General features: G+C 43.7%; 1 protein-coding gene and 1 long non-coding RNA gene across 5 annotated transcripts; one reads left to right on the plus strand and one right to left on the minus strand.

Annotated features, from left to right (window-relative positions):
- Window positions 1–27,746: 27,746 nt before the first annotated feature.
- On the minus strand, window positions 27,747–49,713 carry LOC142487791 (uncharacterized). The gene is made up of 2 exons (XR_012799310.1): window positions 49,210–49,713; window positions 27,747–27,845 (listed from the first exon to the last, which is right to left on the minus strand). It is a non-coding gene; the product is annotated as an uncharacterized LOC142487791 (long non-coding RNA).
- WAC (WW domain containing adaptor with coiled-coil) lies at window positions 49,680–87,065 on the plus strand. 4 transcript variants are annotated; one of them, XM_075587676.1, is made up of 14 exons: window positions 49,680–49,702; window positions 50,311–50,344; window positions 51,957–52,152; window positions 67,904–67,998; window positions 70,597–70,712; window positions 70,804–70,898; window positions 71,860–72,168; window positions 74,499–74,738; window positions 78,952–79,074; window positions 80,468–80,616; window positions 81,092–81,216; window positions 81,802–81,988; window positions 84,723–84,850; window positions 86,045–87,065. In XM_075587676.1, exons 3-14 carry the CDS (start codon window positions 52,014–52,016, stop codon window positions 86,112–86,114), a joined length of 1,776 nt encoding a protein of 591 aa, XP_075443791.1. In that variant the 5' UTR covers window positions 49,680–49,702; window positions 50,311–50,344; window positions 51,957–52,013; the 3' UTR covers window positions 86,115–87,065. The 4 variants fall into 4 exon arrangements, with proteins under 4 accessions (XP_075443791.1, XP_075443792.1, XP_075443789.1 ...); XM_075587674.1 differs by lacking the exon at window positions 49,680–49,702 and adding an exon at window positions 49,759–50,131; XM_075587675.1 differs by lacking the exon at window positions 49,680–49,702 and adding an exon at window positions 49,760–50,093.
- The last annotated feature ends 57,114 nt before the right edge of the window (window positions 87,066–144,179 follow it).

Consider the following 144,179-nt stretch of genomic DNA (forward strand, 5'->3'; position numbering starts at 1 on the left):
ATTATATATATATATACACTATATACATGTATTATATATATATATAATACAGATGTATTATTGACAGCAAAAAGAGAGGTGTATCCGAGCACTCTTACGTGAATGAAATATAGTGAAATACTATATATAATGTGCACCGTAAACCCTAATAAGGGATATATATCTCATACGTTACCAGCAATGAAGATGGCAAAAAAGGAGACAGCACTCAGTGCTATAAGTACAAAAAGTGTATTCAATGATATAACACACAGGTCCAACGTTTCGATCCACACAACGGGATCTTCCTCAACGAAACGTTGGTCCTGTGTGTTATTTGGCTTTATTTTTGTTAAGTAAATCATGACATGGTGTAATATGTCATGTGTTGTTGTTCATCTGAGGTTGTATTTACCTAATTTTAAGATCTGCTAAGGAACAGTTGATTGTTATTATGTCCTGATACGTGAAACCATAGAATTCAAAGAGGGTGTACTTTCTTTTTCACACCACTGTATGTATACCAACCCGCAGAATATCCCCACAGTACTTGGGTGCAAGAGCACCAATGTCCCAGTGTCCAGACCCCAATGGCCTTTCCCACCCCCAAGTCTGAGACAGCGCTGTCCACGTGAATGTTGGTGCACTTATGTGGATACCTTCCTGGGCGCTCCAGCCCCCGGGTGTAGCTGAACAACAGTCAATGGTCAGTCTGCTCCAACGACGCTTTCCGCCTCCACGTGAGGTGGCCTCCAGCAGGAGCGTCCCACCATAGATGGTCTCTAAACGTAGGTGGTCTAATCCCAGACCACAAGTTACGCGTCACCGCGTGGCGTAGACACTGTGTCCCTGATACTGCACAACACAGAGAAAAGGGTCCCTAACTATGGGCGTCCCTATACAGCTGCAGGTGCCAACTGTGAGTCGGTGACTAACTGGGGTCTACAGGGGAAAGCTGGCCTTGTCCCAGGGCTACTGGCACCTGGGACCCTACCTCTCTCTTCTGTACCCTGCTGCCTGTCAGCTCAACTAACGTTCCAATCTCCCCTCAGGAGATTCTCGTAGCCATATTGGCTGCTGTGGATTATGTGGTCTCTAGCCCCTGTGCCTCCTGGGGCCTGTAGTTCCCCTACAGAGCAATTTGGGTAATCCCCGCCTTGCACGACTACACATGTGCAATGCATCCTCTATGCCTGCGCCAGTCCCAAAATGGCCACCAGACCTAACTGAGCACTGCGCATGCGCAACTCCCCCTCGTGCATGTACACGCGTACACAAGATGGCAGCGGCCTCCATAGTCGGGCGCCGCAGAGCTCCGCCGATGCGCTCCGCCGATGCGCTCGCCCGCAGCCCCGCCACAATTTCCTGCTCCCGTGCCGCTGGTTCCCCCGCTATTGCGGTGGTAAGCGGGGAACCAAAGGGGGCAGAGGAGATTCCCAGAGGGGGCTACACTCTCCTGCCCTTCTGCGCATGCGCGCTTATCTCTAATGGCCGCCGCAACTGTCCAGGGCTCTCTGCGCAAGCGCACTGTATCGCGCATGGGAGAACATTCACAAGATGACGGCGCCCTGTGGTAGGTGTCGCCGCAGAGTCCCGGCGACACACCCACCACACCATCGCACGCCGCCGGCAGCCAGCTGCTCACTCCTACAGCCGCATTACCAACCGGGATGTAAGAGGCACGGGGAAGACCTGGCTACACATGGACCAGGGTTTATAGGGGGGTTCTGAGCACTCATCTGAGCTCCTTTGTCTTTAATGCATTGTAACCCTCAGACCCCCCCCTGGTCGCAGATCGGACCCCCTAGGGTGTACTAAGGTCTGGCTACACATGTCTAGGTGGTGCATACCTGTGGGCAACAGGAGGGCCTTAGTCTCCCGCGATGGTGTGGGGGAGTACAGGACCAGGTTTCTGGGGTTCTTGCCTTCATCTGATCTCAATGGTGCAACGCCTCCATCTCTGTGAAGCCCCGGGGATATGGGGTGGAACCCTTACAGAGAACTCCCACTCAGGGACGAGAGATTCCAGTCTCAGCCTTTGTTAAAAGTAGCAGCAGCTCTCTTTATTGTTCACAGCAGCACACAGCAATCCCAGCAACACGCTGGTCTCAGGTACAGGGTCTTCTCTCCCAGCTCCAGGATGCAATCTGCCCAGTAGTGAAACTAACTCAGTTTCCTGGAAAATGGCTGCCGCAGTCACGTGACCACACTGTGCCACAGGGCCTGTGGCACTCGAAAGGGTTGAACCCCCATCTTTGTATGAATTTATTTTGCAGTTTGACAATATACTGATCTGCGTTTTGTTGCTGGGTATTGTTCACATTTGTTGAAAAGAAACTGTAACATTTCGTGTAGTTAAGAACGTTGTGGAGGGTATCTAATATTTGAGGGATTCTCTGCTGCAGACATTTGAAGATGCTGCATTATAATTTTGAATTCTTTACATAGTAGTGTTACCAACTCATCTTTTTCATTCAAGCCTGTTGTGCTTCTTAATTTTACCGCTGTTCCCTGAAAATATCCAGTTGTTGAATACCTCATCTTGCATGTGTGTGCCGACTGGGATCAGGATAGCTGCATTACTGTGGCTACATTTTCTCTAAAATGGGTTGTACAGCTGACATTTTAATCAGAAGGCATTATTGCTTAAATGGTACGTTTACTTCTGACAGCATATTCCGAGATGTCTCATAAGGCTCTGACTCAACTTTATTTATTTTGTTTTGCAATGAATAGTGTTCATTCTGGGGCAGGAAGGATCCTCAATACAACAGGTACAACGAGCACTGCTTGTTTGCTCACTGCAGGTCTGATATCATGATCACATTAACCAACAAAATACTGGATATAAAAGACTGCACATTCTCTAGTCAGTGCGCAGGTGGTTGCTGCAGCTCCACCAAAAGGGAAGAATGACATGGCAACAGGCAGTATTGTGTGTTTTTAAGGGCTGTGAGATGCATGTTAGTGTTCCACTCTCCCATCCCTTTCCCACCCTCCTATCCTCATGTACAGCCACAAAGTAATTTGCTTTCGCGGTGGACTTCACTTTCATTAGGTAAGAGTGGCAGAAGGTGTTTTGTACACACTGCGTAATAGATGAAGCAGAGGGATTCTCTGGCAAATATTTACTGCAGAACTGTCGTTCATGTCTTCTGTTATGAGAACATCCCATCACCGGCCTTTTACAATCAAAACCGTCCCGTGGTGGTGTAATCAAAAATGTCTGACTGCAATTTATGTCAAGATTACTATATACCTATGAATCGTGTTCATTCTGGGGCAGGAAGGATCCTCAATTCAACGCAGATCCATACTAAGAAAACCTCAGAATCACAATAGTTGTGTATTTACAGGGCAGGTGCACTTATCTTGATCCTATATTTGATTATGTAATTTATTCAAACATTTTTTGTATTTGAAAATTTGATTTAAACCAAACTTGTTGCGGGAACTTGCACCACTGAGCTATGTGGCGACACTAGAAAAATTGTTTTGCCCCATCAAATTAAATCATACCAGAACCGTTTTAAGTACAACCTTACTCGACAGATAATTTGATATTTTGTTGGACAGTCTTAAATTTAAAATAACATGTCCCGGTTATGACATTCAATAGTAGAAAGGCAGCGGGCACACGAAATTTGAAGAAAAATTATTTTTATTGAGGTTACATATTGGAGGAATATGGAGACTCGATAAAGATACTTTTTCTTCAATTAAGAAGCGTTGCTGCCTTTCTACTATTGAATCTGTACCAAAACAGGATTTACTACAGGATTAGACCCCGAAAAGCATATGGCAGATTTCCCAATAGGCCTGGGGCAGCAAATTTTCCTCCCCCCCCCCAAAAAAAATATAGAGACCCCACTGATTGCCAGGGAAGAGTGTGGGCCCTTTGTACAGTCCTTCCATTCCCCTTCGTGCCGTCCTCCTACCATGGCAACGAGACGCCGTGATGTGACGTTGCTGTGGTCAAGCCCCGTGACGTCCCAGGGTCATTTGACGCTGAAGGTAGGCAGCCCAAAAGGAGGAAGACGGCACCAGGTAAGTACCTAGGGGCGGCAGTTTGGGGACCTTACAAAAAGGACTCCTGAAAATTTTTATTTTTTTTACACATTTTCTACTGGTTATTGCATACACTGCTTCAACAGAAGTGAAGAACTCTCCTTTCCAATCGTGTCGCAGGGGGATCGTTTCAATCATGTGGTTGCGACCCCTGGAGTTCAGTGGCGCTTTTTGGTGCTGCTGTAATGCTAGCAGCAGGTTATTTGTAATGGTAAATATCTCATTGTATTGAGCTCCAAGACCAAAATTCACCAAAACCCTTTGATTACATCAAGTTCTCATTCCTCAACCAAGGCATGCCCCATTCTGTGACTGGGAAAACCTATTTGTATGCAGCTCCTTGCATAGCTGCATAGATAAGAGCGGAGCAGACCTGTTCATAACATAAAACATTTTATAAATGTAGCCAGGGTCCCTCCGGTCCCCCTGTCTGCAGGTTTCTTTCCCCCTTGCGTGTGTGCTGTGGCGGGGGCGAGCGCGTTCCCGGAGGCTCACGGTGGCAGCTGCGGCAGGACGCCGCCATGTTTAATGTGTTCGCGCATGTGCGGAGGCTTGCACGTAAGCAGAGCAGTCGTGGCGGCCATGTTGAGGTTGGCGCGGGAGTTTGCGCCTGTGCAGTGCCATGCACAGAGGTTGGCAAGCATAGAGGTGGCTATTCCATGTCTGCAGGAGCTATTGGAAGTTGCACATGCTCAGTTTAGAGCGGCCATTACAGCTTCAGACATGCGCAGTAGAGATCGCGCACGCGGCGCTAATAGAGAAGAGGTCCTGAGTCGACTACGATTCCCAACAGCCTCTGGGGACTGCCCTTTCACCCCTATCACCTGCTGCATTGAAGCCAATAGGGTTTACAGATTCTCCTGCTGCAAAGAAGATACAATGTTGTGTGCAGACAGGGAGTGTCAGTTAGGAGCTGGGACACAGAGAGGGGAGGGTGTGTTTGTGCAGGGAGGAAAGTAGCCTCCTGCACTAGGCCAGAAGCCTCCCCTTAGGCCCCAGCTAGACCCCACTCCCCTTCCGCTTGTGACTGCTTTAGGGAAGGCCACTTAGGTAGGGACTTTGCCCTGTTAGCAGTCAGTTTAGTCAGTTCAGTCAGTGACACAGCTGCAGTGCTGTGTGCTCTGACAAGAAGGGTCAGTGTACAAGGAATCATCCTCTGCGGCTGCAGAGATAAGAGACTTTCCAAAGGTGGATCACTCCATGTGTGAGTCACCCACCGCCAGGCAGAGTTGCAGGATGTCACAGAGGAGATCGCAGAGCGGCAGATCCTTTGTGAAGAATCTGCAGCCTCAGGTGCTGGAGCACTGGGGCAGGTATCGTATTTATCGTGCACCAACATACCGGTACATCAGGCGCTGATCCCGCCTATAGGTTCTGAGTCTGTTAAGTAGACTCGTGGGACTCTGGGTACACGGTGTTGGGGAAGGTATAAGGTGTGGGGGTTAGGGCCTGTGGATAGTTATGCCTGTGAGTGTCATAGAAGGACACTGTCACTATTATTATTGCTATGAGTATTGTGTTATGTTTGATTCTGCATATAGTAAACGGTTATACTTATACTCCTGTGTATGTGGTTACTATATGTGGGTCCTGTGTAGGGGACATTCTACACTCCTAGAATCCTACACAGGTAGAGGCGCTGACCGAAGAAACGTTCCAGAGGAATCACCCCAAGCTCTCACTAGCGGAGGCTCAGACCTCCTGTGAGCCTGACAGGTATACTGCACCACACCTGGTAACATATAGGTTCCTCCTCACATACACTCTATATGCGATTGGGTGGGGGAATACCCGTTACATAAATAAAATAAATAATCTTACCAGAAAGTAAAACTTGAAAACGAGATGCAACTCAATGTACGTCCTGGGCACATAGTTACGATGACAGATCACTTACTTTGGTTTCAACCGCCTCATTTCATTCGGTTTTAGAAATGATTAACGTAATTGTGATATTTGAAAAAGGCAAAGAAATGTTCCATAAAGATATTCATTAGAGATGGGAGACTTTTGAAATGAAATGCACATCTTGAGATCTTGGCTGCCTAATATGTAAAGGTAATGTTCTTATGGACAATATTGGCATCTTGTGGAAAATGTCAGTACTGCCTGTGTTTGCATTTATAGTAACCGTTTTTTTTAAATTTTTTTTTATTTTTTTTAAACACGTAGGCCTGCATCTACTCTTTTTTAATTTTTTTATTATGTTTGCAAATCCGGGCCATCCCTCCATATATAAGGTTCTTCCAATTGACTTCTTGCTTCTACGGATTCAGTGTTGCATAAAGTAGTATTTCAGATTTGGAAATAACCAGCCTAATGAAAACTGCAGTGGATTATAGACAATCACCCCTCGAGCCAATACTTATGTCAGTATATGAGCACAAATATATTTAGGAGAAATGGAAATGGCGTGCACTCAGGTACTAAGTAACAATATAAAGTGTAGGAAAGGAGGGGGAGATTCCCAGCACTCAAAATAAATAACAGTACAACAACAGGGTTATGTCAAAGAATAAAGAAATATATTCTATATATCAAAAAGAGAGATGCCTTACAGCTTGTGCATTGCAAACAACACTAGACAATGTGTATACACAAAATGACACAATGGTTGGCAGTGAGAGGGATGGGGTTGGGTGGGGAAGGGAACACACAAGCCATGGGAGGAAAGAGGGTGAGGAAAGGATAAAAGGACACACTGGGTAGTATAAAACAACATAGCTTGAGTAATCTGTAGAGATGAGGGTGGCAATGTTTCGGGGCGGAATGCCCCTTCTTCATGCGCATTCACACAGACCCATGGGGCCTGTGGTACTTCCCTTATACCCCACTGTAACAGGGACTTATTCCTGTTAAAGAAACTTGCCTCTAATCCAGTAGTGTTCTGGTTAATTGCATACCAGCAATTAACCAACTCCATCTGGCTGATTAGAGCTCTCTCAGAAATAGCCTGTTCTGGGACACAGGAAGGAGAATTCCTTAGTATCACAATTGGGGCTGGCCCAGGAAGGACAGATGTCTTGAGCTGCAAAGAGACTGCAGGCTGACAGCAAGACAAATGGGACCAGACCTGTATACCTGGAGAGACATTGCCTTAGCACACAGGGGTGCGGACCCAGGAGAACAGAGAAGCCTTCCCCTACAGCTACAAGAAACAGATAAGACTTTCTTATAGAACTGTTATATACCTGTATATATTTGGACTGGTAAATAGCTTATCTAACCACCCAGGTAGAGTGGGCTGGACTACATGTGTAGATATTGAGCAGGTTTTCTTTTGTTTATTTTGAATGTTTTGCTGTGTTAAAGGGACAGGCGCAGTAAAGCCTAATTTTCGTTTCACTTTAAACGGTCTCCATTGCGTACCTCTGCACACGTCTCTTACACCCACCTACTACCGATCCCTCTGCTGGAATAAAAATACAAATCGGGAAGTGTCAGACAGTAAACACTGTGAAGTCAGGAATGAACTGAACCAAGGACAAATTTGTAATTACTGCGTCTCAATTGTCACCTGCTGTGAGCAAAAATCAAATAATTACCTAAATGGAAAACTGTCCAAGCAGCAAAATAATCACTATGTTTTAGTTACACCTCAATCTTATGAGAACAGGCAGGGCACAATACAAGCCAACTCCGATACCAAATTATATATGGTGTGGAGAAGGGTCGGTGAGGTGGCAATTTGACATGCCACTTACTCCAGAAGGAGTCCAAGTGGATAAGGGCTCTGGGCACTTTTACACCAGGAGGGATAACTAAGGAACTAGACCTGAGCTGTTGCTTTTACGTTCTATAGTTCCAATATACCCAGAGGTAGTAAATGTGTCACTGAACTCCGACTAACGCAGTAATTTGCTGACATTCTTAAACTTGTATTCTGTCTTTTCCACAGACCACGTTTTGGGGTTTGTGCTGTTAACACTGAGCTTAGAGGGGTGCTGCCGGGGCCTCCGGGTACCATCCGTCATGTCGGCCGCTGATTCGCATTGCTATGCGCCAGGGATCCTATCTTGCCCGTAGTTGTCATCACCCACCTCTGCCCGGTCCACAACGTTACCTGTCTCCCCCTGTATACACAAGCATTAGTGTTAACGCAGGAGATCCTATTTTTCAGGTGTCCATCGAATAGGGTTCAGGTTACGGTTCAATACATCTGGGGACCCCAGTGACCCATACTCCTTGACCCATGAGACTGCCTGGATCAGAGAAAGGAGATCCCCCATTATGTGCACTAGACAGATCTGCTTTAATATGATTTGAGACTTACACTTATCCAGGTTACTAAGAGAGAGAAATAGTGTAAAGCCAGAAACAAGCCAGATTCTTTATACACACTGATCAGATAAATGCTATTTGTCTTTTGTTACCATGTGATGGCTCCGACCCCAAAATGGATTACCATGGTGACACTTTGAGGGGAAGCTCTCTTCTAGTAGCAGTAAGTCCCTGACAGCCTCTGGACTGTGCCCACTTGATATTGGAACAAGGAGCTTCCGATTGGCCAGCATAACTGACGTGATGTCCGACGTCGGGACCGTCCCCCACTCATTGGACGGCAGCCAGAGAACAGGTTTCCTCCCAGAGATGATGTCAGAGCTCACCAACAAATTAGCGCTCAAACCAGTGACGAGGACTCCACCCACTGATGATGCGGAGGGGCAGCACTCCCTACAAAGGCAATCAGCTGCACTGGCATTCTGACAGATTCTGGGCTAGTGGCACAACAAAGACGTAACGTTATTCGGTTCAAATTGCTTGAAAGCCTTATAATTCTATGCTTTCTGTGTATGCACTTGTATGACCCCGAGACCAGGATTCTGACACTGTCTATGTGATTAGCAGATTCATATGCTTGTACCTCAGGTTACACCACAGTAAAGACTTGGCAATCCATTTTGTACAATTATCAGTCCTTGGATTCTGGCAGATACTGTGTACAGACTGATCAGTACTTGGGGCTTAGAGCTGTTCTCATAAGATTGAGGTGTGCCCAAAACAGAGATTATTTTCCTGCTTGGACAGTTTTCTGTTTGGCAATTATTTGTTTTTTGCTCACAGCAGGTGACAATTGAGACGCTGTAATTATTACAAATTTGTCCTTGGTTCAGTTCATTGTCGACTTCAGTGTTTACTGTCTGACACTACCCAATTCATATTTTTATTCCAGCAGAGAGATCGGTAGTAGGTGGGGTATAAGGGAAGTACCACAAGCTCCATGGGTCTGTGGGAACGGGCCTGAAGGGGCATTCCGCCCCAGATTACTCATGCTTTCTGTTGTCTTATACTAACCAGTGTGTCCTTTACTCACCCTCTTTCCCTCCCCCTATCCTCCTACTGCCAACTATTGTGTAATTCTGAATATACACATTGTCTAGTGTTTGCAATGCACAAGCTGTAAGGCATCTCTTTTTGATAGAAATGTATTGTATTTTTTCTTTAGCATAAACCTGTTGTTGTACTGTCTGTTTATTTTGAGTGTTGGGAAGCTATTCCCCCCCCCCTCCACCCTTTGCTAGATTATTGTGTAGGATGGTTAGGAACCCTCCATTATTCCCGTGCACCACTAGAATGCTTGATGAATCATATCTTGCTTTTGAGTGCTGCCTATACAACCTACTTTTTTTAATAGAAAGTGTAGCCCTTTTTCTGAACACCTACCTAAGGAACTACCAACCACTGTTTAACACCTGTTGCTCCAGGAGATCTGAGCCTCTGCCAGCTGGGAGCCTGGGGCAATACACACTCATAACATAGCGCAGCGCCTCCACTTACCCAGGATCCCCAATTTGAAAGATTTACCCTGGGCAAGAACCATACCATACATTGTGGGACAACCAAACTTTACTGCATCTGTCTATGGCGCCTCCTTGACAACACAACATGCATGAATATATATGCGGGTATATCATAACATTGATATCACTTCCTAACACATTATAACCGCTCTTATACTAAAGTGGCTCGGCCACACCTCAAGGGGAATATCGTCCTGTACAGCCGTGGCTCTGCCACGCTCTCATAGAGTATGTCCTTGTGAAACTTGGAATGTTATCTATCCGCTAGCCACTTGCTAGTGTCTGTTCAAGTTAATACTAAGGCGGGATCAGCGCCTGGTGACCGGTGTCGGTGCACTTGCAGTATACAAAATACCTCCCGGTCACGGCGGTGACCACACCACTTCTCAAAGGGTCCGTCGCATCTGTTCCAGACCTTCCGCTGTTGCCGGCTCCACCGTCTGCGCCCAGACGGCAGTATCAGTCCACAACTCCCTGCGCTTGAATCTGTCTAAGGTGACAATATCTATTCACTACGGGCGGCCCTACAGTACCGCAACCTACGGTGACGCGGGGAATACTCCAAGGGACCTGGGGATAGTCTCTGGCCTAGGCAGGCGGGTCACGGACCCCCTGCTCTCACACTCCCTGTTCCGGCAAAACTCCAACTCCTTCTGCTAGCGTGGTCCCTTCCCCCACGCTTCCTGTTCTCCTCCCCTATCAACCCAGCCTGTCCATTGGCTCCTCGCGCCAGCTGACTCCTCCAGGGTTCGCGGGGGTTAAAGTTCAGTACATAGTCCGTTCTCATTGGCTCGCTGTTCGCGCGCTTCCAGGGCGCATGCGCGACCTTTCCTCTATACCAGTGATCTCGCAACATTGCGCAACAATATGGCGGCGCCCTGTACCAACTTGCCGGCGCGGAACCCGCCGTACAGTGTACTCATACACGTTGTATTAACACATCCTTACAAAAGTATAATCCGGAGCTACCACAGATTGGACGGTGACCTATGAGCGCATCTACAGTACACTACAGAAAAAAGGAACCTGCAGCATTCTTTACCTGCCAAAGGCTAATCCCTGAAACATTGTGCTTTTGTTTCCTGTAATTATTTACCTGCATAATAAAATTATTTAAATTTATTAATTCACAGTTTTTCCAATTTGTCCTTTTGAGTGGTGCAGGTTACTTTTTTTTCTAGCACAAATACATTTGGCAAGAACCTTATTTATGCATCTTTATCTTACTGGTGCAGTTCCAGAGCTGGCCAGAAAACCTTTTGTTAAAAAAAAAATTGTACTCTTATTGTCTTCCAAACCTCACTCTGCGATGAGAAATTCTCTTTGCTTTTCTTTCTTGCTTTGGAAATGAATTACGGGTTGCATTTCTTAAGCATGCCCTCTGCTCTTATCACAGCCCGAGAGCAATAAAGAAAGCCAATAAATACAAAAAGGTAGGTGGCGAGAGGAGGGCTTTTGCCAGCATACAGCGACCAAAAAAAAAAAATACATAGCCAGGACGACTTACGTTTTAGCGCATCATGTTTACAAAGTAACTTTAAATAATCTAAATCATAAAAAAAATTACTTGGCAGGTTTCTCATTAAATGTAACCAGATGTAACCCTTTAAACATGTCACTGCCACAAGTACATTTTGTATCGAAGAGGTACAGATCCTTCAAACGTGTTCACATTTTTTTAAATTTTTTTATTTATGTAGCTCTAGTAAATTGGCTCTTTGTTAGTTCCACTCTGGATCCGGTACATAGACTTCGTCCTCTTCCTTTGGGAGGGTGATGTCGTTGAATGTACCTGATTTATTGAATTCGAATGAACTTAATATCCATCTAACATCTGATATCTGATATCTCAGACCGTAAAGTATAATTTCTAGAACTTTCTATTAGCCTCAACGATGATTTAAAAATAGGGTCTGTTTTTAGAAAAGAAACAGCCACCAACAGTCTCTCACATTTTACCAGCTGCCATCCGGCTTTGTTGAAGAAAAGGATATCTGTTGGGCAACTGTAGCACCTTAAGCGCAATTGCTCTAACCCTATAGTGTTTAATGAGAGGGCCAAAGAGCTTGCAGTTCTATTCCATGAGAGAGAGTATAGCAAGAGATCTTTTGCAAGGGCTATGTATAACGTGAAACACCAGAATAGGGATAAATTGCTCATTCCGAAAGCTAAAAAAAAAAAATATCTACTGTGGGTACCCCTGTACCTGTTCGATTTATCTCAACATACAATCCATAATGGGATGAATTGAAAGCCACCATACAGCGTCACTGGGGGATACTACAGGGAGAACCCAGTTTGGCTACTGTCACAGGACCATGAGTCCAGATGACTGCACACAGAGCTATGAATCTGAAAGATCAGCTAGTGTGCAGCCATTTTGAGAATACCACGAGTGTACATAAGCAAACTAAAGGGACTTTACCGTGTGGTAGATGTAAATGGTGTAAGTACATTTCAAAAAGAAAAGACATTCTGTAACAGTAGTGGTACTCAAGTTTTTGAAGTACAGGCAGTCCTTGTTTTACAACCCTTCGCTTTACAACGAATGGCTTATCCAACGCTGTGCAATGCATACCTATGTTCATTTTTACAACGCCAAAATGGCTTATCCAACGCTCTTCCGACACTTTGCAACGTTGTGTATGTGTATATATATGTGTATGTGTGTATATATATATATATACACACACACACACACACACACACACACACACACACACAAACAGCGTTGCAAAGCGTCGTAAGAGCGTATATATATATAATATTATACTATATAATATTATATTATACTATATATTATATATATATATATATATATATATATATATACATATATATATAATTTATGTGTGTGCTGCATATTTTATTGCCTGCATAAAATATTTGGTGTATTTTAGTGTTAAAAATGCCTTCAGGAACAGAACCTTTCATTTAAACAGTGTTCCTATGGGAAAATGTGTTTCGCTTTACAACGTTTCGCTATCCAACGCCATTTTAAGTAACGCATTGTGTCGGATAACCGAGGACTTCAACTGTAATTCTAAAGGACTCATTTATGCTCTATCATGTCCATGCCAATTACTGTGTCGGGATGACCGCGAGAGAACTTAAGGTGCAGGTCCTTGAGCATGCTGGTAATATACGTAATGCTTGTAGGGATCTCACCAGGGCTAAAATGCTCACCAGTGTGGCAAGGCACTTTCATTTAAAACATGCAGGGTCTACTAGGGGCCTTATAGCCTTGGGGGGTAGAGAAAGTGACCGTAGGCAACAGGAGGAGGAAATCTTGAGGCAGCCCTACTACGACGGGAGTCCAGATGGATCTTTAATTTGGACTCAGTCTTCCCTAAAGGCCTCAATGAGCATCTCAGTTTTGCATCATTTTTGTAGATTACTTCATCTTTTTTTGTTATTTATCTGTCTCTTTATATTTATATTTATTTTGTTCCCCTCATTTCACATTTTATACATTATATTTTTTTTCTCTCCCTAGTTGCTGGTTTTTGTGGTTATCTCAGTTTGTCTTTTCTTACATTTTTGTGTGTGTTGGTTTTTCTTTGTGTTTGTCTAGTTTGGCGCTATTTATCTTTATTGTGTCTACTCTGTCTCTCTCTAGTATTACATTAAGGGGTTCATTGTATTTTTGTTTACATGCTCTGGTACTAATGCCTCCCTTCTCTCCACCTTTACTTTGCTGGGATACATGCCTCTTGATGTTAGTGACGTCATCCTCCCATCCTATTAATCAGCTGATTGGGGACCATTAGACATGCCCCTGATGAAGCCGATCCTAGCAAAACACAGCATTTGGTGTCTTCGCTCACAATCTCCCACGCTACCTCCTTCTCCAGACCTCAACATTGTGACCAGTAGCAGTGTGACAGCAGTGTGTGGCAGCAAGTATCAGCATCAGTGCCTTTATTACGTGACATTGTGTTTGTGCTATCTGGAGTCAGGACCGCTGCTTTTACTGTTCAGGGTAACAGGACTCTCTGAGACTCTGCAGCTGTTACCTCCCCTCCCTGGCTGGGCTCAGCTTACACTGCTGTATTTGCTGGTTTAGAGGAGAGATATTTACATCACCTTATATAGTATCTTTACAGTATCTTTACTATTGTGGTACCATACATTTGCTTACTTATTTACCTGATATGTTGCAGCGGATGTTGTGTTTCATGGCCCTAAGGGATCATTTATATCCTGCTTAGAGTGCTTATTGCATTGGGGTTTTCTTACCATACCTCCAGTCCTAGCACATTTAAAACCACACATTGCTACACTTGCTTTGGCATGATGGTTGTTTATTTCAATGAGATACATCTGTGATCTTTACTATCTCAGTTTCACTGGGTCAGCCTTAATTCTTTGTTGCTCCGATCATTGTTTTTGCTTGCTGTTGCATCTTTGTATATTTATACATATGTTTAAACAGGGATGTTGCCATACAAGCAAGGTTTATGGATAAACTTGCCTAATTCTGGTTAAGTACATATTACTGTTAGCAGGTCCTAACACTCCCCGAGTTAAAATTCTTATTTCGTAGTAGAAAATTGGTGAGCGCATTGGAGTCATCAAAATATATAAAAAACAAAGCTCCGATGCGCGACGGCCACAGGGATGGAAGTGTAAGGGATTAGTTCCGTGCCGCGCTTACAAAAAAGATTAGAAAAACACCCCCCGAAAAATAAAGCATTTCGTATACAAAGCTCAACAGCACAAAATAAACATATAAGGATGGCTCCGAAAAAGCCTGCAAGTCAGAAAAAGCAAAAACTGGCCGATGTCAGAGCCTACTTTGGCGGAGCAGGTTCGGGCGGCATAGCAGGAGAAATGGCGCCGGTTTCAAACCCCGACATGGACACAGAGCAAGAAGGAGAGGAGGAGGGGGTCAGCAATCAATCTCTATTACCGGTACGACGGTGTGATTTTGAGAGATTGTATAATGACCTGAAGTCCCTCCTGCAGGCCGAGATTAAGGAGGTTAAAAGAGAAGTCACTAAGTTGGGAGCAAGGACGGACGACTTAGAACAAAAGGTTGATCAAACAATAAAGGTTGTTAAAAAGACGGAGAAAAAAAAAACAGGTGACTTACAGAGGCAGATCGATGAATTAAAAGAACGCCAGGAAGATGCGGAGAACCGCGACAGGCGGAATAACATCCGCACAAGAGGGGTCTCAGAGGAGGTGGGAGACTGCGTGGAGTATGTCGCGCGGTGGCTGGAGTCCCTGCTGCCGGACTGTAATAAGGAGGCACGGGCCATGGATCGTTGCCACAGGGCCCTCCGCTCCCGACCGTTACAGAGTGATCAACCACGGGACATTATCATTAGGCTGCACTTCTATACCACCAGAGGAGCGGTACTACGCCAAACAAGGGCCCTGCCAAGTGTGGAGTTCGAGGGCAGCAAAATGCTGATCTTCCAAGACATGTCCCCCGTTACACTACTCAGGCGCCGCAGCCTACTGCCGGTAACAAAGGTCCTACGTGACCAGAATGTGCGGTACAGATGGACCTTCCCGTTTGGGCTGCTGGTGGCGAGGAACGGGAGGTCCATCACAATGAAAGATCCGGCAGAGGGGCCGGCATTTTTGGCCAAGTTGGGCCTGAAAGGACCTACAACAAGGGAGATGGAGACTGAGGAGGCACTAGAGCCCGAGTGGAGGGGCTGGTCCGTCCAAGGCTAAAGGTGGCAGGAAATAAAGAACTAAAAGAGCCACAGATGTTGCCTACAGTTAATAAAAGTTGTGCAGTTACAAAGAAATAAGTTGCCCCACCTGTTGAAGAAGTGTGCCTACCGGTGTGGATTGACACATAACCTGTGCTACCCCTGTCAAGGAGATCCCGTGGAGAAGCAGCCCTCAGATAAGTCACGAAGTCCCCCAATCAAACTACAGAGGCGGCGACAATATCTATGAGAAAGAGGCCAAAACTTACCTTGGATCCATGTTTCGGCGTTGAGCGAAGATGGCGGGGGAAATGGCGCTCATCTGGAACCAGCCTGAGGCGCAGAACCAGGAAGGGGCGAAAAGGCGGGAGGAGAACACACGCTCCATCCTCCTCGAGGTAGAAGAAAATCCAAAATGGCGGCCGCCGGAAACCGGAAGTTGTCATCATAGAGAGCCGACTGAGTGGACACCATCTTGGATGGGGCAGCTATTGCAGCCGGCAGATGAGGGCTCATAAGAGAGCGACGCGGAGGGCTAGAAAGCCCCCAAAGGCCCCAATAACAATGCCGGAGCCCGAGTTAGTGCAGAGGGCAGGGAAGGGAGGGCAGGAGAAGAGGGTAAACAGGAGGAGAGGGAGAGAAACCGGAGCAGAGGGGAGAGAGGGGGGATTACGGGGGGAAGAAGGGAGATGCGCTGAAGGGGAGGAAGGGGGGTCAGTGAGATAGAAAAGGGGCAGGGGACAGAGAGGAGATAGAAGGGAATAGAGAAGGAGACAAGCCGCGGGAGGCAGGACCCTCCGGAATCAAGATAAAGGGTAGATGCTGAGGAAGTGTTTTCTACGTGGATCGCAGGGAATTTCAGGAGATAGGCTTCAAGAAAGCTAGTACAGGCAAGTGAGGGGGTTGAAAGTTTAAAGTTAAAGTTTCGCTTAAATAGTTAGTAAGGGTGCAGAGAGAGCGCGGACACGGGGTGGAGGAAGGGCCACATACCCCGGAGTTGGCATGGGTCTCAGTAGGGGTCTGGGGGGGATCCCCCAGGATCTCGATAAAGTCCTTGGGGGGCATAAGGAGGGTTGTGGACAGGGGTCCACGAGAACCGTCACCCCAAAGGCGCTGGACTTGGCTTCAGGACGGGGAAGCCCTGGAGCCGACGACAAGTTGTTGTTGTTACTGATGTATTTGCATTCATGTTGTGTTTTCCCCTTTGTTTTCCCCTCTGGATTCTCCTTGTGTGTCTCACCCTGCCACCCCCCATCCCACCCCCACCCTCCGAGGACGGCAAGGACGAAGATGGAGAAGGTGGAGCCGAAATCAGCGCACTGCCTACAATAGGCAGAGCAGCAACGAAACACACTGACAGAGGCAGGGCAGGAATAAAGCGTGATGAATTCTGAGATCAGGTGCATTTCCCACAATATCAAAGGCTTCAATAGCCTAGCTAAACGTAAATTGGCCCTTAAAGATTACAAACGTCACAAAGTTGATATTATCTTTCTTCAAGAGACCCACTTCTCCAAGGTTAATTTCCCAAAATTCTTAGATAAGGACTTTAAAACAGTTCACTTAGCTTCGGCTTCTGAAAAGAGAGGGGTAGCCATAGCAATCCACAACAGAATAACGTTTAAGGTTGATAAGAAAGTGTCAGATGGGGAAGGTCAATTCCTTATTCTTGTTGGATCCATTCAGGCTCAGCCCCTTACATTGGCGTCAATCTACGCACCATGCGAACCAGCGGTAGAATTTTTCTCCCGGTTTTTCCGGAAGTTGCATAAGGAAGCGAAAGGTAACATGATCATAGCAGGGGACTTAAACAGGACGCTAAACCCCAGCCTTGACCGTTGCACAGCATCTAATCTTTCCCTCAGACAGGACATACTAACTATTACCCAGGGACTAAGAGACTGCCAATTAGTGGATATATGGAGAAAGCAACATCCAAGGGCTAAGGACTACATTTTCTTCTCCCACCCCCATAACCGTTACAGTCGGATACACTACTTCCTTGTGTCTAATAGACTGGTTCCAGTGGTCTCCCATACAGGGATACACGATATTTCGTGGTCAGACCACGCACCAATAGAGCTCCGGTGCACACTAAATTTGCTGGACAGGCCTGGAGCGGGCTGGAGACTAAATGAGCTGTTATTGAAAATACCGACAATTGAGAGAGAGGTCGGAGAAAGGATAAGGGAGTATTTTACTGAGAACGAGGGTAGTGTGACATCACAAGCCACGTTGTGGGAGGCCCATAAGGCTACCCTCAGGGGGTCTCTTATGTGGCTAGCTGCTAGATGCAAAAGAGAACAGGAGCGCCAGACGAAAGAGCTGCAGGAGAAATTGTCATCTCTCACGGCAACTCATAAAATTTCCAAACGCGACTCTACCCTGAAAGAAATGCTAGACAACAAACGTCAGTTAAACATACGACTAGCCTCCCAGGCTGAGAAGGAGTTGAGCTGGACCAAACAAAGGTTTTTCGAGAAGGCGAACAAGCCGGACACACTCTTGGCCACTAGACTTAGAAATAAAGTTCCAAATTACCACATTCAAGCAATTCGCACGCAGGGGGGAGAGTTTACCTCTAATCCTAAGCGGATCGTGGAGGAATTTAAAACCTACTACGATGCGCTCTACGATGGAGGAAAGGTCATACACAATCAGAAAACGAGGGACAATCTACGGGAATTCTTAAATGGGGCGAAATTACCAACATTGAGCAGAGCGGAGGGTGAGGCGTTACAGAACGACTTCTCTTTAGAAGAGTTAACGGAAGTTGTAAAGTCTCTGAAACCAGCCAAGGCGCCCGGCCCAGATGGCTTCTCAAACTTATATTATAAAAAATATTTGAAAATACTGGCCCAGCATATGCTAAAACTCTTTAATTCGGTCTTAGAAGGGGCCTCGTTCTCAGCTCAGATGCTCCAGGCGTCTATCTCCCTGATCCATAAACCTGGGAAGGACCCGGCGGACTGCAAGAGCTACCGGCCCATTTCTTTAATCAATACGGACATAAAAAATTTCTCCAAGCTTCTAGCAAATAGAGTGGGTACTGTCCTCCCCAGGTTCATCCAGAACAGGTAGGGTTTATCGGAGGAAGGCAAGCAGCAGACAATACCAGACGAGTAAATCGATTTGATTGATCTGGCGCAAAAACAAAACATTACGTCAATGGTATTGAGTCTGGATGCGGAAAAAGCCTTTGATAGGATCTATTGGCCTTATTTGAGAGGGACGCTGGAGGCATTTGGCTTTGAGGTACGTCTCTTGGGAGCCATTATGGCACTGTACGAGGGGCCGGCGGCAAGGGTGCGACACCAGGGATTCCCATCGGAACAATTTAAAATCCGTAGTGGCACAAGGCAAGGATGCCCGCTGTCCCCCTTGCTGTTAGCCCTGTGTATAGAACCCTTGGCGGCACATGTGAGAAGATGCCCAGACATATCGGGAATCTAACTAGAAGAACAGACACACAGGTGGCGCTGTACGCGGATGATGTGATCCTGACATTATCCAATCCCCTTACCTCCCTGCCCAATGTTTTCTCAATTCTAGGTAGATTAAATCAAATTTCAGGGTTCAAAATTAATCAGGCCAAGTCGGAAGCCCTCAACATAAATTTATCTAAACCAGTAGAAAAATTAATTGGCCTAAACTTTAAGTGGCAACCCTCTATGATCAAATACCTAGGGGTATATCTAACAAAAGATTACAAAGCATTATATAAAGCAAATTATCCCAAGTTGTTCAAGACTCTAAGAGAGGATCTCAGGAGATGGGCGGAGTGTGGCATCTCTTGGATTGGAAGAATTCACAGTGTGAAAATGAATCTCCTTCCGAGGGTGCTGTACCTTTTCAAGGCCCTCCCGATTCCCCTGCTGAAAGATGAGATCCTCTCGTTACAGTCTACGATAACGAAGTTTTTCTGGAACAAAAAGGGCCCAAGAATAAAAAAAAAAGACATCTTGAGGAGGCCGACCTCAAGAGGAGGGTTGGGGGTGCCTTGCTTGCTTGCCTATTACGAAGCAGCTCAATTGAGCCAAATTGTACAGTGGCACGCAGATCCGAATTTTCGGAGGTGGGTGGCACTGGAAAAAGTATGTTGCGCACCTATAGAGTTGCATAATCTAATTTGGATATCCAGAAAAAGCCAGTTCAGAATGCGGACACCGTTGCAAGCCACTTCAAATTCCTTAAAGATATGGGAGGCTACCAAATTTAGATGTTCTCTCACAACACCAAACTCCTTGATGACGCCCATTTGGGGCAACCCAGACTTTGCTCCAGGCATGGACAGCTCTAACTTCGCAAAATGGATTCAGTCAGGGTATTTCAGACTAAAGGATCTGGAGGGCAGAAAATTTGTCAAAACCTTTGAACATATCAAAGAGGAAAAAAATATTCCTAACGCTGAATTCTTCAGATACCTCCAGATCAGGGCATTCTATAACAAAGCCCCTATTCGGCCCGCAGAACAAATTTAGAGCAGATGTGTTCAAGAGGTACGGACACGAGGGGACTAACCTCTAGGGTGTACAAGGAAGTGGTCTGCCCAGAGACAGAGGACGAACCCAGACTTGGCTACATGAGACAATGGGAAGCAGATTTAGGGGAGACTATAGAGGACGAGGACAGGATCCAGCAGGCAGCAGCCAAAAGCTCTATCTGTAAAGGAGAACGCATACAAAGTCCTGATGCGCTGGTACTACACCCCAACTAAACTATCGAAATTTGTCAAAGGTTATTCACCGCTCTGCCTTAAGCAGTGCGGGGAAAGAGCGGACTTGCGCCACATGCTGTGGTCTTGCACGAAGGTGGCTCCGATTTGGGCGGAAATTAGGGAATGGCTGCAACGATTGTTAGGCGTGGAGGTCCCCCTGGACCCATGGCTGTTCTTATTGGGCAGGTGGACCCGGGGGGCTCTCGAACGCAACACATAAATTGATCACAGTTTGCAACCGCCACCAGATGCGAGATCGCAGCATTATGGAAGCAACCAGATATACCAATTATACCCAAAATCAGGAATAGAATTTGGTTTGTCTGCCGGATGGAACAGTTGACAAGTCTAGTTAACGACACCAGCTCAAATTTTCTAAAAGTTTGGTTGCCCTGGTTGGCCCAGACAGACATCCCGGGGGTTGATAGTGCCACAATTTTGCAATGATAGTCAGAAATGCGTTCTCCGGTAACCAAACGGATCCACGACCACATAGCGACAGTAATTGAGAGAGGCAGGCAAGAACCCAGAGATCCCGGGAAACCCCGAGCTGATAAACTAAAAATTCCCCAGTCCAGTAAGAACCAAATACCCGCCAGGAAGACGGAACAGCTACGCGGCTGCCCCCCAACTGTCGACTAGATCGCCCCTCACACATCCTCCCTCTCCCACCCTCCCCTGTTACCCTGTTACCCTGTGGTCTCGTCCCCTGGTATGTCTTGTATGTCCTGTATGTTAGGCCCCTGAAGCTGTTAGAAGAAACGGGTGGTTATAGTAAAGCCAATGGGGTTGTGTTACGATGTATGTACTGTATCACCTAATAAAACTGAAGTTATAACAAAAAAAAACAACAAAGCTCCAAGCTCCAAAAAGCAGTGGAGACCAGCTTAAACTAAATGGCCCTTTTCTAAGAGAATATATAGGTATTGCACGGTGTATTTTTGTCACATTGGAAGTAGCTTTGGGCATCTTTGTTTGTTTTTTGTTGTATACATTTAGCCACGCCCACTAGCACTCCTTTGGACACTTATATACATATATATTATGTGGTAATGTTTGGGGTTTCTCAGAGCTTGTTGGGAATCTGTGTGTTTAAGTATACATTACTAATTATCCATTTTCCACACATTATTAATAGCGTTTTTAGTTTATAGGGACTCAGAAAGTCTCGCTCTCTCGATATGAATTATACATAGGATTTTTACTAGTAATTGTTTGCTATCTATGTACTTAGGTATCACTTTAGCATTCGGAAGACGGTTCACTATGTTTTTAGTGTTTTATTATAGTCTGTCTTCATTTGGCTGTTTGGTTAATAAAATGTACAATTTTGTACTCATACTTGTGTGCCCCATTTTTAGAGTCCTAGTAGGCCCTGCTCTACTAGGGTATGAAAAAAGGCAGTGCACTGCCAAGAAAACCAGGAGGCGACTCATGGAAGCATAAGCAAAAATGTATTTCATAAAATGATTGGACAAAGGTCACCCCTACCTGCACTACGGGACCTACAACTTTTTCTCTTTATTAGTTCTGTAAGAAAGTGTTTTTTTTATGACTGCATTTAAAAAAAATGCCTAAACATTTGTAATAATTTTTTTTTTTTAAAAGGAACATTTTTGAAGGTATTGATGGCCTTTTTAACATGTAAACAGTTTAAAAAAAGAGAACATTTTCTTAAACAGTGACAGCAATACTTCGCAAGATTTTTTTAAAACTTTTTATTGAATTTGAAGTTACACAAAGAAAATAAAAACGATATCTACAAGTTAAACATTTAGCAAAATTACCCTTTTGCGCCCGGAGGAGCTTGTTTGCACTATATTGCAGGCCCTTCTGGCAATGAAAGGTTAAACAGGAATAACCAAATATAGGTATTTCACAATAACTATAAAAATGAATAAATACAAAATATTAAGTACAAAGATATGAAATACTGAGAATATGAAGTTACATTATATTAAAATATATTAAGCAATTCAAAGAAACAAAAAAAAAAATTTGTACCGCTGTGGAAACAAATTCAATACATTCAAATGTTGACTGGGCATTATTTTTGTAGCAATTTTAAAAAATAAAATAAAGGTTATAATTACATTCCAAAGGGATGTTTTTGGTAATCCCACCAAACATACTAAAAAAAAAATCCCCAAAAGTCTTCCAACATCAGAAAAATCTGAACTTAAATGTTGGGTTATTATAAACAGGGTAAAATGTCACCTAAATAATATTTTATATTGGGCTACGTTATTTAAAACAAACTGATGAAAAAGATGGATGTGATCAAATAGAAAATAATTTAATGGTAGTTAAAGCAGCAATACTACTTTTTATTTGTAAAGCACGTGACAATTTTTATTTCTACATTCTTACCTAAGCTGGCAATAACTTGGTACTCCTGTTAAAAAATAAAAAAAACTAGTTAATATTCAGATGGTATATGACTCCTGCCAGGTTGCACTCTTTTCTCCCAGGCGTTTCCCCTCTGTGCTGGCGTGGTTGTGGTGAAGTGGGGAATATACTGCACATATTCTGGTCATGCCCCAAAATCCAACAAACATGGACGGAAGTGTTCACCTTAATACACAAGATACTAAAAATCTCTGTCCCACACGACCCAGTATATAAATTACTAGGAAAACCAATGGCAAATATCTCCAAAAAAAAAGCTAGAGTAATATCCCAAATTTTAAACGCTACACGGTGTACAATTGCCAAAAACTGGAAACAACCTGCCCCCCCCATCCTTAAATCAAATAAACAACAACATTTGGCATATAGTCTATATTGAAAAACTCTCAGCCTATCTGAATGACTCTACCGCGCAATTCTCTGATATTTGGGCTCCTTGGTTCCGTCATGCAGGTATATCCCCATATATAGACTAGAATACTTTGAACAGAGTGATACATGTGGTATTTAAATTGTTGAATACAGTACGACATTGGTACAAATGCTACCCTTTCCCCCCCCCTCCCCGATCTCCCTCTTTTCCACTGTTTCATTACCAGTTTATTTGTATTACTGTATCCCCCTTTTTTTTGTGTAGTATGTTATGTTTACCTCATTTTGTATGTTTGAAAATGCTCAATAAAAATTTAAGTAATAACAAAAAAAAAAACCTGTATAAATACTGATTGCAGCACATGGTTAGTAGGTGGCCATTTTATTAGGTACACAGTCTGAAATGCTGCAGCTGATATGTAACATTGAGAAGTATAATACATTCTTGTTACAGCTTTCATTGTAACGGACTGCTGTTTGGAACACAGCTACAGATTTGTTTGTGATACTTTGTTGCCAAAGACGGTGTGAGTGTGTTTCAAAAGAAGGAATGGGGGACTTTCTACAGTAAATGGTTGATGTAGCAACCAAAGAACGAACAGTACATTAAAAAAAACAATTAGGTGTTAAAAAAAAAATGCAGACAGTTATCAAATACTACAGAACTGATTTATTAAATAATAGGGTTTTTAATTTTTGCTGCTTTAAACACTCACATTAAAAATCAATTTTTTTCCAAGATTACATATGTAACATTTGGATCAGAGTTGTTAATAGCGTTCCATGTTTAAAACTGGAACTTTATTTCCAACGTAAGAAGATAATTAAAAAAATAAAAATAAAAGTGTGTTGACGTGGTGGATAGTAGAGTTGACTGCCTGAGCGCCATACATGCATCTAATCTTTAGGATTGCAGTGATTGTTTTAGCTCAGTATTAGTAACTTTTTGCAGAAGAGCTTACACTACTATTCTAACATTTTCATAGGGCTCCTCACGTCTGCAATATATTTAAGTAGGACAATTGGAATGTAAAACAAAAGATACGGATAAAAACAGAGCTGGGAAGCTGGTGTAGAAAAAAAAAAAAGTCAAAAATGGGTAATATATACAAGGCAAAGGAGACAGAACAAAAAAAATAAAAACAAAACAATTAGGGTCAGAAAGAATAAACTCTAGAACTATTGAAATTAGGATATTGATGAGGCGTTGCCTAAATGCATGACATGAGAAGCACGTAGTAATTAAGTGTACAAGTTTGACTGCTTTCATATATTTATTTCTAACAGTTTTTTCCATCCTGCGGTTTCCCTGCTTGCAAGAGGCAGAATATATTCTATACCGAGACAAAACCGACCTGGATTGTTTACTGTGGAGTCTTTAGAAACCTTACATTGGATTTACTCCGAACTCCTTATACACACCCCTAGTGGCTGGGTGGGTCAGCACCCAGATTGGCAATTAAAAGATTGCTAGTAGAAAAAGTATCCATCTCCAACAGCCGTAACATTACCTTTATATTTAAACATATGTTACTTGTGAGCGTGAAAAGTTATCAGCTACAGCAGGGGTGCACAAGACTTTTCTGGGGGATGGGGAGGCTCGGGTGGTTGCAGAGGCCCCTCTCTCTTCCCAAAAGCATTAAAATGAAATGCCGGAGGATCATACGGAGTGACGTCACACGCACGTTGCCATAGCAAGGCGGCATCAAATGACGTCGTCATTTGACGCCCCTTTGAGAGAAGAGGTGGGGGGGGGGGGGCATTTTTCCAGAAATGCAATATTCATTTTTTTTTCACCAGTTATCTTTTGCACCCTTCAATTTTACAAGTTGTCATATATTAAACCTAGATAACTCTTCTAAAATGGAGACTTGTTCTAACCACTAGATGGCAACTTACACACAGCCTTAGATCATACATCATTTTACAAAACTATTCTACAGAATTCTGATGGACATCTAGCCTTTGAAAATGTTTCAGTATATTAGTATACAAAATAAATAACTATTTTTATAACCCTTAATATGACAAACAAACATGGGTTACAATAGCAAAAAGTAGGTCAAACAGCATTACCCCAAACAAAAGAAAAATACCAAGTAGTCTGTACACAGAGATCAATAGGAATCCCTCAGTATCCTACAAAAATGATCAAAATAACAAAAAGGGAGGGGGTATCCAGCACATGAAAAAAAAAAGGGACCAACAATGGTAATTTAGAAACAATATCACTTTAATGAATACACGTATTAAAAACATGAAGGGCATGGAGAATACCCCCCCAAAAAGCGCTATTCAGGACGTTTGGTTGCCGACGGGGACATGCTGAAGATTTCTCTATTCAAATATTCTCCACAGATTGGAGTTTAAAAGGGAAGTACAGCGGTCCACCAGGGACATGTGGGAACAGGCCAGTAAAAGGGGTAGTTATTCCCCAAAACGTTGCCCCCCTTTACATTTGAATCTGTACCCCGCTTGTTTTTTCCTTTGTGCATCCCCCCCCCCTCCGTTTTTTGGCCTGTTTTTCTTTAATCTACGCATTTTGACTTGCTTTGTGTCTATATAGGAGTGGGTTAGTATTGGCTATTTTCTTTTTGCATATTATTGCCTTTTTCATTGTGCCATTCCTTGTTTTTGGGTACTATCCACTACAGTTTTATATGTGTATTCATTAGAGAGATATTTATATTTTTTCCAAATTACCATGGTTGGCCTCTTTTTTCATGTGCTGGAGACCCCCTCCCTTTTCATATTTGATGGTTTTCAATAGCCTGTTCATTGTCATCTTGATAACGTGTTTATTCCATACACGAAACGCGTAGGAGGGTGTCTACCTCCGTTTTAACATGGACCAATAAAGATAATTTTTTATTTACTATTTTGGTGACCCACTCCATTGGCTGTGCGCCAGTTTTTCCTTTTTCTCCAATACAAGCAACTTGGCTGCACTCAAACCAGGACACAAAGGATTGGGGCATATCTGTGAGTACAATTGATTTCTCTTACTTTTTCATCATTTTATGCTGTAAGTCCAGGTACCATCCCAATGAGGATTTGACAGGGGTCATCACCACTAGTCAACTTTCAGGGATATTCTGGCCCTTCTGGGGACTTATCATTATATACCTCACTAGCCCCATTTCCTATATCTCCTGAAATCATACTACAATATGAACTGTATGGATCCAGTTCAGGAGCGCATTAGTCACCAATTGTTTCTTTCATTTTCATCTTGACAAGATTACATAATTTGTCTGGCCTTGTAAATGGATCACAATTGCTTACATTCTAAAACAAAAAAAAGTGAGTATAAACACTTGTGTGCTGTAACATACATGGCCTGGCTCTTATGTTCCAGCGGTTGTCATAGCAGCCATCTCCATTCTGTTTTTAAAATATTAAAAAAAAAATCTTTAAAACAAATCGTGGCAGAAACCTACAAGAGACCTAAACCTTGTTACAAGTATATACTAGCACACATTGCCATTAAATTATACATTCAAAAAAACTTTGATAAATGAGCTTCGTCAAAATGTTATCACTTCAGGGATTTAAAAAATTTTTTTTAACCTACTGTATCTTAATAAAATTGAATATGCATTGGGGAAAATGATACAATTCTCATTAGCATATTCCAGGGCTGGGGAAAATGCTTGAAATCGTAGAAGTAGTATCAAAGCTGCAAGATTAACTTAAAAAGAAAATAATAATAATGATCGTGATCAATATTACTGGGCTTGTGATTTGAGTGACTTTGTGTTCCAATTATCTGGGAGTGTTGTGCACTGTGTAACTGCTCATTTCTGAGGGGATTATTAGTTTTAAATAACTGGCGCTTTTTAATACATTCTTTCATATATTGTTTAACTAGAGTGAATGAATATGTCTTGTATATAATGTACTGTATAACCCAGCAGTGCGCAAAGTGGGAGGCGCGGGGTTAACAGAGGCCCCCGCACGCATTCCGAAGGCATTTCAATTAATGCTGGGGGACAGCAGGGACTCTGTAAACTTATACTTACCTTGATTCAGATGCTCCTGGTGACGCCGCGGGGTCATGTGACGTCACGTTGCTATGACATCTGAATCAAGGTAAGAGGGGGGAGAGGGGCACGTGGAGAGGGTGAAAGCCAGCAGGGTGGCACAGGGGAAGGGGGAAAAAAAACAAAAAGAAGATTGCACCCCCTAGTATAACCCTTTTCACTCATTGTAACAGTGTTTATAAGCATGTATGTCATTATAACTCTGTGCCCAGGACATACTTGAAAACGAGAGGCATGTATTACTTTCTGGTAAAACATTTTATAAATAAATACATTTGTGCTACCTGTCTGTTAGTGATAGATGGGTTGTTTATAGTCATGGGTATGTTATCCAGATTGTCAGTATATGAGATAGTAATATTACAAAGGCACTGTGAAAGCATTGTGTGACTAGTGAAGGATTTACCTACGGCAGTGGTTTTCAGCCTATTCTGTGGAACATGTTGGTAATGGCAGACATTTTAGTTACATTTTGCATTATTTTTTTCCCTTCCATAACTGGAACGGCAATAAGTGTTACACAGGATTCTATATTACAGAAACCATACAAAAGTGTGACATCACCTCAAGGGTGAAGAAATTAAAATGGCAGTGGGCCGAACATCTCACAAGAAGAAATGATCGTTGGACAAAGATGGTACTCGACTGGATTCCAGAGATTAAAAAGACAAGAACCAAAACGTGATAGGAGGATGAAATCAGAAAAATGTATTGGAGCAAAGTGGAGGCGGCTTGCAATCGCAGTAATCGGGAAAATCCATGGGGAGGCCTTCAACCAGCAGTGGATCTACAAGGGAAGATGAGTATGATATAAAATCGGCAATATAAGTATCTGAGGTACTATGTTACAGCAGTTCAGTCTGGCTGTCCCTGCTGTAACACGTGAGCGATATGTACTGTATATACAAGTAAACAGATGCAGGCACGCCATGTTAGTACTAAAACTTTATAGATTCAACGTTTCGGTTCCAACATGGTCTAAACCTCAATAGCGGTCCGGACCCAGCCCTTAATCTAGGGGAGAAAAAAAAAATAGAGAAATCGGCACACCCGTATCTCAGCAGACCCATATATACTGAAAATCCAGGACTACTGCCAATAATGTCTTATGGCTATATGCCAGGTGACAGGGACCTTTTTGCTGTAACCAGCCCATCTACTACAATTATTTTATGTACATAGGTTAAGATGCCTGTGGCTCTGCAAACAGGTAGTACGTTTGAACATAGTTGAGCAGTTCTTAAAAATAAAATTTGAAAGCCATTGAACTAGACCAGCAATTCACAATTTTTGGTTTGCTAAAAATAATCTGTAATGGCAAAGCCCTGGCAGTATAGTTAGTTCCTGAGCCTGGGTGGAGACTGCGTTTAGTAAGGGCACACGGCCCGAAACACGCAGGCGTGTTACTAGTGCTGCTGCTCTAGGGGTCCTGCCTGATCCTTTTATGGAATAAAACCGCTTTTTTTTTTTTTACCTGTGAGCCTCCTCCTGCTTTTTTGGCAGTGCACTGCCATTTTTCTCTACTTTCTCTGCATTTAGTAAGGCCCCAAACTGTCCCTTTGTGTGAGTGGTTTGGTATATCATCTGTCAATTACAACAGGAGCTGCCAAAGTTGCTCCCCACCATGCTCTGCATCAGCAAAGCATAGTAGGGCGTGAGTTTGGAAGCTCTTACCATGATAGTCAGCTATACCACCAAAGCGGTCTGCACACACTTGGGTGCATTTGGACCCTTATTAAGCGTAGTTCAGGGCACTATACTCCTGCGATCAGTCACAATTGTCTTAGCAATAGTCTGATGAGTAGGCAGCAAGATTAATTGGGGGTTTGATGAACACATTTTCTTCAGGGGGTGCTGCTAGAAATATTAAGAAAAAAAAAATTGTGAACCACTGATCTAGACCGCGTTACAGGTCAAATAGCCACAATTCTCATTTATTTATAATGCGCCAACATATTCCAAAGCGGAGTATTATGGGGTCAGAAAAGGATACCCATAAAATATTAACATACATTATTAGTACAGTAGGTAAGGAGGGCCCTGCTGTGGGAAGCTTACAATCTATAGGGAAGAGGGAGTGGAAACATAAGGTACAAGGAGAGAAGGCTGGTGCATTTCTGAGTACTGCTTGTTATTTGAAAGAGTTCTAGTTGGGAAAGGAGTGGGATTGCGCAGATATAGAGCTGTACAGGGCAATGTGTAAGGTGGAGAGGCTTCATTATACACTTATAATATTCACAATAAAGGCAGGCGAAGAAAATGAGAAAGATCTGTCACATGGACCAGTGATAATTACTGTTCAGATCTTAGTGGATAGCATGTGTATACTGTACTTTTGTCAATAAATACTCAATTACATTTAGATCTTATTTTAGAGTTTAGGGAGCACAGATTTTAATCAACCCAAAATAAAATTGAATAGGTATACCAGTACATACAGCTTAACCCCGTTATAGCGCGGTCCTCGGGGGCCACCCGATCCGACCGCGCTAGATCCGGGGTCGCACTAGTTTAAAAAAAAAATGGCCGCCGCGCGCCCGATCGGGAGGAGGGAGCCGGAAGCCCTACACGTCCACCAGGCCCGCCAACAGCGGCCCTCCGAGTCCAGCCGCAGCCTGCTCCTTACCTCCCCCCCCCCCACCGGCATCCACCTCCTTCCCCCCCGAGGCCCCCACACCTACCTGACCATCGCCCGGCATCCAGAGACCCTCCGCTCCCGCCCTCAGTCTGTGTGTCTCTGACACACCACTCCTACGCGGCCCTCCGAGTCCCAGCCTGCTCCTCACTCACCCCCCCTACCGGCATCCACCCCCCCCTTCCTACCAACACGCCCCTCCTCCTCCCGATGCCAGCTCCGCTCCGAGCTCAGCAGCCGACACCAAAGGTAGGGAGAGGGAGTGGGTGTGTGAGTGCAGTGTGAGTGCTGGTAGTGTGTGCAGTGTGCAGTGAGTGCTGGTAGTGTGTGTAGTGGGCTATGCAGTGTGCAGTGAGTGCTGGTAGTGTGTGCAATGTGGCAGTGTGCAAAAAAAATGTAACAAAAAAAATTACAATTTTTTTTTTTAATTCGGGGTCCATGCTCAAACCGCGTTATAAGCGGATTCGCGTTATAACGGGTCGCGCTATAACGGGCTTAAGCTGTAGTATAGTTTGTAGCCGTCGTTCACCACCTCACCCCCTATCCCCCCCCCTCCCCCGACTTGTTTAGATAACCGGCGATCAGCTGCCCCCTCCACCACACCCTCATATACTGGGAACGGGAGCAGGTTATGATGATACTGTGAAAGAGTGTCAAACACTATTTTGCATGTTATGGATATATATATATATATATAGATATATATATATATATAAAAAAACAAAAAAAACAAAACACAATGCATATAAAACCCCTCCAACGCATATAAAAAAGCCCCAAGACATAAAAAAGTAGACATACCTTGGGGATGGTCGGGATCCGGTGGCTGCAGGGTCCGGCGGATAATCGGCCCGACCATTAGATGCTGGTTTCCTCACATTGTCCCACGCTGAGCTTCCAGTCAGCGCGCACCAGAAGCGGAGGCGCTCTGACGTCAGAGGCTGGCACAGGAAGGCCTGCATTTGATGCAGAGCCGGGGCCCGGTCGCCATTATCTTTTGTGTCCCATCCCACCCCTTGGCGGCCCTGACGGCCGGGCCCCCTGACGCCAACCCTGGCAGACCCCCTCCCCCCCCCAGTTGGCGGCCCTGAGAAGCATACGGATATAATGTGACTTGTTCAAGCAGGGTCCACCTAACACACACACACACTAATATACAAGTTGGTTCTTATTACTTTTGTAGAGATGCCCATGGAGTAGAATTGCAAATTGTTTTTTTTTTTTTTTTTTTAGCAAAGGCGATATGTAAATACACAAGGGGTGGGGTCTTCTAGACATAGTTACTCTGATCCTGGTCGTATCACATATCTACTTTTACACTCCCTCACCTGTGATTGGGTAACCCATTGATACTTTTGCTCTTTGGAACCTATAGTTACCAGGATTTGATCGGTGGTGGCTACATGAATGTCTCGATTACAATAAGCACAGAGTGTTGCAAAGCACTGTATTGTACGTACACACACCCAAAATTGGAAAGCTATTACTATTTGTATACAGAGGCACAGGAAAGTAAAGCGATTGTCAGGGGATCAGTGACCAACGTAAATACTGAAATCACAACATTGAATATTCAGGTCCAGCATTCACCAGTACCATGTAACTGAATATGAACAAACAAAACTATTTCTGCTTTAGATGAATACAGCAACATCACAGCACTGCAAATAACAGTAGGTGCACAGCCAGCATGTGGGATCAGTAGAAAGCAGCTTTTACAGATGTACACAACCCCGGGACAAAGCAAGTGCTAGGTCAGGATGCAGTATAAAGGATTGGCACAAACTAGAAGTTGAAAAGTGCAAATGTTTATTTATTGTTTAACCAAGATTTCTCTCCATTAGGCATAACACAAGTTGTTTTATTGCAATTACCAGAGGGACTGCCATTTACTGCACAGCTAACAGAATACAGTGTAATGTGATAACAGGAAATCAGGAATGAAAGTAGTTCAGTAAAATGTGAAAGCACAGTGAGACATTGTTGGCCATTGGCACAAAAGGGATGGACAGCCACATTAGGATGGACTTTCAGCAGCAGAAACTATTTTGTTTTTGGCCCTATTAGTATTTGAAGATTTTCTTGAATGTATTTAATTACTGGGGTGACACATATTACACTTAATGTGCATTGCTCAACAATTTTGGTTTCTCTTCAAAAAGCAAGTTTACCAGCTACTCCACATTGCTCCTTGAATGATAATCATGTAGGTACATAACAGCTGTTATTGGATCCTTAATAAACTTGTTTTTCTTCAGTATGAGCACAAATGTGATCTTCAATCTATATTTGAGACTTTACCATTCATTTTTGTAATCTAGTATTTTTTTAAATTGTGAAGTGAACAAAATAACTGAATAAAAGCCCAGTCTATTTTCTTTTGCATAGTAGTTATAATGCAGAACATTCTAATTACCCTGATACATGGAAATGCAGTATACAATTTTAACAATAGCTCACTGGTGGCGAGGAGGCAAGAGAAATTCCCAGCGAGTCCAGGCCTGGGACAGAAAGCAGAGTTACTATTCTCTTCTCTTAAAACTATTACTATAGTACACGGAGAAAACAAGTAATGAAGTGAGGGTAAGGCAGTGTCCATGGTGAGCTCACGACCGTGCACGTGGCTTCACACGTGCCTGTAGCTAGAGAGATGTGGCAATGGGGTAGACACAACGGGGAGGCGTGACGGTGGCGAGTCCGTGGCGTCACGGAGCTGGTTTTTCCTCATTGGGCGATAAGCTCACGTGACCCGGAGGTCAGAACGTGCAATGGCCTGGCTCAGAGGCACAGCATTGTGTTCGCGCTCACCATTTACGTGGCCTAACGCACATTAAAAACAGGACAGAACAAAGAAATAAAACATCATTACAATATTATGACAAGCGCTTCACAAGAAAACTTTATTCATAGAAAATGCTCCACACGTCTTAGGCTCTTTCCAGGATGTCAAGTGTATGCATGTTATCATTTATTTTAAACGGTTAAAAGCGAGAGGTGAGCTGTTGGGCAGTTCCCCCTACATGTTTGTTTAATTATTTCTTCACGGCAAAATAGTTTGTTTTCACCTCGTTTTTTCCCTGCTCACTTTTTTTTTTTTTTAAATCAGCCCCAAACCTAAATTAATATCACTGCTAAGCGCCACTCCCTTTAAACCCTCAAAAAAACCTTTGTAGTTTGCATACCAATCAGAAGAAACAGCGGAAGCCGACATGAACAGTACAGAGCAGGATTTGGGAACTGCTGAAATAAAACATATAAGGCTACTAATATCTTTAAAGGGCATCACATGCACCTCTGTTTCAAAATAGGTCATAGGAGCGGAGAAGAGGAAGCCCTGGTGACATCCAGCCGATGCCTTGTGTGACCTCATTTATTTAGAAATGCTGTGGTGTGTCCCTCAGAAGAACGCACAAAGTGCGTCACGAAACGGGTCAGCGATGGTGGAAAATTAGGTTTCCTCATCCTTACTTATGTTGGCTCTCTGATGGGGCACAGATACAGGAAGCACGCGACCGAAACACTCCTCCAATCAGAGACCACAAAGAACATTTATTTAGGATTTATTTCCAAAGAAGCATCAACCAAATATTTGTTTTAAGTAGTTATTTATTTTTTATACGGAAGGCAATTTGATTGTTAAATTATTTACAAAACATTTTGGTCGCTACCAAAGACTGCACCTTTAAATAAAGACTTCAAAATATGGTTACCATGTGAAATCAAAAAGCTCAAAAGTTTTTTTCAAAGTGCTTGTGAATGGTATGAATCACCTAGATTTAAAGACCATTAAAACAGATCACTGCCATTCTCAAAAAAAAAAAATTTAAAAAAAAAAAAAATGAATGCAAAAGGCATCCAATTTTTTTTTATAAAAGACTTTAAAATAATGTTCGTGACGAAAAGAACTAACAATCAAAATGAAATAATCATCTTAGAAAAAGATTATAGTCTCTAACTCAGAAGTCAGTCCCCTACATCGCGTCTCTGAGTGTCTGGACTCTCTGGAGCAGGCTGGAAAACGGAGCAGAATGTGCCCACGCGACAGACAAACCTCCGGTGGAGAGAGCGACACCTGGATCCACTCCAGTGGTGTCCTTGCTGATTGAAGTCTTCAGAAAGTGATGTATCCTAACCGAAAGTCATTCTCCGCACTGCGGGTGCACAGGAACAGCGTGCCAGGGGCTCCAAGACTAATCCAGTCTCCTGTTAAACTACGGGTTAACAGCAAAAGCAGACACAGCACTTCTCCCAGCAGATGAGTAATAAAAAAAAAAAAAAAAAGAGAGAGCGTTCCCAAAAGTGAAAAAAAATAATCTAATTTATTAGCAACATGGAGAAAACCGAGTGTGGGCATCTTTGCCAGTATATGCTGCCTTTCTCCATGTTGCTAATAAATTAGTTTTTTTTTTTCACTTTTGGGAACGCTCTCCTTTTTTTGATCACTTATCTGCTGGGAGTAGTGCGGTCTTTTTTTGCTTTTGCTGTGCCCGATTGAAGACTGAAGCACACCTGTACCTTAGGACAGGGGTCTGCAAACCAGTCCTCAAGAGCCGCACACAGGCCAGCTTTTATGGATATCCCTGTTTCCGCACAGGTGGCTCAATCAGTGCCTCAGTGCTCGACTGGGCCTTTGATTGAGCCACCTGTGCTGAAACAGGGATATCCATAAAAGCTGGCCTGTGTGCGGTTCGAGGACAGGTTTGCAGACCCCTGCCTTAGGACGTGGACTATCACCAAAGGATGCTACAATATACAGTATGTGAGTCCTTGAGATTTATCTCATCATTCATTACACTATACAAGGCTTATATGTGTCTGGACACTTTATTGTGGGTACCTTACACTGCCAAGTGGGATACTACCAGTTGAATGGATTGTATATGAGATATTTCATTAATACCGGAAAGGTACTCCAGCCAAGGCGTTATATATTTTTTCTTCTTTTCATCAGAAGAGACTTGCACGTGTTTAGAGCATTCCACAATGCGTTTATAAATTAACCTATGGGTTAGGAGTCAAAGAGAAGCCTACATGTTTCACCAGATTGTGGCTTCATCAGGGTTCCTTAAAGCGATTAATTTTAATTGTGCGTTCTTTTCTTCACTATTATGTTAAACTGTATTATAAAAGACGGATGCCTAGCTTTTGTGCCCCTTTTGTTTTGAGATTTATGCAGCTAAGGGGATTGGTGATCCAGAGGATTGGGCAAGCAAACAGAGGCTCATCTTAAGAACTTATTCATATCATTTTATCAAAATTGTATACTCAGATATCCATAGACTTGGTCATCGTTGCACGATTGAGTGTTCATCTATCCATTTGTGCAAGGACACTTTTCTATCAGTGTTTGATAGACATACTGTTTTTAAAACCAGGTTGTTCATTGGTTCATGCATGGTCACATTGATATACCTATATAACTCACACCACAATATACTACAAGTTTCATCTAAAATTGATCAGAGGGATTCATTCTTCTTAGTGCATGTTTTACTTTTTTTTTTTTTAGTACATTACTGCCACTGGATTTTTTCCTAGCCCATACAAAAAGCTAGTGATTTGTTAAGGAAATATACCATGATATGAGTATTATAAACATATACTACTGTGGGACTGTTTTTTGAGCTCGCCAAGATTGTTTATGTCTGATAGTTGTTGGGAGGTATGTGGCCCCTCTTAGCTTAAACTCACCCATCTCAACCCTATTTAAAATCAGCAGGTCCAAGTACACATGTAATCACAGTAGTCACGGAAACTTCTTCCCCCCCAGGAGAAAAGGTGGAGATAAACTTTGCTGCATCAATAAGCTTGGAATGTAATTTAAACGGGTGGCCACAAATATAAAATACTTAGGAGCCAGCATTTTGTTAGGCCCGGGGTAAGGAGCGTCCCGGCTACCCCTCTCCACCCTTCACCTGCTCGGTCACATGATGACACATCTCTGCTCTGATTAGCTCCTCCCGCTAGCCATTGCAGCCCTGTTTCCCCTTCTCTGATCCCCCTCCAGCCAAAAAACATATCCTTGGTGGTGGGTGTTAATGAGAGGCTTGTGAGTTTTAGTGCCCCGTAGGCGTCACACACCCCATGCTATGAACTATATTATCCTCTTTTCTCTATGCAGTGGAGGAAATATAAAAAAGAAAGTATAAAATTGGTAGCATAGGAACCTGCTGATAGCATCTACCTTGAGTGGTTGCAGGCCAAAAGATTGAAATAAAACCATACTTCTGAAAAGACACATGGACAAAATAATTTGTCATATTGGATGTACATTGAGGCTTTTGTTTAATGCTGTACGTCACTTTCCTAGTAGCACTCCAGTTGGCACTATTTCATATACAAATATATAATATGGCGAGGCTGGATTTTGAGCTTGCCAAGATTGCGTATGTCTACATGATCGGATGATTATATATGTGCGTATCAGTGTCTGTATCTTTACCTATGGCTTGACCTAGACAATGCAGTTATAGCCATAGTGGACAAATGACCTTAGCAAAGGCTGAGACTCCATTACTAGTACGGAAATTAATAAATGTAGGTATGTTTTCAACAGAAATCAGCGAGAAATGCACTACACTGTACTTTTCGCAACGGTTATTTAAAAAACAAAACAAAAACAACTGATTTTTGGTCAAATGAAAAGTCAATTTCAGTAAAAAACTGGTTCTAGGAGTTTGAGAAGAAAAATGAATTTGCTCAGAATAGTTAATTGAGATTTATTGAAAAATATCATCCAAGTCAGAGAAAATTGGCACAAGAAAACATTTGACTTGTTTCACTGTCCTTTGCGACCAGTTATAATGTATATTCTTAGTGATGAAAACAAATGTGTAGATACGCCAATTCATGCAGCCATGTTACAGCAATGAATATGTATTTCATATAGTATGTAAAGATATACTCACAATTACAATTCTTGTGCTACAAGGGAGCATAAGAATTCACATTTTACTGCACAATACAAATACTGTAATAATAATAAAAAAGAACCACACTAGTTCAGCTCAACCATCTTTATACTATTGGTAATCAGGAGCAGACAACCGTCTACTAGACGGGACGAATATTAGCAGCTACTGTATTGTGCTGTAATTTTTATATCCAATATTACTAGTATAAAAAGAAAAACAAAAAAGTTGAAGGAAAAAGTTGGTTAGACTGACCTACAGTCTGGCAGACTACCAGCTTCAGTCAGGTGTAGAAGATATAGGCAATCATATTAATTGCAACAGAAAAACCGGTTTAAGGTATTTAGGTAGAAAAGGAAGCCTCTCTAAAAAAGGAACAGCAGTTACACGTAGTTCAAAATAATACAGAACACTCAATGGAAAGGAATGTTGAATTATGTTTTTAAATTGATTTAAACGTATGGTTAGGAGGCTTTATGTAACAATCGCTCTTGTATGGCAGTGACAGTGCCTACAGTGTTGTTCATAGACTTTTGCAGAAATTGTTTGGGTCCCTGTTCCAAAGAGCTTCAAATCTATTTTGGTGCCTGTTGCCAACAAGCTACAGAGAAACTTTTTCAAAATAATGTGAATGTTTTTATGTTAAGCATTTAACTTTCATTTTGTGTTACTGTGTTGAGCCTGTTCTTGTTTGCTCAAGGAAAGTAGTTTGCATAAAAACAGGATACCATGTTGTTGAACAATTAATAAGTCCTAGTGTAAAATAATAATTTATATATATATATATATAATCTTAATATATAAAATCGAATGGTTAGTGAGGTTAGTGCTATCTGCGGTGAATCTGATTGGTCCTCAGCCTCTGGCCAATCAGATTGCTGTGTGTGACGTCACCCAACTGCCACTCTCTTCCCCCTCTGCTCGCGACACACACACCTCTCTCCAGCGCTCATCTCTCCCCCCCCTTCCTCCCTCGCGGCGCCAGTAGAGGTCCGCCGCTCATCTCTCCCCCCCCTTCCTCCCTCGCGGCGCCAGTAGAGGTCCGCCGCTCATCTCTCCCCCCCCTTCCTCCCTCGCGGCGCCAGTAGAGGTCCGCCGCTCATCTCTCCCCTCCCAGCGCTCATCTCTCCCCCCCCTTCCTCCCTCGCGGCGCCAGTAGAGGTCCGCCGCTCATCTCTCCCCCCCTTCCTCCCTCGCGGCGCCAGTAGAGGTCCGCCGCTCATCTCTCCCCTCCCGGCGCTCATCTCTCCCCCCCCTTCCTCCCTCGCGGCGCCAGTAGAGGTCCACCGCTCATCTCTCCCCTTCCTCCGCTCACGTCTCCCTCCCTCCGCTCACTTCTCCCTCGCGGCGCCTCATCTCCATCCCCGGCGGGGGAACAGGCAGCGGACCTCCTTCCTCCCTCGCGGCGCCTCATCTCCATCCCCGGCGGGAGAACAGGCAGCGGACCCCCTTCCTCCCTCACGGCGCCTCATCTCCATCCCCGGCAGGGGAACAGGCAGCGGACCCCCTTCCTCCCTCGCGGCGCCTCATCTCCATCCCCGGCGGGGGAACAGGCAGCGGACCCCCTTCCTCCCTCGCGGCGCCTCATCTCCATCCCCGGCTGGGGAACAGGCAGCGGACCCCCTTCCTCCCTCGCAGCGCCTAAGATGGCGGCGCGCCCGGAAGGACACCCTTCTTCCCTCGCGGCGCCGAGTGAGAAGATGGCGGCAGCCGGAAGTAGAGGTAGGTGTCGCGTGTGTGTCGCTCTAGGTGACACTGTGTGTGTGTGTGACACTGTGTGTGTGTGTGTCGCCCCCTGCCTTTCACGCCCCCCCTCACGGCCTCCGGCCGCCCCCCCTGCCTTTCACGCCCCCCCTCACGGCCTCCGGCTGCCCCCCTGCCTTTCACGCCCCCCCCCTGCCTTTCACGCCCCCCCCCCCCTGCCTTTCACGCCCCCCCTCATGGCCTCCGGGCAACGCCGGGTATATCAGCTAGTATATATATAAAACCAGCTTAGCCATTACAACCAACCTCACACTGATGATACCCATCAAGGTTGAAACATGTCTGAGAGTGGGTTTAATGGTTTTGCATCTCATCCCAGCCCGTCTAAAAGCTGTGTTTAAAAACAGCATGGATTGGCTTGAGGATTTGCTTGTGTAATACGAGCTTGAGACAAAAGGTGGCACTCCGTGCTCATTTGCATGTCATTTCCCAGAATCCCTTGCTGCAGTGGAAGCGCTGTATGCTGGGCGATAATGGGGAAAGACAGGGTTGCAGACCTGTCTAAGACATGCAAATGAACATACAGTAAATATATAAATATATATATATATATATATATATATATATATATATATATATATAGATAATGTTAAGTTTTACTATTTATTTAAACCAATTATATTGGTAATGGTTTACATCAGTGTGGTACATGCAAGCTCAGTCCTCAAGGGCTATGAGTTGATAAAGATTTCTATTAACCCTTTCAGTGCCGATGCAGAGCAGCAAGCACAATTTCTCCTAGAAAACAAACAAAATAGGCATGACGTTCATTTAATGTGACACGCACCTTCAGAACGTCAGTGAATTCATAACCCCCAACCAGTTAACATCTCGAATTGTCACCAGAGGCAATAGTTCAGGTATGCAATGAAACAAAAAAACAAAAATGCCCAAAGCTACTTCCAAATGTGACAAAAACACACAGTGCAATACCTATATATCTCTTGTAAAAAGGGTCATTTAGTTTAACCCTTTGGCCAAAGCGTCTTAAGCCTGCTGCCACTTACAAGGCATGACCGTAGCAGGACCTAACACTCCCTGGGTTAAAATTCTTATCGACCTGTATAATTACAGGAAGAATGCTCTGAAAGCCTGGTACCCTAGTAGGCCTTGAAGACGGAGCTTGGACCACCGTTGTTTACAAAAGGTTTAATACAAGGACACCATATGCAGTGCTTATATTTAGGAGCCTTTACAATATTATACTCATGAAGACGAGGTGTTGGCATAACTGCACACAAGTGCATTACTGTGCAAAGAATGGTTACCTCTAGAAGAGGGAGATCTTTCTAAAAAGCTCCAATAAAGTAAGGAATTTAACAAAACCATTTTCACAGAAAAGAAAATATTTGCAAAAATGTACCCTACATTTTTAATTACATGGGAGCCTTCAGGTTTGCATTTTTCAAAGCACTTATGATACAGCAAGTTTTTGGTAAGTCTAAGATGAAACTAGACCTGGGCAATACATCAATAAGAGTGTAATAATTTAAAAAAATGACAAGTACATTTTTTTTTATTATTGTGATATTCAGTGTTCTTACATTGTAGAGAAAGTTGGGGGGAAAAAAGGCAAAAGTTAGTGACGATCAACCTATGGTAAATAATTTGGTTGACAGATAATCATCATAGATTAGTATTTATATTGATCTAAGGAAGGCAAACCCCCCAGTAAAACAATAAAATGATGACTGTGACGGTAGGGGTAAATGTGACTGCTATAAATAAGGTCAAGCCTGCCATTACCCCTACCTGTCAATAACACATCTGTAACACACACACACACACACACACACACCAATGTTGTCTGGTTCCAGCACTTTAAGGAGCAGGGGTTATTTTTCCCCCTGATACAATGTGTCCAAATGGTGCCGAGGCGCGCCGACGCTGAGGCTCGCCTGCTGAAGCAGTGCGATTTCATGCACATGCAGGCGAGCCAGCGGGCGCGATCGGGAGGCGGGGCAGTGACGTCGCTGGGCCAATCGCCCACAACGCACTGACATCAACGTCACGGCGCCGTGACGTTGACGCTGCTTTGATGTTTTCAGCCGACAGCGCGCTGAAAAACAGCTTGGCTGTCGGCTTAAAAATCCAGCGCCTCAGCACGCTTGCGGACGCTCACGTGAGCCCCCTCTAAAGACATCCTCATTGATGATGCAGGGGCTCAGCGCGGAGCATCCGCACGGCTCAGCACGGCTTGTCCTTCTATGGATGCAGCCTTAGGCTGAGTCCATACAGACTTCAGCCGTGCGGAGGCTGAGGGAAAGCGGGTGCTTTCCCTGGCCTTAGACCGCGCGCCGTCCAAGGGCGTGTCAGGGGGGGGGGCTGTGACGTCACAGAGCTGGTTCGCCCTCATTGGGCGAACCGCTCACGTGACCGGCCCTGCGCTCCGGCGAGCTCAGAAACTTAGGATTTGTTAAGACACACACTTCCGCAAGCGTGCGCGAGCCCCTGCTAAAGCCGCTCTCATTGCGGCTGAAGGGGATCACTGCCGAGCAGCACCGCGCCTCAGCCCGGGTCAGTGCATGCCCGAGGCCTAAGTCCCCACTGGTGAGCACGCTCATGTTTGGAGAGCGCTCCAAGCATGAGCGCCGGGTGTCCTGCTTGTGCACGCGCGGGGGAGAAGGGGGGGGGGCATTGCGGGTAGTTGAGCGTGCAGGTAAGTATAGGTTTTTTGTTTACCTAAGCGCCGATTGCGGGTGAGAGTGTGTGCCCGGGCACACCGCGTGAGCGGGGACTTACATATATCTATATATGTAAGTAACCGCCGCCCGCTTAGCACTAGCGGGGACTCAGCCTAACTTTTTACATTGAACTGGGTTTGTTGTTGAAATCACCGCCCAAATCAAGGAATGATGGAGTATTACATACATTTGGGGGAAGGAGGACTCCTAGCCAGATGAGATAAGCTCATCTCAGTTTGAGTTGTGGAAGGGAATTCTTAAGAAGTTTTGGAAGAAGCTGTGTGCACCTGGGAGAAGCTGCAGTGGACGTTGCAAAAAAAAAAAAAAAAAAAACAGAACAGGGAAAATCTCTTTATGGAGTTCCCTGCACCTAAGTTTATAGGGTACGCCAGTTTCCCAGTTGTGTGTGTTGATTTACTGTAAATAGCTGTGGATATTTTTCCAATAAATTAATTTTATGGAACTCTGTTTCTGTCTGCCGAATTGATCCCTGGTGTTAGTCCTGGTCGCCTGTGACCACGACATTTTATGAACAGCTAGGGACTTGCAGTTTACCGACAAGCGTCAAAGGCCCATATGCACTAAAGTGTGCTACACTTTCGTTCATCCCAACTTCCCATCAAGTGAATGGGTGTTAAGATATGCTAAAGCTTAACACCCTTCACTGCATATGGGTACCGCACCACCCACCACTTCATCCCCCCCTTTGCTTTGTGTTTTCCACATAAGGCCCGTAATATAGTGTGTGCGGCCATACACTTTTTGTGTGTATGGTGTCAGCGACAGTGAGGTACTGTGTGTGTCGTTTATAATAAATACGTTGGAATAAATTTATTAACATTGTACACACACACACACACACACACACACACACACACACTTCAGCGGCGCAAAGTCTTTATTTTCCTCATCTTCCCCCCTGTTGGCCGGTTCCACGCACACGGCACCATTATCATCCCCAACACAGACTTTCAGGATTAAGGGGCATTAAGAAGTGCTTTATGGTAAAATTTTTGATTTAAAAAAACGTTTAGTTTGAAATATTATTTACTAGCTGATATACCCGGCGTTGCCCGGAGGCCGTGAGGGGGGGGCGTGAAAGGCAGGGGGGGGGGGGCGTGAAAGGATTGAAAGGCAGGGGGGGGGGGCGTGAAAGGCAGGGGGGGGGGCGGCCGGAGGCCGTGAGGGGGGGGGGGCGGCCGGAGGCCGTGAGGTGAAAAGCAGGGGGGGGCGTGAAAGGCAGGGGGCGGGCGTGAAAGGCAGGGGGCGACACACACACACACACAGTGTCACACACACACACAGTGTCACCTAGAGCGACACACACGCGACACCTACCTCTACTTCCGGCTGCCGCCATCTTCTCACTCGGCGCCGCGAGGGAAGAAGGGTGTCCTTCCGGGCGCGCCGCCATCTTAGGCGCTGCGAGGGAGGAAAGGGGTCCGCTGCCTGTTCCCCCGCCGGGGATGGAGATGAGACGCCGCGAGGGAGGGGGTCCGCTGCCTGTTCCCCCGCCGGGGATGGAGATGAGGCGCCGCGAGGGAGGAAGGGGGTCCGCTGCCTGTTCCCCCGCCGGGGATGGAGATGAGGCGCCGCGAGGGAGAGGTGAGCGGAGGGAGGGAGACGTGAGCGGAGGAAGGGGAGAGATGAGCGCCGGGAGGGAGGGAGAGATGAGCGCCGGGAGGGAGGGAGAGATGAGCGGCGGACCTCTACTGGCGCCGCGAGGGAGGAAGGGGGGGGAGAGATGAGCGCCGGGAGGGGAGAGATGAGCGGCGGACCTCTACTGGCGCCGCGAGGGAGGAAGGGGGGGGGAGAGATGAGCGCTGGGAGGGGAGAGATGAGCGGCGGACCTCTACTGGCGCCGCGAGGGAGGAAGGGGGGGAGAGATGAGCGCCGGAGAGAGGTGTGTGTGTCGCGAGCAGAGGGGGAAGAGAGTGGCAGTTGGGTGACGTCACACACAGCAATCTGATTGGCCAGAGGCTGAGGACCAATCAGATTCACCGCAGATAGCACTAACCTCACTAACCATTCGATTTTATATATTAAGATTTATAAATATTTTACCAGGAAGTAATACATTGAGAGTTACCTCTCGTTATAAAGTATGTCCTGGGCCCAGAGTTAAGACAAATAATACATGGTTACAAATACAGTTACATAAATGAGCAGGTTATACATTATATACAAGACATTGCATGCACAGTTAAAGAAAATATATATTATGGGCGTATGAAAGTTACAGACCAAATTAAAATGTGTGACAGCCTTAGATTTGAAAGAACTTAAACTGGTGGTGGATGTGAGAGTCTCTGGTAGGTTGTTCCAGTTTTGGGGTGCATGGTAAGAGGAGGAACGTCCGGATACTTTGTTGAGCCTTGGGACCATGAACAGTCTTTTGGAGTCTGATCTCAGATGATAGGTGCTACATGTGGTAGGGGTGAGGAGCTTGTTCAGGTAGCTGGGTAGCTTGCCCATAAAGAATTTGAAGGCAAGACAGGAAAGGTGAACTTTGCGCCTAGACTCAAGTGATGACAAATCTAGTTCTTTGAGCATATCGCAGTGATGTGTGTTGTAGTTGCATTGGAGAACAAAACGACAAATTGAATTGTAGTGGGTGTCAAGTTTGCTAAGGTGGGTTTGAGGTGCCGAACCATATACTATGTTTCCATAGTCAATAATTGGCATTAGCATCTGCGGTGCGATACGCTTTCTGACCAGGAGACTTAGGGAGGATTTGTTCCTGTAAAGTACCCCTAGTTTGGCATAGGTCTTGGTTGTCAGGGTATCAATGTGCATCCCGAATGTTAAGTGGGAGTCAAACCATAAGCCCAGGTATTTAAAACTAGTGACAGGGGTTAGGGTGGTGTTAGCGTTGGTTCTAATCTGGAGCTCAATCGCTGGAAGCTTTAAAAATGTAGTCTTTTCCCAAATACCATTGTTACAGTCTTGTCAGGGTTTAGAAACAGTTTTGGGAAATCCATTTTTCGAGTCTCAAAAAGTCAGACTGACGTATGTGTTGAAGGTCAGAGAGGCTATGGCTGTGTGCATATAGGATTGTGTGATCTGCATACATGTGTATTGAGGCTTCCTGACAAGCTGTGGGAAGATCATTGATGAACACTGAGAAGAGTAGGGGCCCCAGAACAGAGCCTTGCGGGACACCACAGGTGATATCCAGGGGGTTGGAGTTAGAACCCGAGATGGACACATGTTGGGATCTACCTGATAGGTAGGACTGAAACCAATTTAAAGCATGCTTCCCTATTCCAGAGCTCTGGAGTTTGTTACGCAGGATAGCATAATCAACAGCATCAAAAGCTTTTGCAAAATCTAGGAATACTGCACCAGTGAGTTGTCCCCGTTTCATTCCACACTGGATTTCAGTGCAAACTTTTAGCAGGGTAGCTACGGTGGAGTGTTTGGGGCGAAAGCCAGATAGGAATTGGCTAGGGAAATTTGTCTTGGTATAGTAATCGCTTAGTTGGGAGTGGACACATTTTCCCATGACTTTGGATAGTATAGGGAGAAGGGAGATTGGCCTGTAGTTTGAGACAGTGTTTTTGTCCCCACTTTTGAAGATTGGGACAACTCTGGCAGCTTTCCAGGTCTTAGGGATATGTCCTGCAGACAGGATAGAGTTGACTATGGATGCAATTGGTTTGGCAATTGCTAGGGCACCAAGTCTTAGGAACCTAGATTGTAGTAAGTCAGGTCCACATTGGCTGCTTAGTTTTAATTTGAGGAGCGCTTGTGTAATCTCCTATTTGGATACTGGGCCAAATTGAAAATTGTGGGCAGTGTTGGGGCTATAGGGGTACTCCCAGGGTGAGATTCAGGTTTGTGGTTTGGGTTGCGTTTCACTAATAAGTTAGTAGCACACCCCACAAAGTAATCATTGAATGCATTTGCAATGTCGGTGGGGTTTGTCAGAGTAATATCGCCCTTAGTGATATTACATGGCTGTTGATGATTAGAAGGCTGGAATATGTTGTTGATAACCTTCCAGATTTTAGCTGGGTTTGATGAATTCTGGAGGAGATTGTCAGAGTAATTATTGTGCTTTTGCGTGCCTTGTGCACATGTTCCGCAGGCATCTGTAGTGATTGAGATCCTCGGTAGTGCCAGTAACAGTTAAATAACTGGGATTATTTTTGTACTAACTTTAAAATGCTTTATTATAATGATTTTCTAATTTCATAAGTGCAGTGTGTATTTTTTTTTTTTTTTTACTTGATCCATTGATGGCTTGGTACAGGATTTTTATATGCAATTCCCAAGTATTTTGGGTTTGGTAGTCAAAAAAAGAAAGTGTTCATTTCAATAAATCAAAACTTTTAACACATGAAAAATGATATTGGCTAAAGTGCTGCATTTTAAATTTGGTATGATGTACAGTTCGCCAATAAACATTTTCACAATGATAACAATATTAAGAAATGTATCTCAATAACGATATATATCGCAATACATTTGTTTAAGTCTGAAAATGTTCCAGTATATGTAAATAAAATGTGTTCTCAATGTGTTCTCAAAATAAATTCTTTAGATTTACTAGCACAAAGAGACCTTAATTCCCAAACCCTTTCCATTGCTGCACGTCACCTACACTGCCTCCTCTCCCCCCCCCCATCCCATCACTCACCCAAGATACTCCCACCATTAAAAAAAAAAAAAACACACATTTCAATATATTTAAAGCTGCAGTTCAAGCTCCCGTTTTTTTTTTTTTTTTTTTTAACTTCAATAGTTTCATGTGGCAATCTCTACTTCCCTAAAGAACTGCATAGCTGCCGGTCAATTCGTTCTCTGTCTATTGATCGTCAAAGTTTGGCGACATCTTTAAATCTGGGTAATGTAAATGGTTGCTATAGTAACAAACATGCTTGTTAAAATAGAATACAAGAAAATTGGTCTTTCAAAGTAGTTTTTTTTTTAAACAGAAAATGCTAAAAGTATTTTTTCTTACTACAGAACTGATTAAAACAAAACAAAACAACACATGCAGGATATTGCATGAACTGCAGCTTTTAAATCAATGAGATTCATATTAATGAATTTTCCACGGAATTTTTCAAAGTGTATGCCATAAGGCCAGAAAATATTCAGTACTTTAATAAACTGGCAAAACTGTATTGTTTTATGGCAGGTCAGGCCACTGACTGTCTGGGGCTCAGTGAGATTTGACAGACGGGTAAACTAATCTCCTTCTTCACGCAAATAGAATCCTTCTTGGATTTCTGATCAACTTTATTATGAACACAAACAGGAATTAACATGTCTGTATAAATTTACTAAATATAAAAGATATTGGGGACCTGACAATTCACAAGAATCACAAATAAATATTGGTAATATTTGCGATCAACTGAATTAAATCATGCTAAACAATCTATGATTGTGAGGGTGCAAAGTACATTTCGATGTCTCAAACCTAGCATTAGTCTGATATGCGCACGTTCACTTTAATTATATAAACGCAAGAGTGATGAAGATGGTGTCCTTGTAAGTATTATAGAAATAAAGAAATGGGACATTTTCTATATACAAGGCATCTTTTGATTCAAAACAAACTATATTTTTTCTCCACAAGCCATAAAGGTGTCACTGGAGATTGATGAGAGGGGGAGGAGGATTAAAGGACATGCTGAGAAGGTGGGTATATCCAGTTTGCAATGCAGGAATGAACAATACAAAACATGCATTCAGAATTTAACAAGAGATGTGTTCAGAGGCCAGACACGTGAACTTTATCTTTCATGCTCAAACAACCTCTTTGAAAGGAATCAGATATTGATATGTGGTAACGTATAAGAATCCTGTTTATGCCCTTTTTATTTTGTGAAGCAGTCTGTATATATTGTACTGTAGGTTTTTGTAACCCAAGCACTGTACTACTTTTGTATAAAATCTAAAATGGAAGTACTATGGTATTTTGAGCGCTAATTGAACTTGAGCGTTTTGAAGAGTGATTGAATTTTCAAACATTTTCCTACAATATTTGTGCGCACTAGTTACATGTTTTTTTTAGAAGTAATCAGGGATGAAAAACCATGCAAGTACAACTAGGCATTAGTTTTTGGTTGTGGCAGCAGCAATAAGATATATTGCGATGAATTGAGTGGATATATTACACATTTGAGGGACCCAGCAGGAGTTAAAAGTGAGTCAGCTTGGTAGCTGTATTGTATTAACCAGTGTCACAGATATGCCGATCATGACAGTTGACAAACGCATTTGATTTTTTCTTTTAGGCAAATATATTATGATAGATACTGGACAAGGTCCTCTGATCGTGTAGTGACTCGATATCACTTTGGAAAATAGTCAATAGAAAAAAATAAAATTCATTTAGTCACAGCACTTTTCTGCAATGGTAAACTTTCCAAAAATAAATTCATAGCCCACACACCCAGTGGGATGATTCTGCTGGTTCGCACGAACCGGTTACTAAAATGTCATAAAGTTCACCGAACTGATGCTTAATCAGGCGGCGTCTACCAGTTATGTAGATGTGACGCGTTGTCATGGCAACGCACATCACATGATGCGGCGCGGCCACATTGTGATGAAAGCAGGGAAAATATGCTAGTAGACGCCACTCGGACAGGTGAAGGTAAGAGAACCGGTTATTAAAATGTTAGAATCCCACCACTGCACTCCCACCCCCCCCAAAAAAGTTGAGAACACATTGTGCATTCTCCCAAAATATAAAAAAACCCCATTTATGTCAAGTCGATTAAAAGTACATACATTATAATTTCTTATTGGCGACATCACAAGTCAGCCCAATATGTAAAATCGGCTATGAGAGTTGAGTGAAGAAATTTTCAATACACGCAAGCCCGGCATAACTAGGGGTACATTTGCACTGCAAAAATGAAGCGTGTCAGCGTTAAGTAGGACGAGTCACTCGTTCGGTCGGGAGAGCCACTTGTTTGGGTGGGAAGGAGGGCAAGCCAGTTCGGGTAAGCAGGAGAGGCAATGAGCATTTGTAGATGGCGGAAAAAACACGTAGCCCTGATATACCACACATTAGGAAAATGGGACTACGGGCAGGTCCCCAGTGGCAGCTGCGGTGCGTGCGCCACACACCACAGCCCTCTATGGGGCAGGCTCCAGTGGCCGTGTGCACGCAAAGCAGTCACGTGCTCAGCGGGCGGCCAATGGAAGGTCACATATGTCCCATCATGGCCCCCTCCCCGTGTCATGGCTGCGCATCCCATAGCTCCCCTACAGACCGCGGCTGTAGTTTGTGCATGTGCCGCCAGGCGAACGTGCAGCAGGGAGCACTGGGGCCGCAGCCATGGTTATCGCAACCAAAATGATGTGAATCGGAGGTTGTCCAGGGAGAGAGCGACCAATGAGGGCAAACCAGCTCCCGTGACACCACGCCCCCTCCAATTGGAACGCACAACTCGCTGAAGCAGAGACGCAAGAGTGAAGCCACTAGCATGGTCGCGCGCACCGTGGACTCGGCCTCAGAACCCACACGGTCTTCTCCTGTGGCCCCCAAAAAACGCCCTCCCAGGGTGCACATGGGGGTGGCGCTACAGACAGGAGGAGGAGCTAGAGGCAGAGCAGGGAAAGTATACAATGTATACTATACATGGTGCGACCCTTTTAGGGACTAAAAGGCCCTTGGTGTATATACAATGTTGTCCACCATTGACATAAGAAAATGTTATCACTATCAGGGAGACTCCCAGACAGTGCTGGGTGACTTGGCATGTTTTTAAATCACCCTCTTTAAATGGATGCCCCCAGTGTGAACCCTGCCGTCATTTCTGTAAGACTGAAGTCCTTCATCTCCACAAACTAAACATCCGACTGCAAATGTCTTACGACAATGTGACTACCTACAGTATACAGTGCTATGTGCACTTTAAAGGCGTGAAATGGTTGACTCACAAAGTGTTGGGATTACATTTCTATGGCGTGTCCCTCACTAAAGCAAATATTCTGCCATTACAATTACATGTTTTGTGCTGCACATGGAAACCTCACTTATTTTGGCGCTTGTGAGTTGCAATCATTCCTATTTAATAACCCAAATTAAAAAAAAAAACAACACATTAGAAATGTGTGGGTTGCGCGGTACCGATGCTGGGTCACCTTCCCCACCCTCGTGTGCGCGGCAAACACCGGGCACCTACTCACCCCAGGGAGAGCAAGCGAAATACATTGCGCACACGCCGCCCTCCATTGACGCAGCCGTCAGCAGTTTTAACTGCGTCACACAACCGTCAAACCTCTTCTTTAATGCTGCTGCGTCACACAGCTTATTCCACCCGCCCCTTACGTCCACGTCCCCCGCTGCGTCGCAACCCGTCACACGTCACCTCCCAGACTCCCTCTCCCCGCAGCGAACCTTCATCGACTCTTTGGGCGCAGCCTTGATGTCAATCAAACACTGGACGGCCCCTCCCTTTTCTGCCTCCCAACAGCCTTGCCCCTTCACCGAGGCTTTATTATTATTATTATTGCGCTTCGGACGCGTAAAAAAAAAACAATGCAAAGGTGGTAGCCAACAGTTTGCTACGTTTCAATAAAGCTTTGTTGGAAAGAAAAAAACAAAAACCCGACCTATATAGAAAAAGGCTCAGACAGAAAGCACGATTTGACGTCGCTTCCACGATGGGAGGCGGGTGAGGTGCGTAATGGGCACGTTAAGGCGGGGCCGCGCATGCGCGCTCCGGCGCAGTGTTCGGGGCCGCGGGCGCGCTCCCCAGTCCTCGCTCCCGCCTATCCGCGTCGTTCTTGTGCAGCAGCTCTGTGACCGTCCGTGTCTGTGTGTGCGCGGGGGGGACATGGACCGCGGGCGCTCGCCCCAATAACCCACCCCGAGAACAGTCTTACAAACCCTTTCCTAACCGATAGCGCCAATAACCCCTTATCCCTGTGCTCGCCCCCCCCCCCCCTCCTCAGCCCCGGTTCCGACCCTCCCCCCCCCTCCCTGACCCCCCTCCGGCCGCCGGTGGTGGTGGGGTTTATTTCCTTTTCACCCTCTCGCGTCCACACCCCACTCACACACGGCATTGATGGTAATGTATGCAAGGAAACAACCGAGACTCAGTGATGGGTAAAACATCGCTCTCTTACCTCTGTTTATCTGCTTCTTCCCCCTCCCCCGGATCCGCCATTTTTTGTTGCGAACCCCCCGATAAGTGGGAGGAGGCGGGGGTATCGCTTCCCTCACCCCTCTCTCTCTCACTCTCTCTAACCGTCGTTAACCCGGCTCTCTCTCTTGTGTTTTTGCAGCTGTCACAACCGAAGGGACTCCCAACCCTACCAGGTATCCGGCCTTGCGATGCGAGCGCTGCCGTTACTCTAGCGCAGGCTTCGGCCTCTGATCTAGGCCTCAGTGCGGAGATTTCAAACTGGAACCGTCTACCGGAGGCCCCCCCACCCCTGCCAGTCCCCCCACATAGGCCCTCATACACAGACAGCCTCGGCTGTCACACGGTGCAGGATAGTAAAAAAAAAAAAAACACAAAAAATAAACTACCGAGTTTATTTCCTCCCCCCGATTTTATAGTAATTTGGGGTCAGTTTGCCCCTCCCCCGCCCCTTTCTTGATGGCCTTGCAGGAATATTTAGGGGTTTCTTCACCCCCATACTGCCCCCCTACATGCATACGAGTTATTTCTATTTTTTATACAACACAGGCATAAGTTTACGTTTAAATTCTGATTTTGTTATGGCTGAGGACAACACTCCGATGTGGTCTCGGTAGTTCAGTTTCCAAAGCTGCTTCCATTCTCTGTAGTAAAGAAAAATACATGTTTAAAATTTTTTTTTTTTTTTTTTAAAGGTCTTTAACCATTTTTTTGCTATTTGGCCTAGTAATGCATTGTAGAACAGTGAAAGGGTTAATGCATTGAGAAGTTAGAGATTTCAGACAACCAGCCTGCATATGATATACATGTCATATCATATCTTGACATGAACACATGGAGAGCTTGTTTTGTAACTTAAGTGCAGGATGGACGTAGTTAATTTTCTTGGTTCCCATCTACTCCTGAAGATGTGAAACATTCCTTTTTCTCATGTTAAAAACTTTAACTACAACTGTCCTTAGCAAGGCACGGGTGATAGCTGGGTGTTCAAGCTGCACTGACAGTTGGCTAAACCTACTCATACCCAATTTAAACCTTTCAGCAATTGGAGACAGAGTAGGGTTAGTCAACTGTCAGTGCAGCTTGTACTCCCAGCTCTCTGAAGCCATGCTATAAGGACAGCTGTAGTTAAAGCTTTTAACACCTACATAGAAGTTAGTGGATGTAGAAAAAAATAATAATGTGTAACTAACGGCAGTTACAATTTAGTTTAGCATACATGGGAGTAATTTTCTGAGCTGTCAAATTATTGGTAGGATGTAAATGAGTCGGATAAATAACTATTTGCAATCCACTCAAATAGGGAAGGCTTTGTTTAATTACCCAGATGTTTGCAATGGTTATTACTAAAGCCCCTTTCGGTATTTCAAGTACTGTTAAATGGTTCTGTAGGCTTGCTTTTAAAATGTATTTGAAGGCTTGTGCAGTGCCTCACCAATGGCAGCAGTAATATTGCTAATGTAAACAAGCGAGTACGTGCTGCTGGAGGTTCAATATAATTTAAAGTAAAAGGGATTTGCACACTAAGCTTATTTTTGTTGTTGTTGCACATCCCAATCTATAGTCTTAGTGTAACTATAGGCATTTTTAATCGACATTATCTTCAGTATTTTGAATAACAAAATCTGTGCAGAATCATTGTATAAAAGTCCATGTGTAACATCAGTCGCCTTTACTAAAATATTAGCTTTTTTTCCTGAGCTGTTAGAATACAAGGAAACTATTCTTTGGTGTCATGCTGTATATAGTGTTGTGGTGTTTATTTAAGAATAACTATCCTTTTTGCAGACTCTTAAATATTCATCCAAGAGTCACCCTAGCAGCGGTGATCACCGTCATGACAAGATGCGAGATTCCACAGATCCTTCACCACCAAATAAAATGTTGCGAAGATCAGACAGCCCTGAAAACAAGTACGGTGACAGTGCAGGACACGGCAAGGCCAAAAGTGTTCATGTTCACAGAGTCCGAGAGAGGGACGGAGGTAGGTTCAGATTCAATTTCTTTACACTTAGTCTTTACAAGCCTCCCTAAAACACAGGAGGTGCAGGGACCTAATGTGGGCATTAAAGCTCTAGTGTTGCTTCAGTTTAGAGAGTTTGTGTTTTTAATGCAAACTGTTTTTTAATTGCTGTTATACCTTCAAGTTCTTAGGTATTTTTTATTTTTACTTACAAGAGGTTAATCACTATTGTTGATACACCTCTAAATTGGTCAAGGTAACTGCAGTTATTGCAGTTGCAGCCAAATTGTCTCCTGTGGAGTGAAAATCATAACAAATATTGTATGTTTTGCACATACAGTTGTATTGTGCTTTTCTGTAGGCTTATAATGAATACATCTTTCGTTATGAATGTAATTAATAATAGTGGTAATGCTGAAAGGATAATTTCACTGCACTGTATCACCAGTACATCTTGCTGATTGCGACTGAACTAGCAAAAACTTGATACTTTTTTAACCCAAAACTAACCACAGATAATTTTCCGTTTTGTAGCCTTCATTTTGAAATCCTCCTGTGGTTGTGACAATTATCAAAAATAGAAATGACACTTTCAACAGATTAAAAATCATGCACCACAACTAGAATTTCTCTTGGTTTTCATTTTTCGTTGCCTGTTTTTTTTGGCAACCATATTACAACTTAACTATGAGAAACTTACAAATGTTTCATAACCACTTTACTACTAATATGACATACATTTCACTGCTAAGTGATTTTAAAGCGGTTATACGGGTTTTACTTAAAACATTTTATTTCTTTTTTTATTAAAGGTTCGAAGCAGGGGGTTTCTGGAGTTGAACTGTTAATTTCAGCTCCGGGGACCCCCTACTTCCAGAGATACTTACCTCGGTAGGTGCTGCCATTATTGCTTTTCAGGTTAAATGTCAAAGTAATGCGGGCCAATAGGAAGCCACACCGGATGATATCACTGCTTCCTATTGGCCCACGGGACAGTAAATACCGCCGTTATGTTAGGCACAGTTTCTCATTCTGCAGCGATACCGGCACAGATATGCATCTGGAAGCAGGGGGTCCCTCAAGCTGAAATTAAACCGGATACTTATCCTATAATAAAAAATAAAGTGAAACCCGTATTGCTGTTTTTTAAATTATGAAAGAAACATTAGAAAAGTACTTGGATGGGTTATTTTGCTACATTTCCACCACAAAATAAGCACATTTCAGCCATATTTGTTGACATGAGGTTTCTTTTTTGTATGTGACACCTGGGCAAATTGTATAATCTTTTTAACTTTTTTTTTTTTCTTCTTTTGATATTTTCAATCACATTAAAATGAAACAACTTTGATTTGGAAAGTTCATGTACAAAACCTGTGCTATGAGCGTGAAACGTTAAATATAACTGACCTTTTAATTATTGTGGGATCCGTATTTTGTCTAACCAGAATTCTTCACTTTCAAAGTAATTGCGGCTTAAACATTTTTCTGCATCAATAAAATTGGTCTCTTTGAATTCACGGTACGTCTGCGATGCAGGACTAAAAATTGTTCCCTGCGTAACTTTTGCCACGAACTATAAAAACGAAATGCTTGCCAGTAAAAAAATAAATATCAATAAAGCTCTACCTGATTCAGAATCACATCAGTAAGATTTGTCACACCATTTTCTAATCATTTGTTTTAAATCTTGGCTTTACTATTAAGTGGCCATTTTTAAACTATATCTATTCACTTTTTTGTTACTTTGGTGCAATGTTAAATTAAAGAACATAAAGCCATAGTTGTTGCATTGTAGGAAACTCATGCACTCATTTGCAAGAGGTTAGAGCAGATATAATCCCATTGTAACAGTTCCTTTAAAAAGCAGCACCACTTTGCACCATCTTGGATTTACGATAAAGTGAAAAATCTGCCTTCCTGTTTTGAATTCTTTGTCATTTAACGTTTTCAGAAATGTGTAAATGGACATCCAAAACCTTTGCTGCGAAGAGTACAAAAACATAATTGCAGTTCATATTCCATTTGCTAAAACAGTGGTGCTCAACTCCAGTCTTCAATACCTTCCCCCCTCCCTCCTCAACAGGTCAGGTTTTTAGGATATCCTGCGCTGATTGTGCTGAAGCTGGGATATCCTTAAACCGTGACATGGGGGAGGGGGACCTTGAGGACTGGAGTTGAGCACCCCTGTGTAGAAGATCATACAGAGCAGTGGGAAGTGGTGCATTAAATCCAGTTAACGTAATCAGGGCTGTTAGTGTTTCGGAGTAGAACAGGATCAATAGCATTTTTTTAGGCGTCCTGGTTTAACAAAGTTTACATTAATATTCAACACAAAAATACATATCAAAATAAACTGATCAGAATGCAACAATGTAAATCTGTGTGTAAATATATACACTTTCTTTTTCTCTGTGTAACAATACTTGCCTGTATCTGCTTACTTTAATTGTAGGTGCATAATTACTTTTACTTACATTTTGTGCAGAATAGGTTTGATAACCTGTATTACTATAAATTGTACCCACTTAAGTTTGTTGGATTTTACTCTCCTTATTGCCTGAGGCTGCGTCCACTGTGCCGCTGACCGCGCTCATGCTTGAGAGCTGTGACATCACCAACTCTCCAAGCATGAGCGCTTGGCTGTCTGGCATTTTGTGTTTTTTTTTTTGTTTTTAAAGGTCAGTAACTGACGCTGAATGGATGAGGTCATGTGATCCTTCCAACGCGCCTGGAAAACAATTTAATCTGTCTCGGCAAGCGCCCGCGAGCGTAAGAGCGCCCCGCGTGAGCGTGGCCGGACACATTTGCATTCATTGTGCTGCCCGCGCCAAGCTCGATCAGCGGCAGCTTTAGTCGTACAACATATTGTATTCACTTTTCAAAAAAATCTGTCGGGCTCATTTACTGCAATATAAATATATTCTCTCCTGTTTTAACTCTGCTTTTTCTAAGGCCAAACAGTATTTTTTCACACTCAACAGTCACAAATCCAATCCACGCCATCTTTTCTCTGTATTTACTCCCGCCTCCCATCCTGCCTTTGCTGATAAACTTTAAAGGCAAGGTGGGTGCCGTCAACAGAGATTCCTTCTGTCCTCTCCCTCCTTTACCTGCTTCTACCTAAATCTCCTTTCTCTGCTCTTGATTCCTCTCCGGTTACAGAGTTGGAAGTTTCTACATTGATTTTCTCTTCTCGCTACTCTACCACATGCCCTCTTGCTCCTTTTCCCTCACACCTAATCATAACTCTTACTCCCCACTCTAACTCATTTCTTTAATTCCACCCGGACTACTGGCACTTTCCCCTCCTTTAAGCATGCAGTAGTCACGGCTACTCTCAATAACAACCTATACCCTACATGCCTTACTAACAACCGACCAGTATCCCTCCTGCCGTTTGCCTCCAAATTGTTCTCTTGTTCTCCCATATCATCAAAGTTCTTAATTCCCATGGACCCTTTACAATATGGCTTTCATACAACTCGCACAACAGTCTGTGCTATCTAAGGCTGAGTTCATGGTCAGCGCTGATCCTCGCCGTCGCTTGTCAGTGAGCGGCTTTAGCAGGGGCTTGCGCACGCTTCCGCAGGCGTGCGTGGGCGAAGCCGACAATTATTTCGTTTAAGCGCTCACGGGAGCGCAGGGCCGGTCACTGGAGCGGTTCGCCCAATGAGGGCAAACCAGCTCTTTGACGTCACTGGCCATCCCACGACACGCCCCAGGACGGCGCGCAAACTAAGGCCAGGGAAAACACCCGCTTTCCCTCAGCCTCCACACGGCTGAATTCTCTATGGACTCAGCCTAAAGTAGCCAATGATCTACATGAAGCAAAATCCCTTGGTCATTTTTCTCTGAAACCCCTGCTTGATCTCTCTGCTTGATCTCTCTGCTGCCTTTGATAGTCTTGCCTAGGCACTATTGTGCCCTGAGCTTTTGGGGGGAACACGCTTAAGGCTGCGTCCATAGACACTGCAGCCATGTAGAGGCTGAGGGAAAGCAGGTGCTTTCCCTGGCCTTAGTACGCGTGCCGTCCGGTGGCGTGTCTATGGGTGGGCAGGGACGTCACGGAGCTGGTTCGCCCTCATTGGACGAACCGCTCTCCTGACCGCCCTATCGCAAGAGACATCAGTTTTGACTGATTTCACGCGCATAGCGCGCCCCCTCCGCACGCACCCGCATGCTGTATAGACGTGATTACTGCCTTTAGGCAGTCTGATAGCACGGCGTGCGGACGCTGTATGGACGCAGCCTGAGGCTTCAAACTGCACCTTGGTGTGTGCAGACAGCATGGGTGGTATAGCTGTCAAGTGACTTTGGGAGCTTCCAAAGACACGTCCCACAATGCCTTCCTGCTGTGGATGCAAATGATTGTGGGGAGCTACTTTGGAAACTCCTGCTGTGACTGACAGCTATACCACCCATAAACCCCTAGGATTTCCTGAACCCCCTTGTTGTGAAACACTCGTTTAAGGCATTTAGACCTTTAAAGCATGTAATTAAACATCCTGTGTTTGTTTTTAAATCAGTTGCGTAGTGTTAGATATTTACAGCATTAAAAAAAAACGTTAATACAGGGGTGCGCAAACTTAGTGCTGCGCCCCCCTGTTTCTCTCGCCCCGGGACTCGCGCAACCCCCCACCCCCCCACCTACCTTCATCCGCGATCCCCCGGCATGTCATTTACATGCCTGGGGGAAGAGCGCTGGACCTCTGCAATTGCCCCCCCAGCAAAATCTCCCCCTGGGGGGGTTGCGCCCCCCACTTTGCGCACTGCTGCATTAATGGTTCCAAAGGTCCAGTAATGTGAGCTGAGGTAATAAAATATTTGACAAAATTCACTATGGTTCTGTACGAGTCCCAAATATAGAGAAGAATACATGCCCTCAAATAAATGTAAGATACTTGCGGATGCTGTAACTGTGTGAAATCACATGGAAAAGAGCAGCACTCACAAGTAGTTGTCGTGTGGTCAGTTTCATCCGTTTTGGTCCACACAGCAAACTTTTCTCAGATTGTGATCTGCTGTGTTGGGCTGAAACATTGGATGACTAAATACTAAAGCACTTGAATTTGGAAGGCTACTAGTCCAACACAATTATTTCCATTGGTGACTTCTTGAAATTGAAAGCAGGTGGATTTGAAAAAGGAAACATTCGGAACTATTAAAATATTTTGTCTGTTACTGAAGCTTTTTTTTCAGATAGTGGTTCAGTTACAAGCAGTCTCTCTTTGCAATTGTGAGTGCCACAACACCCATGTAACAGCTTTATTCTGATTGAAACAATTGTTTCAAACTGTAGGAAAGACAGAACCCCAGGTTGGGCACTCGCCAACCTGCTGGATGATTGATGTAATAATTACAATAAGTTTAATAGTATCCAAGTTAAAATAATGGGTGTTAAAACGATTATTAAACGCATTTGCATCCTAATGTATGAGCACTATGGTAAGGTGTTCAGGATCACTAATATTTATTTGACTAAGAGTACACAAGTGTTTTGAATCCTAATCAAAAGGACAGTGTGTGGATATAATATCCATTACCTAGCCAGGGAGCACCACCACACATCCCAAGCTGATGCGGGAATACCCTTAATTGTATTCATGAAACAATTGTTTCCTACTTAAGACGTCCATTTATTGGCCTTTCCCCCCAGGATTGAAGCAGGAGGTCTCTGGAGCTGAACTGTTAATTTCTGCTCTGAAGACTACCTTCTTCCAGAGAGTTGCCTCCGTAGCGGGTGCCGGTATCTCTGGAGGTTAAATGTCCAGGTCACATGGGCCAATAAGGAGCCTCACAGATGACATCACGGCTTCCTATTGGCCTGCTGGACATTTAAAGCTCCAATTTGTTTGGCACACACGTTTTCTGCCGGCACCCTCTACAGAGGTATCTGTATCTCTGGAATCATGGGGTCTCGGACCTGCAATTAACAGTTAAGCTACGATGACCTCCTTCAATCCTGTAATTCAAAAAACAAATCGTACATGAAACCTGTGTTGCTGCTTTAAGGCCTCAACATTCTTTAGAGCAGCACAGCAACCAATATAACAGCCTAATGTTGAAAGCCAAATGTTGGTAATTATGGCTCGATATTAATAATGATAATGAACAGTGGTCATGATTCTTTTATCAACACTGAAGCTGACTAGTGGAGGTTAGTTAAGCCAGCGGCCACCCCCCCCCCTCCCCCAACTCACCTGGTTTTAAGGATATCCTAGTTTCAGCACAAGTAGCTGTCTTGAGCTGCTGAAGCAGCGATATCATGAAGACTGGAGGAGGGGGGGGGGGCTGCTTGAAGACTGGTGTGGAGAACCCCTGAGTTAAGAATAGGACAGTTGTACAAGTAAAGGCAAATTGTAACAATTCTAATTGTCCTCTGGTAGGTTTCCCTTCGTTTTTGGAAGGGTAAGCCCCACATTTTGCCAGGCCTCTCCACAAATCCTATTTTTCTAGGGGGTATTATTCATTAAACGGAGTGCTGGATGTCGCACCGTTGCACGGAAAGTGCCACTGAGGTCTGTTCGGCACTACAGCTGGGCAAATATGTCAAAATTCGAGATGCACATTTTTCACTTCTCTTTGAACAAAATTCAAGTAGTGGGTGGTTTGGCCAGTTAAAAATTCTCCTGAAACCGCCAGTTTCCCTTTTCACGTTTGTTGTAACATCTGCCCATGTGAATGTTGTAGCATTTGATTTGCTAAGAGACCTGTTGTAGAATAGTCCCAAGTGCTGATTATATCCGCTGAAACCTCCCTTCAAACATATGCAGAGACACGATTGTGCTAAAAAAATAAATTAGCATATCTGGAAGATGTGCTAATGAGAAGGTATATTTTAATGCCTCCCTTTAGCGTATACTCCAGGTATCTTTGGTGGGATATTTGTGGGGAGGGGCGTCTCCACGTGTTGGTTTAGGGTCTGGAACCTGTGGGCGAATCTAATGTTAGAACATTCACAAATGTGCGATGGTGGCTGGTGTCATTGCATGCGCACGAAGAAGGTAGACAGATGTCACATCTTAAACCCAAGCCACAAACATCCTTTGCTGCAAAGGAACGCCATATTCATAGCGAATTTGAATGATAGCTAAAGATTTGCCCATCTGTATTTGGTGCGATCACAGTTTAACAACCCCTAAATGAGAGCAACGGATTTTTGCCTTAGAAATGGCAACCAGTCTTTCCCTAATACAATGGCATTCCCCAAAACTGAAATTGTAACCATCGATCAACTTGGATTTCTAAACGTTTTAAAAAAAATCGGGAGAAAACAAGTGGCGTCTGCTTCCTTGGAATTATCGATTTGCCCTTATAGTAACAATTTTAATGTATTTGCATCTTGTTAAAAATGTACGTTTCCCTTTTCATTGCATCTGCTGAACTGAAGGATGTCGGCTACTTCTAGATGTCGGGGGGGTGTCATTGGAGGTGCAGGGGGGGTGTCATTGGAGGTGCAGGGGGGGTCATTGGAGGTGTGGGGGGTGGTCATTGGAGGTGCGGGGGGGTCATTGGAGGTGCGGGGGGGTCATTGGAGGTGCGGGGGGGTCATTGGAGGTGCGGGGGGGTCATTGGAGGTGCAGGGGGGGGAAAGTGATGTGATGTGAGGTGCAAGGGGGGGAGAGATGTGAGGTGCAAATGGGGAGAGTGATGTGAGGTGCAAGGGGGGAGAGTGATGTGAGGTGCAAGGGGGGAGAGTGATGTGAGGTGCAAGGGGGGAGAGTGATGTGAGGTGCAGGGGGGGTGAGCGATGTGAGGTGCAAGGGGGAGAGCGATGTGAGGTGCAAGGGGGGAGAGCGATGTGAGGTGCAGGTGGGGAGAGCGATGTGAGGTGCAAGGGGGGAGAGCGATGTGAGGTGCAAGGGGGGAGAGCGATGTGAGGTGCAAGGGGGGAGAGCGATGTGAGGTGCAAGGGGGGAGAGCGATGTGAGGTGCAAGGGGGGAGAGCGATGTGAGGTGCAAGGGGGGAGAGCGATGTGAGGTGCAAGGGGGGAGAGCGCGATGTGAGGTGCAAGGGGGGAGAGCGATGTGAGGTGCAAGGGGGGAGAGCGATGTGAGGTGCAAGGGGGGAGAGCGATGTGAGGTGCAAGGGGGGAGAGCGATGTGAGGTGCAAGGTGGGAGAGCGATGTGAGGTGCAAGGTGGGAGAGCGATGTGAGGTGCAAGGGGGGAGAGCGATGTGAGGTGCAAGGGGGGAGAGCGATGTGAGGTGCAAGGGGGGAGAGCGATGTGAGGTGCAAGGGGGGAGAGCGATGTGAGGTGCAAGGGGGGAGAGCGATGTGAGGTGCAAGGGGGGAGAGCGATGTGAGGTGCAAGGTGGGAGAGCGATGTGAGGTGCAAGGTGGGAGAGCGATGTGAGGTGCAAGGTGGGAGAGCGATGTGAGGTGCAAGGTGGGAGAGCGATGTGAGGTGCAAGGGGGGAGAGCGATGTGAGGTGCAAGGGGGGAGAGCGATGTGAGGTGCAAGGGGGGAGAGCGGGTTGTGAGGTGCAGGGGGGGAGAGCGGGTTGTGAGGTGCAGGGGGGGAGAGTGGGTTGTGAGGTGCAGGGGGGGAGAGTGGGTTGTGAGGTGCAGGGGGGGAGAGGGGTGTGTGTGGTGTGCAGGGGGGTATTGTGTGTTTTATGTGGAGGGGGAGAGATGGGGGTATGAGAGATAGATGGGGAGTATCGCAAAGGTTGATAGTGAGGGGTTCTGGGGGAGATATGAGGATGGTGATGAAGGGTGCTAGTGGAGATATGATGATATGGGGTGGTGGGGGAGATATGAGGGTGATGATAATGAGAGGTGCTGGAGGAGATGATGATGATTTTACCCGTGCGACCCAAATTTTTTTTTCTTGGAGCAGTTCGGCCCTTCTCACTTTACGAGTTGTGCAGGCCTGCTTTACTACCAGGGTTTGGTCTAATCTGTGGTATGAATGAATAAGTAGTCTACTTCACATGACTAGGGTATGCTGGTCTTATGCTTTCTTATAGTAACTTTGGATGTTTTGCTTAAACTTTAAAAACATTCTTGCTTTCGTTGTATGAAAAAGTGTATGAATTTATACAAATATTTCTTGTATATATGACTACACTTAAAAGCGTTTGGCCCTAATATTGAGTGCTGTTATGCAGGCTTAATTTTTAATACCACCTTGTGAAACTGACATTGAAACCCCTTTTTTTGTGGCTGTTGGTTAGGAGAGGATGTGAAATGTATGTAAAAATAAAATTGCCCAAGTCATGTGAGTAGCAGCTTGCCTCTTGGTGGTGAAGCAGCTTTCTGAGCCCACAGTATGTAATTACAAAGACTAACCAGTTGCATTGATGAATGTGCAGATGACAACCGCAGATTTACAGTGTGCACATTCATAAGTTTTTGCTTTGCCGTTTTGTCATTACAGGCACAAATAGTGGTTTTGTACCTTGAAAGCAGGTGATTTTTATCTTTCTATTGAGGAAGCATAACAGATCACTTGCCTACAGTATTGGAGGCAACCCCATGTAAACTTTGCAGCTGGCCAAGTGTTTTTAGTTTGCAACAGATTCTTGCTCATTTAAATTTTTGTGACAAACACACCTTTTGCTTGTGTAAATAGAAGCTGCTGTGCAGGGACATGTTGGTCTCAAACTGAATCAACGTCCACAGGTATCCTGATGGTGGTTTGTAACATTGTGCTGTGCATAGGACTGCAGGGTTTGCGCTGTGTATGTGCTATACTCTGCAAGACATTGAGATAGATGGATATTTGTCTTAAGCTGGTATATTTTTAATGTGGCTTTGTATGTTGACTGCCCAGGAGAGCCTCAGGTTTATAGAAGGCTTGGTGAAAAGCATAGTGGTCCCTCAATACATGATTTGCGATGAGATGTTTAAGAATCGCTAACAGACTGACCGTTAATCTTGTGCTAAATATTCACAAAAATAGCATCCCCATAAACAAAGCTGATTTGCATACTGTATTGGGAATCATATACACCTAGTTGGCTTGTAGTGCCGTAGGGTCTGAGTTTGGACTGCTAATTTGAGGAACAGTAGTAATGACTTGGAAAGCTGATGAAGCAACGCCATTTCACAGGATGGCAATTACAGGCATATCCCGGTTTAAGGACACTCACTTTATGTACACTCGCGAGTAAGGACATATCGTCCAATAGGCAAACGGCAGCTCACGCATGCGCCAGTCGGCACGTCCTGAACAGCAATACCGGCTCCCTACCTGTACCGAAGCTGTGAGCAAGCGGGGAGGCTATAGAGACTGTTACAAAACCTTTTATTTACATCAGTTATGCACATATATGACGATTACAGTACATGCATCGATAAGTGGAAAAAAGGCAGTGCTTCACTTTAAGTACATTTTCACTTTACATACATGCTCCGGTCCCATTGCGTACGTTAATGCGGGATATGCCTGTAGTGTGTTTTGAAGAGCAATTGATGACCACCAACAAATCTAGATTAGTGGTGACTATCTTTTTCCTCGTTTTAGCTCTATATATGTTACAATGTCAATGTAGTGGTCCTCTGTCAATTTTACTGTTTTTTTTTTTTATATATTTCAGCAGTAGATATTTCTAAGGTAAATCTGCACCAAACACTATAGGAATATGGAAAATAGCTGAAGCGCTCAAATGCAGGTATATCTCAAAATGATAATAAGCCAGACCACTATACCAGGGTACTAACAATTGATATAGTACCTATTGTGTCATATAATGGGTACTATCCTCCTGAAGACAGGTGGTGTGTGGTGCAACCCACTCACCATTTGTCTCATCGGCAGGTTCCCCTGAAAAATATGCAAATACTCACATCCTGGTAGGGCAGGCAGGCAGGCTGTGCAGCTACTCAATGCAATACAGGGAAAAGGGAGACCAAAAAGCGCACCAGCACAAACGGTGCAGGAAGAAACCAGAACAAAAAAATGATTAAAAGGGCACTTTAATGTGGCAAAAGACCCATCCAATGCATTTCGAACGTCGCTGCGACGTTCGAAATGCATTGGATGGGTCTTTTGCCACATTAAAGTGCCCTTTTAATCATTTTTTTGTTCTCGTTTCTTCCTGCTCCGTTTGTGCTGGTGCGCTTTTTGGTCTCCCTTTTCCCTGCCAAACACTATAGGGACTGTCGGCATGAATAGGGTTGATAGTCGGTCTCTAATCTTGAGAAATGGAGCGATTTTGGTCAACCATGTTCTTTGTCCTTCCAGTATTTAAAGTGTTAAGTGTCAGTTAATATGAACTGTAACTTATCAATACAATGGTGCTTTCTCTGTGTAGGGACTTTTTTTAATGGATATAATTGGGCTTGGCTTTGTACCTTTTTTTTAAACAGGCGGCAAAGGTCCTATGCAGATGAATGTGAAAACCTGTCCTGTTTGTGAGTGGTGCCAATATCCAGACCCTGGGGAGCATAAAGCAGACTAGGGATTGGGGTTCTTTGTAAGTAACTTATCCCAAAATGGGGCGGAGATTGTTCCTTCAATTGCTTTGATTACATTATCAAATCTATACATGTAGGATTGCATGACCAGTAAGCAAACACAAATACATAATTGTTTTGTAGTTTGTTAATATGATAGATCTAAAAACTTACTACAGTAAAATACAGTTTACTTCAGAATTGGTGCCTGACAAAAATTTATTTTTTCTGGTGTATAAACAAATACAGCTCAACCCCGTTATAACGCGAATCTGCTTATAACACGATGCAAGTGTGGCTCCCAATTTTCGTATTTGTGAAAACTTTACAACACGATTATTGGTATCTTAAATACTTTATTGTACAATGCATACAATTGTACATTATTTCTAATGCGATCCGCTTATAGCGCGATGTGATTCTTTGGACCCCTAAGGGGGTAGAGCTGTATCTACATTTTTAATTTGAACACTTATTTATTTTTCCACCCCTGTTGTTATTGAAAGCATTTGGAAATGTTATCATTTGTTTCAATAAATTACCACTACTTTGATCATGCTTTTTTTTTTATTGGAAGTGTTTTGTTTGTGACAGACATTTCTGCAGATCTATACATTAAACTTTAGAGTTGTAGGGCATTGGGGTGGGAAGTTGGTTTTCTTAGCTGGCGTCAACCTGCACAGATTTGTTAAACAGTGTTCCTAGCCAGCACTTGTTTAAATAGTTTAATGAATAGTCTACAGTGCATCTGAAGACTGTTTTGAAAACAGGTGCCCCACTGGTCAGGCAAAACTTTCATGTGGAGCCATTGAAACGCATCACCACCTGCAACAAACCTTCCTCATGAAGTACATTGTGTTCACTAAGGCTTTGGTCCCGCTGTGTCCGGCGGCGCACGCGGCCACGTGCGCGCTAATCACCATGTGATGTCCTCCCGAGCAGGTCCCAGTCCCTCCTCCCTGCACGGCTCACTAAACGCTGTGACGCGTCAGCCGCCAGGGGATGCAAGAGAATTGTAATCCCAAGCGGCGACGCGTCACGTGGTGTGGCTGTGAGCCAATGAGGAGAGGAGGGCGTCGGAGAGGAGGAGGGGAGGGCTTCGGGGAGCGGGGAAAGCAGCTGCAGCACCAAGGGAGCCCCCCTGCTCCCTCCCACAGACTCTCTCCTCAGGGAGCAGGCGGGGAAGTGAACCCCCTGACACAGTGATGGCCCCCCGACGTCATTGCCGCGCCCACCCTACCCGTTTTGGTCACGCTCCAGCTCCTGCTCCCTACAGACCGCAGATAGCGGTCAAGTGCCTCTCCACGCACTGCCTGTCTGCAGTGCGGGCGAGTGGTCTGAGGCAGCGGGGCCTTAGCCTAAGACTGAAGTGTTGTCTTAGAAGTTGCCGATTCACCATAAGCTTCCACAAATACAAAACAATTTTTTACAACATATGGGGCTGCATCATTTTCTGGGCAGAGATTGATCTTGAGAGCAGTAGAAACGTGTAGGTTTGAGGATACTACCTTTTTGTTCAAGAGGAAAGCAGAAGGAGTTCAGAACTTAAATATTAGGATAGCCGTGCTCAGGGTTGTGAAGTCCCAGAAATCCACTCCTGGCGCCTTTCATGCTGCTGCTTGTCATGCGATATCCCTTCTCTGCAGGGGCTTCTTTGAGTTGTAGTAATGCGTTTCTTCCAATAGTAGTTACAGGCTACAAGTCCCTTAAGCCCTTTTGTAAACTGACATGACATCAGCCAATCGGTGCAGAACTCTGGTAACCACGCCCCTTCCTCCCATACAGCTGGAGCAAGGTATGATCTGATCTGCATTTTTTTTTGTCACATTAAATACATTGTAACACTACAACAGCTATTGGAAATTTGCAATCCGATCCCAGTATCTCGGTCTATGTCCCCAGTACATTCTACATGTGCGCTGCGCGAACAAGTACAGTCCCTCTATGGGGCTGGGCCCACTACGTACCGTGGCGCGCATTTGGCAGCCGCGCTCTACGACCTGTTTGTGAAAAGACATCAAAATTGTATTGACAACTTGCGACGGAGGAGTGGCGACGCCCCCGCTGGCGGTACAACCAATGAGGGCGAACCAGCTGCGGGAGGTCATGGCCACCCCCCTGCAAACCCCCGCCTGCATCTGCCACAGATCACGATGAAGCTCTGTGCACGGGCCTCCACCCCGTCGGGCGCGCGTGCTACAGTGCAGACTGGGACTGCGGCCTTATACAGGAGATAAACATAGTGTATACACACTCGGATAAAGCTGATGTTTGTCTGTCGGAGATGCATACCTGCGAATTGGGTGCCTGTAGCTGCTCACTTCAGCTTCCAGGGTTCGTTATGTCTCCTATTCAGATATTTCCCGGCCTGTGGGCCAAGAGGAAGCCGTGACATCAGTGTGGCTGCTTATTGGCCCATGTGACGTGGGAGTTTCAGACTTTAACGCCCTGCTTGCTGAGCTGGATCAGCTACCTACTTTGTGCGCCCACCACAACAATTTATAGTTGCACTTATATTTACAGATTTGTTTGACATTAAAAGGGATTTGATGCTGATAGTACAGTCTCAGTCTACCAGGGTAAGGGGGTAGTTATGTGCTGGGTGGGGAGGGGGCCAGAGTGTCGCAACCGAGGGAGGGAGTTCAAAAATTTAAAATGAAAAAATATTTTACATAATATTGGAGCAAAGTTATTGATTGCAAATTTCTATGTGCTTGTTGTTCTAAAGAGATCTTTTATTAATTTTGAGAATTTGAGGCAAATCTCCGGTAGAAAACGAGCAAAAGGCTCTGGCATGGAGTCCTGTGGATGTCATAAGTGCACTGAAAGGGTTAATGTCAATGTTTACCGTGCGGTTTGTGGGGGCAATCACAAGACCACTTCTACAAAGTGATCACATGATCGCTCCATCATTTAGTGAATACAGTGGGAGGAAGGCCTCCTGTTCCACTAACTTAGACAGCATGGAGTATAGAAAAACAAGCCAAAAGGTGACGTAGCTACTACGTCATTGGGACCCTGGAGTGCCAGACCCCTTGACGTTATAGCATCTACGTCTAAGTGGCACCTGAAGGGTTAATACAGCAGTTGTGTTTTGTATGTATATGTAACAGTGACGCCTTTAAACCATGAAACGGGTAACTGGGCATGTGCACACATATAGTCAATAAATTATAATACTGTACATCATGCAAATCAATGTTTGAAGAAAAATAAGAATGCAGCACATGTATCTTGAGTGTTTGTAGAATATATTCCAGTCTAATAACACAAACGGTTCAGTCCTGCACAGAAGAGCATCCGAACGGTGAGGTCATCTGTGCAGAAATGTGTTATTGGACTAGAATTCTTGTTTAGAATGTGCCAACATATTCCGTAGGGTTGGAGGAATAAAAACGATAAAATACCCAACATTAACATTGTTATAGTTGGTAAGCTTCGTGGGGCAGTGCCCTCCCTGCCATCTATAAGTAAGGATAAATGGAAACTGGGATCAGGGAGATGAAAAGGTTGGTGTGTTTTGGATTGTAACAGAGCAGTTGTAACATCAGCAAGCGGCTGCCACCCATCGGCTACCACCTTTTTATTCATTCTACGTGTGCTGCATTCTTAAGTTCCTTAAAATCTTGGTTTGGGTGGTGTTTATTTTCATTATTAATTATATGGTGGGCGCAGGGAGTCTCCGGAGCTGAACCCTTAAAATCAGAAGACATTCACTGTATTTTTATGTAGGTTTTTTTTTTTGTCCTCTATAAAAATGCAATTCTAGCAAGTATTTTTAGCAATGAAACATTAGTGTGTGTTCCGTAGCTTTAATATGTGCTGGACACAAGTAAATATAAAATAATAAAATAATTTTTTTACATGGGTTGAACCAAAAAGAGTTCTGCAGAGCTGATATAACTGTATTAAGCCTTTGAAGCCACACTGGTCTTTTTTGTAAAGTACAGGTAAACCCATCTTCTATATTTTTCCTCATTCTTGATCATCATGAGACCATCCAGAGAGGGCAGGTTTCACATTTACTCTCGCCCATGCTGTATCCTACTTTAAGGGGGAAAACTTCAGGCTCTGTCACAATAACAAAGGCATTTCCTCTTCAGGTGTTCACACTTCTGTTTTTATGCACATTTTTGTTTTTGCGAGAACTGGGTACTTACAGGACATTTTATTAGCCCAAAATCCCTACGGTCTGAGGTGTTGTGTGTTTATTTATTTATTTTTCTTTAACTTTATGGCAGCTTCTGAGTATATGCAATTACCCTGTAAAATGAATGCATAATATTGTCGCATTTCTTTTTAAATGCTCTTTGTTTGGAAACTGGACTATTTGTAACACTTGTTTCCTTTTGGTTGCTTTTCCAGGGACCAGTTTTTCTCCACAAGAAAATTCCCATAACCACAGTGCTCTTCATAGCTCAAATTCCCATTCTTCTAATCCAAGCAAAACTTCTGAGTCTGTAAGTAGTCCCGTAACAGGGTAATTCAAAATGAGTAGAAAATAATCATTTATTTTGAAGCTTTCCAACTATGTTGACATGGCATGTGGGGGATAAACTGTTACTGTATAATTTGTTTTACCAGCAGCTAGCTGAAACTTTTATCTGGTGCTCATTACTAAGGATCGGTTAATGGTATTGCACTGATGTGCAGATTTAGGCCTCTGCTTAGTTTGTAAACCACTAATGCAGCGTTATTGATGCATCTAGTCCCATTCAGATTAACGGAAGTGAATGCATTGCTTACTTCTCACTTTTTGAATAGGTATATTTTAAAAGATTGTTTGTTAGCTATGATTTTGGTAAATATGGGTGATAGATTTGGAAAAGTTACTGAAATGCACTGTGGGCCATTATCTGTTTACATTTCCCTGCAAATGTCAATTATTTGGCCCTAATTTCTAGGTTGCACAAATCCTTCTGACTTTCTGTTCCTGTGGGACAAATGACACTGATGGCGCAATGGTGATGCTGTGTTGGATTATAAGCATGATCACTAATATTTATTGAAAAATTGCTAGTGTTTAACACTGAAACTTTTCCTGAAAAGTGTTCTGTTGGCTGAGAGTTAATGTTGTTATATTCTATGCGGTTCAGGTCAATGCACCATCAGAACGGTGAGATCCTCTGTGCAGAAATGTGTTATTGAACTAGAATTCTTGTTTAGAATGTGCCAACATATTCCGTAGGGTTGGAGGAATAAAAAGTATAAAATACCCAACATTAACATTGTTATAGTTGATAAGCTTCGTGGGGCTGGGCCCTCCATGCCATATATGAAATGCATCTACTTGAGAGCCTGTTTTGAGGTGGCAAACACCTTTAATGCAGGGGGTTCTCAACTCCAGTCCTCAAGACTCCTTTAATAGGTCAGGTTTTATGAATAGGAAAGGGGTGAATCCGGAGCGACAACAAACAGCCCAATGACGTCAGGTCCCAAGTTTGAACACCGTAGCTTTATTGACAACACGGCTGAAACAGCAGGCTGCAGCACAGCCTTCTCCTCTACGCGTTTCACGCTCTACTGGCGCTTCGTCTAGGACTAGACTCCTAGACGAAGCGCCAGTAGAGCGTGAAACGCGTAGAGGAGGAGGCTGTGCTGCAGCCTGCTGTTTCATCTGTGTGTTGTCAATAAAGCTACGGTGTTCAAACTTGGGACCTGACGTCATTGGGCTGTTTGTTGTCGCTCCGGATTCACCTCTTTCCTTCCACATGACTACATCGCTGGATGCACGCTGCGGGATCAGTCATTGAAGAATCGTTGGACCCAGGACGGATGAGCTGACAGGGGTAAGATTGCCGTTTTGCCCCTGAGCCCCGACCTTTCTAGTGGTCTCCTTGCATTCTCTGTACTTTCTCTCCAGCCCTGCACACTTTCTAGTGTGTTTCAGCGCTAGCCTAAGAGTGCATGACAGTTAAACAATTCAGGTTTTATGAATATCCCAGCTTCAGCACAGGTGGCTCATTCAGTAGCTTCCTGCTTCAGCACAGGTGGCTCAGTCCAAGACTGAGCTACCGGTGCTGAAGCAGGGATATCCTTGAAATCTGACCTGTTGAGGAGGTGGGGTCTTTAGAGGACTACAGTTGAGAACCCCTGCCTTAATGTATCATCTATTCAGGTCTCTCGTATAGATGCATTTCACAACTCATCCGGTATCCATAGGCTTAAAGTATGGCAATGTATAGCTGTCATGTGGCAGTGGATTCCAGAACGAGGTTCTAGTTTGATTAAAACTCCAAGGAAGAGAGCTAGTAATGGGTGGATTTCTGTACAATAACAACTCATTTCCTACATTTTGTACAAGAGTCCCATAAAGTTACTTTTTATATAGTTTGAGTAACATTTATGCATCTGTTATTGTGTATGTGTAGAGATTCTGTAGGATTTAAATGAGAAACTTCAAAGATTTGTGGATGCAAATAACTGTTTCATGAAGGTGTTTAATTTGTTCCTCAAGGATAGGTTATTTGTTCTCAACTGTAACCAAGGCATTAAGGCTTGCTGTCTGGTCATATTACCCCAAACATTCAGCAAACTTTGCATCCCAGCAGCATTTTACTTTTAGACTTGTGTTCATCTGAGTTGTTATAAAAAGAAATGACCTTTCCCAATTTGATTTTAGAATGAAACGTCACTGGCCCTGGACTAGTGTAAATACTTTGCAGGGACAACACACGTGTAGCTATTTCAGTGTGAGAGCTATGCGATTATGCCGTAAAAATTATTTTTTAAATTATTTGCAATTCTTGACAAGCTCATTGTGCCCACCACGCATGGTAAAATTAATACTAGTCCACCAAAGGGTAACCCAACCCACAAGATATTTACATAATTGTGTATGCATTCAGTGACATGCTGTCACTTTAGAACATGCTTGAATATTCAGTGTTCTGGGTGGTTGCCTGAAAGAGGTTTTATGCATAAACAAAATGTATACAATGTGCGGCCCTTGTGAAGCCTTAAGGGCCGCACATGTGGCCCTTGAGTTACATCATGTCTACCACTGGTGTAGAGCAACCATTTTCTGATGTGATTTTAATATCTCTTTGGTTTTGTAGGCTTATGAACCTCCGGATGATTGGTCTGAGCACATCAGCTCTTCTGGGAAAAAGTACTATTATAACTGCAGAACTGAAGTTTCTCAGTGGGAGAAACCCAAGGAGTGGCTCGAGAGGTATTACAATATTTGACGGCAGCTAGATTGTTAATCTGGATTTAAATACGGAAATATCTATATTTACATTTTTCCCCCCTTTGCTATTCAGAGAGCAAAGACAAAAGGAATCGAGTAAAGTGGCAGTTAACAGTTTCCCCAAAGACCGAGATTACAGAAGAGAAGCCATGCAAGCAACCGCTACTGGTGAGGTCTAGTTGGTGAAAAGCTTACACTGATACATGTATCACAGCCTTGTGATAAAAGTGAGGCAGGTTCTGCAAGGTAAAGCTGCAAATGTTTGCTTCATTTTGCAGCACTGAATCTTCAATTTTATGCTCTGTAGGAAGCAATTATGGGCTAAGGAAAAAGCTTTTAGCTGATTTAGACATACTGTCCAAATGAAGCCTGGAACTCTGCAATGAAGCAATGTTTGCATATTTCCAATTTTAATGAGTCATGATCAAGTGCAACTCTGGCGTTGTAGCCACTTCATTCTCTGTCTTCAATTACCCCAAATTATTACTGATTATTACATTGCTCTACTCTTCATAGTTTAACATTTCTTTACTTTGAATTTATAAACCTGTTAAATCTAAAATGGCTAGCCATTTAGGTTTTCTTATTGTGCAATGTATTTCATGTACAATTGTCATCGGACAGGCAAATCCTGTTTATAAAGGCTTGCCTAATACAATTGGTAATTATTTTGACACGCCCATGTTGACACGGAACATATGTTTAAAAAAAATGAAGTGTATTTTGTGGCATTTGTGATGACATGGGCTTTGTCTTCACTATTTAACAGCACCCTGCTATCTTGCGTAAGCAAATATGATTATGAATGCATGACTCAAATGTTAGATATATTTTTTTTTCATATCCCCTAATGGAGGGGTGCTCCTCCACTCAAGACGCCCACCCCTGCCCCAACAGGTCAGGTTTTCAGGATATCCCAGCTTCAGCACAAGTTGCTCAATCTGAGCCTCTGATTGAGCCACCTGTGCTGAAGCAGGGATATCCTAAAAAGCTGACCTGTTGTGGGGGCTTGACGACTGAAGTTGAGCATCCCTAAACTAATGGATTCAACTGTAATTTTGTAATCGTGTCGGAGCAGAATTGTTCATATGGCTTTCTTGTTTTTTTTTTTTTTTTAAACGCCTATCAGTGGACGAAAAACATTCCGGTGATGCCAGCAGCATGCTCCCGCAGAACATCTTGTCTCAGACAAGCCGGCACAATGATAGAGACTACAGACTCCCAAGAACAGAGACTCACAGTAGTACTGCCTCAGTGCAGCACTCCAAGCCAGCGGTTCATCCAACTGCTGCCCCAAGCACTGTTCCTTCTAGTCCTTTTAACGTACAGTCTGACCATCCTCCGCCAAAGAAGTCCTTTGACGCAAATGGAGCGGCTGCTTTGTCAAAACTGCCTGTACCCACATCTTCCCTCCCAGCACCCAAATCTGACAGAAAAGGTATGCGTACTGTGCTGAATGTTTACATTTGAAGTTACTAGCCTCCATTTATGGTGTAGCTTTAGAGTTGTGTAATTGAAGATGGTATTCCATTGGTAACTTTTTAATGTTTTTATCAGCTGCTTTTCTACATTAAAAGGCCTCACAAACTTCACTTTAGGCAACAAACGATCAATATTTTCCAAAAACGCTTTGTACTATGAGAAATAAAATATCAGGATAAAAAATAAGTAGTTGATGAGCTCCTGCATCCTCTCCCTCCAACCAAAGAGGTGCAGAGAAACTTGTGGCAGAAACTTAACCAACATGTCAAAAGTACAGTACAATGTGCACCTACGGCTGAGCAAAAACAGCATTTCCCACGATAAGAAATGTACCATAATAATCGTGGTTAAATATCTGAATATGAAGCATAGAAAAGAACACTAAACACAAACTGAAGACATAAATAACTTTGAAAGCAATGTTATAATAAATGTTTAATTATGTGGACGGTATTTTGTTTCAGTATCTAACACCTATTTAAATGCTAAATAAACTACGATGGGCCAAGAAGAATTTCGGGCATGGTATTCGTTGTGATACATTTATTGATAGTTTTTTTTATTTATTTTTTTTGAAGCAGCAATGCACTCGAGTTGGGTTTTTCATGTGAATTTTTTTCCCCGCCTCTCGCCTGAACTGGTGGACACCAAGTGGCTGCGGGAAGAGAAAGCCGTCCATTAGGAGAGGACGTCACGGCTTTATATTCATGATTCCCAGCAGCCATGTCTGTAGTTTTCTTTTAGCTTTCCAAGGAAACTGCAAAACATTTCAAAACTATTTTACCAGGAACCCAGGGGGTCCCCAGAGGACAGGATGATACAGAACTGCTCTGATGGACCCCCGGTTCAGGTAGGGATGAGTCTGCTTTAACAGTTGTGAGCGGCATGAAATTGGTGTTTATTATCCGAAGTCCTTTATACTGCGTGGAGGGGAATTGCAATGTAATTGGCTTCCTTGGCAGGATTCAGTCTGAAGGTGAATCTGTTATCTTTGGGGACATGTAAATCTAATGTAAACTGCTACTTGTTTTGTATCTTTGGCTAATGACTTGAACAAGAAAAATCGCCTATTTTTCACCCAATAAATAAGTGACACCAGTTTATTTTTGTCCTGTGAGTGACTGACCCTGTAATATTTGGGTTATAATGGCAAATGTTAACTTGTGACCCCTTTGGGATTTACAGTACTTGCACCAATAGGTGTCCACGCTTTATTTATTTTCCCCTCTCCTTTAAGCAGCATTTGTCTCAATGTTTTAACCCGTGGGGACCTTTGCTGTTCCATAGTACTTTACCCACATTCCAGAGATCCCTATGGTTCTCATGTTTGAAAAATGTTAACACTTAAAGGAGACATTTGTGTTTTATTTATTTTTTGTTTGTTTTCTGTCCAAATTGCTGTTTTTAGGGTTTTCATTATGAATTTCTGGGTCTGACCAATTGCTAAGCAACTTTTACTTCTATTAATGGCCATATTTTACAGTCTTGTATATTCATTGCGTGAGAAGAACGTACATTTTAGATTATTGAATGAGTGGTTTCAGTAGTTATTAGAGACTTTGAAATGGCATTGACTCTGTTTCTCTGAAGTGCTTGAATAAGTTGGTAACACGACGGGTACATTTCACTGGAGGCTGAATGTGCATGAATGTAAAGGTATGTATTGCAGTAATAAGTAGGCTACAGATCAAAGCCTACTAGTGCACAACTGTGGGAATCTGAGCATTTCTACTATCCACTCTCTAATCCATTCTAAATCCTTCTCCAGTATCAGGCAGCAGTTGGTGTATTTAGCATGCATAATGGTTGTGTGTTTTGTATACATGAACACCTATATAATTATGTGAGACAGCAACATAATGTTTCTATTGCGTATAAAGGCTGAAAGTTAAGTATGAATACAGGCCTGAGATCATACTAGAATTAGTCAGAAGTGACACCATTATTTTTAAAGGGTTGGTAAGGCAATCCATGTTGTCCATACTTGGCTCGTTGGAATCAACCCTGATGTAATCGATTTTGATAATATTTTCATATGTTTGGCACTTTCACATTGTCCATAATTATTTGAACATGACATCATGGATTGAATGGAGGGGGGGGAGAACCACTCCTCCACAGCCGAGATCGGACGTTGCTAAACATGGAGGAATACGCCATGGGTTCTGTTACGGCAGTTTTATTTGAAGTGTAATAACTTTTTTGTTTGGTAGCCACAGCTTATTTCTAATTGACTTTAGTATCTCCAAATCAAACCAGTAATTAGTTTCTCTCATCTTTACGCAGAAACAGCACCTGCTGATAAATCCTCATGCACAACTCCCTCCACATCATCTGCGCCTGGATTAAACCCTTCTGCTGCTCCCCCCTCTTCCTCCTCTTCCACAGTCCCTGTCTCGCCTGTGCCACAGTCACCAATTCCGCCATTACTGCAAGACCCAAACCTCCTGCGACAGCTGCTTCCTGCCTTGCAAGCCACTCTGCAGATTAATAATTCGAATGTGGATATATCCAAAATCAATGAAGGTAAAGCTTGTTCCAATGTATTCATACCAGTTCTCTCCTTCGTCCAGAGTACTTCCACCTCTTTGTGGAGGGGATGCATTTGCATAATCGCTGCATGTTTAAGCCCCAAATAGTGTCGTTTTTTTTAAAGTGCTGTGAATATGCAGATAATGTTTAACGTTGGTTGCTACAAATACTTGAAAGAGGAAAATAACCCTTTGAACATTAACGTGCTACGTGCAATACATTGGGGTCCATCCAATGCAAAGATCGTCCGTTCTACTTTCCCCATTACGGTCCTCATTACGGTCCTAGACAGTGGAAGTAAATTACGGGAGGGAAAACACAACTACTTGTTATGTCTTAAGTATTTTTTGTATATCTGGAATTGTAAGTAGTGCCTTGTTCTTGGAAGTCGTTAAGTACTGGGCTTTCAAAAGCAAGCGTTGGCAAGTAGTTTGCAATATGGTGTTCATGGGAACTTTCATAGTACAGTAACCTCAAAGAAAGTTAATTGCAACTAATGTGAAGTATTGGGGCGAGTGTAAAATATATGGGAGCGGTGGCAATACTTTTTACTTGATGACAGTAGCAATTTACTATAGTCGACTAATATTTGTTTGGCTTCTGAGTAGTTGGTGTTACAGTATATGCATCTTGCACCAGAGTCTATTCAATGGTGGATTACACACAACCACATACTGTGGAGCACACACTGATGCAGCCCAATTTACTGTGCCTGGTTCCACTGAATGAGAAGGAAAACGCTGCTGATCTGGGGACCTTAAAGGCTGCAGCTGCCTATCGGGGGCCCGTTCTACCTATGAATCCCCTACTGAGAGATTTCCCGCTGCCGGGGGGGTGCTGCGGTCTGGCTTCCAACTGTTACCTCAACAGCGGGAACAATAAGTCTGACTGCATCTGTAAGACTTTTTCTGTGGCATTTCCAGTCTGTTGCCCCGGCTTGACGAGCTTCCTTTATGATCATGTGACAGCCTGCAGAACATAAGTTAGTTACGATTACCGATTAGCCTTTGCATAACGTCTTTGTTTTTTTAGGTCCAAATCAAAGTGTATCAGTTCAAAAGGGTATGGAATATTTTTTTGCCTAGTCATTGGTGGCACATAAGGTGATGGTTAAAGAGCACTGGTTTCTGTTATGTAAACACACACTTTAGTTTTTTGGTCAGATGTTTCAACTAATTCAGTCCTTTTCATCTGTATTCAATAGCCAACGTTATTGTCTTAAATCCTGTAGTGTTATGGTAGATAATGACATCCTGCACTGTATGATAATACAGCAGACCAGCTCTGAAGATTCCCATTCAAAAGGAGACCAGTAAACATTCCATGTTGACTTTATGGTCAAATATTAAAACCTTAATTTCTGCGCAGTGTGTTGCATTGCGTTTTGGATTAGATTGCAAGAATTGTAAAAAGTTTTGCATTATTCAAAGTAAATACATTTCTTCCAAAAAATAGTTTTCACGCAAATGTTTTACCAGATCTGAACTTGCCCTTTAATGCTGCTAGTGGCGCTGTTTTTGTCATTGATTTTAAGGCCAGGTCCATTTAGCCAAGGTATACTATTGTTGCAATAAAGTAAATGCAATAAGGCATGTAAACTTACTTGGTCTCCTTTTTTTGGATGGTCAGAATTTGCCATAAATGTAATAACATTGACAATGTCAGCGCAAATTCCACGTAATATGCAATAGATGGATAATGGATGCTCCTTTTTTAGTGGTGTTCAGAAGTGGTGACGCAAGAATATTGGTGTAATATTGAAAATTAATTGTAAAGACAATTTGTAAATTGGATGCATATTGATTTGTAAAAGAGCACTGGTGTAAAAAAAAAGTTTACAGCTCACGGTGTAAATATCAGGTCTTCTGTTTTTCTTATGTTTTACCGTATTTAAAAAAAAAACATGTTCTAATTACCAATTTCTGCGTTAATTGTTATGGATATTTTACCTTAAAGCAGCATTGCCTCCTGGTTTATTCATTTTGATTGGGTGGGAAGCATGGGGATCTCTAGAGCTGAACTGCATTGATTTTCAGCTCCAGGGATGCCCTACTTCCCAAGATACTTGCCTTCAGTTTCAGTAGGGTGTGCCAGTAGCAGCCCCGAGAGGGCACAGAGCCTATTTAAAGGTGCTGTGGGCCAATAGGAAGTTGCAACGACACCCCTTACGGCTCGCTATTTGCCGGCATGACACAAGACCTTTTTAAACATGCATGTGATAGTGTTGCGGGGAGCAGGGGTTCCCCGGAGCTGAAATAAACGGAGCAACGGAGAACCCATCTTCCCACCTAGGGGGGAAAACAGATGTATTAATTTACAGCATTGCTCCTTTAACCCAAAGTGAACTTTTTTTTGTCCGTGTCTGCTAGATTTATTTTGTTTGTGGTAAGTGGTTCTGGGCATTTGTTTGCTAGCACTTTGTCCTCCAATTACTAGCAACAACAATTACAAAGGAGAATACTATAGCTGTCGGGTAACAGTTCTACATTTGTGCAAATAAGTATATAAACAGCTGTTACCTGTTATAGTTTTTATGAGGGTATTTCTATATTGTGTGAAGCGGATGTTCTGGGTGACGATCCTCATTGACTTCAGCAGGAGTCTCTTTGCTGAGAGCGATTGCTTGGGAATATATAGCACAGGGCTCTTCAAATAGCGGCCGCCCGCAGGCAAATGCGGCCCACATAATCTGGCCCTTGGACCTCTTGTCCTGTTAATCTCATACTAGTTGCCTAGGCCGCTAAGTGTCGTGTTTTTTATTTATATAATTTTTTTTTTCCTTCTCTAGAACACACTCCTGTAAGTTGTGGTATAATGCTATAAATGCTTGCAAAATTGTGATATAATTTTAGGTCTTCAAATGTGTCTAAAATTACGTTACAGTAAGCTTGTGGCCCGTCTACTTTAAATGTTCCCAGCCAGCTCACTTAGAACTGGTTGAAGAGCCCCGATCTAGCAGAAGGCCCTATATTGTGATTAGATAGTTGGTGTTTTGCTGCCATCTAGTGGTTCATGTATATTCCAACGAAATTGGAAGGTACATCACAAAGGATAAAGAAGCAAGAGCAGAAAGTAATGCAGATCATTGGCAAATAGGTTAAACAAATAATATTGTGCAGAAGGGAACTATCTGATCAAAAGGCCTACAGTTCTTAGATTAGTTTTTTTTTTTTTGGTGCTGCAAAACATTTTGTTAATACAGCAGCCTTTTAAACAAATAAACAAAACGTTTTCTGGGCTGAAAGTTGGTTTAATACAAACTGATACCTTTATGTTGATTTAAAGAACTACTATGTTCTATAGCCTAGATAAGCCTATTCATGTTTTTATAACCGTGTTACAACACTGCAGTAAAAGCATGATCGACTGCAATGCACCTTTTTTCTGTTGGCAGCCGCAGACACCGACAAGGTCAACTTCAGGTGCATGTAAGCAACTGTAAGTGCTATCCGTGCCAACAATGTGAACACACACACTTTTTTTTCTCAACGCAAAATTAAAGCAATGTCACTTGAGAAAAACACTGTTTGCTTTTCAAGATTGCTTTGAATGTTTTGGCGGAGGCAAGTGCGCAATTGAAGGTTTGTGTAGTGTATTTTCTAGGGTTGTCGTGCACACAAGTGTATTTCACCCCCCCCCCCCCCTTTAGGCAAGTGCATTGCAAAAACTATAGTCACAAAAACTATAGTCACAAAAACATATGTTGGGGGGAAATGCTGAATGTGTGGTCAGCACAAGACAGACTGAAAAACCAATGCAACAATTTCCCAAGTGAGATGCCAAGTACAACTCTACCCGCAGGTTCCTTAGTGCAGTCTCTTCCATTTATTACAGCGCAGTGAAGAATACAATGTTTAGAGTCCCATACGGACCTTTCATTTTAACTGATGAAAGGTTCGTATGGGACTGGAAACGTATTCTTACTGCTGTCTAATGAATGGAAGAGACCGCACTGAGGAAGCTGTGAGTAGAGTCCTTCTTGGTATCTCACTTGGGAGAGACTGTTGTATTGTTTTTTCAGCAAAAACTATAAACGCACCATCTGCAACATTTTTGTTCATGTTCTTAAACTTTCTGGCTAGTTATTAATTATATTGGCAGGGTGGTGGGGGTTATTCCATAATTCTTATTGTAGTATTTTCAGTTTATCAAAACTTTCTTTAATCCTAAACTATGAACTTTAACATGATTGTGGTTATTTTGGCAGTTCTTACAGCTGCTGTGACACAGGCTTCTTTACAATCTATCCTTCATAAAATTCTTACTGCCGGGCCATCTGCTTTCAATATTACTTCTCTGATCTCTCAAGTTGCACAGCTATCAACACAAGGTAAGGAACTGTCCCGTTGCTGAAAGTTGAACTGGCTGTGTTCTAAACAGAATTGCTTTCTCATTTTTATTATGATCGTTTTTGTAGTACAGGCATACCCCGGTTTAATGACACTTTAAGTACACTTGTGAGTAAGGACATATCGTCCAATAGGCAAACGGCAGCTCGTGCATGCGCCTGTCAGCACGTCCTGAACAGCAATACCAGCTCCCTACCTGTAGCGAAGCTGTGTGCAAGCGGGGAGACTATAGAGCCTGTTACAAATGCGTTATTTACATCAGTTATGCACGTATATGGTGATTGCAGTACAGTACATGCATCAATAAGTGGAAAAAAGGCAGTGCTTCACTTTGTACATTTTCACTTTGCATACATGCTCCGGTCCCATTGCGTACGTTAATGCGGGATATGCCTGTATATACTAAAATGAAACAGAAGTTACAAGTGTATTATACAACATACAGGTTCAAGCGTGTAGTGTTCCCTCCTCATTTTTATGCAGTGATTAAACGGCATATATGTGGGGTTAATCTTTTTATGGGGTTAATCTTTGTTCTCATTGGTGTGTGTGTATAATAAATATACTAAATGGTCCATTCGTGTGTTGTGGTCTGCCCACTTTGCTTTATACAAAACTGAAAAATAATTTGATTGATAAAATACTTTAGCTTCGTCTGAAGATTTAACCCAATGGCTGTTTGTGAAAATGATTCTATAATTGAATGCTCTGTTGGACTTTCTGCATCTATTTCCTTTCTGAGATCAGTGAGCCAAAGAAACTAGGAACTGGCACCGTTGGAAATCATTTCTAGATTGTTTTTGCACACTTATTTTATTTGTATGTTGTGTGGGCTTTTTTTTACACTTGCTAAACATTATAGATTCAGACCCAACCTGTCTGTGCATACAATATAAATCACCCTGCACACAATAGGTTTTGTTCTCTGTTTAAATGTATATGTACGCGTGTTTTGGTTTTACAAAACATTTATAGACAGCTTGTTACTAAAGAACCAGTTTCGCTACAAATGGGGATCCTCTCATAAAGAAACACTAATGTATTGCAAGAATTGTGTGAGCAAAAACTTCCTACCTTTTTTGTGTACTTTGAAACTCCCCTCTTCACACAGGTCGCTTCCAAACACCATCTCTCTTGTCCTATTCAGTGTTTATGCCTCAAATGGTTCTAATTCTAAATTTGCTGCCCATAACCATAGGTTTTTCAGAAACCCCAATTCTTTTTATGTAATTATGCCATTTAGATGTCTGCAAGCTGTAAATCCCCATTTAAAATATGTACCTTCACTTTTTGTTCCCTAGCTCTAAGGATTTTTGTTTACATGGGCAGTCATTTAAGTGTTCAACTGCAACATGTCATTGTTTCTTGTTTCAGCTACACAGTCTAATCAGTCTCCTTTGTCCCTGACCTCTGATGCTTCATCGCCAAGGTCCTATGTATCACCTCGAACTAGCACACCCCAGACTAACACCGTTCCTGTCAAACCTTTGCTTAACACACCACCTGTAACATCGCAGCAAAAGGTAATGGGTGTTTCTCTTGAAGCGGCACAAAACACCAGTCGTGTCTAAAGTAAATACATTGGTAATCTTTGATATTCAAAATAAATTACCTGGTCTCAGACCCATGACTTCTGACGCCCCTTCTATCCCCCCTCCCTTCCCTCCTTAAGACTATAATGAACAAAGGAAAGTGATGAGTGGGTTAAAATCTGCTTTCTTTTCACATTTGTAGTCATGGAGTGGTTTGATGTAACTTTTTGCTACCTCCTTTTGTCTGCCACTTTATTGAACATCACTTTCCCATTTTCCTTCCCCTCATCAGCCCTCTGTCAGAGACCGGCTGGACTAAGATTTGATGCGTTTGATTGATTGCACTCCCATTCAGTGGCCCATATAAACAATCTTAATTTCCCAAGCAGCCAAATGTTTGCTTTGTACAGTCTTCTGATTTAGCTTCGTTTTGCAGAATACTTTATATTGATTGTCTTCTTCGTAGGTCAGTACCACTATTGGTGCTAAGCAAGGACCATCTACACAGGCAGTACCTCTGCAGGCAGTAACTGCTGACAAACCACAAGGACATGAACCCAGCTCCCCTCGACATCATCTTCATCGCTCAAGGCAAGCTATTTGTATCGTTTCATTGCTGTGACGAATCATAATAAAGGACATTGCTACTTCTATCAGTATCGGTGCACTCAGTTGATGTACACACGATCCTACTGATTCTAGTACATTAATGCCACCTAGCACTCTCCAATATTTATGTAAAACCATAATATTGCATTACTTGGTGGTGAGGAAGAATGGCAAACTGGTTACATTGTTCTTGAATGTATCTAAAATATATTTAAAGGCACTTTTAAACTTTTGAATAACTCAATTGTTTTGCGTAGCCATTTGTGAGTGTCTGACTATTTTAATGGCTTGGCATAAATTCTGCAATATTGACTGGAGATACTTAGTGGTTTTTTTTTAGGATGCTCGCAATGTTCACTTTATTTTTAGAAACACTGATATAATTTCTATGCTTAATAGCACAGATATAGATGTGTATTTTTATTAATACTATACTGAAATATAACATTTTAATGTCTCAGGTAAAAGTGCCTTTAGAGCATTTCTTGGGTTCTCTGAAAAGTTTCCTTGATCCGTTCCGCTTTTGTATTTTCTCTTCGGACACTAAAATGTTTTCTCCTTCTTTAGTAGTCACAGAAGCCCATCTCCTGCTCCAAATCATACCTCCAACACTTGTGCATCAAGTACATCAGCTGCACCACAGAATGCGTCTGCACGACCTTCATGCTCGCTGACGCCTACTCTAGCTGCCTACTTCAATGAAAACCTTATAAAACATGTCCAAGGCTGGCCTGCTGATCACGCAGAAAAGCAGGTAACAGAACGGGAAGCCTTATAAAAGCATGCATGTTTTAAGTTGGTGCTTTCATTTTGGATTCATTGACATTTTCTATTGAACATTTTTTTTTATTAATGTGTAAAATATTGCGATACATTAATGCCTGTGCTAAAATCACGTCAGTTTTACTTCATTTTATTTTTATGGATGGGTCTATTGTCCATTCACACAAGTCAATACCTCTCACAATACGGATCATTAGTTTAGTTGTTCAATCAACCAGCTTTAAAGCGCCTGAACACTGCCTAATGAGTACAGGCAGTCCTCTGTTATCCAACGGAATCCATTCTGGAAATTAGCGTTGGATAGTGGAACCGTTGTAAAGTGAGTCCTATGTTGATTAGTGGCGGTGAGCGTCGGGTAAGACATTCCGGTGTCGGAAAACGGCCCCATAGGATTGCATTGCAAACCGTCAGATATGCCGTCCGTCGTAAAGTGAAACAATGGATAGCGAGGACTATCTGTATATTTGTGCAGGTCATGTTTAATATGCCCTTTTTCATCCTGGATACACACACTCCAATTGTGAAATAATTTTTGCTGATTTCGGTTTTAGAATTTAAGGACCTGCAACAAAACTTCTATGTTCGCAAGCACCCTTTTGTGTTTGCAAAAGTTGTTTGAAGTTGGCACACTCTCTATAGATTTAATAATGTATGTTCCACGTATGAAGATGTTTGGCAGGCATGCAGTGATTATTTTATTTATTTTTTCATTTTGTTTTATTTTTAAGGCGTTGTTGCTTTCGAGTATTTAAGAGATAATGGGGAAACGCAGGGTTGCCGACTTCTCAGACATTTGAATGTGCTCACAAGTGATATTTTATTTGCTGTACACTGGGTTGTCACTATTTTTTAAATTATTATTACCCACCATAACATGTGTGTGGATGAAACCTATTCCAGCTTCATATTGCAAAGCCAGTGTAGCAATCCTCACACTGAGACCCAAAGGTCGAAAAAAAGCGGTCTAAGTAGGTTTACTGGCTATGTAATTCTTGAACCTAGGCTGTGCAATATGGCAGGCATAAACTTATAGGGCTCCATGTTAAAATGGATACGAAGTAAAGAATGCCACATTTGCATGTCATTACCCAGAATCCCTGGCTGCAGTGGAAGTATTGAATGCCAAGTGATGGGATAAAAAAGGATTACAGATCTGAGACGTGAATGTTCTCACAAGTGATCATTTTTAATTTCTCTACGGTGGAGAATTTGTCACACTTTTTACCCACCATAACAGTGTTTGTTAGCAATGCAAGTTCTCAACGCAAGTAAGTGGTTCAAGGGGGAAAAAAACAAGCTTCTTCCTTAGGCCACATCTTGAGGTAATTATTTCCAAAATCTATAATTATTTTCAATCATGCCTGATAGTTTTACACTTATTTTGCACTCCTTCCACCTGAAGGATGACAGTTCATGAGTGTCCTTAACTGGACTTTTTTGCTTGGCTAGGACAGACATTGGTAAGATCTTTTTATAAATTGTTGTACTTTGCAAGTATGTCAATCAATCATTTTAAGGGTTATACGAATTGAACAATGTCATTAACCAAAAATCACAGCCTTGCCTATAGCAGAGGGAAAGTGTTTATCCATGTACCTATATATATATTTATTTAACTAGATCATGCAGATCGCTGGAGTTCTCCATTTCTGTAGCTTTGTCCTACAGCATGAAATTAAGCTTTCAGATCTGTGAATGCATCCTAATAAGATGATGGGATTTTTCAGACCTAGCAAAACCTGAACCACTCAAAGGTCCCTTGGGTGGCATTCCCTGTATAGATTGATAAAACATGTTGACATATGATTTTGGTCATGAAGACGCCAAGTTCCTTCAATGCAGCTGCTTACTTTAGTGTATGACGGTGACGTTTCCAGTCTACTCCAGTAACGCACACAGCCTTTCTAAGTTGCATACTTCCTTTTGGAGTCCTGTAGGTTTTGTGATCTCATACATGTAACCTATAAGATCATTCCCCAGCAGCACTCCTTACTGCTCTGTATTTTGGATTTTCTGTTCTATGGAGAACGATGACCTCTTCCTGTTGTATTAAAGTTGCAATCCGACTTTAATTGTTTTCTGGATTGGAACCGGGGGTGTCTTAGAGCTGAACCGCACTATTTTCTGGTCCGTCTACCCCTGGTTCCTCAGATACTTACTAATGAAGTTACCAGTATATATGTCCTGGTTTATAAGGGGATTTAAATGGCTCTCTAATGGGAAGCATGAACCAATGATGTTGCCTCTTCCTATTGGCCCATGATTTGTCAGCTGTTTTTGTTTCCCTTGGCGGAGATTTAAACTCTGAAATGTCATGGAGAGCGGGGGTCCCCCGAGCTTAGTGGTGGTTGGCTCATGGGGGGGCCCACCATGTAAAACAAAAAGGGGGGTGTAATAAGGGTAGGAGGAACTGCTGCTGCTTTAAGCTATTCTCTTTCATTTAATTTTAAGACGTCTGGGCTGTTCCCTGTACGATAAACCGGTCTTGCGTTTAGAAATCTGAAAGTGGTAAAGCTAATACGTTGCATGCTTCGTTTTTTGTAATGGGCTTGTGACATAATCCTACTGTATCTTCTGGGGGTTTTTTTTAATGTAGGGAAGAGCAGACCTTTCATTAATTTTTCCTGTGTTTTTGGCCGAAGAGGCTCTTAAAGGGTCTTTTGTTTTCTTCTGTTTATTAAATGTGTGACATGATCTTGTTTTAGGCCTCAAGGTTACGTGAAGAAGCCCACAATATGGGCAGCATTCATATGTCAGAAACATGTACAGAGTTGAAAAATTTAAGGTCTTTAGTTCGAGTATGTGAAATTCAAGCAACTTTGCGCGAGCAAAGGTTAGTATTTTTTTTTCTCTGACCTATTTAGTGTGTACATGTAATGGGGAAATTTTATTTGTACTTTTCTATCTTTTTTTTTTTTTGTATTTGGAAGGGATGGGTAGTAGTTGTTGAACCAGCACAATAAACTTCCGGGAAGCTGCACACTGGTAGCCCAGTGGTGCGACCAATCTTAATTGGTTGAAATTGATTAAAGTCAGTTTCTACAACCCTGAACTCCGTTTTGACTGGGCAATAAAAGCAACCTGTTGAAGGGGGGGGGGGGGGAGAGAAACCCCACCAGCGACGTACTGCTACTAACATTTCTAGATTAATAATGCCCACGTGAAAAACTGTTACAAACTCAACTTGGCCTCTTCAGTGCCCTAATGATGTAGTGTGTACATCATGAAGTACTACCTCAAAGGCTCTTATGACATACGCTGGATGTCCTGGCCATTTGCTAGTTTTCTAAGGCTGTCGGCGCACCTGTGGCGAGCTGACTTGCAGATTGCACTGAAGGGCCAAATCCTCCCCTTTCACTACCAGTCCAGCTGCCAGATACCCAGAAGGGATAACATGATTGGCACTGAATCACGTGACCTCTCTACAGGGCAAAGGGTCCGTGGCCAGAGGTGGTGTTACTTTTTTGCCGTGAAAGGGTTATAACCCATGTCCTTGGAGACTTGAGCATGCACTGGTGATGGACCTGACATGGCTTTTATTTTCAGTTGTTCATATATTGAGTTGGTTTCCATTAAAGCAGCAGTCCCTCCCTGGACCCCCTCCAGGGTGGAAATCAGAGGATCCCTGCTACTGAAATGGGTCTATTTCTGCTCTCAGGGATCCCCTGGTTCCCCAAATACTTGCAGGTAAAAGTAGCTCTGGTACTAAATCTCCTGCGTCACGCAGGTCATTAGGAAGCTGCAGTGAGTGGGTGAAGAGATTTAAGCCGACTTTCTTTTCCCTGGGAGGGGAAAAGGAACACACTAGTTGCAGCTGTAAGTATCTGGGGAACCTGTGTGCGTTTCAGCTCTGGGGACCACGTTTCTCTTCCTGATGGTTTTATAAAAGAGCAGGAAAGCTGCTGCTTACATTTTTCTTTTATTTTTTTTGTCTTTTAAAATGCAAGTCTCGTTTAAGTGATGTCATCTGCATTTCAAACACCAATTCCTTGAATATCTTTAATTTTCTTTTGTTTTTGTTTTTCAGGATACTGTTTTTGAGACAGCAAATTAAAGAACTTGAAAAACTTAAAAACCAGAATTCCTTCATGGTGTGACGCGTTGTGACTTGCACGTGGTTTTGGAACTGTAAAGCTGGGAGCCCAGTCTTAACATTTTTGAGCTGCATCTGAGTAGACTTTGGACCGTTGAGCTGGGCGGTGGACACGTCGGGGGAGTGGGACTGGAGGGGAGTCAATTCAGGGGAAAGATACAAGAGTGATTTGTAAAAACCCTTGAAATGTAGATTTCTTGTAGATGTATCCTTCACGTTGTAAATATGTTTTGTAGATTGAAGCCATGGGAAGCCCATGTGTATTATCAGAACTTTGACATCCAAAACTAATCAATGCTGAGGTGGTTAAATACCTAGCCATTTACATGTAAGCTTGTCTGCAAAATTAGCTTCTATTTTTTTTTTTTTTTTCCCCTGTTAATTTATCATTCAGAAATCTTGCTTTTTCAGGAATTAGATAAGGGCACCAGGCAATGTATCTACGTCTAAAATAATCTGAGTTTGGGCAGCGTACAAACCATTGTGCTAGATTTCATCCTCGCACCCCAACCTTGTTTAAGAGCAGTGCTTCATTGTTATTTTTGCAGCAAATTTTTTTCCTGGAAGTGTTCCTCCCAAATACTAGACTACATAATTTTTCCTTGCATCTAATATTTTTCCTTTTATGGCACTGTTGCTATGGCACTTTTTTCTATAATCTTTTCATTCCTGTGTACAGTAGCTTAACATTGCAGTGATCGAAACCCACTTGTTTGTATAAATTATTGAGAAGTATCTTCACTTGCACCCTGTAAGAATCGCCTTGTAGTACAGTTGGGCATGTGTACTAAAAGTACATTACTTGCTCAGTCATGACAAAACAATTAAAATAATAAAATAAAATAAAAACTAGCCCAATTAAACATATACTTAAAGTGGTTGTGTGGGGGAACAGAGGAAAAAAAGCTAGTCAGATGTGAATTGTATCTGTTGTAATAAACATGTTAAAAGATCACTGGCTATTCATTTCCTTAAGTTATTACACACTAGAATTTGAATTACCAACCAGTTACTATGGAAGCAGATGTTGGGTTTTCTTAATGCATTTTTTAGGGATTTATTTAAAGGCCATTGTTGACCAAGAGGAGGTTAGGTAAAGCATTTAGAATAAGTGCTCTCCAACAAATATGATTTTGGTGCGTCTCCAGCAGTTGTCTCGTTATCACTTGGTTTATCTGTCTTGCCTTTCATTTTAAAGGATGCTTGTGCCGTAGCTACCTGTTAAAGTCTGGTGCTGACTGCTGCCATCACAAACTCAACTTGTGTAATTGGAGCATACCAATGTTATCTTAAAATAGTGGAAAATCTCAGCTTTGTATATTGTTTCCAAAAATATATTACAAATAAACAGGAAAAGCTCTTGCTACTAAAATAAAAACTTGTTTTATTTCCTTTTAAAGAACTATTTAGCAGTGTAGAAAGTGTGTGTAACTGAAGTGTTTTGTAATTTGATTTTGTTTGATAAAATTATTCTTATCTGATTACTTCTATATGACCTCCTGAATTAATGGATTTCCCCATTTTGAGTGCGGTATGTCTGATTACATGTTTTCCGTTTCATACATGTATTGCTTAGCACATTATCAGCAAATCTAACCGAACAGACCATTATTTAAAACGTACGCCAAAGAGATTCAACACATTCTAGCCAAATGTGGCATTGAGATGAAATAAAATACCAGGGCAGGCATGCCTTAAATGCTGGGCTTGGCACTTATTTTTAAATTCATATTTTTTTTTTATTTTTTTTTTTACTTCAATAGTTTCATGTGGGCAATCTCTACTTCCCTAAAGAACTGCATAGCTGCCGGTCAATTCGTTCTCAGTCTGTTGATTGGCAAAGTTTGGCGACATCATTAAATCTGGGGAATGTAAATGGTTGCTATAGGAACAAGCATGCTTGTTAAAATGGAATACAAGAAATTGGTCTTTCAAAGTTGTTTTAGCATTTTGTTTTAAAAAAAAAAGGTATTTTTTTCTTACTACAGAACTGATTTATTAAAAAAAAAAACACACATGCAGGATATTGCTTGAACTGCAGCTTTAAGTGTAATCATTGGGGGATGATTAAGCCCTGTTTATGACGAGAACTATTTTTTATATACATCGTTTTTGTAATTTGTAAACCTTAATAGGGAGTTTTGAATAGATGTGTATTAGCCTACAAAGCATTCTAGGCAGGCAGACACAGCAGAAAAAAATTGTGTATCAAATGGTTGCATTACCCTTATACTCAAATTTATTTGTTTCCTATAAAAAAAAAATGTAAAAAATATTTTGTCCTGAAAAATTAATCCTGATCAGATGCTTAATCTGTATATATGCAACTGTTCAACTATTGATGTCATAATTACAATAATCTACAAAAGAAAACAGAGTTGACCATTTGCCTGTAGATTTTTTTATGAAAGATTAAAGATTTGGAAAAATAACCAAAGCAATTGGTTGCTATAGACACATTGCAAAGAGAAAATATATAGATAAATTAAGATTTTATTTCATGGCCCCCACAGCTTACATTTAAAACCTTAAACCTGTCCCTGCCAAAAGTACATTTTGGCTCAAGGCAGAGCTCCTGTATCTGATAGCATTCATCTGTTTTATTTTTTACTGTTGAAGTATAACAAGTTGTCGTAATAAAATGGGAAGTTAAAAGTAACAGTCCCGCTCTGTGGTTTTATATCATTAGCTAGTTGTCTGCAGCTTAACCTCTGTGAATGTTGAAAAAGGAGCATGTTTCGAGACTTTTTTTTTGTTGTGTAAAGGTTGTAAACTTTTTTACTCACTACAGCCTACTTTGGATCTGGATTACAAGTGCCACCAGCTTCATATTACAGAATCCGTGACTAACCTCAAACTGAGGCCAAAAAATATTAAACCACTGTTGTTTCAATCTTAGCCGTCTGGCAAAGAAAGTATAGCATTGGTTGACAAAATCAAAGGACTGTGTTGCATAGCTCCACGTAATGTCAAGCTGCAAGGGGTTATACCAGAACAGGTTTGCACTGAGCCCCACGGTACTTCTAACCTGGGGAAGAGCACGAGTATTGGCGCCCCCCAACAAGGAGTGAGATGGTGCGCTTGTACTTGCACATACTTCTTCATTGAGCATCTGTGATTCAACGTGAGCGCACTGCATACAGGCTGTCTGAGTGGGGTCACTAATTGTGTTTTCTTAACGCCATACTTGGCTGTTAGAGCTGTTTAAAACCCGTAGACTAAAGCTTTAGAGCACACTTAAGGCTGTGATTATACCTAAATATTGACAGCGGCTGAAAAACATTCTGTATGAATTAAATGAAACCTAACATACCATCACGACGCCTGCGCAGCTCCGAACTGCAAAGCGGCAGACTCCTGAACAGACTTTCCAAATGATTTTTCCAGGCGACGACCGCGTCACGTCAGCGGTTCAGCCAATGAGGGTGAACTGCTCACGGCTACACCTCGTCTGCTCGCCTGTCTCCTCTCCTTGATCAAGATACCGCTCGGCGGCAGAGTGAGGGTGACATCACCGGATCGTGCTGCCGCTAAGCGGCATCTGGTATAATCAATGCCGAAGGTTGAGTCCACAGCCCTCTATGGGGCAGGCCCCAGTGGCTGTGTGGGCGCGCAAAGCAGTTTTGTCTTGCTGTGCTGCGACGCGGTCGGCGTGCAACCAATGGCAGGGAAGATATGCCCCTATCATGGCCCCGCTCCTACATTCTAATTCAATAAATGTTGTGTTTTAACACCCCTTTCTCTAATTTTGGTAACACAGTTACATTCAGCCCATCTGATGCACCCAATGCCAATCTAGGCATTTTTAGGGTGACACCCATATTTTCAGATCACATCGACTTTACTTAGTGAGCAGTATATACCTTCTGTGTTTTTTAATATATAAATAACACATACTGGGAAGTAACAGGAAAAGGAATCCCTGCCCCGAAGAACTTATAATATAATTGATAAGTAGGGAGAACATACAGAGACAGTAGGAAGGTGTTCTGGTAAGTGCGTCTGCTAGGGGCCAATGTTGGTGTATGAGGTATAAAGTATCAGCCGCGGAGCTACTTGTATGCTTCGTTAAGGAGGTGGGTTTTAAGATGGGTCTTAAAGGTGGTTAGAGAGGGTGCCAGTTGGATATTGAGGGGAAGAGCATGCCAGAGATGTGGGCAGTGAGTGAGAAAGGTTTAAAGCGGGAGAGGACTTTAGATACAAAAGGGGTAGAGAGAAGACATCCTTGATCATAACGCAAGAGTCAGGATTGTGTTATAGTGAGATATTAGGGCTGAGATGTAAGGAGGGGCAGAAGAGTGTGAAGCCTTCAAAGTGAGGAGGAGAAATGAGTGTGTGATGCAGGATTTGATAGGAAGTGATTTCAGCAGACTTCTGACACCTGCAGTCTTGGAAATGCTACAGCTGAAATGTAACATTAGGAAGTTTAACACATTCTTGTAGCTTTCAGCTGAACAATACAGTTTTCTGCTGGTAACACTGCAACAGATCTGTTTGTGGTACTTTGTTGCTAAAGATTGGAGCTCAAAAGGTTTATGTCAGAGCTGGTTTAAATAGGAAGTGGATGTGTCTTACTAAAAGGTTGCTAAGCAGCTAAAGCTGTTCAGTACATTAAAACATTTTTTTTAAAGTCACTAGGTAGTATCTAATACTACACAACTGATTTTAATAATAAAAAAAAAAACGGCAAAAGACTAGCTGGTTTAAAGTGGATAGGAAGCTGAAAGTAAAATGCAATTGGGTGCTCATTTGCATATCACTACCAAGCATCCGTGTCTGCTGTTTACGCCAGCATTTAATTAAAAAGCCGATTTTTTTATTTTTATTTTTAAATAAAGTAAACACTTGCTGCAATTTTCAATGTATTAAGCTTCCTTGGGAAGCTGCACCCCTTCCTTTTTTGAAATAGGCAGCCATAGTGCGTATCCTGTGAAGCAGGAGCTTCGCCGATCGATCGACAGCGTAGATAATTGCATTGCCGTAAATGTGGGACGCTGCTGCATTTATTAAAACAAAAACTAACGAGGGAACGCTGCTTTGGCGTTACAATGGTTTGAATGCTCAAAGGTTGGGGACCTGTGCAAGGCGAGCAAACACATGGGTAGTGGATAATGGCGTTGAAACAGTTATTGGTATTCAATCGATTTAATCGAGGGGAAGGGAAACGGTCTACACTGCATTAAGCACAGCTTCCTTCAAGATTAAATGCCAATTTGCTTTTAAAGGAACATTTAGATTCAAAAATTAAAAATATCAGTATTGGAATTCGCTGCTTGATGAGATATTTGAGTCATTCAGTCATATAGTCCATATTGACTTGGTCACTCAGAAAGATGCAACATCTGCCAATGCCTGCAGCTTTCTATTGGACGCTGTAATCATACTGACCATGGTGGGCATATTGTTCTGCCGGACAGGTTTTCTTTTACAGAAGTCTTCATCTTTACAGTTCCTTAATAACGTTGCCCAAAATTGCATGAGCCTTGGCACACCAGAGGACCATATGTTGCACCGGGCACATCCTGAGCACTGTGTTCTCCGAAGAAGGGAAGTGTGGAGGACTGCAAACAAAACAAATACAAAAGCAATATCATAGGAGTAATGTTGGAGGTAAAATTCTAACAAATCTACAAACTGTTCACTCACGTTTTATAGAAATAAAAAAGCAGAAATCCCAACTGGAGCAGGTCCATAAGGAGGCAGATGGTATACACCCTGAAAATGTTATATCAATAAAAACAATGTACTCACATTTGGTACAACCTTTAAAATATATAGCAGGCAACAAATGCCAGTAATATAGGTCTCCCGAGGCTTATGACCCGCAGCGATCTCGCCACATCTGCAGATATGCGGCATCTTGCGTCCCTCGTGAATGTCCTGGCTTCCGGTTTGGCGTTCAACTAGAACTGTCTATGAACTCAGAATACAGCTTTTAGTGTCTCCTCGACGACAACGTGTTGCACTGTAGCTTCAGCTTCCTCAGGACTCATGTCACCCATAAATCAAGCATCCTATTTATACCCTAAACAAACTACTAAAATGTTGCATATTAATTAGATAAGCAGAATATCACATACTAAATCTACGTGGAATACATATTATAAAGCAACAACGAGAAACAGATCCCCAAGGATCACTCATACACTCTAGATCACAGGTACACAGGTGGATAAATGTATGTGTGGATGAAGAATGAATAAATTAAAACACTTTATTAGGAGTAATAACTCAAATTATATAAAATAGAACGCTGTAGAATCAAAGTATAGTGATTCTATGTGAGCCAATATAACCGAATTAAAAACCAGATTGGATGCAGCGATGAAGGTTGCCAATGTCTATCCTCACTGAGAAGAGGGTAGTACTAGTACAGTGACCAAGGCAGTAATAGCTATATGTAGATCCTAACTAATATCTGAGGTCAGTAGGGATAACCACTGGGTGTGTGTACATAACACCACTGTTAGTACAGGTGGAACCTTGCCACAATTAAGTGGCTGACCTGCAGTATATGGAGCTAATCAATGTAGTGAGACACTAGGTGGACAAGATACCGTGTCTCTGGGTGTGCACTCTATGTGGTCTTAATTAGGACACAGTGTTAATATAACTGATCCAAAATTCTTGTCTGACCAGTGTTGGAATTTACATGGGGGTACAATTACAATAGCACAATACAGTGTATATATTGCGCCAAATGTACTCCCTTTGGCATGTATAGATAGTTAGTCTACCTGCCAGTATGATTAGAATGCATACCTTGCACAGAGGACTGAAGTGCTTAGATTAGCCACAGATAAATAAATGCAAAAAAGGTAGGATCAGAAGCTATTATAACAGTGCACAAGTAGTGCTCTTTTACACATGATGTCCAATGTTACAGACAATAAGATGCATCCAATCGTTTGTAGCAGCCCTGGTGATTAGGCTTCATAGCGGAACACCTACTGGCAAGTGCAGGGTGTTAAACCAAAGGGTACTGCTACATTAAAACTTGCATATTAGTGCATAAACATAGCTCTAAGCAGAGAGCAGAGAGCTACTAGAAGCGGACGCACTCCGATCACGAGCACTAATCCCGCCCCTCTGACGTGATGATGTTACATATTATAACTCCTAAAAAAGTTGTAATTCCTATAAAAGATAAGAATTTTATATAATACAGTGGACATATCTCCTAAATAAGAGGCTAATGTCCTAACAATTGAAGAAATATCACACACATTATATATATATATATATATATATATATATATATATATATATCAACTGTAAATATTACTGTATGTTCATTTGCATGTCTTAGACAGGTCTACAACCCTGTCTTTCCCCATTATCGCCCAGCATACAGCGCTTCCACTGCAGCAAGGGATTCTGGGAAATGACATGCAAATGAGCACACAGTGCCACCTTTTGTCTCAAGCTCGTATTACACAAGCAAATCCTCAAGCCAATGCATACTGTTTTAAACACAGCTTTTAGACAGAGGCTGGGATGAGATGCAAAGCCAGTAAACCCACTCACAGACATGTTTCAATTTTGATGGGTATATATTTGGGGGGGTCATAAAATTACTAATACCTTGTTCCTCATTTTCCCCTGAACTATATGGGTTTATAGTGAGGACTTGAGGTTAATTTGTTAGATTTGGGTATTTAGAGCTGCCTATATTAAAATTGAGCTACAGGTATGTACTCAGATATATACATGTAACCACCCTCCTGAGGGTTGGAGTATATTGAGCCCCACCCTGTGTTGCCATGGGATCATGACCTCAGAGTATATAGAGAAGGGGGGAAGGTTCGGTTCCCAGGAGGACAAGAGGAGGGTAGCCTCGGGAGAAGAGATAAAGATGTTCCTAAAGTAATAACCCAGTCCATTCATTCATATTCGCAAAGGACCCACCTGGTTTTACTGTAGGGGCTCAGGTAACCCGGGTTAATATAGAAGATGGAGTGAAGTAATAAGGGGGGCTACATGTGACAAGCTAGGAACTAAGTGAATACACCTTTATTTTGTAGTGTTAAGTGTGGGAACTAATGGAAGCAACATAAATCCGATATGTTTGTTAAAAAAAAAGTACAGCGTCTATAGTATGAATGTGAACAGTTACCATGCCTGGGAACCAGAGTAAAAGACTTGTATTACAAAAGTTCCTGGCGCCCTTTATTATACATCTTTGCTACCTCATTGCCTAGCCGCCTGTAGCCAGCACCCTGAGTCAAGGTAACCCATGCTGAGAAGCCAAACATTTCGCAACAATGTAAAGTAACTAGGAGCCGGGTAGGGAGGGTTACATATATTTTTGGATAATTATTGCTTTTCATTCTATTATATAATATATAATTCTATTGTATCATTTTTGCATTGCTGTTATTGACCAGTTTGTATTAGAATTTAAAGATAGAGTTTACTCTAGTCTTTTAATATATGTGAGATATAACTTAGATATTGCTAGATAACATTTACACGACGCCTGCAGCTATCCCTATAGGGGTTACTCTCTAAAAAGATCATCCCGGCCGCAGTGGTGAATGAGTATAGACTTAAACAGCTCCTGAGAGGATCTCTGCCGTTACACCCCTTCGTCCTCCTGATGCGAGGCGCCCCTCGAGCCGCAAAACCCCCCAGCTTTATGAAGTTGATGAGCCATATAAGGGAACAGGAAGTTCAAATACACTTCCACACCCTCAAGAATTCTAAGGAACCACACAAAGCGGAGACCAAAGGGGCGCCGGCTCCAAAACTCAAGGAGACAGAAAGTGCCGAGGACAACCCTCCTCCCAAGGCACCTGCTTCTGCGCCCAGGATACCCGGGAGAGGATCTCCTACCTCCAGGACCGAGGCAAACAAAATGATGTTGTCTGCTATAACTGTGGAGGGTCACTACTCTCAGAATTGTCCAAAGCCCAGAAAAGCCAGGACATTCAACCCAAGTCCATGACCTGCAAGGTACAGTCGACAGAAACACCCTCCATGTCATCGGAGGGCGCCCCAGTGAAACACCCAAATCGGAAACTTACAATCGCGTGGGACCGGCTGCAATCATATGTGTCCTCGTGGTCGGTATATATTCCTCGGCATTGCTGGATACCGGGTCCCAAGTAACGATCATATATCGACCCTTCTACAACCAACATCTGAAGCACCTGCCCATGCAGTCGGCGGACATGATGAAGTTGTGGGGACTCAGTAATGATGACTATCCCATCGATGACGTAATGAAGGTACAGTTAGATAAACCACAGTTGAATACCAACAAGTCTCACACCATGGAGGTGGAGGCTCTGATATGCCACGAGCCTCGCAAACATCCAAGCTCCCCAATAATCTTGGGGACCAACACTGATGTGGTGCGAGCAGTCATCCGAGCTTATTTACAAGAAGCTGGCGAACTACCACTTTCTTCTCGGTGGATCCATCTAGTAATGAAGGAAGAGTGCTGCAAGGTCTCGGGCCAGGAAGGATATGGTGACCTATTTAATCACAACGTGGGGTTGACCGAAATTCCTGCTGCTATCCGGGTCGTGATGAGGCTGACCATTACTTCTCACTGGAAAGTATGCCCAAAGAAGACGTCCAGAGAGGGTACAAGACCATGCCAGAGGTACGAGAGTAGAAGTCCTCAATTCCGATGAAAATCAGTGTTCATCCAGAACATCTCCCCTTACATCATGCCATTCGACCAAGGTCAAAGACTTGGCAGAATATACCAAGTTACTCCCGTGTGAACGCCGCCACCGTGCAAGATCAGCCGGTCAAGCTTCCATTTGACTTCGGGGAATCGACCCTGTCGGCCGAATGGAAGGAACGACTAAGTACCAAGTTGGAGGAACACCGGGAAGTGTTCTCCACTAGCGAGATGGATGTGGGCTGCAGCTGAAACGCCCAGCACACGATCCGGCTGAATGACACCACTCCATTCCAGGAGCGTTCCGACACATCGCTCGGATGTGGAGGATGTGAGGGACGTACTACAAGAAATGGAGACGTGACAGAATCCTGTTGCCCCTTTGTGTCCCTGAACATCATTGCCGCCAATGTTCACGGTACATCTAATGGAAGACCCTACCTACCCGAGCAGCTCCAATGGCTCATCTGAAGAGCTCGGGTCCCCTGGACCTCGTATGTCTGGATTTTCTATGCATTGAACCAGATTCAAGGGGCATCGGAAATGTACTCCTGATCACGGACCACTACACTCGCTACGCCCAAGCTTTCTCCACCAAAGACCAGAAGGCCATCATGGTGGCTAAGATCTTATGGGAACGGTACTTCTTGCACTACGGGCTACCAAATCATCTAAACTCAGATCAAGGGCAAGACTTTGAAAGTAAGCTCATCCGGGAGTTGCTAAAGCTATTTAATATCGACAAGTCCCGAATGACTCCTTACCATCTGGAGGGAGATGCTCTGCTAGAGAGGTTCAACTGGACCCTTCTCGATATGCTTGGCACTCTAAAGGGCTCTCAGAAGAACGAGTGGAGCAAACACATGGAGTCGTTAGTGCATGCCTATAATTGCACCCAACACAAATCTACAGGATTCGCTCCCTACTTCCTAATGTTCAGATGAGAAGCATGGCTGTCTGTGGTTATACGTCTGAGGTATCTACCGATGGGGTACCCAATAGGACGCACTTCAAATACGTACAACAAAGCATTAGCCCATCTGAATGCCTGCAACAAACGGTGCTACGACCACAAGGTCCGCCATCGGGATATGCGTCCTAGGGACGCCGTTCTCCGCAATCTAGGGATCCCCGGCAAACACAAGCTGGCTGTCCGCTGTTGCGCTACGGAGTTTTCAAAGTGGAATCTCAGATGCCGGGCCTTCCTGTCTACCGCATACGTGATGGGGATGGCAAGGTAAAGGTCTCGCACCGCAACCATCTACTGTCTATCCCACAGCGACGACGTGCAGTACATGTGGCCTGTGGTCTGGAACCAGACCCCCACCGCACGATAAGAGACTCTCTTCACGGTGTCCAACCGGAGTCCACCTCACGTAGAGCTGGACGCCAACGCTGACAGAGACGGCATGGGACCAGACAGGCCCCTTTCATCAGCTGGTGGTGCCGGAGCACCCGGCAGGTATCAAGATCTTCAAGTGCACCAACTATTACACACACTTCCTATGGGTAGCGCTACAGCACACTTTGGGGTGGGTTGTGGCTCCTGTGGACACTGGGTGGTTAGGTGCCCAGGGCACCTCAGTACGTTGGTGGAAAACCTCACCAGGGTGTGGACAAGGTGGTTGGGACACTGTGTGGTTACAGTCGTGCAAGGCCTACCTAATATATGTTATTCCGTTATAGTATTATATGCGTTCAGTAAACCTATTATCCTATACAAGGGTGTGTATTTATTGTATTGGGTCCTGTGCAAGGGGTATCCAGCTGTGCTAGGATCCTTCACAGGTGGAGCCGCTGTCACTGGAATGAATCAGGTACACCCCAGGCACCCTGCAGCGGAGGATCAGGCCTCCTGTCAGGTAAAGCGCACCACACGTAGTCACCCTAGACACGGGGGAAAGGGGGCTACATGTAAAATGTCTGCTTTCCCAATGTAGCAAGTACAAGAGTTGGGTTTATATAGAACTAATTTGTGAACTGTCCCTGAAGACCTTACCTTCCCTGTTTCACAGGATTTGTTTTTTTAATTGAAGTGGGACGTTTATTTCAAAGGTAAATACTAGTTTTGCCCGATTTATAAGGCAAGGTTTTTTTCTCTCAAATAAAGTTGAAAAGTACATACTCACCTTATAATTAGGCCCTGTCCACTTTGCGAGCCAATATGCAGTCGAATGTATGAGGTAGGTGGGTAAAACGGAGGAAGCTCCACCTTGGGGGCCTGAAGCAGCCATGTTGCATGAGGCAGGAAGCCCAGATACAGAGAGAGAGAGACACACACACACACACACAGACAGTGTGTGTGTACATACTTTTTTCTTTCCAGCTACTACTGAAATTAGGGGGTTGCCTTATATTCAGGGTCACCCTATAATCGGGCAAATACGGTATTAGGCTTTAGGTATAAGAATATCTACCGCTGCTGATTTATGCCATAAAAGTATATTTATTTTAGACTTTGTACAAGTAGCATTAAAAATACCGAATTGTTCCAGTGGCAACCAATACTATACAGATTTTTTGTAGCTTATCTGTAATGAATACGTATCTCCTGGTGAGCATAATATACACTGTTTAATAAAGTCTTTGGTAACAAAAACTATTCTATTTTTTTTATTGTTTAGGCTCACTGTACAGACCGATACAGCAATGATAAAGAACAGTTATGGGCAGATTCACATGTCTGAGACAGGTCAACAAACTTACCTTAGGCCAGGTCTCCAGTGGTCGCTGCGGCACGCACTGTGACGTGCGTGCCACACACAACAGCACAGTCCTCTCTGGGGCAGACCCCAGTGGCCGTGTGTGTGGGCAGGCAAAGCGCTGTGACGCGTATGCTGGCAGGGAAGACAAGAATTTTTTGTCTACTCGTACCGCAACGCGATCACGTGGTCGGCACACCCCAAATGGAAGGGCAGATGTGCCCCGGCATGGCCCCCCCCTCGCTCACCTGGAGCTCCCCTATAGACCACCGATCGCGGCTTTAAACTGTGCATGTGCCGCCATGCCGCCAGGCGCGCGTGCTGCAGGTATGACTCGGGCCGTAGCCTTACCCCTGAATTGCACCACATACCATGATTCCACAGACGTAAAGGGTTCACACACACACACACACACACACACACACACACACACACACACACACACACACACACACACACACACACACACACACACACAAATATTTTGAATGACTATTTTTATTTGTTTAAGGAATAACAAAAGGACAATATTAATCATTAATGAAACCTGAATATGCAGATAAAATAGTACATTTATTGGGAAGCATGATAATAAATCAGATTGTAGAAAAGTTCCAGAAACATCCATAACTTCTGTACAGGTAGAAAAGGCCCTACAACAACTTGTGCAAAGCCGAGGGCTGAAGTCTTTTCCTGGGCACCTTGTTGTTGAGTGGGATGAATGAAGTGCTGGCAGCATGTTTAGTAGGGATGGTTCTGTTCTGGCAACCGGTTTTGGGCCCAGCAGAGGAAGGCGCTGATCACTGAAGTGGGATCTGTCTCTTCCCCTGGCTGACCTGCTGGCAGATCTGAGAGATCTGAGCACAACTTGAATCAAAATCTAAATAAACAACAATGGTTTTCCAGTAGCAGCCTCTTACATTTGGGTTGAATCGACTGAACACAAACACAATCTTAATTACATGTAATGTGCACAATGTGTTGCAACAGTTTAGTGTTGGATACAAGAATAATTAAATCCAGGGCGCCAAGTAAGCTTCAGGGCACTGCAGAGATTTGGAATAAGCTTTGTTTTTATCAGGCTGGCTAGACTGCTACTTGCTTAGTTCACATTTTTGCTGTGATCTTGTTAGAAAGCTTTGCATTTTTGCTTGCATTTTAAGCCCCCAACAATAAATTGGTAAGTGGTCCAGTTATTATTACAGCACAGTAAATGCTTTTCTGGATTTACTTGACGTGATTGCTAAACCCATTATTTAAATCAGCGGTGCGCAAACTGGGGGGGCGCGAGATTACCGGCGGGGGGCGCGGGGTTTACAGAGGCCCCACGCGCTTCCCGAAGGCCCTTAAATTAAGTGCTGGGGGAGCTGCAGGGCCTCTGTAAACAATACGTACCTTGATTCTGCCGACATCTGGAGACGCGTCGCCTTGGCAACGCGGTGTCAAATGACGCCACGGGGTAATGTGACGTCACGTTGCTATAGCAACGTGATGTCATGACACCCAGGCGCCGGGAATCAAGGTAAGGAGGGAGGGGGTGCGCGGAGAGGAGGACATCCGGCAGGGGGGCGCAGGGAAAAAAGTTTGCGCCTCCCTGATTTAAATGTAATTTTTTTTTTACGGCAGTGGTACAGTATTGTATGTGTACAAGCCTCAAAATGCAGACAAATGACAGAAAATAGCAATCGTAAAAGTCTTGACTTCCAACTCAATGCGACTTAATGTAAAGACTCTATGCATAGCAATATAAATAAAACAAATGTATACTGGACTAAATATCTCTAACTTCAAGCAGCACCCCCTCACCCCCACCCACTCCATTTATCATTTTGTAAAGTATATACATTGGACCAAAGAGGATCCTTTTGGAGCTACACTGTACTAGTCTTAGCCCCAGTTCCTGAGTAATATACCTCCAAATTTGCTGCTTGTTTTTCTTCCCTTTGCGAAATCAATATGGTCGCCAAGTCAGCCTCACTCCCGAGGAACTATAGGAAGCTGCAGTGTCAGGAAGGTTTGACATAGCAGCTTCCTATGCCAGATGACCCCAGAGATTGATTGATTCATTCTCTCTCTCTCTCCTCTCTCTCCTCTCTCTCCTCTCTCTCCTCTCTCTCCTCTCTCTCTCCTCCCTCTCTCCTCTCTCTCCTCTTCTCTCTTCTTCTCTCTTCTCTCTCTCTCTCCTTTTGTTGTTATAGTTACAGGTAGAGGAAAGTGACTTGCCCAAGGTCACAATGAACTGCAACTGTCTCTTAAACCGGCTAAGCCAAGAGTGGCCGACTCCAGTCCTCAAGGGCCACCAACAGGTCAGGTTTTTAGGGGTATCCTGCTTCAGCACAGGTGGCTCAGTCCGAATGACGGAGCCACTGATTGAGCCATCTGTGCTGAAGCAGGGATCTCTCTGGCTGTCATTCCAAATGAGCCACTGATTGAGCTATCTGTGCTGAAGCAGGGATATCCTTAAATCCAGACCTGTTAGCGGTCCCTGAGGACTGGAGTTGGCCACCCCTGGTCTAAATCATTAGCAGGCCTCTCCTCTCTTATGATGGTGGAGTGCACCTGTCTAGGGCATGTTGTGGGTGATAACATAAATACAGTATGTTGCTAGAAATTCACTAAACTCACCAATGTGGTATGCTTACAGATAATATTACATATATTTTTAAAAAGTTCAGTTTTTGTTTGTCTACCTACTGTATGTGTGTGTGTATCTGTCTCTTGTTCTGTAACTAAGAAGACTGTTTCTGGGGCCTACTAATTCATGCATGTGCAATGTTGTAGTCACATTAAAGCAGCAGTTTAAGCTGCCGTTTAAAAAAAAATTTAAAAATCCATTCAATATGGGCATCAATACAATCTACATACTGACAAGTGATTAGCTAAGTTGCCGACCGATCCATTCTCCTGTGATCGATTGGCGAAGATTCGACTCAGGGGTTCACTAAATGACAGTGCAGCAGAAGAGAACCCAAGATGCAAAGTTCCTCGGGGAAGATCATGTGACCAGGCAGCCACTAGAGACAATTGGTTCTCTGCCTGTTTCAGAAGAGGAAGGTGATGTGACTTTTTAAATGGTTGCTATAGGAACAAAAAATGTATAAAAGAAGAAAAAGAAGGGTGGGAGGGGTGGAAGGGGGACGCCTACGGAAGCGGCTGCTTCCCTAACACAACCGGAAATAGGAAGACAGACCACACTTATTCAAAAACAGTGTTATAGCAACTATTTTATTTCAGTAATGATGACGAACTGTTAATGCCCTTTGTTGTATGGACAAGTGACACTGTTAAAACATCACATGTATTCCAAGACTATATATTTGTTATGTCTCTCTAAAACAATAAAAAAAATTGAAACGATAGAAACAAAAAATGTCTTTTACATTATAGTACATAAAAAATAAATGCTACATGTATTTTCTCATAATACAGAACTGATTTATTTAACAAAAAAACACATGTAGGATATTCCTTGAACTGCAGCTTTTTGTCCCTGTCTTCTCATGTAGGTGATTCTTTGATACACAGACAGCATTGCTGGTATTTCCATCCATCTCATCTCTGTTAATTTACTTTCCTGCCTTGGCAATATCGGGCTAAATGACAGATGTAGCTAAGGTTATTGCTCCCACTGGTGCATTATGGTGGATATTCTGTGATGTTGTATGTGCAGCACCTTTTCCCCCACCCTAAGTGAGAGCATGTAGCTACTGGTGTATTCTGGTGCTGGTGCATACCTGTTAGGTAGAACAGAAGGCTTGAGATCTCCGTGGTGGTATAGGGAGGCATCAGGACATAAACATATATCTGTATGTTATGTTTATTTATAAATTGTACCTTTCCCGTAAGCATAGGCCATTGTAACTGTTAAAATTAGTTATGTACCAGGTACCGGGTACAACCCGGTACCCGGCGGCTTTTCAGCTACCCGGAAATTACCCGGCAGCTGGAAAGTGGACTCGTCACCGGGTATCCGGGTAATGTCAGGGTAGTTGAAAAGTATCTCTTACTTACCTGCTGGAAGCCCGCGCGGACATCTGAACAGGTAAGCAGAGGTGCGGGGGCGGTGGGGCAGCATCAGCGTCAGTGTGGAGCCCGCGCGGGAGCTGCAGGACTCCATACTGCACTGTGAGCTGGGACCATGTGACCGGAGCAGGAGAAGAAGCTTTTCCTATTGGACAGCCGGCTGTCCAATAGGAAAGCTTCTTCTCCTGCTCCGGTCACATGGTTCCAGCTCACAGTGCAGTATGGAGTCCTGCAACTCCTGCGCGGGCTCCACGCTGACGCTGCCCCACCGCCCCCGCACCTCTGACCCACATCGCAGAGCATGAGCATAGTGTTGGGATGTCAGTGACACGCATGGTGGACCTTGCGGCGCGACGTCACTAACCCGCATCGTGTGCCGTGATGTGAGGACGTCGGCGTACGCGATTACGTCATACCCCCGCCCAGGACTGGCGAGGATTTTCAAAATCAAGTCGGATAAAAGGAGAAAATGAAGGAAACAGATGCCCACAACCCCTGATGAAGCTCTAGCCTAAAGTGAAACATGTAGGGTGGACAGCACGGACAATAGAAGGACTTTTGACAGTATGCTGGTGATATTCTGCTAAGAATAAATCCCTTCCTATTTCCACTGTGGACGGCCGCCGCGGGTGGAATACCTGAGAGGGGGAGGGAGTGCCGTTTTTTTCTGCCAGTGTCTAACCCTGGGTGGTCCCATTGCCTGAGTCCTATATTCATCTGTGAGTGTAAACTTTTATATTTTTTATTGTGTTATAAAGCAATTTTGCACTATTTCTCTGTTTCCTTCATCTCCACATATGGGAACCTTCTCCCTTTGTCACTGCATGACTGCATGCTGACGGACATTGTTGCTGAGATTATCAACTGAGGTGGTAACTTCTAAATAACCAAAAAGTCTGAATTACTCATAGAGAATGTGAGTAATATTGTATACTATTTATTTCCAGTCATAAATATCCTATACTCTGTTTCACTATATGTGTATGTTCTTTCTCCTTTTTATATACGAATGTAAGTGGCCGGCGCATCAAAAACAGATTAGTCCCATTGAAACATGTATATCCGCCTGGACCTCTGCCCTGTAACTGAGCATTAATACAGCATCCCTTGCAGGGGACAGCGACTAGTACCTGGTGCCCATTGGCACACATATGTAGTACATAGATTGTCCCATAATCTGATTTAAGAATAGCATGAACCCACAAGGGTAACTCACTGTTTAGCTTCCTCTCGGATCCTCCAGTGCGGTCCTATTGCGGTTCCACCAACAAGATGAACAAAAAGCAGAAAGAGCAAAAAAGGCAGCGTACTGCCAAAAAACAAAAGCAGGAGGAGGCTCACAAGTACAATAAAGGGTTTATTCCATTAAAGGATCAAACATCACCCCCAAACAGCAACAATGTAAGGAATCCGCTCCTGGCATTGATTATAGCCTTGCAGACCTCTGCAGTTACAAAGGCTTCCTCTGGCAATCAATGGCACATGTGCTGCCTCTCATTGCAGCTTCTGCCCTGTGCTCCATCATTGGAGGAATGCTCACACACCCTCCCCCTGTGATTGGATCTCCGCCCTTTATATGTTGGGCTTTGGCTCTGAATCAGAGCCGAGCATAATCCTTCTCTGAACATTACTGTCTCTGCCACAAGCTGCCTGGCTTGTCTCCTTGTGTTCTAACCTCTCTACTCTCGTTAGTAGTTCCTGAGTTCCTGAGGCCTGCTGCTATTTTCCATGCAGAGGCCTGAGTATCCTTTGGCCTGCTGCTATCTCCATGCAGTGGCCTGAGTACCCTGAGGCCTGCTGCTAATCTCCATGCAGGGGCCTGTGTTTCCTGAGTATCCTGAGGTCTGCTGCTACTCTCCACGCAGAGGCCTGATCCTGACTCCTGTGCTGAAGCGTTGTTTAGCCAGCACTGGTTCCTGGTACCTGCTGCATTCTCCCCTAGCAGAGGTTACCCTTTGTTTCCTGAGGTCTGCTGCTATTCTCCACGCAGAGGCCTGCTTTGGATTTCTGTGCTGAAGCGTTGGTTTTCCCTGGCGCTGCCCTGCGGTGTACTTCGGCCAGCCTGCTGTCTCCCCCTGCTGAGACCGGCTTCATGGGCTAAGCCCGCTCCTCGGGCAGAGGCCACTCTCGTGCTCACGCTCCTAAGCTGAAGCGGGGAACTTCTGACTACCTGTTGCCGAATTCCTGCTTGAATAACGACGATGCTGCCTTCCCCAATCCTGACCCTGCTATGTACGACTACGAACTGCGCACTCAGTCTGCGCGGACTAAGGTCGGTGATTATATAACCCCACCTCAGCCCCGAGGTCCGGTCCCGGTTTGTGGCGAGCACAATCGTAACAAACAAAAAGCACAACACCAATGCGTTTCGGGCCGTGTGCCCTTTATCAAGGTGTATAATATGACATTAAACAGCCTGCATCTTAATACAGATCCCGTTCGTGCCATTGCGTGACGTCACGGGCCATCAGCCAATCCGCATCGTGCTCCTTCGCACGAAGGCTCTGATAGGGTAGTATGTGAGTGTCAATCAAAACAAGCTTTATTGAGACCAAACATGCATCTTGAGGCCTCCAAAGATGTAGGCAGTATGGTACATCATGCTCTAATTGGCTGAGCCTGGAGACAACAAAGAAGGCTTTATGGACACCCACATAAATACTCCTATACAATGGGAATCGTGACATCATTTTATTCCTTCCAATCTAAAAAAATGATAAAATACTTACAGTATGCTAACTTACGTTAATATTTTTATGGCTAGAATTAGGTATTTTATCATTTTAACACATCTAAAATTTGGCAAATGTAATTATTATACTCAAAAATAAAATACAAAAAATGTACATCATGAAAAGTAAGCCCCCCAAACAATAGACGAAGCCCAATACTTGTTGTAGTTCAACCATTGATACAATTATATCCAAAATTCAAAAGCAAAATGTGAAAATAAATTATAGGAGACCAATCAAAACAATCGCCCCACAAAATACAGAACGAATGGGCAATTTTAATATCTTAAAGATATCAAAAGATAAACAGACTATATAATAGTAATAATACATTCAGAAAATAAATGTGGATAGGGTTAAAAAAATAAACGGATTACCATATGGTAGACAGATGACAATCAAACATAAAAAAATGGGGCATAAACAGATTTAGATTATAGTGCCTATGTCTAAGCCTTCATTTAGGCCATTTGGTGTAAGGGTATTTCATTTTAAAAAAATCCAGAAGTTTTCTTGTTTACAAAGTGTCTTGAACCTGTCCCCCTAAAGGTAGTGGGAGGACATGTTCAAGGTCCATCATTTTCAGATTAACAGGGTTTTTGCCATGATGTATCGAAAGTGCCTCAGTACACTATGGCTCTGCACCCCATTTACGATACTTCTCCTATGTTCCAGAAATGGAATATTGAGTGGACATAAGGTCCGCCCAACATATTGAAGTCCACAATTGCATATGCGCATATAAATCATGTGATGTCCTACAGTCTATGCAACCTTTAACTTTGAAACATTCTCCATTGCGATGAGTAAATTCTCTCTTTTTCTGAATAAAATGACACATTAGGCATCTGCTTCTACCACACCCAAAGTCACCAGAGGAAATATTACATGATAACTCTATAGTTATTATAGGTCTAAGCTTACTTGGTGCAAAATGATTGTCCACTTTTCGCTCTACAATATACCATATTTAGTGTGAATGGCAGATGTCAACTTTCAATTGGATTACAACCAAGAATTTTTCAATGTTTACTGAGGATATTTTTAATATTTGGTGCAGACTGATTGTATCTGGGATAAATAATTTTGATTGATCTCTCTTTTTAATTATGCTACATTTTAATGAAGCAGTGCTTTTACATCCAGTATTATCTCTATATTTAGTTAACTGTATCTAAGGAGGCAGCTCTAATATATTAATCATTAATAAGCTTTTCTGTGTAACCCTTTTATATAATTATTTCTCTTTAATTTGTTTGATTGTTTATAGAAATCATAAGTTTAAGAACAATTTATTTTCGTCCGTCTTAATTGTCCAAATAGTATATTGTTAAGCCGTTTACTATGATTGCTGTTAAAGTCAAGATAACTATTACATTAAACTGTTTTAAAATAAACATCTGTATTTATGTTGAATTCCACGTTCACAGTCAACAAAAGATTAAAGAAACAATGGAGTTAGAATTTATAGTAAAGGCAAAAAGGGAAACCCTTATCGTTCGACTGTAAAAATGTGTTCTCCCATTTTATTCAGGTCTCCTCTCCATCCCATATGATGAAGATGTCATCTATGAAACAGCCCTAGTACACCAGGCCGGCTCTAAATGGGCTGCCGACCAGACCATCTGGTCTTCTATGCAACCCATATAAAGTTTGGCATAACTTTGGGTGATATTCAAAAGTCAGGGAGCGCAGATTTCCATCACCCAAAAAATAAATGAAAAATACAATATAGTGCAATAACTTTCTACTTTAAATTGTGATGTGAAGAAAAAGCAGATTGAGATTTACTCACATGGCCCCAATGTTCAAATGGTGTAAACCAACTGTGGCAAGGTATAATGATCTCTATAAGGAATGTCTCTTTGTAAAGGGTATCTTCTGTAGAGTGTGATGCAGTATAGATCTCAAATAGAGAGAGAGGTACACATAGTGCAGACAATCCCCCAAAATATTTTGTAAATAAAAATAGACATAAGGCACATACAGATGTACACTTACAATATATCCTGGCAAAAAGCCAGGAATTGCAGTGTTCGTAATTGCAGTTTAATCTGGCGTAGCCCATAAAAAACTACCACTCCCAGAGGCATTGAAGCCTAGGACTAACCCACTTCCTCCTCTGACCCCTATTTAAAGTCCAGGAAGTTGCTCCTTCCTGGCATTTCAACTTTGTTTGCTCTCCAGTCCACGTTCCTGTTACCTGCCCATGCCCTTGTCTATGACCCAGTCCTGTCCCTGTTTCCATGTCCCTGTCCCTGTTTATATTACCTTGCCTTTTATCCTGTTTACCCAGGATTGCTTGTCTCTGCAATCATTTTCTTTCCTGATTTCTGTCATCCTCCCTTCTGCTCTCAAGACACGTCTCTTCAAAAAAAAAAAAAAAAGTGAACTGTGTTATATTAATGTTTCCCCCCCTCTTTCTTGAGAAAGGTCCCACGAGGGACTGAAATGCTGATGTTGATGATTGATCCTAAAGGTACATTCACAATGAATCTCTGCAAATCTATTTTATAGCAAATCCGACATTTTTATAGCTTGATGCATACTCCTAAAATGCAACTCTTTGGTTTGTAGTGTGGCATAAGGTGTTTTAAGGACATACAGTTACACAGTTACAAGTTTGTATTATTCAGATATAAACATGCAATGCTCATACAAATGGTGGTAAGACTTTGTCTCACAGTTTTTCCAATAAAGTAAAAGTCCTTAGATGTTCTGAGAAAAGAACAATACGTTTTAAAAACGATATATATTTTTTTCTGACTGTTTTTTTAACGCTAGAAAATGAAACCTAGTGAGAACAATGTTACATGATATGCGGGGGAGGTGAGGGAGGCAGAAGGCTAGAGATTATATATCATCATGGATTGATGATGTGGCCTCCAGTGCTTGCTGTACTGCCATGTAATGAAAGGTAGGGATCATTTGCATTATTACTCAAAGTTCATAGTGTCACTAGCAGTAGCAACATTAACCTTGAAGAGGAAGGTTTTGTACTCCTGGTGGAAGCTCAATAAATGCGGTCTATGAAGGACGTATTGTATGGTGCTGGTGGCGCTGCGGGCACAGGCAATGTATATGGCAGTGGTACAGTACTTATGATGCAACAATGACATATGGAATCTTGGAATGATATAATTGGTGCATAAGCCATTGGGAGAGAAGCATCAGTAAACACATTCCAAAGCTCTTGTATGTCCATAAAAATATACCAAAGCAGCATAATTTATTATGGAATGTCAAAATGTAATTGCACACAAAACTGGACAACAATGTCTATTTTTGCAGATCCTGCTCATATAGCCTCTTTTTGCCCATTATATAGAACCACATAAAACCTTAGCAATGCACTGCAAATGTTGTAACTGCTCTTTAGTTAGTAAGACCCGGAATATACCCAGAGTTACGTAACACATAGGCCTAGATTAATTGAAGGCCATATTTAATGTGATGTCATCCTAAATTAATGGTCGTGTTTAATGAAGCCACGATGCGGGGTATAGCACCCCGATCTGGCTATAACTGCCATTTAAATCAGTGGTAGTTAACATTATATTGAGAAATAACTCATGTTACATTAGCGCACATGCATGATATTTAGAAATAGGTAAACACCTGTAAATCATATTCTAATTAAATGGATTACAGAAAAAATCCCATGATAACATTGTGATAACAATATATATCGCGATAAATATATATATTTTGTTTAAAAAGTGTTCAAAAGAAATACATTTTCTTTAGATTTACTTGAACAAAAGGCTCTTCATTACCAAACCTTTTCTATGTCTGCACATCACCTTTTCTCACCTACACGGCTCCCATCTCCCTTATATCCCCTCATTCATCCACCCCTCATCCCATCACTCACCTACACTGCGCACATCACCCCAACATCCCCTCATCCGATCACTCACCTACACTGCTCCCATAACCCCAACATCCCCTCATTCATCTACCCCTCATCCCATCACTCACCTACACTGCGCACATCACCCCAACATCCCCTCATCCGATCACTCACCTACACTGCTCCCATAACCCCAACATCCCCTCATTCATCTACCCCTCATCCCATCACTCACCTACACTGCGCACATCACCCCAACATCCCCTCATCCGATCACTCACCTACACTGCTCCCATAACCCCAACATCCCCTCATTCATCTACCCCTCATCCCATCACTCACCTACACTGCGCACATCACCCTAACATCCCCTCATCCGATCACTCACCTACACTGCTCCCATAACCCCAACATCCCCTCATTCATCTACCCCTCATCCCATCACTCACCTACACTGCGCACATCACCCTAACATCCCCTCATCCGATCACTCACCTACACTGCTCCCATAACCCCAACATCCCCTCATTCATCTACCCCTTATCCCATCACTCACCTACACTGCGCACATCACCCTAACATCCCCTTATCCCATAACTCACCTACACTGCGCACATCACCCTAACATCCCCTCATCTGATCACTCACCTACACTGCGCACATCACCCTAACATCCCCTTATCCCATCACTCACCTACACTGCTCCCATAACCCCAACATCCCCTCATCCATCTACCCCTCATCCCATCACTCACCTACACTGCTCCCATCACTCTAAAATCCCCTTATCCCATTACTCACCTACACTGCGCACATCACTCTAAAATCCCCCATCCATCACTCTCATCCTTAGATATTCCTTCCATTTAAAAACACATTTCATTTATAGAATGTTAAAAATATATCAAATATGTTTGATGTACTTTCAACATTTTATAAATGAAATGTGTTTTTAAATGAAGAGAGTATCCAAAGGTGAGAGTGATGGGATGGGGGGTGCATGGACGAGAGGGATGGAAGTGGTGAAGGTGGGAAAAGTTTAAGTGCAGGCATGGAAAGGGTTTGTTAATGGAGGGATTAACCCTTTTGTTACAGGTGGGATTTGCATCAAATTTCCCTACAGTGCCATACTGCCTCTTTCGTAGTGAAAGGGTTAATAAAAGGTCAGAGTAGAAAGGGGGAGGCATTAAGGAGAAAGGTGAGGATTTTTTTTGGGGGGGGGGCTCCATTAGGCTATTTAACTGAACATTTACCTACATTAACACCAAGTTAATCATAATGTCTATAACATTGCTCCTCTTAGCAATGTTGTGTCTAATACTACTTTTTTTGCAATTAGATGTCTAAAGTGTTTAATTTTTTCTGTAAACTCTTAAGAAATGCCTGAATTAAACAGAACCTCATAAAGTGGGCATGAAAGCCGAGATGCACAAAGCTCTGTTAAATCAGTGCAAATAACGTGACGTTACCGAAATAGGAAACGGATGTTATTTTCCCTGAGTTGTAACGGGTATTCATTAAGCTAATTATATGCAAAAACAACGCCCATCACCAAAAGCAGTATCATAGCGACCAATTAATTAGCGGGTACGTTCATAGCGCTGAGGAACGTTAAGCAATACAATGCACATGCGCATTGGGACAAATCTAACGTGCGTTCCAATTAACACACCGCATAACACATGTGCATCATCTAAATGTAACGCCCATGTGCACCTTAAAATTTAAATAAAAATATAATACATAGGGAAGATTTCCAGCTATATTAGCCTGACCCTACAGGTGTGAACATAGCTTCCACTCCGCTGCCGCTATGTAGCTGCTGAGATTTTTGGCAGCTGACGATTTCACCGCCAAGGTAATGTTGTAACGCCTGTATGCCCGCAGACCTGGCCAGTCCCCAGTACTGAGGTGGGTAAGGTTATAACACGCACCCACAGCAGTGAGGGCGTACCCAGAGTGTGGTAATGCGTTGCCGGGCCTGTAGAGAAAAGGTTAGCAGATACTTGCAATGTCCAGGGTATGAGAGTTTGGATAGTAATGGCCGTGTGCCAGAGTTCAGGGGTAATAGAGATCAGCGTAATAAAGTCCATAAGCCAGTGTTCGAGGATAGGAGAAGGCAGCGTAAACGTATCCGAATGCAGGGTCCAAGGGCAGGAGAAAGCAGGGTAATCCAATTCAGAGCAGAGTTCAAGCCAGGGAGATCCAAAGGTAAATAAAGGGACAGGAAACAGCACTGAAAGAGACAAGAGAGCCAAGCATAGAGACTGCACACACAGGGGTCACAAGAAGCTATGCAGAGCAATGAGCTAGTGCAGCGGTGCGCAAACTGGGGGGCGCGCCCCCTCGGGGGGGCGCAAGATTATGTAGGGGGGGCGCAGGCTGCGTGCGGGGAAACCTGGGGGCGGGCGGCCAGAAGCTCCGTGCAGAGGCTGCTTCCAGTTCTCTGCTGTGTCTTGCAGAGGGGGCGGGGCCTTGCTGCGGGGCCTTCCCTGCACACAGACAAGCCCTTCTCCTCCTCCTGTCTTTTACCCGCCCGTTTTCAGCAGCACATGGGGGGACCTGAGCAGGTTTAGTTACTCTCTCCCCCTACCCACCAGGTGTGTGTGTGTGTGTGTGTGTGTGTGTGTGTGTGTGTGTGTGTGTGTGTGTGTGTGTGTGTGTGTGTGTGTGTGTGTGTGTGTGTAGAAATGTGTGTATATGTAGAAATGTGTGTGTATATGTATGTGTGTATATGTGTGTGTGTGTTTTGTATGTATATGTGTATATGTGTATGTGTGTGTGTGTGTATATGTAGAAATGTGTGTGTATATGTAGAAATGTGTGTGTATATGTAGAATTGAGTGTGTGCTGTGTTGGTTGTGATTTGAGTGGGTGTTGTGTATGTGTGTGTGTGTATATGTATGTGTGTGTGTATATGTATGTATGTGTGTGTATATGTATGTTTGTGTGTGTATATATATGTGTGTGTGTGTGTATATATGTGTGTTTGTGTGTGTATATATATGGACTGTTGTGTGTGTGTTTGCGTGTGTGTGTGCCTGTTGGTTGTCTGTGTGTGTGTTGTGATTGAGTGTGTGCTGTGTTGGTTGTGATTTGAGTGGGTGTTGTGTGTATGTGTGTGTGTATATGTATGTATGTGTGTGTGTGTTTGTGTGTATATATATGGACTGTTGTGTGTGTGTGTGTGTGTGTGTGTGTGTGTGTGTGCTGTGCCTGTTGGTTGTCTGTGTGTGTGTGTGTTGTGGTTGAGTGTTGTGTGTGTTGGTGGTGATTATGTGAGTGTTGGTTGTGACTGTGTGTGTGTAGTGATTGAGTGTGTGCTGTGTTGGTTGTGATTTGAGTGTGTGTTGTGTGTGTGTGTGTTGTGATTGAGTGTGTGTGTTGGTTGTGGGTGTTGTGATTGAATGCAGCGTTGCACAAACTGAGGGGGGGACGCCCCAGGCGCAAGATTATTTAGGCGGGGCGCGTGCAGAAAAAAAACCTGGTTGTGCAGGCGAAAAAGATGTGCGCGCGCGGGCGGCCAAATAGAATAGTGCAGGTGGGGCCACGTGATTCGGAGGTACGCGGAGGAGCACGCCTCAGCGCTGTGATGTCAAACGCCCCTCCCTCCGGTGTCTGCCTACAATAGCGCTGTGGTCCTGCTCTCCTCCGCTGGCAACCTGCTTCGCTGCGATCCTCTTCAAGTGAAAGGGTAGGCTGCCACTATATCAATCATACTATGAATGTACAGAAATAAAAAAAAAAAGTGTAAACACTTCCCCGCTCGTGCTTGCTAAATGATGCAGGACGCCCTGTGCTCATGCTTGGAGAGTTGGTGATGTCACCGCTCTCCGCGGCGGCGTGGACGCAGCCTAATTTTGCAAGAGCGAGCTGTTGAAGTATGTAAGTATTTAGGCTGCGCTTATAGTGCCGGCGACGCAACGTCGCCCGAAAACAAATGCATTGGCGCCGCCGCGTGCGCTTATAGTAAGCGTGACGTGGCGACGCGATTTTTTGAAGCTGGCAATATTTGATTTTTAAGGGGCTGTCGCCTCATATGACAGCCCTGAACCAATCAATGGCCTGGTCGCCCACGCCGCCGCCGCAAAGCGAAATACAACTTTCGCTAGCGGCGACGGGTGACGTCGCGGGCACTATACGCGCGGCCTTAGACATATTTGTATTTACATTGTATACCGTTTAATAAAGGGTTTTTTTTCATGGGATTTTGATTACATCAGGCAGGGGGGGCCCGAGAAATTTCATGGATAAAAAGGGGGGCTCGGCATAAAAAGTTTGCTCACCCCTGAGCTAGTGGACAGACAGGGGTTATAAAGGAGGGAGCACAAATGGGAGAGAGAGGAGGAGTGAGGGGTTGAGCACCAATGGGAGAGAGAGGAGGAGCAGAGGGTAGAGTGAGAGGTTGCAGAGATAGGTCAGAAGGAGTGAGGGAGGAGACAGGTAAATCAGACAGGGAAATAGCTTGCACACTATGAGGGGCGGAACCAGGGCTCAGAGAAGACCTACAAGTGGAGCGGGTGCGCGCGCCTTCTGTAAGGGCTGGATGCGCGTGCACAGTGTGTGCCAGGGAGCGCGTGGAGCGTCGCTCCGTGGAGGCACTCGCCACGGACGGCGAGAGGGCAGGAGGGGCTGCTGAAGAAGGTAACATGACGGGAGAGGGAATAGAGCGGCGCCGCGAGCGCTGAGTGCCGCGGGGGAGATCGGGAGTTTGGGGATAAGCGTGCACCTTGCGGGGAACGCGCGTGACAGCCGGACGCGAGTCCGGACAGGGCGCAGAGGAACGGGTGCGGGAGGAGGAAGGGAGAGATGAATGAGGAGGAGGAGGAGGAAGGTCAGAGGCAGGGAGAACAGGGGTGACGGGGACACATTGGGAAGCAGGAATCCCCTGAACCGTCACAAATGTATACCGTAACCCCCTAACCTTACCCTAAAAAACCCTAACCTGAACTGGTTAACCTAACCTGTAAACCCCTTACCCTAAAACCCCTTATTCCAATGCTAACTTTACCCTAAAAACCTTATCCCTTACCTTAAAACCCTTAAACCCTTATCCTAAGTCTCTAATCGTACCCTTACCCTAAAAGCTTAACCTTCCCCTAAAAAGCGTAGCTTTAACCCATTTCTGTAACCCCCTAACCATACAACCCCTAAAGTTAATCCCTAATGCTAATCACTAACCTTAGGGGCAAAATGTCCGACCACTAAATGTCCTTGGCAGCTGAACGATGGAAAAAGGTCCCATTCCGCTTCCACCTCTGCTGCTGCTGGACGAATCAGGAGCATTACATTCACTGATGAGGAGTTGGATATCCTGATCAATGCGGGTGTGTGGGGGGAGGGGGAGGGTTGATCACTGCTCCAAATTATTAGGGGGACTGTGTCAAAGAACCAGTAATGCAGAAAAGAACCCCATTTGGGCCAATCGACTCAGCAGGATAAATGCCTTGGGTAATGCTGTCTGCCATGTTGGAATCCTGAAGAAGTACTGGGTAGATAGTAAGAGAAAACTGAAGAAAAAACTGTCTGACCATGCTGCCCAGACATAGGATGGAGACCCCACCCCACATGACTCTATCCACGTACGAGATACATATGATGGAAGTCATATCACCTTCCCAGGTACTAGGCCTTCCATCGCTGGTGGACACCGAGGATCTTCCACAGAAGAAACCTGGTAAGTAAAAACAGTCATCATACAGTGTATATCAATGTAACATATACACGTTACATATTAAACCTTCTATATCACACATTACAGTATTATTTGCAAGTTACTCACACAGACGTGCTGGGTAGTTCTTACAATAAGCTAAATGTAACATGCTTACCTTAAAGATCCTATAGTCTTAAAGTATACTACAGGCCATGCCTAACATATTACATTCATTGAACAATAACTATAAGGTAATCAGTTGTTTATTTAATCTGCATAGGGATGTTAACTATTCCCTATTAGATCATATAAATACACTAGTTTAACTATACTAACAGCATGGTACATAATAATGATATAATCATATCATTAAACTTCGTCAAGGAGCTTTTTTCATGTTCCGAAAGGAATGTTTCTTCACATAAACTCGATAGCCATTGTGTTCTATATAACCCAAACACTATAATATTTCATTTTTGTATTTTTTCTTTTTGACCTTTTCTGAAGGACTATCAGGCAGACAGCCATATCTGGAGCTGGAAACCTACTTGCAGGAACCTCCTGTTGAAGAGGAGGAAACCGTTATCCTAACCCTCACTGAGGTTACAGAAGAGGAATATACAGTTCCAGCTTCCTCACCTACTGCATTACCAGGGCCATTACCTGCTGCACCCCCAGGGCCATTACCTGCTGCACCACCAGGGCCATTACCTGCTGCACCATCAGGGCCATTACCTGCTGCACCACCAGGGCCATTACCTGCTGCACCACCAGGGCCATTACCTGCTGCACCACCAGGGCCATTACCTGCTGCACCACCAGGGCCATTACCTGCTGCACCACCAGGGCAATTACCTGCTGCACCACCAGGGCCATTACCTGCTGCACCACCAGGGCCATTACCTGCTGCACCACCAGGGCCATTACCTGCTGCACCACCAGCTTCCTCACTTACTGCATCACCAGGTCCATCACCTGCTGCATCACCAGGTCCATTACCTGATGCACCACAAGCTTCCTCCCCTACTGCACCACCAGATCTATTACCTAATACACCACCAGCTTCCTCACTTACTGCACCACCAGGTCCATCACCTGCTGCACCACCAGGTCCATCACCTGCTGCACCACCAGCTTCCTCCCCTACTGCACCACCAGCTTCCTCACTAACTGCACCACCAGGTCTATCACCTGCTGCACCACCAGGTCCATCACCTGCTGCACCACCAGGTCCATCACCTGCTGCACCACCAGCTTCCTCCTCTACAGCACCACCAGCTTCCTCACTTACTGCACCACCAGGTCCATCACCTGCTGCACCACCAGGTCCATCACCTGCTGCACCACCAGGTCCATTACCTGCTGCACCACCAGCTTCCTCCCCTACTGCACCACCATATCTATTACCTAATACACCACCAGCTTCCTCACTTACTGCTCCACCAGGTCCATCACCTGCTGCACCACCAGCTTCCTCACCTACTGCACCACCAGGTCCGTTACCGGATGCACCACCAGCTTCCTCGACCTACTGCACCACCAGGTCTGTTATATACTGCACCACACGCTTCCTCACATACTGTCCCTTACTTGGTTCACCACCAGCTTCCTCACCTACTGCACCACTAGCTTCTTTACCTACTGCACCACCAGGTTCATTATCTGCTGCACCTACAGCTTCTTCACCTACTGCACCACCAGGTCCATCACCTGCTCCTTCAAGAACGCTCTTGGCTCTTCTAGATGCATCACGTGAGCACTACAACCATGCCATCCTGCACTGCCAGCATCAGTTGATGCACATGCAGCGTCCCACCTGCATTCATACTGCTTTTACTAATGTTTTGCAGAATTGCAACCAGCATTTTTCAATATGATCCAACTGATGCGTCAGCACAACACGAATGTGATGAACCGTTTATCCCTACTGACTGGTACTATCAATGGGCTCAGCTGTGCCTCAAGGAGCTGAAAACATTCGCCCGGCGTCCACCGAGTCCACTCCTGCTGCATCATGCGACTTATTGGCTACCTCCGGAGTTTCACTGTTAATGGCCAGTCCCATTCCTCCTCCTCCACCTGCTACTTCTCCATGTCCTCCTGGGAAACTACTGTAGTGTCACGGGTTAATGTTTGGCGTGGCAGGCCACATACAAGGGGGCCTAGCCAGGCTGTCCCTTCTCGGAATCGAAATGTTCGCTTATATTATGGGTCGATAAATACCTTCAATCACTTTTTTTGCGCCCAGTGCCGATATGGTGACTTCGGTTTTCATTTTTTTTTTCTGGGGGCTTGGGGGGGCGTTTGGCAAAAAGGAGGAAGAGAAAAAAAAATGTTTTTGTTCTTAGTCAATTGTTTATGTTACATTTTGTTTGATCTCTATATTTTTCAGCCACAGTGCTTTAGCTGTGCGTACGATTAAATGTTCAGTTAAGTATTTCTGTCTCTTTGTAATTATTCCAATAAATTGTTGTAATGTTATTGCACACACAATTTAGTTAGAACACAAAATATAACTTATCATGGTTACATAGAGACATATTCCACATTAACGTTAAACAAATAAATGCATTATACAGTTTATTACATAATCTAAATTATACTTTATCAGATGTACTTCTCAATGTGCTTCTAAATGGTATATAATTGTTACTATATTTCTTGATCTGACACTTAGCACTTTCAATTGAAATAGTTTTAACAAAGTATATAGTATACAGTTTATAGTACATAACAAAATAATATATTAGGGTACCACTTTTTACATCACAAAATAACGTTAGGATAATCATGGTCTGGCTGGGATTAATGGCAAGTTTAGGTGTGACCTATTTATCATAACGTTATTTCCCTGCGCTAACCTTAACAGAGTTTAGCGGACCTGCAATGTTGGGGTAACGAGTCATTAGCATCTTATTTGCATATGCGTCACCCTATCGGCCATAGAAATGTATCAACATGTTATTTCAGTGGCTAACTCTAGGTCAGTGGTCTCCAAGCTTTTCAGTACGAGGGACACATCGTATATTCTACACATTGTCACGGGCCAAAGGAAAAAAAATATTTTTAGAATTTTTATATAGTTATATATTTATATATTTATATATATATATATATATATATATATATATATATATATATATATATATATATATATATATATAATAAATGAAGGAATACCTTTTATTTTGATCTTTTTGGGGTAATCAGCATGATACTGTATGATTCCGAACAAAAGTGACAATTACAAAGAAAGGATGCTGTGCTTGCACTGGGAAATGATATGTAACGAGCAAAAATATATATATTTCAAGTTGCTACGGGCCGGATAAAATCTTGTGGGGGGCCTGATGTGGCCCCTGGGCCGTAGATTGGAGACCCCTGCTCTAGGTTATCATAACGTTATTCTCTTTAGTCTCATTGGGATTAATGCAGCATTCATTTTGGTTAACGCTAAATACGTTAAAGGAGCTTCGTGCATCTGGGCCAGAGGATGATGTGAGTTTATTTAACTATATTCATTCCTAAGTGCCGGTCTGATTCTGCACATTGTTCTTTACTCATATGACCTAAAGCAAATAACTTAACACTCACCCAGTGCTACACTTCCAATAACTTATGTGTATTTTTTTCTCGGCCGTTAGTGCTAATAAAATGCAAAGATGTGTTCCTCCTAACATGGCGTATCCACTAAAAGCCATTCAGGGATGCGCAGGGATTTAACACGACGTGATTTAGGTCATACCTAAGGGCAACAGCTTCCTCCAGAGCCAGAAATATAGGTTCTCTTGTGCTAAATTGACCTACTGTTAACCCTATGCTAATGAGTTAAAATGATGGGTGTCATTTTTGCATATCATTTACTTAGTGTACACACATTAAGCTCAGGGAAAATAACGTCCATTAACTATTTAGGCAACCTGTCATATTTGCCCAGATTTAACAGAGCGTAGTGCAACTTGCTCCTAATGAGATGTGAAATTTGAGCAAGGAAGAAGGGAAACAGCACCAACGTACTGTACTTATTATATATAAAGCCTGGAATGGCCACTAGATGGCAGACTAGGATACATGTTTATATGGGATAAATGCATGGACTTGCGAGAAAATACATATCAAAGGGTTTCATTTTTATGAATCTCTTTTGCACAGTTGTTCTGCATTTTATGTGTATACTACTAAAAAACAAAATGTGGTAACTAACATCCTAGCATTCTTAAGGGGTTAATGTGAGGAACTGATGTCACATTTGATACGTTTGTAAGCTTCAAAAATGTCTAGTTGCTGTATTGGTCCTGGAGAAGTTTTGAATTGGGATACTATTTAATAGACTTATATGAAGCCATAGAATAAATGATTCTGTATCCCAGAGCTGTATCCCAGCCACAAAACTCTTCTTCACATTATATGCACTTAATATCAATACAAACCAATTTTCATCCCTCGGGTATCAAGCCTTCAGATTCAGGTCTGCAATGATGTATTATCATGGCTGCTAGAAACCTCAGAATGCAAAGGAAAACATTCCTAACTCCGTCTTCAGTACTTAAATAAAACAGCAACAAAACTTTAGAGAATAAGGGGCGTAGTCTATATCAGCCAAAGTGACACACGAGCGGCCCGCAGCACACGAAGGCCGCACGGCCAGACGCGGAAGTTGGGCCTGACCTTTGACCTTTGGCCAGGCCAAACTTCCAACATCGACTTGTCTCCCCTGAGCTGCCGTGCCTGGGACACTTGTCCTGGCTCTCTCCCCCTGTCGGCAGCCCTGGGTCTGGTACTTATTTTCACAAACGATTGTACTTTTTGGGATGAGGTTTTCTGATGTTCCGTTGGCCAAGTTTAAAATCGAGCGCTTCTAGAGAACTTGAGTGAGTTCTAGATAGACTGCACACGTTCATGTGTTTCACCTTGAGCATTTCCACTGGCAGGGGCTAGAGGTGGAATATAGACCTATCCAGACATCCATATGGGATTTTCTCCCAGTATCTGGACATTTGTTAAAAAAAAAAAATGTTTTATACAGTATGTGTAGTTTTTGAAAAGTAATGTTGCACTGTATTTGTGTGGTTGCTGTGTTAAAGTTGCATTTTAATTTAGCAATTTATATATGAGTCACAATTAAATGAAAGTGCTCAGCTTCTCTACCATTTAAATAGTTCTGTTGTGACATAAGTAAGTAGAAGAGAAAAAGGGGCACAGCCCACAGCATCCGGGATGCAAAAATAAGGGCAACTCCAGGCAAAGAAAAAATTATATTATCCTTTATTTAAACAGCTTTGCAATGGTATAGGGTTATGCACCAACGCGTTTCATCCCGCAGGACTTTCTCAAGGAGACTTTCTTCAAAGAGACTTATGTTTTGGTGAGCTTATTGTGGTGATGCACCAATATACCACATTAGCTATTGTGACATAGGGTTGACTTTTGCAAATATAAGCCAACAAGTGAAACTTTTGGTATTAGATAGAATGGAATACACCAGACACGACCTCTGATAGGGACACGTTACTTTTTTAAGTGATCAGATGTGAGGTCTAAAACCTGAGTTTTAGAAGTTTGCAGCCAATGTGATTTATAAGAGTTTCTACAAAAATGTCTGAGCTCTACATTTGTGCAAAATAGCAAACTACTTGGGATTTTAAACTGAAATAAATTATCATAATGAAAATAATGGAAATTGAATTTGTATAGAAAAAAAATGTTGACAGTGTGCCTGAGACTGAACTAGACTTCTAAATACTCCTTATCTTCTGAGAGCTGACACAAGTTTGCCAAATGCTGACAGTGATGTTCTAGGGTGCTCAACTCGTGACCTCAATCCCCCCTCGCCCTCCCCAACAGGTCAGGTTTTCAGGATATCCCAGCTTCAGCACAGGTGGCTCAATCAGAGGCTTGGTCAAAGACTGTGGGCCTCATGCAGAGAGCAGCGCTATGCAGAATTGGAGAGGGGGAAAATTTTTACCTTTTTTGGAGAGTTTTTATGTCCATATGCAGAAAGGGCAGAAAACTGCCTTTCTGCATATGGAGAGTTTCAACCAGCGCTATTAGCGCTGTTGAAACTACTGGGGAAAAAATCGCGTTTTTTTTTTTTTCCCTCTCCACCGGCCGCGGAGCGCCAGCTGCTTGGTGGAGAGGGAAAATGTTGAAAATCGCGCCATTTTTTTGCCGCGAACAGCCACTAGATGGCGATCGCGGCTCTCTGCATACGGCAGAGAAAAAAACTGGAGAGAATTTAAACTCTCCAGGCGCGCGGCGAATTTGAAGGGGAAAAAAAAAAAATGGCGCTTTTTTTTAAACTTGCCGGTTTCTGCCTTTCTGAAGGCAGAATCCGCCAATTAATGCCGCTTTCGCTTTTTGCGCTGCTCTCTGCATGAGGCCCAGTGTCCCTGATAGAGCCAGCTGTGAAGAAGCTGGGACTGATTGAGCCACCTGTGCTGAAGCTGGGATTGATTGAGCCACCTGTGCTGAAGCTGGGACTGATTGAGCCACCTGTGCTGAAGCTAGGACTGATTGAGCCACCTGTGCTGAAGCTGGGGCTGATTGAGCCACCTGTGCTGAAGCTGGGACTGATTGAGCCACCTGTGCTGAAGCTGGGACTGATTGTGCCCCCTATGCTGAAGCTGGGATATCTTGAAAACCTGATATATTGGGAGGGCATGAGGACTGGAGTTGAGCCACCCTAGAACATCACTGTCAACATTGGGCAAACTTGGATCAGCTCCCTGTTCTAGTCTAATCTCTTCAACTGAGGCCAAGTGCAAATATGTACAGTACAGTAATACCTTTCTATTGTTCTTAACATCCCACAATATGTACAGTACAGTAATACCTTTCTATTGTTCTTAACATCCCACAATATGTACAGTACAGTAATACCTTTCTATTGTTCTTAACATCCCACAATATGTACAGTACAGTAGTACCTTTCTATTGTTCTTAACATCCCACAATATGTACAGTACAGTAATACCTTTCTATTGTTCTTAACATCCCACAATATGTACAGTACAGTAATACCTTTCTATTGTTCTTAACATCCCACAATATGTACAGTACAGTAATACCTTTCTATTGTTCTTAACATTCCACAATATGTACAGTACAGTAATACCTTTCTATTGTTCTTAACATCCCACAATATGTACAGTACAGTAATACCTTTCTATTGTTCTTAACATCCCACAATATGTACAGTACAGTAATACCTTTCTATTGTTCTTAACATCCCACAATATGTACAGTAATACCTTTCTATTGTTCTTAACATCCCACAATATGTACAGTACAGTAGTACCTTTCTATTGTTCTTAACATCCCACAATATGTACAGTACAGTAATACCTTTCTATTGTTCTTAACATCCCACAATATGTACAGTAATACCTTTCTATTGTTCTTAACATCCCACAATATGTACAGTACAGTAGTACCTTTCTATTGTTCTTAACATCCCACAATATGTACAGTAATACTTTTCTATTGTTCTTAACATCCCACAATATGTTGGCTCTATGACTGGGTAAAGATTAGGTTGTTATTAACAGAGAATCTTAAATGCAATCTTTTCAGATGGCGTAGACTTTGATTAACGCCTGTTTGATTAAACTCTGAAGTTTGCCCTAAGAATTTGTCTCTATACCATAATATATATTTTGTATAAATGGTTATGTTTTGCCACATTAATTATTAGAATTATTTTCTCAATCTTAAACCGCAGACTAATCATACGTAAGCAATAGATATGAAAACAAACAAAAGCATATGTTAGAAATGTATATTTAATAAGGATGTAGAGGTTCAATAAATAATATAACCACAGCAGAGCTCCTGATGTCTGATAAATGTATGTGTTCTGTGTGTATTGCTGAAGCGGCTCTGCCGCTCTGTTTGCTTTCCTTTTAGTTCGGCATAAAGTGGAATCGGTGAGTCAGCTGTATTATTCATGAACGTCTGTACTGCAAAATTGGTGGAAATACTGGTGAAAAAGGGCAGCACCTTTTTTTAAAGGAAGCACCCCCCCCCCTGCTTTATATAGGATTTGTCTTTGTTGTGCTGCCTATTGAACCATTCTGCGCCAGTTTTGCTAAAGTTTCAGCTGAACGGCTCTACAGTAAAATATGTTAACGGCGCATCACCTGCTTACAGCCATAATGACTAAACGACGCATGCAAGTTATCACGCATGTAGGAGATGTGCGCACAGGGTAAAACACTGGAAAGGTTTTAGGAGAAAATAAACATAGGCTTTATTAGCCAGCAGCTTTAAACAGAAAACAGCTTCATATCAACAAACACATTTAGGGCCTCATTCAGTAAAGGTTGTTAAAAATTATCGCCAGGGCATTTAAATCGACGTTTTTTTGGGCGTTGCTATCACGGTATTCAGAAAGCCTCGATTACTTGTCATAGCAAAATTCCCAAAAGTAGCGATTTGCTGCCAGCGAGAGCATGGAGCCTCTGAAAAGGCCTAACCCGGCGATACATTTCCGCCTCTCACAGCGAAAATGTCGCCCACAAATTATGTTTTTTAATATACGTTTCCTTCATAGTGTAGATGTGCAGGGGGTCTCCGGAGCTGAACCGCGTTGGTTTTATGTCCGGGGACCCTCTGCTTCCCGAGATACAGGCCCCATTATGGGATGCCGGTATCTCCTATGCAAGGAAATATCCCGGTCACGTGACGCGGGACATTTCAATGCAGAGGGATACCGGCACTCCATAATGGGGCCTGTATCTTGGGAAGCAGGGGTCCCCGGACATAACACCAACGCGGTTCAGCTCCCGTGACCCCCTGCACATCTACACTATGAAACAAATGTATATTAATGTAACAGTGTTTCCCTGGGCCTTCTGATCCTGACCCCATATGTGAGAAACTATCCCAATTACATGTATGTAGTGTGGTGCAACTGCTGGCAACAGGACTCCTGATTCTCCCGCTTGGTGTGGTTGGGGATATCACCATGATAGGCGTCTGAGGTAGCGTGCTGAGTCCTACTCACATTTGGTACAGCGCCTTCACCCCATCAGGATCCCCACGGTAGCAGGGAGGAGTTTCTGACGGGGAACTCCTAGGTGCACCTTCTCCCTGAGTAACTCCACTCACAGGCAAGAAGGGTCTTTTCATGGGCATCTTTATTAGCATGTCGTGTGGCAGACTGCCCATCACAGCGGCCGACACTTAGCCGCACATCTTGTAGTGGCCCTCCATGCAGAAGGTTCCTCTTATCCTCTAATTAAGTTGTCCTTCCACCTCTGCCCTAAGGGAGACCACCAACTGTGCCAGATCCCTGTACACAGTGTGTAATCGCTTGTCACTCTGACATGTGCTTCTCTGACAGACAGACTTGAACTGCTGCAGACCTTGAACTCCAAACTCTGAACCACAGCAGCAACAACTTGAACCTCTAACTTTTGGGAGTGCTGTGCAATATATAGGCTCCAGAAAGACCCACCTCTGTGTCACTAACAGTGGACACAAAGCATGCTGTCACTTCCTTTGCTACATATGACACATCACAGGGGTTTGAGGGCAAACCTCCATGATCACTACTGGCAACCCTGCCTTCTTACCAGGATTACTGCCAGCATGAGAGAGATCTGTACACCAATTTTACATATGGCTACAATCTCCCCCTGGTGGAATCCAACGGTCCCGCTTGGACCTAACTTTGCGGAACCTTCATTCAGGTAGCACTGCAACACATAAACAATATACATTAGCATATTGATACATTATTACAGAACGCATCTTCCCATCATGAACATAATCACATAGACCAGTTTGGCCACAGCAGTACATTTGAACCACTCCATAGGAGAATTTAACTTAGTAGTAATGCCTAGGGTCAGGCTTCTTCACCTCCCTCCCATTAGCATCCTGCACGGTAATACTATAAGATCTGGGCTGCCCATTCTCTGGCCTATACTCCATTTTGTGCATGTATATGTTGCGCCCAACACTCCATACCCTCATGAGATAGCAGATCCTTTCCTCTGTCTTATGTGCTACATGATCGGATTTAGACATGATATAGTCCTCAATAGTCTCCCTCAGCCATGCATCCCTGTTATCCTCTATCTCCTGCATGAGAGGTTCAGGTACATATGGATAGTCCAGACCATGGGACCGTTTGTATCTTGCAACTATGGCCCTCTCAGCCCTGCTGATTCGTATTAACTTTTTATTGTCTGCCTTACCTGGCAGTACCCAGGACAATGGTTCTTCAGGGGCAACTACATCATATAAAATAGAGGACCCCGTGGAGTAACTATGCCCCTTTGAATGTCATACCATCGTTTCCTTAACTCGTACAGGCGTTCCTCATCAGAGTGCTCACCCACATCCCACCAGTGGTCAACTATATCTCCCTGTATCAGTATGAACCGCGTACGATCCAACCAGGCCTCATACCCCTCAAACATAGGAGCCCACCATCTGGTTTCCTTCTCTACAGCCTGCTCTCTCACTGATACCGTTATCTCACTTTCCTCCGGTTCTCCCCCAGAAGAAACTTCTGATGTCCCTGTGGACCTAGAACCCGACCCAATACGTTTAGGCCTACCCCTCACATTTGCATTATAATCTATAGACCTCGTTCTTGCAGACATCCCAAATGCAATCATTTCCCTCCCCGATCCTTCATCGGAAGTAAAACATTCCCCCCAGTCCAGAGCTGACCCAGTCCGTTCCTCAGATGTGTCCCTGGACTCCCCAGACCACCCTTGGCTAGACAGGGACCTGGATGACAAGGTGATAGGGGCAGGGGTTTGAGCTATGGCCGGGGGCAGGGCAAAAAGGGACGTGGGCTGGCGATGCGGTACTACTTTCCGCAGTTTGGCAATACCTCGGCCGGTGCCAGCGTTGAGCAGGTCAGGCTCATCCTCTCGATTCCCCGGATTCCTCATGGCTTGCCGATGCTTGCTCCGCTCTTCTTCTGACAGCCTGTTGCAGCACGGCGGTCGTGATGATGCTGGTTGCTTCCAGCCGGCTCCGCTGTGTCCGCCGGAAGTGACCTCATCAATCTCACGGTACACAGCGCCATCTTGGGTGGGGTCCCCCACCGGAACTTCCTCTTCCAGTACGACATCCGGCGCCGGACGCGATGGTTCGCTCCGCTGGGGCCTGGACTAGGCCGTCCTTCTCCGCAGCCTTCATCGGAGCCTGAGGGAGGGAAGAGGGTATCTCACCGCTCCGCTGGCTTGCGATGAGGTCCTCTTCTCCTTTCACGATGGAAATCGCCACGGCCGTGGGACTCATCCGCTCCGGTCGCATCAGCGCAGGGGATCGCGGTACATCGGGACTCACCTGCTCCACATCACAGGTAAGTGCTGGCTCTTTTTCAGCACCACTGTAGTGGCCCGCCGGTAGGCGCATCACCACCGATGTCGGGCTTGCTTGCGGACTCCGACGCTGGTAGTGGTACTTCCGCAGGGGACCGACAGCGAGGTTCCGGGTTCTCGCTGCGGTTGCAGGCCTCAATTTCCTCCTTTCTTGTAGCAATCATCAGTAGGGATCCCCATTCTCCGGGATCAGCTTTCTCTGTTTTTACCTTGGGCGAGGCTCCAGCCGTCAGCTTGGCTGTCTCTCCTCCCGCCTCCGCGGCGTGCCCAGGAACAAATGACTCCACAGCCCACAGATAATGTATTCCACACTGGGGGCATCTTGCAGTGGTGCTGGCTTCTCCGCCAGGTAACCTGCATTGAGTGCACAGGCACCGCAGCGTCTCCTTTCCACCCACCTTCACAACCAGGAAGCCTCCTGGCAATAGGTAGGGGTGTACAGCAATGTCCAGTTCACTCTTGGTCGCACTGGTTAAGGGAGACACTCGGCACAGCAGTCTCTCCTGTTCACCAGCTCCTCGCAACTGAGGGGCTGGAAGCGCACCTATAGCTCCTCCCTCAGTCAGCTCCGTTCTCAATTGGCAGATACAAGGACCCCTCCCCCTGGTAGATATTAGAGGAGGGTCCCACAGATTCACTTGGTGACCCAGAATTGGCTCTGAGCCTGTCACAGTCCAGGAGGGTGCAGCCACAGCTTTCGTGCCACTTTTCCCAGCAGGGTGGGGTTCTCTATTTCGCGCCTCTCCCGGCCAACTTCTTGCAACTTCATGGTTTGCAAAATTTTCAGCACACGGCCCACGCGGTCTCCCAGGGAAGCGGGAACCGCCATCTTGGATTACACGGCCATTCACATTAGCAGCTGAGGTAGTTTGTGTAGTGATCACCGCTTGGCAATCAGATTCTCCATTCCGTCCGCACATAATAGCAATGTCCTCAACACTCTCATCCAGGGTAGCACCCCGGGCTCCTAGGCAGGCCAAAAACGGCGCAGCCACTGCTTTAGCGCCACTCCACAGTAGACTAGCAAAAGTCTCTTCTGTATGTGGTACCTCCGTGGTACACACTCCACGTGCGCTCTCTCCATCAGGCGCGAGCCGCCATCTTGGACTCTCCGCACCGCGCGGAACATCATTGCTTATGGTTGCCATCTTTTCTTGTTGCTTTCTATCGCACATGGTGTTCCTCTCTGCTGGGCAGCCGCCATTTCGATGCAAAAAAATAAAAATATTTAATAAACATCAATACACAACCCACTCCGTCCAAACACACACAGTAATGGGCAAAATAACTATTATCCAGATATGGAAATAGATTATTTGCCCATTATTAAACACTGCATTAGCATACATAAATAAAGTAAATAAATACAGTTATACTTACCACAACAGCAGGTCCCTCTGTCCTCCGTTGCAAGAAAGCATATATACATAATAAAGACATTCTAATGGCCCCAAACCCCTTAATCACCTTAGCGGTTACTAACCGCTATAGTCATTAAGGGGTTAACCCACCCTGCCTCGATACAAATTCGGGAGGCCTAAGCACCCACCCCGGACTGACTATACCCACCCTGTACCCATTGAGTATTATAGTGGTACATCATACCCATATAATAATAATATGGGCATGATAAGCCTCTATAGCACTCAATAGGCAACCTAATCACAATACATTAATACACAAGACACACAATAATAAAACATAACTCCAAAAAAACACACTTCACTAAATAAAAACACTAGCCAGCTAATCCAATGAATACAAGCAATAACAACATGAACAATGAATTAATTAAACCATTAACCAATCAAAACAATTAATTCCTAAAACAACTCCGAATTATTTTAAACAGTAACCAATCAAACCAATTAATTACTAAACCAACTCAAAATTAATAGTAACATTAACCAATTAAACCAATTAATTTCTACAACATTAATGAATTCAGTTAAACATTAAAATACAAAGAAATAAATTCAAACAATATCTGAAATAACCATTAAACGCATTAGCTAACATAATACAACATTAACTAAATACGAGTACAAAAAATATATATCAATGGCGCTCTGCACTAGTAATGTGTAAATATATAATATATAGTAATAAAAATATACAACCAGTGGCGTGGATGTTTCTCCTAGGAATGGATGCTCCACATGAGATGGGTAAACATGTAAGGGAAAAAATCACAACATAGTGTAATACTGTTAGGCATACAAACAAACATATAACATGAGACGGACACTGAGAACAACAGGTGACCAATTACAAACACATTTAATAAAGTATATCATTAAAATTACATAAAATACATAAAATAGAAACTGATAGGACACTCCAACTCAGGTGGGAGTACCTGCTTACCGAAAGTAAGAAGGTATCAGGCAGTGGATATATAAGAGTATCCCCTCTATGGATGGCTGCTGCTGCAACGAACTGCTGGGCTCACACGTGTATCCTCCTCCGTGGATGGTGCTTGCTCCCTCTGTTTGTGGCATCCGCCTCTGTTCGCCGTGGACACGGATGATTCGCGTGTCTGCTGGAGATAGTAATTCCTTACTGCTCGGCTACTCAAAGCGCGCCAAACGGAGCTGGTGCAAACGCGGATGGTTATAGCCCGGATTCGACAGCCTGCGGGCATCAGCTAGCTTGTTCCAAGGGGGACAGGATTCACCACCGAGTGTGGGGGACCTCTCAGAAACACCCTACGCGTTTCGAAAGTCTTGCTTTCTTCCTCAGGGGTAAACGTAGTATATAGTAGTTTTATAGTTTTATATAGTTTTATATTACGTTTACCCCTGAGGAAGAAAGCAAGACTTTCGAAACGCGTAGGGTGTTTCTGAGAGGTCCCCCACACTCGGTGGTGAATCCTGTCCCCCTTGGAACAAGCTAGCTGATGCCCGCAGGCTGTCGAATCCGGGCGTATATCCATCCGCGTTTGCACCAGCTCCGTTTGGCGCGCTTTGAGTAGCCGAGCAGTAAGGAATTACTATCTCCAGCAGACACGCGAATCATCCGTGTCCACGGCGAACAGAGGCGGATGCCACAAACAGAGGGAGCAAGCACCATCCACGGAGGAGGATACACGTGTGAGCCCAGCAGTTCGTTGCAGCAGCAGCCATCCATAGAGGGGATACTCTTATATATCCACTGCCTGATACCTTCTTACTTTCGGTAAGCAGGTACCCCCACCTGAGTTGGAGTGTCCTATCAGTTTCTATTTTATGTATTTTATGTAATTTTAATGATATACTTTATTAAATGTGTTTGTAATTAGTCACCTGTTGTTCTCAGCGTCCGTCTCATGTTATATGTTTGTTTGTATGCCTAACAGTATTACACTATGTTGTGATTTTTTCCTTACATGTTTACCCATCTCATGTGGAGCATCCATTCCTAGGAGAAACATCCACGCCACTGGTTGTATATTTTTATTACTATATGTTATATATTTACACATTACTAGTGCAGAGCGCCATTGATATATATTTTTTGTACTGTTCTATACCTGACTGGGGTTCAGGGATATATCACGGGCTGCCTGCTCACTAGGATATAGCGCTACCTATTTGTTCATTAACTAAATACGAACAACAATCGCAAACATTTGATTACCATCAAGCAGGAAAAAAACAAACAATGACATCCACATAATAAACTGTAATTAAAAAAAGCAATACCAAGCCAGAAATGCCCCCCAAATATTGTCATAATAATGTATTAATCTGTACCCTAAAGTGGTACAGATTAATATATTATCAGTCAATATGCCTCCCCCAAAAAATCAAAAAACACATCTAATGAAAAAACCTTTTAAAATAGACATTTGCAAACATTCAATATATTACTTACTATTAGAAGCGGTGGCCCTCCGACTCCCAGGGAAACACGGAAGCTCACGTACCTTGAAGGCCTCCAACAGCATCCGATGCCATCCGCCATGAAGATCAGGGGGAGGAGGGGGGGAGAGGGTAAGGGGGGGAGAGGGTGAGGGGGGGGGGAGGCAGGAGATCCGTGCAGGCAGCTCCCTGCACACAGTCACTGATACACACACAGATACACACACAGATACTGACACACACACACACAGATACACACACACACACACACACACACACACACACACACACACACACACACACACACACACACACACACACACACACACACACACACACACACACACACACATAGAGAGACAGTTGGCACTCCAAATACAAAACAATAGTTGCGGTGCATGTCCCATAGGGATAAAATAGAAAACGGTAGTCAACTCAACAAGAGTAAACAAAGGACAGCACTCAGTGGTAGATGAAAAAAACCTGTATTCAAAGTAGACAGCAGCACAAACAAGACCAACGTTTCGGTCCTCACAGGGACCTTCCTCAGGGCAGTGCTGTAGACTACTGGCCGTGGAAACCTTATATACCCCCCAAACCCACACCTAAGATACACACACAGATACACACACACAGATACACACACACACACAGATACACACACAGATACACACACACCCACACAACCACAGATACACAAACACACACACACACACACACACACACACAGATACACACACAGATACACACACACACACACACACACACAGATACACAAACACACACACACACACACACACAAGCACACACACACACACACACACACACACACACACACACACACACACACACACACACACACACACACACACACACACACACACACACACACACACACACAGATACACACACACACACCCACAGATACACAAACACACACACACACACACACAGATACACAAACACACACACACAGAGATACACACACACACACACAGGTACACACACACCGATACACACACACACACACACACACACACAGATACACACACACACAGATACACACAGATACACACACACACAAACACACACATTGGAGAGCAGTGGAGAGCAGAGGCAGCGACGGATGTGAGTGACAGGGGGGGGGGAGAAAAGGCAGGAGATCCGTGCAGGCAGCTCCCTGCACACAGTCACTGGACAGGCAAATGTACAACTCTCCCCTCCCCCCCTACCTTCTCCTATCACCCCCTTACCTTCTCCTATCACCTGGGGCAGAAGGGGATGGGACACCGCACAGCCACCAGCAGACAGAGGAGCCAGGAGCGGGAAGGCAGACACACACATTCACCATGTGCTCTGCACAAAGCGGAAGCCCCGTCCCCGGCTTCCTCTGACCTGCAGCCAATCCCCTCGGCCCGGCCGGCATGAAGGAGTGATGGTGGGGAGGATAATTGCGGCGCCCCTCTAGGCAAGCCACGGCACACACAGATTGGGAACCACTGGGTTAATGGTTTAATTAATTGATTGTTCATGTTGTTATTGCTTGTATTCATTGGATTAGCTAGCTACTGTTTTTATTTAGTGAAGTGTGTTTTTTTGGAGTTATGTTTTATGATTGTGTGTCTGGTGCATTAATGTATTGTCATTAGGGTGCCCATTGAGTGCTATAGAGGCTTATCATGCCCATATTATTATTATATGGGTATGATGTACCACTATACTACTCAATGGGTACAGGGTGGGTATGGTCAGTCTGGGGTGGGTGCTTACGCCTCACGGGTGGGTGAAGGGTGTATTAGCCCTAAGGATGGGTGGGTAGCGGTTGGGTTAACCCCTTTATTACCTTAGCGGTATTAACCGCTAAGGTAATGAAGGGGTTAAGTCCCCCCACAACCCCCCCCCCGCAAGGCCTAAACAGCCACTAAGGGTCAAATTCCCCCTTCACCCACCCTCGCTAGCCACAGTAAGCCTGGCATGGGTGTTTAACCCCTTCATTGCCTTAGCTTTTAGCCGCTAAGGTAATGAAGTGGCTGTAAATGCATTTTTCCTGCATCGGATGCATGCCGGGGGCCTCCGGTGCTGGTATTAATGGCTATCAGCTCCGGAGACACCCGGCATCAATCCAAGGCAGGAAAAGGGCCTGATTTTTTCTAAGTCCCGACATATCGCAGCTCATCGACGCATCTCCACACCAATTTACCTAAATTTTGAGGTGAATTGGATTTGGGGAGAAGATCACCTTTTAGGGCTGCGATAGGTGGCGACAGGCGACTCACGGGTACTAGAATCGCGCGAGTTTATGATCCTTCCAAAAATGGTCGATAAGTGGCTGATCGCCGCTTAATCAGCAATTTTCTTTGGGTCATAAGATTTTGCGGCGCTACAGGCCGTTATCGGCCACTTATCGAGGCTTACTGAATACGAGTAGCCATTTTGGCCGATAAGTGCTCGATAAGGGCCTTATCGACGCTTACAGAATGAGGCCCTTAAACAGAAAACAACAACCAGGACTAACCCCATGTAGGGGACTGACTAACATTTCAGCAGTCCCTATTTCAGGACTGGAAGGCTAGGCTTCTTACCAACCTTTGACACAGTCCAAAGAGGTACCTGTAGGCATGGTGCTCTCCACATCAGTCCAGGGTCTGTGGTGGTGTCTGTGGCGGTTTCCTCTGACGGGTTCCAGGGACCGATGCTGCCTGGAACAGAATCTTTCTTCCCCTGGGATCTCTTTGGCAGCACAGACTCTTCTGTGCTAGAGATCCCCTACAGTCTGCGCAGCAGTCTTTTAAGCCTGCTTGCTGAGCCAGATGGAGACTGGCCAATTAACCTCTCTGAGATTAACCAGCTCCCTGCTGGACTCATCAGCAAAATACAAGCTTTATTTTGGAAGCCTTTTTGACAGTGGAAAGGCCCTGTTACATACAGTACCTCTCCTGGGTGTAGATAGGGATAGACACGGCTAAAGGTCCCTAACCAGAGTCCCTGATGAAACCACACTAAGTGAAGAAACGCGTTGGAGGTAGCAAGCACAGATTGCGGCAAGTCTCTGGAATCCACTCTCTACCTGCACCAAGTGAAGAGACATTGGGAGCTGTACACACCAGCTGGATCATCGAGGAGGTCGCGTCACTTCCAGTCAGTGACATCAGACCGGAAAGGAGCTGGGTGATCAAGCACCGCACAGGAGACTGTTCAAGAACCGAAGGCATCCGTGGAGAGGAGCTACAGCCACTGCCGGACAGCAGAGGTTTGTGGAACCTCTATTGCACACCTGCCAGAAGCACTGGTCATACTGAACAGCCCAGCAGACACCCAGGGAAGGCGCTGCCCTCACATTTGGAGATCCAACCCACATCTGATGCAGGAGAATGGGAAAAAACTGAGACTCTCTTCAGGCAATTATACCTTTTATTATTTTTGAATCAATTCAGCTTTAATATATTTTACTATTTGTGTGTGTGAGTGCATACCATTGCATTGACATGTGTATAATCAATTAAAGTATCTTATAAAACATTTGAAATTGCGCCCTTCACATTCTTTTACTTTTTTTTCCTGGGGTTTCTCTAAATAACAGGAGTGGTATCCTCTCTTGTGGGGCTGCATCAATACCAACAAAAAAGGAGGAATATCTCACACTTGGGAGGACTTTATATTCTAAACAACCTTCTACTGTACTGTACATCTATATAAGTGACTTTATTTGGAGGAGTCAATTCTTCTATATTAAGGAAACTTTTTAGGTGCACTATCTGTGCTAGCTATTGGTCTGCATCTATTAAGGGATAGTGCTATCAGTGGTTATTTGATATATACATGTGGTCAATTGACCTAATCTAATTTGTTATTCCATTTGTGTTTCTTAACATGGTGCCTTCCACTCACATGGTCAGTGAGTAAGGCCTCGGCCAAGCTTCCCGCTGGCGTGCTGAGGCGCGCTGGGGCTCAGGGAAAGCGGGTGCTTTCCCTGGCCTTGCGGGTGCTTTCCCTGCGCGCCGTCAGGGGGCGGGCCGGGGGCGGGCCAGTGACGTCACAGAGCTGGTTCGCCCTCATTGGGCGAACCGCTCATGTGACCGGCCCTGCGCGCCGGCAAGCGGGGAAATCTAAAATTCTGGTAAGACCTACGCTTCCGCGCGCTTGCCGAAGCGTAGGCGAGCCCCTACTAAAGCCGCTCTAGTTGCGGCTGTAGGAGCTCAGTGCTGAGCGGGAGCGCGCGTCGCCACGCTTCAGCAAGCAGCAACCATGGATGAGGCCTAACATGGGATCATTATACTTGGTCAATCAATCAGTACTCCCCAGTACTATAGACATATATTCTGCAACAATCAATGTAGAATAGTGTATAATGTATCTAGCGCACACCTGCTGCACATTGGTGCATGCACACCATTTGTTTTTCTGCATACAAGCAGCTTCCTTCATTTTCCTGTAGCATCTTTGCTGCAGATACTTCATAACATTTGACTGCACCACTATTTCACATTGCTTCAAATGTTCATACAGTATTTCTTTATTTGTCATTGCATTCTCCATATTGACTGGAGAAGGCAGGTTGCTTTATCCTAGCGATAAAGGTCATGAGCTTTCATTCCTCTATAGGCAGCCTGAATAACGACCGTCGCAGAGCTCTCTCTCTCCAAGCTTCCTTGGATGAGAGCTCTGTAGTATTTCTGAAGGGTTAGAATGCTTCTCTTCTTTCTTTCAGAGTCTGCTCTGGTCTGAGAGAGTTAAAGACGATATTGCATGAATGAGGGATTTACTGCAATTCTAAACATGGAAGGAACTTTAACAAAGTATTCACCCGTTCATATTCTATTCAGATAAAAATGACAAGGACTACAGTCTGAGACCACTGTGAAATTGGAGAGATTGCTCAGAATAAAGGAGTCACTTGCTAAAGAAATCAGTTGTAGGCATATTTGCGAAGTCTTCCTATTTATCAGGGATAATCCCTGATAGTTAAATGATGAACTGTACCTAATGCAGGTGAATGGAAGATTGAGAGATCTCCCACCTCTCCCTCCAAATCTCTTGTGCAGCTGCTGTCAGGTCCTTGGGACTTTGTGGTCCTGTTCCCTTCCTCCTCATGTCACTTATGCGCATATCAGCAAACTTCTGAAACTTCATCACCCTGAGATTGTGTCAGCGGTTTAAATCTCAAAACACCTATTTAAATTTTGAGGAAAACCTTCTCCTATTTTAAAGCATTCTTCTAGTTCATCAGGACTCCTTATATCTCTGGCATCTGTCTTGTCTTCTCAGTGCCCGCCCTGTTAGCAAATGCTACTTTATATGTAAAGCTTTATTTATATAGTACCATCCAGGTACATAGCGCTTCACAGCAGTAATACACGTGACATAATATAACACATAATGGGAATAAGCTATGAAAAATAAAACCTACTGTGCTACTACTTGGTGAAGTGTACCTCAGGAATATGAGGAACATATGTCTAATATGATATTACAAATGTATGCAACATCAACAAAACATCATAAATACAGTGGTATGTGCAAAAACATGCAATTGCATACGAAAATATACATGATATATTATGGCAATGGGCCCCTTAATTTTTTATTGCATAACGGGAATAAGCTCTTCAGACATAAAAGTAACATTAGGAAAAGGAGTCTCTGCCCCGAAGAGCTTACAATCTAAGTGGTAAGTAGGGAGAACGTACAGAGACAGTAGAAGGGCGTTCTGGTAAGTGCGTCTACAAGGGGTCAAGGTTAGTGCATATGAAATGTGTAGTATCAGCCAGCGGAGCTACCCATAGGCTTAGTTAAAGAGGTGTGTTTTAAGATGGGCCTTAAGGATGGAGAGAGATGGTGTAGTCAGATATTGAGGGGAAGCGGATTCCAGAGGTGTGGGACAGTCAGTGAGAAAGGTTTTAGGTGGGAGAGGGCTTTAGATACAAAAGGGGTAGACAGAAGACATCTTTGAGCACAGTGTTTCCCAACTCCAGTCCTCCGGGAACCCCAACAGGTCAGGTCTTAAGGCTATCCCTGCTCCAGCACTGGTGGGTCAATCAGCGGCTCAGTCATTTTGACTGAGCAACCTGTGCTGGAGCAGGGATATCCTTAAGACCTGACCTGTTGGGTTTCCCGGAGGACTGGAGTTAGGAAACACTGCTTGAGCAGAACGCAAGAGTTGGGCTGGTGTATAGTGAGAAATTAGGGCTGAGATGTACGGGGCAGAAGAGAAGCCATAAGAGACACAAAATGTGTTCTCTTCCCTGAGACACACAGGGAAACTAGGGAAGGTCCCAGGTCTGCTCATGCAATACCCCCTTTTTTTCCTTTGATGAAAATGTGCTATTTATTACAGTTCCAGTTTTGAGCAGTATCTGTAAATCCTGTGCCAGCTACAAAAACACTCAGCCCTCCCTATATGAAATAAGTTGTCATCTGAATCCATTACACTGTGGACATGTGTTTATATCACAAAACCACATTGACATATGGCAGTTCAGCAGAGACCCTAGGAACCGAATAAGTATGTAGACTGAGCTATCATCTTACCCTATGCTGGTGGTCTCTCCAAAGCAATGCAGAGATATATAGGAGGGCCAGAGAAGGGAAGCTTGCACTCCTATGGTTAATGTGGTGCATGATTAATGGATACACGGCACAATGCACTTAACATTATCTGCCCCTTTTGTACAGAAATCACACAGATTAAACAAATAACATGATGCCAGCAAATATTACCAAAGCAAGTTTCATGGAAGGTATGAGGTAATATGTTTTCTTATTTTTATCCCTTTAGGTTGGAACAAACCTTTTCATATTCCGTTCCTTAAGGAATGCAGTGCTGTGCGTAGACAGTGAGCACCAGGGAGCAATGTATAGTATCACATATCCCCTGGTGCAAAACCAGTGCAATACTGGGGCAAAGAAAAAACAGAGCACCAGATGGATCAACTGAAAAAATATATTGTTACATTCAATGGGATTTTTTTCCTTTGATGTACCCGAGTGAAGAAAACATTGTTTTTCTGTTTTCTGTTTGTATCTGGATAAAATAAGAGAGTTTCCGAAATGTAATGCAAATTTCTATCCTGGGAGGTTTGTGCTTCATATTTGTCACATTGTTTTGATGGTTTGTAGCTGGGTAATCAGAGGCTTAACCGCAGCATAATAGGCAAAACAATACAAATTCCATATAGTACAGAGATGGGATAACACAGGCAGTCTCTGGTATTTTAGGAGACTGCACCCTCACTGTTGGATTCCGTATTTCCCCCTTTGTTAAACGATTTGCAGGTCCTTGGGCTCAGCATATAAATAGCCATACAGCAGCCACACCGTTTTCCTGTTATCTGCCTGAGCTCTCTGCCTCAGCCCTGATACAAGGCTAGCAGCCTGGTTAATTAATCCAATGCACCCATGAGCTGAGAAATGATCTCTGCAGAACATTTGAAACCTAGAACTGGCCCAGACAAGCTGTTTATCCCAGTCACACAATTGTAAAGATGACAAAATAATGCACAGGATTGTGGGTAATCGTCTCACAATTGATACTCCCAAATCGTAAGCTGGTGCACATGGAACAATCTCGCAGTAAGAATTCGATATTACACTGTATAACTAATGTTTATTTATTGTAAATCTATAAATATAATTGCTGTTTGCAAATGCCATGCAGGACAAGAGGAAACAACAGGTACCGTTTCTCTAACAGAGGGAATCTATTGACATGGTTGCCACTTATTTACAAGCTGGGAAAAATTTCAATACAAGTGGCCCAATAAAATCTGCTTGGTCAGGAGTGTTGTGCTCATATTCATATTTAAAAAACAAACACATATTGGATGTGGCACTGATGCTTTTTGTCTTTTGTAATATTCATGAGGTCACCGTCCCAGTAGTACTCCTTGTGACACAAATATATATGGTTTGATGGTTTGGGTTCTGAGTTTACAGGGGCAGTGTGTGGTTCTAGATTTCAATTGGTAAACAATTTTGAGGTTTGTGATCCCTCCCTATTAAGCTCACTCATTCCCCCTTTTAAATGGCAGTTCTTGTTAGTGCACCTGTGAATGACTAGTCTATTAAGACAGTTCTCACTCCATCACAGAGGTTAGGAGAGATTTTTGCAGGTACTGTGTGTTAGTTGTCCCTCACACCAGTCACCAGCGAGTATTACCCCAAAATAATGAAATAAACATAGCGTGGTACAGTGGGGACAACTTTAATAAAAAACGCAAGACCAATTTAACACTTACAATGTGCCAGATCTTGTTGCATAATAACAATTGCCGTCTGCAGCTTGAGTTATTGGAGCTTGACTTTGGCAGCAGGGGTTGGCGTCTCTCTCCTTTCCTCGCGGCTGCGACTCCTTCAAACACCTCCCCCGATGACGTCACCCCCTCATCAGAGACGCCTCCTCAATGCCTGCAGACGGAATTAAGCTCCAGCCTACGCATTTCGTGGCTTTGAATGTCACTTCCTCAGGGGGTTTGGAGCTCTTGCAGTATAGTTGACTATTTATAGCCTAAAAAGTCATATAAAGGACTTTGGATTTTTTTTACCCGTGGCCAGTTGCTGTTTAGGATTGTGGATTGGTTCGAGAGCTTGTGGTGACCCCTGGAATAGGAGGGTAAAGACATCTAAAGGTAATGAAAAAAATTGAATGTATGTTATTTTTCTTTTACAGGTTATTTTAAGTTTATTTTTATTGTGATTGCATTTTTTCCCCCACATTCATTGCAAATGTATTTATGTATGGCCCTTTAGGGCTATACATACATACTGTAAGAAGCAATGGTTGTTTTGGAAAATGCTTGCTTGTATGCATTTTAAATGTATATTGGTTCTTTGTTTTTAAAATTTTATGCTATTTGTTTTGCATATTGATGTAGGGTTCTGGAATTTTTGGTGGTGTTTTAAATTGTTTATTTCTGGCTTTTGATTGGTATTTGCTTTTTAATGACTTTTGATTTTGAATGATGCAGTTTATTTGGATTTTTATTTTATTTATTCATGGTTTTGTTTTGGTGTTTTGATTGTTTATTCTGGTCTTTATTTTGGATTTGATTAATTGATTGGTGGTAATTTTGTTCTGTTCACGCACCCCTGGGCTAGAGAATCCTTGATACATTCCCGTTGATGATATCTGTTTCGAAGACCCTACAACCTAAGTTCTAGTGCATAGGACACAGTGACTTGCACAAGATCGTAATGGGTTAAACACAAATAACCCCTAACATCCTAACGTGGCTCTTCTTTCTTATCACTGGGTCACTGCTCTCTTTTGTTCAATCATTTGCTGCCTTATATATTTGGAAGGCTTTGGAGCAAATAATGTTTCATTCTCTTGTTTTGCTATTTAGAAGAAGTTGTAGACTGCTAGTATCAATATAGTCTTTGAAGTGGGAGAATCTGGTGTAGCCATGTATCCCCTTGGCCACTAATCCTCTGCCTAACACGTAAGTTCTGGTACCAGTCATTGTTAGGTTCATATCTATGCCCTTGCTGCTGCAGCAGTAAACAACTCCCTTAAGTGACGGGGGGGAGGGTCTAAGGCATGTGTACTGCCCTATCAGTGGCTCAGATCTAGGATCCTCCCCTGGGTACAAAAGGGGCTGCAGATCCAAATTTAGAGAGTTCTCCTTCCTTAGGGAAGAGAGAGATCCCTCCCACAGGGGAGTGGGAACAACTACCCCATACTCCACTATGGAGCATGGGAGTCAGGGATAGACCTTTGGGGCGTTGAGTCCAGGGACCAGAAGAAAAGGCATTGTTGACATGTACGGCTGTACTCAATAAAGACCAGTTGCTTTTATATTCCTGCCTGTGACTGCAGTTTATCGGGGTGAGTGCAAGATGGTTTTCCTGCAGGGACTGCACCCAGCACGGATGGGGCCTCCTGGGAATGGAGGCACTGCACTCAGAACGTGATGAGAGATCTATATCCAAAAGCCTGTCCTGTCTTCCCCACTACCATCGGCGGACACTCAGCAAGCCTGTAAGCCTCACAGGTACAGCACAACGAGAGTACAGGTGAAATCTCCCAGAGGGTGGGGGAACACCTGTTACACTGGTTTCAGATTTGATCTATATTTTGGCACCAACCATTCCATTATAAGATCTTTAAAGCAAGGGTTCATTTTGCCTGTGTGTTTGTTTTGTGTTTGTACAGCCTTCCCAAGCATATACATGTTGTGGTCTCTGCATTAGGCTCTAAAAAAATGGTTGTTTTGACTTTTAACTGGTGCTAAGAGAGTCATTTGGAAAATAAGTTTCAGAGTTACTTTGTACCTAATTTTCTCCACTGGCATCAATGAGTGATTTTAGGAAGCGATTATTTGGAGTAATTAAGGGAAGAGTTACTTGACGCACATATGTAATAATGGACTGTAGTCTGGTCATCATTTTTCTCCCTTATTTCTTCACCAGTAAAAACCATCAGGTCTGAAGAAATAATTGACAGGACTACAAGACACTAATGAAGTGAGCTTCTCACCTAACACCAAGCTTCATCGGAACAGCGAGATACACCTTGAAGCTAGTGATCTGCATCGCCGTGCACATGACAGGGATATTGTGTGTTCAATGCTCTCAAGCCCTCTCCGGCATGGAAGGCGTTAGACAAGTGTCATGTTAGAAAATCAGCAGATACTTGCCTCAGGACTTTAACATTAGCTCTCTTACCACATGAATAAGATGACAAAGCACAGAAAAAATGCATTGTAACTGATCTTAATGTTTTGCAGCAAGATTAACCTCGGTATGTACAGCGAGCAGTTTGTGCCAAATTTCTTGTAGACGTAAATCAACACAGTGATTTTATTTCTTTGCTGCAGGTGTAATGCTTTTTTACTTATGTGATACTTTTTTGTTTGCGCCCACATGCCTGCTCTCCCCCCAGTGCTCGCGCCCCCATCCCCCCCCTTACCTTTCCTCCGGCATCATCCTCCGGTATCACCAGAAGCCGCCGGAGAGAAGGTAAGAGACATACAGAGGCCTTGCGTGCTCCCCCGTCATTTTATTTATATGTGGTGGGGAAGAGCGCGGGGCCTCTGTAAGTGGTGCGTCCCCCAGTTTGCGCACCCCTGCCTTACAGTATACTGAATGAGACCTTTGATATCTGAAGGGGTCATAGACTGAGGGTTATAAGGATCACAGAGAACTTGTAAAAATGAAATTATTCACCAAAACATCACTGCCAGTATTTTACGTGAAGCTCAATCTGACAGTACAGTTGGCCATATGCTCCTAATTCTCTAGAAGTATAATAAAGAGCCATGTGATTCCTTACAGCATATAAGGAGGAAAATGTTTTAGAGGCAGGTTCATGGAGGAGCCTCAGTGTATATAGTTAAGTATGTTCCTGAGTGTATAGGACAGATCTGTACCTGTTTATTATGTTCTAGATAAGTACAGTGCACCTTCAAATAGGGTCCACAGAGGTTGCTAAGATGAACCCAGTGGTTCACAGAAGAGGAGATGCACGCTACAGAGGTCCCCATGAGAGCGATCCCAGGGTGCCGTAGGATCAACTCGACAGGCAGATCCACATATTCCTCAGTTACAGTCTGTCTAGAAGTGTCAGATCAGAGCCAGGAGTGGGTTGTAGATCCTCTATCTATATTGAGTCGGCCAGGGTCTGAGAAGGGGCACATAGTGACAGAGCAGAACAGACGTTATGTAGAATAGGGACAGGTCAATGAAGTAGAACTCAGTCAAGTGTCCGCTCCTCCCCAATGTGTTAAGTGAGGGTTTCTGGGGTTGCAAACGTGAAGAGTACAGTCAAGCCATATGAATCTGATGACACCTATACTTATATTGAAAAAGAGGCTTTTGTGACGCATACGTTTGGGTAGAGAAAAAGATGTATGGGCCATAATACTCTTTCGATAAACAACAGAAAGAACTTGGAAAATCCTCTCACTTTTGACTGCAGCTTCAGGACTATAAAAAAAGGGACACATTCTGGATTTATATATTTATATTTTTATGGATGCAGTTGTATATAACCATAACACCATTTATATCACATATATAAGCCCCTTTTAGGTTGTATTCACTTTTTTTTTTGCACATTCAAGTCACTTATATAGAATTGATGCACAAGTAGAGATGGTGAGCGCACATACAAGACAAAAGAGAACACAAATATACAGTCTATTACAAACAGACAAACATAAAATCCTCCAAGGATGATTTAAAATCAGAAGGTAGGGGGAAATGCTGTAAAAGCAATAATAACTATACTCAGACGGCCGTGTGTGAGCCTAATCACAACAAGTGGTATCTTTGCACCGTCCTATAATAACAGTCACTCGACGTCAATAGTATAGGACATCCAGAGTCCCACAGACCGTCCCACGAAGTCCCAAGAAAGGATATTACAGGCAGGAAATGAGAAATATAAACTTTATTCCATATTGAAAAAAAGCAAATGTACACTTACATATAAATACACGCTCTGGCACCAACAGCCATCCAGAGATCCCCTGCGCAGTGTCTTCCTACTGTCGCGTCCGACAACAGGACTGCAACGGGAGAGCGCGGGGCAGCTACGGAAGCCTTCTGCACGCAGAATGCAGCACCCAACCGACCAGGAAGCTACGTGTTTCGGAAAATAACTTTCCTTCGTCAGTCTCACTTATATAGAATTGTTAGCGCTTTTCACCTTTTTTTTCTTATCTATACTTATGTTTACTGTGAATGGATGAGAAGAGCTAGAAGCCGTGCAGGGAGGGTTATGTTTACATTCTGTGGGGGCCCACACAAGTTGTACAAGATTTCTACTACCACCCATAAACTTAACACCTATGTGCTTTGCTTGCCGAGTATACAGAATACCCTTGCCGGTCTAACCAGGAGGTGTCGTTACAGGGGAGTTGAAAGGGAGTCCAATCTCCCCAGTTAAGTTAACCAGGGATTTCCAGGAAGTGAGGCCTAAAGTTGAGAGGCCATTTTTGGTACATCAGGCTACGTCATCCTTATCCAAGTTCCAGTTTATAAAGGTTTTGGAAAAATGTGGGGATAGGTTAAATCTAGGAGATGGGAGAATCAGATCTCACTCATTTAGAATTGGGGCTGCGTCTGAGGCAGCGAGGTTTAGGTTTGGGGGAAGAGGTCATAAAAAAAGTGGGCAGGTGGGACTCAAAGCGATACAAGAACTATGTGAGGCTATCCTTGGTGTAAGGAAAGGTTTTATGTTATTATTTCGTTTGGCATGCAGGTTTTCGAGTTTTTGAACTGTGAATATGTCGATTCGTACATCCTTTGGGCAGCGAAGAAAGTGGGGGGAAAAAGGGTGTACGGGAGGCAATTGGGTTTGTGTCGGATCAAGATTTTGAGGTGGGGGAAGAGAGATTTGCGGTGGTCGCGGTTGCTTCTGCTGTTGTTGGCCATGAAAAGCTTAGTGGTGATACCATGGGTATTGGTACTGTATGTCGGGAGTAATGATTTGCCAGAGTGCAGTCGCTTTAGTTCATGAGTTTGCAGAGTATGTTGGAAAGGGCGGCAGGTTTGTTGGTGGCCGCAAGGCCACTTTAAGGTGGTAAAATGACCTTGATTATGGTGGGATGGTGTAATTATGATTGTGGGGGACCTTCATGGTTTGGCTCTTGGGTGGAGGTCAGTAGACCTCCTGTGGTTGTATTGGGGCAGGCAGTGCCATATGAGGCTAATACTGGAGGTGTGGGAATGTCCTCCCAGTAATGTGATTAGTCTCATCAGACTATTACCAGAAGTGGTCCTGGGGGCTTTACAGTGGGCAATAATTCAGAGCAAACTGGCAGGTCCCTGGTTAAGTTAAAATTATTGCGTTGTATATTGGTTATTAATATGTTGTATTTGCTAAATGTATTTACAATTTATATCCACTAACGATGGTGTCAGTGTATTTGTTCAAGGTTGAGAAGAGGGGACAAAATCTGAGGGTAAAGGCTCAGTAACAGCAACACTGCACAACAGCAAAAGCAACAGAGTTCAAACCATGCCAAAGGAAGAGGCCATGAAAGAAGCAGCAGAAGTAAGTGGGAGGAGGATGTGTATGTTGTAGAATAAGAATAGTAAGGGATTGTGTAACATTGTACAACAGGGTGGCCAACCTTTTTTTCTAGACAGACAGATTAGGGGGCGTTCACTGTTGCTGCCATAGGACTGCAGTGGTGGCAACAACGGAAGCTTGTGTCGAGCGGGAAAGTTCGCTGGCAGCCCAAGCCTAGAATTTCCACCTGGCACCGTGTTAGCCCCTCCCACACTCTTTTTCTCACCTCCTCTCCCTCCCTCCATTTATTTATCTACCCCCTCTCTCT

The sequence above is a fragment of the Ascaphus truei genome, chromosome 2 (genome assembly GCF_040206685.1).
Source record: "Ascaphus truei isolate aAscTru1 chromosome 2, aAscTru1.hap1, whole genome shotgun sequence".
Taxonomy (NCBI): domain Eukaryota; kingdom Metazoa; phylum Chordata; class Amphibia; order Anura; family Ascaphidae; genus Ascaphus; species Ascaphus truei.

Coding starts and splice junctions, on each gene's coding strand:
- WAC (XM_075587674.1), top strand. CDS start 50,091: ATGGTAATGTATGCAAGGAAACAACCGAGACTCAGTGATGG. Junction 52,153..67,903: donor AGTCCGAGAGAGGGACGGAG/GTAGGTTCAGAT, acceptor TTGCTTTTCCAG/GGACCAGTTTTTCTCCACAA. Junction 84,851..86,044: donor GCAACTTTGCGCGAGCAAAG/GTTAGTATTTTT, acceptor TTTGTTTTTCAG/GATACTGTTTTTGAGACAGC.